Source organism: Archocentrus centrarchus, chromosome 11, assembly GCF_007364275.1.
Source record: "Archocentrus centrarchus isolate MPI-CPG fArcCen1 chromosome 11, fArcCen1, whole genome shotgun sequence".
In the NCBI taxonomy this organism is placed as follows: Eukaryota; Metazoa; Chordata; class Actinopteri; order Cichliformes; family Cichlidae; genus Archocentrus; species Archocentrus centrarchus.
The window spans coordinates 9,887,695-10,031,460 of record NC_044356.1 but is presented as its reverse complement, the minus strand read 5'-3'; the positions used below and the strand labels follow the sequence as shown (position 1 = coordinate 10,031,460).

Below are 143,766 nucleotides of genomic sequence, written 5' to 3'. Positions count from 1 at the left end.
TGATGCTGCAGCACCCTCTTCATGCTGATTTTAGGGAATAGAGGCATTCGGTCCTCGTGTTTATGTCATTTATGAGATGAACGACTGGATTAATTCAGTTACATTTTTCTTTTTCTTTTTGCCTCTTGTATTAAAAGGGTCAAGCTGTTGATACAGGATGTGAAAAATTGCATTAAAAATGAAAAAATGCATTCATGTTTAGAACCACGTGTGCATCCTGCTGCTTCAGCTGCTTTCCATGTTTAATGATTTGCAATCATTTAGGAGCCGTTTTTTTCTGCTGCTCCTGTGGGTGGCTGTGGCCCAGGAGGTAGAGCAGGTCATCTACTAATCAGCAGGTTGGTGGTTTGATTCCTGGCTGCTCAGGTCTGCATGCCAAAGTATCCTTGGGCAAGACACTGAACCCCAAGTTGCTCTCTGATGCAACTGTTGAAGTATGAATGTTAGATAGTAAGCACAAATACCAATTATCTGACCCCTGCAGCTCAAACCCAAAGTGTATCCAGTCTAGTTATTACTGAAGACTAAGAAATCCAGCAAATATTCATATTTTAGACACACACGAGATCTCTTTGCTCTAGAACTGCTGGAATTATCTTAAAACTGCTGTCAGTTTAATTTATTTCATCTTTAAATTTTAGCTAAAAATCAGTTTTGGTACTTCATCAGAAATTAAACTGTAACACATAAAGAAAATCCTCCTTTATTGACCTGCTGTGACCAGGCCGAACCCGACGACAGCCTGTCGCAGCGCTGAAAGCGGACCTCGGCTGAGATTAAACTTGGTCCGTCATCACACCTCGCTTTGCTGCCAGGCCAACGTGAGTCAGCCAAGCAGAGTTATGCCCTACTTTATGAGTCCAAAACAAGAGTGTGGTGGTGGGGCAGCTGGGGTCTATATATGCTTGTGTTGGGTTGATGTTTCCATCACAAGTTTCCATAACAAAATGATTTTCTCAGCTTTGTTTTTAATGCTACAAACTGAAACTCCTATGAGTCTGCAGAGTAGGAGTGTAGTGACAGGAAAAGCTAAATAAAGAAAAAGGTATGTGATATACGGATATGATATCAGCTGCAGTGCGACTCACTGCCGATCCTTCTGTCTTGTTGCCCTTGTCTCTGTTGTGTGCGACAGATTGTTTTCTGTGGGATTATCTTCAAAAATTACAGCACCTCCACAAATATGAGCAACGTTCCCTTCCATGTAAAAAAAGAAGACACAAACAGTTTTATAAAAATTTAAACTGTCATTATTTACATGTTTGGCAACTTTGCAAACAGCACCACAAAAACAACATTAGCAGCTCATAAATGTTGAATACATTTTGCATACTGTTACATACTTACAGATTGGTACACAGATTCATTTGTAGTTACTTCGGGTTGGCTGTAGCTCAGGAGGTAGAGCAGATCACCTACTGATCGGAAGGTCGACGGTTCGATTCCTGGCTACATGCCAATGTATCCTTGGGCAAGATACTTAACCCCAAGTTGCTCTCTGACGCAAGCATTGGAGTGTGAATGTTAGATAATAAAAGCACTTAGATTAGTTAATGCTGTATTATCACCTCCTCCTTTAAGCCAATGTTTTTTTCTGATTGGCTGCCACTCACAAACAGCAGGTTTGAACAACAGGTGGGTGGAGCTTCTTTGCTCACAGCTAGAGTGTGTGTGCCCAAGATGACCATGTTAGGATATCCGCTCTCTATTACATCATACAGAGGCAAGAGCAGTAAAAACTGGTTAAAGGCTGAGCTTTTGGCTCACAGGATTACTTGTATATACACCAACCTCATTATTTGAAACTTTATCCATGTTTAATATTGAGCAGGGAACATAGAAACCTGTAAAAGGCCCACTACCATGGAGGGAGGAGTGGTTTTTGAACTGTTGCCTAATGAACATGGGTGCTGGTGTAACACTGCCATACCCCATGTTGCTCCTGCAGTCATTACTATTGCTGAATTTATGGCATTTAATCTCATTATTTTTTTATATTTTTGTTACTCTTAAAACAACCATCATGCTCCTGTTTGTCCTTTCATTTGCTGAGTTTGTCTGTCACCACCTGAAAAATTAAATAATATAATGAACAAATGTTCAGGCTTGTACACCAATGCACACCATAGCTTCAAATGTTAGAGAAAACATCTTGTGGTTGTTTACATCATGAGCATTGCTTGTCTTTGCTGCGTCGTGGAAATGATGTAATGATGAGGTCATGGCAGAGGAAGTGAAACTCCCTGACTTCAGCCTCAGGCATATCGTCGAACTGTCTCAAAGAAAGAAAAAAAAAAAAGCTTGTCTCAACATTAAAACGACTCAAATGTTCCTCTTTCTTGTTTTCCTTTCTCACTGCATAACCTTTGACCCTATTTTTACTTTGAACCTTGTGATGGTGAATAAGGATGCAGGGAAAAGTGAGTAATGGATGATTCATGTATGATTTATTCTTGGCTCTGTGTGCATCTTTGTGACTGGGTAACCCACTTATTGTGGTTAAAAGCATCTGGAGATCCGTCTGGGTTTTTGGAGGACTAACATCCTGCTGCCTGCTCTTTAGCTCTCACATCAAAACACGTAATGGCTCTGTGGCGCTTAGTTAATATTTTATTTTATTAGGCACTTTTATTTTTTCCCTCCTTTGACTGGCAGATTATTTGTTACTGATAGGAGGAAATGCTATTACATACTTCCAGTTACTGTCAGTGACAAGCATCTTGTGTCCCAGGCAGCTGCATGTTTGGTTCTTTGGAGCGACCCAGCAAACATTTCTATACAGCATAGTATCGTACTTTGTGTGGCAATATTGTATCGTTACAGGGACACAAAATATCCATAGTTTATCCATCCTCATCTGCTTATCCTGTTCAGGTTCGCCGGGGGGGTGGGGGTTCATTCAGAGTTTGGATTTTTCAGGGTCCAGTCTTGTCAGTTCACAGAGAAATCTCCAAAACGTATCCGTCAAAGTGCATTCGTCTGGATATTGTCCGTATCTGTGATGGATACAGAGGTATCGTACCTTGGATAGTACCGTATTTTAGGGCTTTTATTCCAGTGTCTGGGAATACTGCGAACAACAGGACTCATCGTATGCAGCACCATCCTGAGAGAACGTTAGCTGGGCAGATGTACATTAAATCGTCTCAACTGAAAAGCCATCCAACCCTGGACACAGAAACATGAATTTCTGTCCACGCAGGCAGCAATGCATATGTGATTTTTGACAGTTTATCACAGTTGATTTATGTATTATCAGAAACAGACTGCATCTAATTGCCAACTTGACCCCATTCATTTGCAGTCTAATATCAGACTGATATTAGACTGATTCTGTCTTATGGCAGCATTTGGCAGTGTTGACATGCTAGACAGTCTCATTTTGCAGCAAATAAAAAAACTTTGTCTTATTGGATAAAACAGATATTGACAACTTTGAGGACAAAATTTGCAGTTGAAAAAGGTCATAAGTCACAATATATGTTATTGTAATACTCAGCATATCGTAAAATGTTAAAAATCGCAATAATGTATCGTGAGTGAAGTATTGTGATAATATCGTGGGGTTTCTGGTGAGTCCCACCTGTAGTAGATATCATGTAGATATCAGGAGATATCTCAAATATGGAAGGTGTCTGAAAATGTTTAGTAAAAGACAAAAAAATTGGTTACATTTGAGTTTTTGTAAATGTTTAATGTTTGTGAAAATAGCAAAATAATTGCTTTCAGTTCAGGTGAATAGCTGTTTTAACAGGATAAAAAGGTTAAACAATTTGAAGAATAGTGTCATCTCGACAAAATCCAAAACACAAGAGCTCCTCAAATACATGTTGAGAGCGTGGAGTCTGTAATTGAGGCCCAGCTTTAAGATGGAGGTTTCTCCTCTTTGATCAGGATGGGGGAAGTGGTATTTATCTGTGTGTGACAGTGATTCATAGCTTTGCATTTTGTCATCACTTGTTGCCGTGACTTTGAACCGATTACAAACACAGCTGTTGGTCCAGTGGCCTCTCACAGCATAACGGGATAACCTGAAGGGTTCAAAGGTCTGTGCAGCATTTGTTTGTGAGGCCTCAAGTTTTCCTGTACTTTAGAGCCAGTGGTGCTGCACACACAATCCAAAAACAATTACTGCAAAAAAAAAGGGCCAAATGTAAAAGGAAATCTGCACACCAGAAATGGCTCCTTAGCGGCTTTTATTACAGATCACCACAGATGTGGGCAGATACTCGAAAGGTCACATATGTGGTGATATGTAATGAAAGCTAAGGAGCCATTTCTGGTGTGCAGATTCACTTTTACATTTGGACTTTTACATCATGCATGTTTGATTTAAGGCTCAGTGACCTTTTACCTCACCGGGTTGTGTTGTTGGTTGTCATGAGATGAATCTCAGGAAGGGGATTTTCAGTTTAGGGCAATCATTGGGAAGAAGCTCTCCCTAACACTCAGAGTGGAGGCGTGTTTGGTCCCAGGAATGTGTTTCCTCTGTGCTCCCTGAGGGCACGGACCCTTGTTGTTCAAGAGTGTTTCCGTTTTTTTCTATCCACGAAGGAAGAAGAGGTGGAGGCATCCGTCAAGGACACATGTTCCCTGTTTTTTGGGTGAAATACTGCAAATTCCTAGAGTCACTCGGTCTCTTTGTGGAGGCAAAAGCAGTGTGACATTATCATTTTGCTTTGAGTACACATGAAACATCTAATGTCATCCCTTGTGGCCTTTGTGGATAATTTTATCCAGGTCCCTGCAACCCTTCGGCACATGCAGGGCCGCAGAGACACATGCAGAAGACACAAATCTGCTGTATAAATTCCTGCAACGGAAATGCGAATGCCAGAGATTCCTGAGATCGGCCTGACCCAGATCCAACATGTCCCACTCGTCACAAAGACACACATGCATGCCTGTGTGTTCACATATTATCTAATGCACATAACTCACAGCAGAGTCTGGCCTGCTTCACACAACACGGGGGTTTAATTTTTAAAAGAAATTTCAAATGTAGGAAAAACATATCTACTAGCATGTAATAATAGTGTTGCCAGAATATACGCATGCCTCAACTGTGGCTCAACGGTTTCATAATGAAAATGGCACCTTAATTATTACACAAAATGCTATATTTATGGGACACCACACTGTATACTCTAAAATGATTTGAGGCAGTGCAAAATATCTTAAAGTCTACACGTGTGTCGGTTTAGATTCATTGAATGAATGCTAGAAAAAAAACAAAACAAAATGGGCAGCTGAACAGGGGCACCTGAAGCCAACAGGTTCTCCATCTTGTTTTTGTAGCCTACAATACTGCTCACAGTGACCTAATGCCGAATCTGCATCTGTCCGCACCCGCACAGCGCAGTATCAGCTACCGTAACAGCACGTTACCCACACACAGTCACTGACCAGCAGCCTCGGGTAAAACAAATAACTGCTGGTCAGATTTTCAACCAAATGCGTTGTTGTTTTGATTCCCTGCTGGAGGCAGGCAGTCCTGCAGCGTGATGTAATGGCTCTCACCCTGCAGCCTTAAAAAGGAAATTTGTTTTGCATCTTTTGTCTTTAGCTTAAGGTGAACAGATAAGGGTGCAAATGGGGTCTGCAGGTGGAGACGCTGATCACAGAACATGTTACACATCTTAAAGCACTTTGTGGGCCCTTAAAATAAGCTTTATTTACCTTGATATTGTGCAGTTTCTTTTAAAAACAGAACAAGGCTAAGTATGAGACTGAAAATGCATACAGAGATTCATTTATTCTTTTTCTTTGCTGGTGAAGGCAGACTAAATACTGAGAGACTTTAAAAATGTCCTTATTTATCTGTTCAATGCTACATTAAACTTCTTGTACTGTCATTTCTCTTCATGTACAACCATCTGGGACCCAGTTAAAAGGGAGTTTTTCCTTCCTACTGTTGCCATATGCTTGATCATCGTCATCATCATTTTTTAGAGTCTTTACCTTACAATATAAAGCACCTCGAGGCGAGTGTTTGTTGTGATTTGGCGCTAGATAAAAAAAATTTGAATTAGAGCTCTGTGCTCTAACACATGAAAAGCGGCACTACACATGCGCCTTAAAACTGTTTTTTAAAAGTCTGCAAAATAAGCAAATACAACTGTAAAATAATTAGTATGGAGTAAACAGGAGAATATTTGCATCCTAAATATAGTGAAGTAGAAGTAGAAAGCAGCTTAATGTAGAAATATATAAATAAAGTAAATGTACTAGCTTACATTGCAACACTGGACCTGTTGTAAGACTACCGGCACTCTATAGCCAAATGGCACTGGTGGCCATCCCTGTGGATACATCCCTGCTGGTATAAGCAGGTGTCTGTGGGGGACATTATTGCTAAAGCTGAACACATTTGTCCTGCCAAAGATGCCCACCCACCGGAGCATCACTGCTGAATTTCAGCCAAAAATTAAATGTGGTTAAATTTGGCTCCCTGTTTGGCAGGTTGTCTGCACTCATTTTTATCTTCCTTGTTTTATTCTGTTTATTCTGTTTGGATTTTACCAGCCAGCGTGGCCCACACACACACACAGTTTCCTGCAGCGCCTGTGCAGTAAATCAGACGTACCGGTTTGTGGTCACTGTGAGAGAAGCCAGCCCCTTTTATGGGCGACACGCTCAATATGGTGGGTATTGCTATTTATAAACCCAGAGTCTGTCACAGTGGCACAGAAACCTGAGACGGCTGCAGAGGGACGAGGGGGAAGCAGAGGGTGAAGATCATGCTGAATTTGTGTTTCTGTGTTAAATGGAGCTGGTCACATGCTCAGATGGTCATGTGCAATGAGATGCCCTTGTTTACTTGGCACTAGTTCTGCCTGTATAGATGTTTAATGTTGTTGTGGTGACACCAGAGGAAAATGTCTCTTCATAAGTATATGTGCATGTTTTGATTTTAATTTTTACAAGTATTTATAATAACAGTTTGTTAAGTTTGGAGGTTTGACAGGAATCAACAGCAAGCGTGTCATTAAAGACAATGTCTGATCACTCAGAGTGCGCTGTGCACGGCTGGTGGTTCAGCCAGCGTACGTGACAGGTACAGAGGGAGAACGAGCACGGCTCCTGTGCCACGAGAGCAAGATGTCGATGCACAGCAGTTTGATGCCATCCATGGATACCAGCCAGCTATCTGTTTAAAAAAAAACATATGCTTAAGTGGCTAAATCTAGCAACAATATGATGAACTGAAACTGATGAGCCCTGCTGTGAGAGAGAAGGATGTGTTTATATGAACACATAAAAAAAATGAACCAGTATGTAATGATCTGGGTAAACGCCAGAGTTTGTCTTCGAATTTCACCGGTAATCAATGTTGAAAGTAGCAAATATGTAAAAACCACAATCACTCCGATCTATCCATCCATCCATCCTTTCAACCATCCATCCAGCCTTCCTCCATCCATCCATCCATCCATCCATCTATCCATCCATCCATCCATCCATCCATCCATCCATCCATCCATCCATCCATCATCCATCCATCAATCAATCAATCAATCAATCAATCAATCAATCATCCATCCATCCATCCATCCATCCATCCATCCATCCATCCACCCATCCAGCCTTCCTCCATCCATCCATCCTTTCATCCATCCATCCAGCCTTCCTCCATCCATCCATCCATCCATCCATCCATCCTTCCTTCCTTCCTTCCTTCCTTCCTTCCTTCCTTCCTTCCTTCCTTCCTTCCAGTTAAGGGTCACGGGGGAGCTGTAGCCTATCCCAGCAGGCATAGGGTGGGGTTAGGGGTACATCCAGGACACATAAGCTTGTAATTGATAACTGTGATCATAATTTTGCAAAGCACAAAACCTTTGCAGAGACTTTTATGATGTTCAAATCGTCCATTAATGGACGGGTCATTGCTGCTCTCTTTTTTCCACTCCTTAAAGTCTTATACTGTGCATATTTAGCTGGCTGTAAGTGGCAGTTATGAAAAGCTTAACACTAATAAACATTGTGTAGTTTTGCACTAGCACAAATGGAGAAGGGACTTAGAAGAAAAAGCATAAAACAGTTGTAAAGTTAATATCTTCCCTCAGAATTTAGCCTGTAGTCTCATCAGAAAGCATAACCCACCTCCTGTCCTCTCCTTTCAGTGCCGTTAGAGATCTATGGAAGCAGCCACACCCATGCTGCACTTACAGTAATGACTACTCTCAGTCAGATCTGCAGCATAAACCAGAGCCCTCTTCCATAGCTGCTCTTTGTACTTGTTTTTACTGTGCAGCTCCTTGCAGTGGTATTTGGTGATAAGCTGGATAATACACCCTCTGAGTTGTCCTGAACTGTGTGTAAGAGCCAAAGAAATAAAGAAAAACAGGCATTTTATCTTAAAGATTACAAATATTGACATGAAGGTGAGGTAGTCAGCTGTTTTTAGTGCTGTTCTGCTGGTTTCTGTTGGCTGGATTTACTTTAAATACTTTGCAGACTTTTTAGGTAACCAAACAATGAAAAAGATTCATGGTTTGGGTAATCCCTTGGTAACCCTGCACCACCAGCAGCTTAAAGTCTTTATTTGTTCATTACAAATACCTTCAACAATGATATCAGACTAATCTACTATGTATTCTGTGCTAATTAGGTAACGTGTCCGAGTAACACACATTTTGTCAGCCCAAGTTCGCAAGTGGCCCCTGATGATGTCTGCACATCATCTTAGTGTCTTTGTCTGGTTGTGCTGTTTCTCACGTCCTCAGTCCTCAACAAATCAGCTCTTCTTCTTCTTCAGTCAAGAGGTCTTCATCTATTTTTATGGATTTCTTGATGGGAACAGTTTTTTTGATTAGCAGTTTTCCACAATATTCCACACATTCAACACACTTCTGCAACCAAAGCAATCGCAAGGAGGTTTTCGGTGCAGCCACCGTATACCTCGTTGAGACCAATTTCTCGCTGCCAGCAACCTCCAGCAACCACTCATCAACCTGTCACAGAATACAAATGCTCCCCTAGCGGCTGGAATGCAGGTTTAAGGCACTTGACAGATATTCCAGTTGTAATATTTGCATCAACATCTACACAAATTAGTCTTAATACATACAGTTATTCCATATTTTTCTGGCAACTTTACAGTGACCGTCTGTAGAAGCTCCTAGCACCTGCAGCATAGTGTTTTTCCCATCAGTGTTTTAAATTCCAGGAATTCAGGCATCTTTTTTAGCCGTATAAGGCTGTTAAACTCTTTCAGTTCAAGAAAGTCAGCCACACTAATAATCTCCTCGTGGAAGGAGGAGCACTGCAATCCTCTTTTTGCCAAATCCTAATCCTTTTTTTCCAACATCGAGTAGTAGCGTTGCCGTCCTGTTTAAACGCGATCACGCATCCTTTTTCTTACAGTTGCTTCCTAATCTAAACACACAGGGGGCTTAATTCATATCCCATTATTCTCCCATCAGTATTCTGTGCTGTACTGTGCATTAAGGCCTTTGTTGAAGTACTGAGGGGATAGTTGGAGAGGAGCCCAGTGTTAATCTGTGATTTATGTGGTTCGGTGAGCGTTTGGACCGGCCTGATGAGAGCGTCACGCTCCATCTGCCCATTGTTGGCTGACTTGAGTGGAGAGCTGGCTTCAAGCCTCCAGCCTCTCACCTTCCTGCCTCACTATCTCTGAGCTCCTGTCTCATTATTCCTCCAGCGCTCTCTCTTCTCAAGTCCTCCTCTGCCGTGACAAAAACAGCCTACTGCACTGTTTCTCATTGTCCTCCAGCTCTCCTTTCTCTGTAAATCTTTCTTCTCACCCTCCACATGTCCTTGTAGAAGAGCACAAATTGTACCTTCTTCCTGCTCCACCATGCGTCACTGCAACTCTGTGCGCTGTGTCACAGAGTCTTCCAGCCTGACAGCCAAACAGGGGAGGAGGGACGAGCAGCTGCTGAGCAGATCACAGCGATAGCATCAGCAGGGCGGCCCAGTGAGGGAAGTCAGAGCAGGGATTGAAACAGTATGTGTTTCATCTATCACAGGGGTTAGAGGTCAGGAAGCGTATGATCTTCACGATCTGATCGTGAAGGTTGCTCCCTTCTAGACACTACATAAAACATGGCGTTGTAACTAGAGATTGTGAATGTTTCAATTTATTTTGGTTCAGTTATTGATTTTACAGAGGTGTTTAGGCAGAAAGGGAGGAACAGGGAGTACTACAGAGCCTGTGTAAACTGCTGTATAATCACTGAGGTGCAGACTTTTAACAAACACTAATACAAGGTGTGATATGGAGACTGAGAGATGTTGGTGTTTAACAGTCTGTGAGGGTCTTATGCTGCTTTCACGTGGGTCATTCCAACTCACTCAGACAGTTACATTACTTCCAATTAGATCTTTGTGTGGTGCACATTGGCAACAGTTACAGTTTAGATCTAAGTAAGTCATTTAAATGATGGTCTTAGTAAATATTAAGGACCATATCTATTAACCTACCTATTAATCATTTACAATTACTATTCAAATGTCAGAAACTTGGATTAAAAGCCAACACGATGATGATTTTATTTATTTTCTTAATAGACAATTTTGATTTGCCCGAAGTAAAAATGTCCAGATTTGCTGCTTTTCAAATATTAATTCAATTGTAATTTTCTAAACTAAATACACTGATCAGGCATAACATTATGATTACTTGCCTAATATTGTGTTGGTCCTTTTTTTGCTGCCAAAACAGCCCTGAGCCGTTGAGGCATGGACTCCACTAGACTCGCGAAGGTATGCCGTGGTATTTCCACCAAGATGTTAGCAGCAGAGTCCTGCAAGTTGTGAGGTGGAGCCTTCATCGATCGGATTTGTTTGTTCAGCACGTCCACAGATGCTCGATTGGATTGAGATCTGGGGAATCTGGAGGCCAAGTCAACACCTCAAACTTGTTGTCCTGAACCATTTTTTGCTTTGTGGCAGGGAGCATTATCCTGCTGAAATTGCCACAGCCATCAGGGAATACTGTTTTCATGAAAAGGTGTACATGGTCTGCAACAATGCTTTGGTAGGTGGTTCATATCAAAGTAACATCCACACGGATGGGAGGATCCAAGCTTTCCCAGCAGAACATTGACAAAACAGGAGAAACCACTTTAACAGGAAAAGACCTCCAGCAGAACCGGGCTCTGGGAAGGGAAGCAATTTGCTGCAACTGATGAAGGGTGAAAAGACAAAAGAAAAGCACAGAGAGATGACAAACATCAAACAGGACAAAACAGAACTATAGAGGGAGAAGATAGAAAAGTTAATGACATGCAGTGGTGGCTTATAAATGTATCAGATCACAGTCTGGTAACAAAGATAAAGAGACACAAACCAAAAAAAAAAAAACTGCTGATACTTTTAATGTTTCATAGCAGCAGAAAGACGTGTTGCCACCTGTGGCTTTCCTCTGCATTTTTCAAACATTTGTGGGTGTAATCTTTGTGAAAGCACCCACAGGTGACATTCATTAAATCATCAAAAACAGCACACAGGAGGATGTGTGTGTCTATTTTGGTTTCACAGCTGTGGACTTGTATTGACTGTTTTTTCAGGTGGAAGGGGGTTAAGGCAAGGGTGTCAAACATATGGCCTGTGGGCCAGAACTGGCTCGCTAATGGGTCCAAAAGTGACTAACACTATGTTAAACGGTAAACAACGAAAGTCACATCTTGCACAGCAGAATGTGAAGAGTTTCTCCCCCAAAGTGGATCATCATCTGGAAATACTTCAGATTTAGTAGAAGTGATGTTAACCAAGAAGAAATCATATGCAAAAAGTGCGTCTGTGTGTCTGTGCTGCAAAGCAACACAACTAACTTATTCACCCACCTGAGAACATACAGCAAACTGCAGTATAATTAACACATGAAGGCCAAGAAAAACAGTGCAGTGGTTGCTAACGTGAATCACTCAACGTCAACTCAGATGTCCATAAAAGCAAGTGTCAGCGGATCCATCTAGCTCACAAAGATGCACTAAAATCACCGACACAATCACATTGGCCAAAAATGTGTGTCCAATAGACACATTGTGGAATCAATATTTTGGGAAGATATTTTTTTCTAAGTTGCAACACCCAGGATGTATGCAAAGCATTGCAGGGTTCAAGTGTTAATTACATCCCATCATGCAGGCACAATGAATGGAGTGAAAGACTTTATATTATTTGTCTGCTAAGATTAGTTTATAAAGATTAATTAACAGGAATGTTGCAATTTGTGTTTGGTTTTGGTACTTTTTAAACTGTTTTGTATTTTTCTTCTTAAACATGCACTGAATTCAGTTGCATACGGAGGACCCACTTTATTTTAATGCAAAGATTGGTAGAGATGTGAAAGCAGTGTCTACATGACAATGTCACTAAAATCAATGAGTCCCTTTTGTGTAATTTTATACATTTATTACTTAAAGCTTTAGCCCAAAGAGCCAAGCTGATGATGAGTTTCTTTGATTTATGAAAGCAGCATTTCTAACATGGAAAACTGAGAAAACTGTTTGTATTTGTCTTCTTCGTGCTAAAGAAAGGGAAAAAATTGGCAGGGGTTTCTAATAGATTATTTGGCATTAATATTAGTGGTCCAGCCTACTTACGATCATATTGGATTGTACGTGGCCCATGAGCTAAAACCAGTTTGATGCCCCAGGGTTAAGATGTTAAGGTTTGAGGCACACCAGGGACTAAAGGTCAGGATAGTCAGGCTTCAGATGACACCTGCTTTTTAGGCCAAAATGAACAACCTTGGGCTCCAATTCAGGGTCACTGGAGCCTATCCCAGCTGTCAGAGAGCCAGAGGCAGGGTACATCCTGGACAGGTCCCCAGTTTGCCCCAGGGCTACCAACAACGATTCACCCTCACAGGGATAACTCTTTTAAATGTGTAAGTCTAAATGAAATAGAGAGACTGTGTGGGCACAGTCCAAATTTAAAAGATGCTTAGTTTCAGTGACACAAAACTCAGTGATGTGGTTCAGGGGGTAACGCGGGGTCATCTACTCATCTGAAGGCCGGCGGTCTGCAGTAAATTTAGCGTTTACCGCTTTGAAAAGCAGCAATTGCCAAAATTATTATTGCACTAATTCTTTAAACAGTAATAACATGTTTCTGTATAAGTGCCTAAAAGCGAATAGTCTGAAGCATTTTGCTGCACGCTCGTTTCCCAGAGTCCCAGATGAACTTGAGAAACTTACTGTGCCCCAAAGTGGAGTGAGATCATTTTATATGGCTCTGTGGGGATATTCAACCCAATTTAGCATTAATTATCCCCGTGATTATAACTATGCAAACATTTTCTTTATTTCAGGGAAGCAAGCTGAAACAGACTTACACAACCATCTCCAGTGTTTAGCCTCCCTGCCTCATTATTAATGTGTGTGGTGGTGTCTTTTAAAGGTTTAATCCCCACTCTGCGTCTCACCTGCTGCTCCTGTGTTTACTAGTGTTGACAGGAAAGTTTTTTCTCTGCAGTAACTGAAGCCATTGGGGACCGAATGCAGGATCGACTGTCTGTGAAAAAGATTTTTTCTAATGAAGCTGAAGTGTTGTGTTAATGAAGCCGCCGAGGGCTTCACAGGTTCACAGGAAGGTGTGTTTCCAGCAGAGGTAGATGGAAAGCTTTTAGTGGAAGTCTCACCTCGGAGATTGTACAATAATGATGACTGACACGACAGCAGGATATCACGTGTTTGAGAAAAAGCAGCAGTGACAGCATGTTCAGGTTAATTTCATGTTAATAAACATGACAAATTTACATTTATCAAACTTTCTTCCTCCCCTCTCCATGTTGCAGCTCTGCCCCTGCAGACAGACTGTCAGTCCATCCAGAATGGGGACAAATCTTTGGGGAAAGACCTCCTGACTCCAGAGGACTCGGCCGTCTCAGACCTTTCTCCTAAAACAGACTCCAGCTCCAAGACAGAGATCAGGACGGATGCCTCCTCCAAGACGGAAGCTCGGCCATCCACGCCCGGCTCAAGCAGCCCCCAGCCCAAGAAAGGTAGACTCTGAGCTGCCTGGAGCTTTGTTTGTGGCAGAGGGGATGCAGTCAGTCAGTCCGAGTTTAGTCTTTGGTGTGTAAAATGGTGACTTGGCAAATTGAGTGGATTTTTATGTCTGTAAATTAAAGATGTAGCAGGAATTGAGGACAAAGAGAGACGGGGAATGACATGCAGCAAAGTGTTGGTTTTGTGGATCGTGAGTGGGTGAAGTCGCCTTCGGGGTTTTCTGTCGGAGCAGCTTTCCCACAGAAATGTTTCTTTCATGCAGTCAGGTCCACAAGTATTTGGACAATCACACAATTTTTTTGTAATCTTGCCTTTGTGCACCACACGAGCGAGGGAACGCAGCATTCGGTGGCGTCTGTGTCATTTTAGTCTCTGGGTTTTAGCTGGTTTTGGAGTTTTTGTGATCCTGTGTTTTAGTTCATGTTTTCTTTGTTTTCCTAGTATGCTGAGTTTTAGTTTATCTTAGTATTTGAGTTCTGGTTCCTACTTTGCATAAAGATTTCAAAGCCTGTTGTGATGGTTTATGGCTCTGGTGTGTTTTAGTGCTTGTATTCTTGGTCTTTATTCAGCTTAATTTTTGCTTTTGAGTTTATTTCCTGTGTTTAGTTCCCTCAGTATTATTATTAGTAGTATTATTATTGTTTTACCTCATTTATGTCCCCTTCTTGCATTTTGGCACAGCGTGAGAGAAAATACTGCTTTTTGCCATCATTTATGGTCGCACTAGTGATGGAGGCAGCAGTTACTGAAAATGAGAAGACTGCAGAGTCTAATTCTTCTGAGAATGAGTGCCTCTGTGGAAGTGTCTTTGCTTGTTTGTTTTCTACAATTTCGCTGGGAATTCCAGCGATTTTACACATCAAAGGCGGTTCACGGGCCTTCCGAGAGCGCTGCAGCTCGTGTAAAAAAAAAAGTCATGTAAAGCGTTTTGTGTCTCCAGAGGGAGCTGCATAAAGTCTGACGAACTGCCTCTGAAGCTGATGGTGTGAAGTCAGAAAGAAGTGAGGTCTCTGTAGCCTCCTCTCACCTCCTGCTTTAGCAGATACTGGCATGAATCAAAGTTGCCAGGTCTCTATAGTTTTTTTTTTTTTTTTCACATGCCCTTAATTTTTTTAGAACTTACCTGAGAAACCTACAGGTGACAATGCAAATGTCCAAATGCAGTGAGATCATACATTATCTGGTCTTTAACCTACCAGCTCCCTCACTCAGAGTTCTTTATGTCACTTGTGCCAAAGTGAGAATAAGGCAGCTAATTACCCACACCAAGTGTGTGCGTGTCATTCTGTCTGTAAACGCAATATCTCAAAAAGTTTTGCATGAATTCTGATTAAACGTTGTGAGGGTGCAGAGTGGAGTCATGTTAGCAACCCATTAAAATGTGGTTTACATCCATCGAGGTCTTCAAGGTCAAATTAATGATTTATTGGTTGAAATTTTACAAAATGCCCTATAACTTATGAGCGATGATTCTTACAAGGGTGGTGTGTGTTATGAACATATAGAAAGCACTGTATAAAGATTTAAAATATGCCACATTTGCCCTCTGACCTCTCCTTCCAGGTCAAATAAGGTCAAACTTTCATAAAATGTCTTTTATCTTTAAAACTCTGCTTATACACATTATACAGATTATACACTGCACGAAGCCTCTGTGGATTCACCTTTATCCCTTAAAGCACACTTGCACGTGCTCTGTACACATTTTCAGGGAAAATGTTATTGATCTGTGGAACAATAGGCTGCATTTGGGCTGCTTACTCGTAGAGCTGAATTCTGATTTCAGGTATAAAAGGGTCAGAACAGCTTTAATGTAGTGTTAAAATGGCAAATAAAAAATTTGTTACATCACTAATCGTTTCAACATTGTCTCTGTTGAAAATTGGCAAAACTGAACCTTCTCTCTCGCCTGCCGTGAGGATTTTATTTAGTTGTTAAAACAGGAGTCAGCATTTTCTCTCTGCGTCAGGCTGCGGGGTTCATTTGTTTTCTGATGGAGACCGGCTCATGTGGATCATTCACTGCAGTGAGTACGACTTTAAGGCGGAGTATTTATGTCCTCCATTTTTCTCAGGCGTGGACATTCACATGCTTTCTCTTCTAATGCAAGTTTCACTCTATAATTGAGCCATTCCCGTGGGACAGATGGCCGTGGATGAAAGCCAAGTTGTCATTTGTTGTGGGGATGTACAGTATAGTGCGGGGCAGTGGTGGAGGAGGGGCGGTGGGGGTGGTGCCTTCAGTGATGTCTCGGTGGTCCGGGACCTGCAGGCTCATGCTGGAGATTCACTCCTCTCTGCTCTTCATAGCGTCTGCATGCAGCTATGTAGGAAACTCTCTGCAAGGTGGTGGTGGTGGTGGGGAGGGGGGTCAGGTTGCCATGGAGATGGGTCTGAAGTGGTGCTAGGTCCTCTGTGATTGGTTGAGAAGATGTGGCATACATTTTGCATAGCACGAAGAAGAACCACAAAAGGAGACGGGATCAGCAAGCACCCCAGGGGTCCCGTATTTTTCAGCAGCCTGTACAGCTCGTCAGTCACGGCTACACAAATCCTCGCGTTACACCAAAGTGTATCAAGACTCGAGCTAATTACTGCCTCAGACGAGGATGACTGAACAGCAGATCGCACACAGGAGTTTAAATGTTGACCTTGAAACTGAATCACTGTGTGAACAGATGTGGATTACCTCCTTTTTACATGTTTAATATTCCCAGCATTCAATATTCCAGATTCATTCTACAACACAGGATTGTGTGGTGAAATTTCAGCTGTAGTCCCTTTATGAAAACTTGAACATGGGAAAAACTGCTCTGAAATCTGGCGGCACTGCAGTGGATGGTCATGGATCACTTGCCATAGAGCAGCAGGTTGAAGAGGCTGTGTGGGGTGGTTATTGTTTTTAGGCTCTGTACAGAAATCTGCATCACTGACTCTCAGTGAATCTGTGTCGCTGATATTCTGGGCAGTTTAAACAGAGATGCTGTAAAAGGAGGAGCCGGTACTCAAAGTATCCTGAGCTTAAATCTGCTCTGAAACAACAACATGGTGGGAGAAGTATAACTTCCAGGGAAAAAATAAGCTTTTTAAAGCAGCAGACTTTTTAAGCATTTCCTGTCAGGTTTGATTCGTGCCTGAGTGATTACTGAAATTAAAGTTAATTTAGGTGCTGCTTCAAAATAACTGCCCAAATAAGTTCCCAGAGGCTTTTCGAGGTGGATGCTGAATGGTGAGACTTCCTTCTAGATGGACTTTGGTTTTGAATTAACAAAATTAGCAAAAATATATCCCAGTCTTTTGTTGTCAGGGTGGAGGAATGTGATGACTGTGATGTGCACTTGAGCTCCACACAGGGGTGTGCATCTTTGCCTTGGAGTGGAGGAGGCGTGACTGCCAATCTGAACTATCAATAGTGGTGTGCGATACTGCAGGATTTGGTATCAATTAGATACCAAGTAAATACAGGGCCAGTATCGCCAATACTGATAACGATACCGATACTTTTTAATAATTATGAAGAATTTTCATGAAGTTTAAGTGTTTTGTGTTTTTTTTTTCCTTTGGATCATTAATTAGTTAAAAACCAGGATAGAACTGGGGAAAGTTTATAAGTAAATAGAAGGTATAATGTCAATACACTGCGGGGAGGGAAGGATAAAAGTGTGACTGCTCTGTGCTGTGACAGGAGCAGCACTTAAACAGACAGTCAGCTGGCACCTTTGATGAAACTGCAGCACTGCATACAGGAGAGAAACTGAAGCTAACGTATCGATCTCATTACACTGGTACTGATCAATATCAATACCAAAGTTGGTATCAATATTATCAATATTTGGATCGATCCGCCCACCACTATCAGTACGGTATATAGTCTTGAGCAGGGGTCCTCAAATCCAGGCCTTGTGGCCCAGTGTCCTGCAGGTTTTAAATGTGTCCCTGATCCAACACACCTGAATCAAATGGCTGAATTACCTCCTCAGTATTCAGTCAAGTTCTCCAGAGTCCTGCTAATGACTTCTATATTTGACTCAGGTGTGGATCCCTGATCTAGAGTCACTAGTTCTCACCACCTCTGCGGTCTTTCAGCTTATTGTGTTGTTTTTCAAGAATCAAGAATCAAGAATCAAGAATGCCTTTATTAGTCCCACAAATGGGGAAATTGCAGTTAACAGAACATCCATCCAAAACAAAAACATAACACAGACAGGGGGGGACAGATGTCTGAGGTCATGCAACCGTTTCACAACGGCGCTACCTTTAGCAGAGAGACAGAAAGAGATACATTGGGATAGTTAGGTTCAAAAAAATCATCTCATACTGTGTTCATAAAGAACACCTTACGAGGTTCCAAAAAACACCTCAGCAAAAAGCATATTGCACATATAAAGCCGGGATAGCAGTATGGTGGGTAGGGTCAGGGTCAGGCCTCTAACTTCAAGTTTTTAAAATTGAGATGGTGGAATCCATAAACGAATAGTGCAAATTGAAGAGATTACTTAACCTGATGTGTACAAGCAAACATTAGTTAAGTAATTTATTAATTAACTTCCAAACTCAAGGTGAAAGCGTTACCTTTCTCTTTTCTCCCACACAGATTCAGTGAGCTCGGAGCAACGACAGAAACTTGCCAGGGAGCGGAGGGAGGAGAGAGCCAGATACATCGGTAAGAAATTAGACAACAGATATCAAACGTGTTGGGCTCAGCTGTCAGCTCCAGAAAGCACTGCTATTTGATGAAGCAGGGATTTCTTATAACCAACTTAATGTGTGCACATCTTTTATCTTGTATCCCTCTTTGTGTATCTGTCGCTCTGCTCTGAAGTGACTGACGGTTATTGATGTCTCTTATTGTTTCTTCCTGCATGGCGCTCAGAACAGCAAACTCAGCTGCAAGGTAAGGGGCTTCACTAAAGCTTTCGCAGCAGTCATGCCATGTGGGAATAATCAGCATCATTACGTGGATCCCGTTTCCCGTTCTTCTCCCCTCCATCATTGATTGCTTTGGTTTATCTGTCGTCATTCGGTGGAAACTTGTGAACTCCGTGAATCGGTCTGCAGCCTCCCTTTTGGTTTAAATGTATCTGCTCCTATCATGTTTGAATCTATTTTGGCTTTTTTGTTTTGCATTCCCACCCAGTGTGCATGCTCCACACCTATAATTTGGCTTTTTACTTTGTGGCTGCAGAATGAAACTTCTTCTTATGAAAACTCAGAGGCCAGCCCAAATGCATAGGCCAATCGGAGCAGAGCTCAGTGGGCGTCTCCCAGCAGAGACATCCTATGGAGCCCAAGGCACTTGGCGTAAAAAACGAGCAGTCATTACCATGAACTGGGACCAGGCCTTGCAGACAGATTAGATTTAATTACTACTTCCATTAGTATCGGTAATGTGGTCATGCTGCAGCAGTTAAAGTTAAACCCTGCTGCCTTTTTATCGAGAATATCCCAGGATCAGACACTCTGAGATAAGTTCAGTTTTCGGTTGTCTGCCTCTGTGTGTAATTATATGCCACAATGTTAAGGTGTAGATTCTCAGTTATCCAGGTCATAGTAGTCTCTGGAGCTTGAAAAAGGCGACTGGACTTCTTTTTGTTTCTTGACGACGTTTCACCTCTCATCCGAAAGGCTTCTTCAGTTCTCAACCAAATGGTGGAGAGACCCAGGTATTTAAACCTGGATGTGCCATGGGCTCCCCAGTGTCTCCCATTGTAGCCAACCTTTACATGGAGGAAGTGGAAAGTAAAGCTCTTGGTTCTTTCAAAGGGATGGCACCTAGCCACTGGTACAGATATGTAGATGACACCTGGGTCAAAATCAAAACCCAAGAAGTAGAAGCCTTCACTCGTCACATTAACTCAGTGGATAAATACATACGTTTTACCAGGGAGGACACCAGAGATAACAAGTTACCATTCCTGGACTGTGCGGTGCTTATCGAGGAAGATGGAAGCCTCAACATTGAAGTTTACCGGAAGCCCACACACACAGACCAGTATCTCCTCTTTGACTCCCACCACCCTCTGGAACACAAACTTGGGGTGATCAGGACCCTACAACACCGTGCGGAAAGTGTTCCCTCTAAGGCAGAAGGGAAGCATAAGGAACACACACACATTAAGAAAGCCCTCAAAACATGCGGTTACCCCAACTGGGCCTTCATCAAATCAGCTAAGATGCACAGGAATGAAGGCCAAACACAAACTACAGAGAATGGGAAGGACAAGAGGAACAACATTGTCATCCCATATGTGTCAGGCTTGTCAGAGAAACTCAGAAGAATTTTCTCCAAGCATGACATCTCAGTATACTTCAAACCAAGTCACACCCTAAGACAAAAACTGGTTCATCCCAAGGACAAACCCGCCAAACACAAGATCAGCGATGTAGTGTATGCTGTTCAGTGCAGTGAAGAGTGCTCGGACCTCTACATTGGTGAAACCAAACAGCCTCTTCACAAACGAATGGCACAACATAGAAGAGCCACTTCGACAGGACAAGATTCAGCAGTACATCTGCATCTGAAGGAAAAAGGGCACTCTTTTGAGGATGCCAATGTCCACATTTTGGACAGGGAAAACAGATGGTTTGAAAGAGGAGTGAAAGAAGCCATCTATGTCCACTGTGAACAACCATCATTGAACAGAGGAGGTGGATTACGTCACCAACTTTCCCCCGCTTACAGTGCTGTCCTGAGCCCCCTTCCCAGACGTCTCAACCCCCATTCACACCTTTGTTCCAGTGACCTCAATAGGCCACAGGAAACAATGGAGCGGAGTCCTAAGTTGGTTTCAACTGAAACCACTGATTAAATATGACCCACGCCCCCTTCACACCTGGGCACATGTGTTCAAGCACATGATCAATAGAGGGTCATAACCACCTCCAGGGGACTACGCCCACAGGGGTTTAAATACCTGGGTCTCTCCACCATTTGGTTGAGAACTGAAGAAGCCTTTCGGATGAGAGGTGAAACGTCTTCAAGAAACAAAAAGAAGTCCAGTCGCCTTTTTCAAGCTCCAGAGACCACAATGTTAAGGCTTTTTCCATGTGGAGCCTGCAGTTTGTTGCAGACAGTATGCAGGTGACAGCTTATATGACATGTTGTTATGCAACAGCAACTGCGCTCTAGATATTTGGTGCAAAAATGAGCATGTGAAAGCAAGTTCCCGAGCGTTAACCTGACATGTTTTTCCATTTCCTCGGAGGATAATTACATTTTTCAGGAACTGGGTTCGTGGAGGAGTGAAGACCTCTTTCTCACTGGCAATGACGCGCAGACGTGTGTGCGTCTTTAGCTCGTTAGCGAAGATGAGCTGCAGAATACCAGACTAAATATAAAACATGTATTTGTGTCAGAACACTGCTGCATCCTCGGAAAGCTTAGTGCTGTTTTTCTAATGCTCTCTAACTCATGGCAGAATCAAGTAATATGAAGACATTTCATGCCATTCATTCAACTTGGATCCAGCCTGTAACCATCCCATATCTTCACCTATACTGACTCTTTCATTAGTCTTTTCATCATGCTAAACATGTATGATATGGAAGCTGACTGCAAACATGTAAAGCTGCTGCTGCACAAGATGAAGGCACTTAAATTGAGAAATGATTGATTGCAGTCTAATCGTTAACAGAAGAAATGAGCCACAGCAGCGTATGTGCAAAGAAAAACTGGCGTCTGCTGGAGGGTGCTGTAAAACACAGCGGGGAACTTGAGCTTATTTACTGTTATCAGGATTATAGTGTAATGAACACAGTGTCTTCCATCTGTTTTACCCGCTCTGTTTGGGTGCTGCTAGTAGAGGCCCATAAAGAGCTTTAGCTGATTAAACACTGTTACAAATGAAGAGCTAACTTTCAAATAAACCCACATAAAGAGCATAAATTGTTTTCTTTCCCAAAATCACTTTTAGATTCGTATATTAATGATAGGCTGGCCTCTGATGCTTATGCTTTAACCACGCATGAGGCACAGCTCCAGGGATTTTTGTCCAGATTGAAATATTGTGACAACAGATGGATGCATTGCCATATTATCTCCCAGAGAATGAATTTTGTAATTGCAGCGATTCCCCTCGTGCACCAAAAGCAGACATATCTTTCACATTTCTCGTGAAATATCTGCACAGAGTTTGCATACAGAAATCTGTGGCTCCCAAAGGATGAGCCATTCCTCAGGATGAACTTTAGCAAACCTTTAACATTTCATCTGGCACCATCATAGGCACGGACACCTGAGGAACTAATGACATTCCCATCAGTCTCAGCTGTATTCTAATCTGCATTCTGACCCACCAAATAAAGATTGCAAACATACAGGACTCCCCCCCTCCCTCCCCCAGTAATATACTGTATCCTAAAATGTGCCAAAGTGCAGCCCAGCAGAGCTGCTGTCATCCCTGCAACCCTTGTAAACCGACAGAGCACCTTTTTAAAGTGGACCTATTATTGCTTTTCCTGATTTGCTATCATACAGATACTGTTGCAGTGTTGGATGTTTCTATTACCCATGGCCCAGGGTTCAAATAAGGAGGTCAGCGTATGTACAAGTAATCCCTGTGAGCTAAAAGCTCAGGCTTCAGACTGCTCTAAATAATCTTTTTCATCCACTTTTTCTACTCTTGGTTGTGTTTGATGTTTGATGTCAGTGAGAGCGGTTATCCCCAAGCCCCACTCACCTGCCGTTCAAACCTTCAGCTTACGAGGGGCAGCCAATCATAAAGAGAGGAGTTAGAACAGCTTGTTTTAGGCAGAGGAGTCACTGAAGATTAAAATAAGATAAATCAGGGTTATTTTTAAACTGTAATTCATGTAGAGCTACTTGAGCAGAGTCCAAGAATAAAAATATCAAGCTGTAAAAGGTCCCCTTTAAGATGCTGTGTAAAGAAAAGGAAGTAATTTGTTTATATTCGCAGAAGCAGCTAACACCTGAAACTGATGTGGGGCTCATCCTTTTTTTTTTTTTTTTTTTAAAAATGTTTTCTTTCGTTCTATGGTGACCCTGCAGCTGCGAAGAAGGCCCAGTGGCTGGAGAAGGAGGAGAAAGCCCGGCGTCTGAGGGAGAGCCAGCTGGAGGAGCGCAGGAGGAAGCTGGAGGAGCAGCGGCTGAAGGCGGAGAAACGTCGAGCACTGCTGGAGGAGAAACAGAGACAGAAACTAGAAAAGAACAAGGTGAAAAAGTCAGATTTACCATTTATCACACTGGGTCTTATAATTCACCTCAGGGCCACATTTTCACCCATTGGTGTTATTTTTAAGATTGATTTTAATGATTTTCACTCAGCTGCAGAAAGAGGCGATCAGTATTCACAAAGTGGCAGATTTTTTTCCTGTGGCCAGTCGCAGAATTATTTTCTGCATTGCAAAAATTGAGTGTTAAGTGAAGTCAGGGAGTGTTTATGTAAGTAAATTACTCCAGTAACATGAGCTGCAATTCAGGGATTTCCCCTGTGACTCCACATCGATAAATTTGACTGTTTGACGCTGTGGAAAAAAAAACACTTTATCTGAAAACAGCACCATAAAGCAGTAACTAGTCTTGTTGCCATCATAGAGAGGATGCCAAGCATCCAGCAGACAAGCTGCACGTAAATGCTTGGTGAACAAATTAATTGCTGACATAATAAAATATCCCCATTATGTAACTAATGAGCTTCAGGGCCTTTTTGTGCGCTCGATCCAGTTAGATTTGGTTTCACATTGCAATTATGCAAGTGCACTAAAGAACTTTACATGACATTTAAACCTCCTGTCTTCCTTGCCTACGTGGGCTGCATCTCATTATACCTGACACTGATTGGTGTGCCATGCGTGCTGTCGTTTTGAGTAGACTGAAATGAATAAAGACATTCATTTTGTTGCCACTTTTTCTGCTGTTTGCACACTGCTCTTGTAATCTATTCAAGTGGCATTTCTCTCCCATCCTCCCTCTCTCATCCTCCCTGAAAAGGCCTCTTACTGGGGATCCTTACATCCTAGCTACATAATTACTACTAGAGTAGCTTTGTGTGATTCTAACTTAAAAATAATCATTCATTTTTACACTGGACTTGCAGCTTGCACTGTGTGAAAGAAGCAGTTTAAGCTCCCTTCCCCCTCTCTTTAAGCCAAGGTTCTTTTTATTGGCTGCTCCTACCAAATGGAAGGTTTAAACAGTAGGTGGGTGGGGCTTCTGAGCTTGTGTGCTTAAGATGATCATAGTAGGAATATCTGCTCTCTCTGATGTCAGACCGGGCCGAGTAGAAAGAAACTGATTGTCTCACAGTGATTACTTCCACATAATTTGACCTCATTATTTTAACCTTTGGCCATGTTGATGTGTTAGAAGCAGGAAAAAATGGAAAAGCATGATTTTGACAAGGGCCAAATTGTGATGGCTAGATGACTGGATCAGAACATCTCCCAAACTGCAGCTCCTGTGGGGTGTTCCCAGTCACCAGTGGTCAGTAGCTATGTAGTGGTCCAAGGAAGGAATAGTGGTGAACTAGCAACAGGGTCATGGGCGTCCAAGGCCCATTGATGCACATGGAGAGTGATGGTGGGCCCGTTTGTTGCGTATGGGGCTGCATAGCTGCAGACCAGTCAGGGTGCCCATGTTGACCCCTGTCACCTGCTGGATGTGCCAACAATGGGCACGTGAGCATCAGAACTGGACTGTAGAGCAATGGCCTGGTCTAATGAATCATGTTTTCGTTTACATCACTTGGATGGCCAGGTGCATGTATGGGAAGAAGCCAAGCCAGCGGCAGAGGCAGTGTAATGCTTTGGGCAATGTTCTGCTGGGAAACCTTGGGTCCTGCCACCCATGTGGATGTTACTTTGACATGTACCACTTGTTGCAGACCATGTAGACCCTTTCATGAAAAGGTTATTCCCTGATGGCGGTGGATAATGCTCCCAGGCCACAAAGCGAAAAATGGTTCAAGAATGGAGCATAGCAATGAGTTTGAGGTGTTGACTTGGCCTCTAAATTCTTCAAGTTTTAGCATTTTTACGATTTTTTTCATTAAATCTTTTATAACATTGTTGGACTTTTTCTTGGGTTCTCACAGCCTGCTCCACCAGCACCCAAAAAAACATTTAATTCTGTTTGATTCATGCAGCTACCGCCTCTTTTCTTCAAAGACTGCCTCAGATTGTGGCCGGGGGGGGCTTTACGCCTCTAATTTTGGGTTAAAGCAAACTGAAAAGTCAGAAAATCTGTTAGGTGTGGAAGGAGCACTATTTTTCTTTATACCAGACTAAGCTGTTAAGCTGTTGTTTCCAGACTCATATTTACCATAAACACATGATCTAACACTCTGACTGTGTGCGCCTTCCTGTAGGAGAGATACGAGGCAGCTATCAAGAGGTCGACCAAGAAGACTTGGGCTGAGATACGTCAGCAGAGGTGGTCCTGGGCAGGCGGACTCAACCAGACCTCCCGCAGAGAGAGTGAGTCTCAGATGAACCTAAACTATAATAATTATAATAATAATAATACAAGCATATATGTTTGGCATTCTTAACGTTAACTCAAGTCTTTGTGCTGCACAGACTGTGACTCACTGCTGCAGCTGATGCAACTCAAGGAAATAGCTCATGAAGGGTTTGCTGTCACAAGGGTGGGGTACCAGAGGCAGATGACCTACTCAGTAATTTATGATCCTACCACTTGTAATTCCTCACTGTTGTTTTGGCAAAAGTCAGCCGTGAGTGCCAAAGTTGTTCATTTAAACTCAGAAAGACGAACCTGAAAGTAGACGTCACGCTCACGTTTCATTAGATTAGAAGTGTGAAGTGTGTTTTTCAGGGAGCCGTGAGCTAATTTCCTTTTTTTCAAACTCTGGTATTGCTGTGTGACGGGGGTGATGCTGAGGTCAACACAGTTATCTCCCCTCCAGAGTGTGAAAGACCCTGTTGGTGTGAAAATGTGAGTGTGATATTTTAGTTTTTGCAGCAGGAAGAACGCTTGAGGTCTTCTACACCCTCTTCCTCCCATGCTTTCCTCAAATTTCCTCCCCATTTCCCCCAAATCTGACTCCAGATTACATGATAGTGAGTCTAATCTCAAAAAAATGGTGAGTCCCTGTTGACAGCTGCATGATCCAGACCAAAACAGCCCCCCCTCCTCTTGTCAGCCCTCAGCTGGGGCCGCCGCCTGCACCACGGCCGCCTTGTGAACAGTTGTTGTCTGTTGCGTTCTCTCCGGTGCAGGCAGATGCTCGGCCTCCACGGTCAACTTGCCGAGACAGGTGGACCCTGTCATTAACAACAGGCTGTCCAAGTCCTCTGCCACGCTCTGGAACTCCCCCAACAGAAGTAAGGACGACCCGACGTCAGTGTCCACCAGGCTTCCTCTTTCCTCTCCCTTTCCCTTCCAGTTCATCCACCCCTTGTTCCACCTTCCCCCTTTCCTCTTACCCTAATCTGGTTTTGTTTTATTATAACTGTCGTCTCTGGTGGCCTGCCTGCCTGCCTGTGCTTGGTGACTGGTCATTTACCACCTACTCCCTCCTCTTAATCACGCTCTCGGTCTCGTGTGCATCGTGGTTTTTTTTTTTTTTTTTAATTTCAGTTGGTGGCTTGTCATTGATTTGAGTCTCTGCATTTTTGATCAGCCTCCTTTCACCTTGACATCACTGAGCCATATTTTGTGGTATATTTTGGTGTTTCATAGGCTTATAAGTTCACATCTTATCTCCTCCTTTTTTGGTTGTCCCCCTCCACTGTACTGTTGGTGGTTTGCTGTGGTGGTGGTGGTGGTGGTGATTATGGTTTATGGTGTAGGTGGAAGGTATAGTGTGATTGCTGTAAGTGAATCAAGTTCAGTAACTAAATGCACATGTATTTTATTGTCGCCTTAAACATAAATACAGTATAGACTGTTTCCTTTAGTCTTATTTGTTTATTTATATCATGGCTCAGTCACAGTAGAGTTAAAAAAAGGACAGCAACCTCCTCGTGATTAGGAAAAATTAGTGATGGCCCAGTGAAATTGCAAGTAGTTGCGACAACTAACGCGTTGTCCAGACATTTTGTGCAACAACTCAACTCGATTTTATTTATAAAGCACTTTAAAATCAATGCCATTGGCCGAAGTGCTGTACACAAGTAAGAGCAAACAGGTCTAAAATACATATATAAAAAAGTAAAACCACAGTTAAAACAATAAACAATAAGAACCAACATCTCAGACTGAGTTAAAAGCCAAAGAGAAGAAACTCTGGGTGACCACTTACTTCTTTGGTCACATGGTGGGAGGCAACCTGTCTCCAAACAATCACTGTCCCACTCTGACCGACTGTGATCACTCTCAGACAGATTGGTAAGGGTTTGCAAACAGATTGCTAAAACATTGTTTTGTATTCATCTTATTAAAAATAAATTGCACGTAATTGCCACATTGACTCTCAAACTGGTTGCAGACCGATTCCAGACTGACGCCGTCTTATTGGCATTTTATTGCCGTCTTGATGCACCAAAGGTGCTTTTATGATGGCAGTTGAACTGAGTTTTCGTAGACCTCGCCCCCATCTTTGAAGCAACCCTTCAAAAGCAACATTATACATGGTGGCAATAAGTTTGGTCATACTGCAGCACCACTGTTTTCCCTAGTGTGACTGTAGCACAAGACATTTTCTCAGTTTTCTCATTTAAAAATATATTTTTCAAGTACATACTACATTATTCAGTGTGCACAAGAAACAGTGCTTCTCATAACACAAATATCTTTACATTTTTACAGAAATCTCTGTGTTTTAAGCAAGAAACTCTTCATAAAACTGTGCTAGCTCAGTGACATGCAAAAGAAGTTAGAAAGTTGTTATTCCGAGATGGAGTTCATGCTTACAAGTGGAATTTATAATTTCCTGAGTTGTTATTATAATATGAGTGGGTGTTAATATGATTATTTCTGCACTGTGTGTGTGCATTGTTAGACCCAACTCAGGCTAAACGTCAACATCAGCATGCTAACATGTTCACAATGCTAACATGCTAACTCTTAGCTGGTATAATGTTCTCTTAGTCTACTGTGTTAGCATGCAGGCATGTTTTTATTAGCACTAAATGTAGCATTTCAGTTCAGAAGTTAAATGCTAAAATGCAGCGCCAGCCAATACAGCGGTCCAACTGAGTTAGTGTGGCAGTTTCTCCATAGCAGCAACAAGAGTTGTATCCAGAATCCGTCTCTCATTTACTGCTAAACAGGGAGTTTTATGTGACTGTGGGGAAAGTGGATCATACAGTGACTGACAAAATTACTCGAGTCTTTCTCTCATTGCCATTAATTACATCGCTGTTGTCATATAATACTTGATAGATCAAGGTTGGCTAAATAAGTATGTATTAGTTTTAGCATATTTTCTCAGGTTAATAAATAAAAAATATATCCTGTCAGTTTATGTTGCGATGCTCAGGTCTGGTTCCTCTCACCTGTGTCTTTTTTTTTTCTTAAACACAGTACATAATAGTATACAGCGCTTGAGCTGGACACTTCTTTTTGTCAGGCATTGTGGAATAATTTGAGTACTCTCTTCAATATAACAGCACTACAAAGTGGCAAACTCACTGTATAGTGAGTAATGAGTAATTTTCAATACAACCAATGTGATGTGAGCTAACAGGTTTGCCACTATAAGTTATATTCTACAAAGATACCTGCACATGGATACACTATATTGCCAAAAGTATTTGCTCGCCTGCCTTCACACACATATGAACTTGAGTAACATCCAATTCTTAACCCATAGGGTTTAATATGATGTCAGCCCACTCTCTGCAGCTATAACAGCTTCAGCTCTTCTGGGAAGGCTTTCCACAAGGTTTAGGAGTGTTTATGGGAATTTTTGATGATTCTTCCAGAACAGCATTTGTGAGGTCAGACACTGATGTTGGACGAGAAGTCGTGGCTCGCAGTCTCTGCTCTAAGTCGTCCCAAAGGTGTTCTGTCAGGTTGAGGTCAGGACTCTGTGCAGGCCAGTCAAGTTCTTCCACACCAAACTCACTCATCCATGTCTTTATGGAGCTGCTTTGTGCACTGGTGTGCAGTCATGTTGGAACAGGAAGGGGCCATCCCCAAACTGTTGTCGCAAAGTTGGGAGCATGAAATTGTCCCAAATGTCTTGGTATGCTGAAGCATTAAGTGTTCCTTTCACTGGGACTAAGGGGCCAAGCCCAACTCCTGAAAAACACCCCCGCACCATAGCCCCCCTCCACCAAACTTTACACTTGCAGTCAGTGCAGTCAGATAGGTACGGTTCTCCTGGCAACCACCAAACCCAGACTCATCCACTGGACTGCCAGACAGAGAAGTGTGATTCATCACTCCAGAGTCTCCACTGCTTTAGAGTCCAGTGACTACTGCGTTCGAAGCTTTGCATTGCACATGGTGATGCAAAACATGGAAACCCATTCCATGAAGCTCTCTACACTCTGTTCTTAAGCTAATCTGAAGGCCACATGACGTTTGGAGGTCTGTAGCGACTGACTCTGCAGAAAGTCAGCGACCTCTGCACATTATGCACCTCAGCATCCACTGACCCTGCTCTGCCATTTTATGTGGCCTACTACTTTGTGGCTGAGTTGTTGTTGTTCCCAATTGCTTCCACTTTGTTATAATCCCGCTATAAGTTGACTGTGGAATATTTAGCAGTGAGGAAATTTCACAACTGGACTTGTTGCACAGGTATCATCCTATCACGGTACGACGCTGGAATTCACTGAGCTCCTGAGAGCGGCCCATTCTTTCACTGTTTGTAGAAGCAGTCTGCATCCTTGATGCTTGGTTTTATACACCTGTGGCCATGGAAGTGACTGGAACACCTGAATTTAATTATTTGGATGGGCGAGTGAGTACTTTTGGCAATATAGTGCACATGATCCAAGCCCATCAAGTAATCTGCGCTCCTGACCATTAATTGTTACAGTCAGCAGAACATTGACACAAATGTATTTCAGTGGGAATTATTTTAGAGGTCTGCATCACGTATGTTGGTGAGACTTACTGTATCGACCAAACCACGATCCTTCTCTAAACCTAACACTGTGGTTTAATTGCCTAAACCCTACCTGAGTAGTTTGCCAGGATAATAAGTGGAAATGTTTGCTTTGAGATGTTTTTCCAGCTTCTAACAAGAAACTGAGCAGTCATGTTTTTGCCAGGGCATCAGCAGTACAATATTATGTCTAAATTGCTCTATCAGACTTATTTCATCAGACTCCTGAGTGTCGTCGTGCCCCCCCCACACACACACACACACACTCACACACACACTAGCAGCACTGTCTTCATCTCATTTCGTCACGCCTCATAACGTGTTATTATTGATCGTAGCCCACGGCGCAATCAGCAGAGCTCGGCTCAACGCAGATTCAGATTTTGTGCTCGATCATCACTAGTACAGATGCTTTGATACTGCAGGCACACGAAAGGACGGCTACATGTGTGCAGGCTCGACGTCAGAGCTGCTGTTCCTGGGCCTCGCTCTGCTCGGTGTAGCAGTAACAGTTTGCAGAGGGTGGCGGGGTGGTGACGTTTGTAGGTATCAGCGTACCTCGAGGTGAACGGTTGATCAGCAGGCAGCCGCTCAGCCTCCCCTTGCCGCATTGGAGAAGAAAGAGGAGGAGGGAAACCACTGTTGCCTAGCAACAGGAGGTAGTCTGGTTATCAGTTAGTCATAAAACATGTTGTGAGAATGATCTGTCCGGCGTGCAGCAGAGGTGACTGCCTTTATGTTAAAGGTTTGAAAGCAGCAGCATCTTGAATGACTTGTGGCAGCACTCTGGTTTTACCGTCCCTGTGAGTACATGTGGTATGTGTCTGGAGGCGTCTCTCTCTCACACACACACACACACACACACACACACACACACACTTGGGCGAGTGTGTGTGAGGAATGAAAAGAATGCCAACGTCATCTACACACATCGACAAGCCATCTCTAAAAAAACAAGTTTGTACAGCATATTGTCAACTAAAATGACCGGACAGGCAGCAGGAAGCCCCCAAAAACTCAACAAGCTGTCGTAAATCATCAGATCTCACGGTGAGACTCTGCGTCCATCTGTGTGGTTTTGTTTTGCTGAAGCACGATGTCAAACTCATTTTAGTTCCTGGGTGATGTAAAGCCTAATTTCATCTCGAGTCGGCGGGACCGAAAAGCATCGCATTAAAAACTTTTCCCCATTCTTTAACATTAGCCAAAAAAAGTTTAAATCATAACTTGACTAGATCTAAAAATGCCTTTAACCTCTCAGACATTTCCACCCTCGTGCAGTCAGGTTGGCTTCACCACAAAAGGTATAGAAAATCTTGTTTTTTTTTAAGAAACTAATGACTTTCCTGTGGGCCCAGTGCCTCTCTTCAGTGAGTCGTTTCTGGCCCCCAGGCTGCATGTTTGACATCAGTATGTAGATATTAAAGAGACAAAAACAATATCAAGCTAGTGGTGCTGGAAGAAGTGAAAGTATCAGTTCAGTTTCCTAATAATTTCCTGGAAAGAAAAGTGTCATTGGGTAGAAGTGGCGCAATGTTTTTAAGTCTGTTATTTTACTTCAGTTTTTTTTTGTTTTTAGTTTAATAACACGATTCAGAGGACATTCCCTGGAAAAAAAAAAACCCGCTGAGGTTGAGCCTGTGTAAATACAGAGTATATTAAGCTTTTATTTATTGAGGAAAAAACTTAAAGCTGCAGCATCCTCAGGAAAAAAAAAAAAGATAAACCTGCTACACTTCATCTAAACCCTTCATAACAAACAAGCACAGGCTTCACGCTTCATCGTGCTTCTTAGTATTTCTCACCTGATCCTGTCTGAAAAATGTTTTAACATGTAACAGTTGCTGTCAGGAGTCAAAGTTTGGCTAATTGTCATTGCTTTAAATACATTTTGGTGGATAAATCATTAAAAATGTTATAAATTCCTACTCTGGATAACTGTAACGCTCAAATAAGTGTAAAAGCGTCAGGAAGGGTTATGGGGGGGGGCGGAGGATACAGTTGCAGAAAATCAGCAAAATTGTCCTTAAATTATCTGCAGGAAATTTTTTGTCTCTTTCAGCATATTTTTGTCATTTTTGTCCAGTGCGTTTTAAAAACCGAGTCATCTGTGTACTACTTCCTGTTTGTCGCCACAGTAAAACCACGTGTGTTTCTGCTCCTGTTGGAGCGTTTTCTTCCACCATTCATTATCATGTGTTGGATTACATCCTGCTGTTGCTGGATGCCACGTGAGACTCGCTAACAGTAAAGAAGCACACAGAGCTGTGACAGGGTCAGAGCAGTGTGTCTCTGCCTGTAGGACAAACAGCACTAATGCTGAACTCACCAGGAAACCGACAGGCCTCTCAGCAGTTTGTGTCGGGGTCGCGAACGTGGCCACAGTGGCTTTTGCCTGATTTTGTTTTTGAGTGGTAAGTCATAAAAATGAACTCGGGTTGCTCCTCTGTGTGTTTTTGTTACGAGGTGTCATTGTACACAACATGTTCAGACATTCATCACGTACGACGTCTCTGCAGCTTTCAGTCTGATCGTGTCTGAGAGCCAGACCGGAGTCTGACCAAACATTTCTCAGCAGCTGTAAAACTCTCACTGGATGAGTTAAACCTCCGCGGTCAGAGCTAAAGAAGCACTTGGCTCCAGAGTCTGGGGATTTCCTATTTTTCCTATTGTCCACAAATCCCACAAAAACCTGCTTTATGAGGCTCCATTGTTGCTCAGAGTCTCAGCGACATGCTCTTTCTTTACTGCCAAAGTCCTGACACCAGCAGTTCCCTCCAGAACACCAGATGTGTATTAATCCGCTGTTGAAAATAGTCCCCACCAATGCTCTTTTTCCTCCCGTTTGAGTGACGTTTGGTAAAAACTGCAGCTGTTATGCTCATTTCCACCTCCATATATTTATTCCTGGACTCTACTAAGAGTGCATTTCTAATCTTACACTATGCCTTGGTGCAACCCCTCAGTTCATCCACTGTCCTCTACCTTTTAGAGAACCTTCTTCTAATTGGCTGCCTGTTGGAAACAAAAGGTTTGAACGGCAGGTGGGTGGGGCTTCTGTGCTCACAGACAGAGATGTGTGCTTCAGGTGATTGTGTAAAGGATATGAGCCAAGAGTAGAATGAGCTGTGAAGCTTGAGCTTTTGGCTCACGGGGTGAGGTGGCCAGATCCAGACACAGAGTGGGACAAAGTGGGATGCGTTACCTGGAAGGCAGTCAAATATAATGTATTTGAATGCAACTTCTCTAAATCTCTTGCCAAATAAATACAATGAGCATAAAAAGAAGCTGAAGTTTATGTGGTCTTTATGCACTCTGGTACTCTCTGTTATGCTATTTCAGCTGCTGTTCTTTCTGGTAACAGTCTGGATAAATGGACAAAACATTCAATAATAATTTGAGTTTTCCTTTGAGGGGGGGAAAAAAAAATCTGTTTCTTGGCTCCACCTGCTGATGTCCAAATCAACCAGTGAGCGTTGATGCTTCCAGGAAATGTTTCTGTAGCTGAGCGTGCATTCAGGTGCAGGTGGAAACGTCTGTAAAATCCCGTGGACTAATCTGCATTTTATTCCTGTGTGAGAATCCAAACCCCAAAGACACAAATGATGCTTCTTCTCTGCGTGAAGAAGCTCTGGGGGTTTGTCTGGCTAAATAAACACACAGTGAAGGTGTTTATTTACAGGTGTTTACGCCATAACCAGGTAGCATCTCCTCATCCGGCTTCATGTGTGTTTTCATGAGGTTTTCAGCAGCACATGAATGCAGCGTTAAAAAAAAAAAACTCCACTCTGCATCAGATGGAGACAGATGTAAGGAGAGAGAGTGTGTGTGTGTGTGAGAAAGTGTACACTTAGGAGGTTGTTGAGTGTGTCAGAGGAGTATCTGCTGTAACACTAACCTGACACTGACTGCGCTCTCCTGTGTCAGCCCGCAGTCTGCGCCTCAGCCCGTGGGAGAGCCGGATCGTGGAGCGGCTCATGACGCCGACGCTGTCCTTCCTGGCCCGCAGTCGCAGCGCCGCCACCCTCCTCAACAACAGCGACTCTCGTGAGTGTAAGACCCCACCGAGACTTTTCTGCTTTCAACCTCTGCTTTTTGCACACAAGTCTGGATGTCTGTAACTTTTTTAACTCTTTTCATAAAAGGAAAAGAGTTTGTTTGGTGTGACTCAAACTTTCTGTTCCTCCCTTTGTGTTTGTGTGCTTTGTACAAAGAATCGTGTGGTGTGCTTATTACATTTAAGTTTAGCCTTGTCTCACCACGTGGGTCATTTATGCCGGGTTCAGGCTGCACAAAAACACCCCAACCTGAAAGATACAGAGAGAAAAATGAGCAGTTGGTCATTTTAACATAGGCAGTGTCATTCTCCCACCCAGTGACACGACAGGAGCCAAGCTATGATTTGGTAGCGATCACCATGGCATGTTACAATTGCCTAATCTGATACAGTGTCATAAATGTTCTGTAATCTGGACCTGGCATTTGTTGCTTTGTTTTTTCAGGAGTTTTAAATCTCACAGTTTGATCCATAAGTTTTTGGACAAAGACAGTTATCATTTTTTTCCTCTGTATAAAACCAAAAGTGGATTTTAAGTCAAACAATCAAGATGTGATCTTTGTTTTTAAGCTTAGAATATATATAAAAATGGCTGTAATTCTTAAGCAGTTACTTTTGTTAAATTAAAGCTGAACCTTTGCACTTCACTCAGATCTGGATTAATTGATTGTTTGGTGTACGGAGGCAACACTACCAAACATGTGTCACTGTCCAAAAACCTCTGGACTTAACTGTCAACATCTGCACATTTCTCTGCTCAGGGAAAATGAAAGCAGAGCATCTTTTGAGATCACTCTTATAAATTTAGGGGGTTGGAAAGCTCCAGATTCCAAACAATGGAAAGCAATAAAAACATGATTATTTTGTGTGTAATCAATCAGTCACGTTCAGCTCAGCTGCCGTCACGTCGTCTGTCGGCATGTCGCGTTCACTGTGTGGGTTTTTTTTTTAATCACCCTGCATGGTGTGTGTGTGCGCCGTGGGCCCTGATCTCGGCCCTGCTGCCGCTCTCTGCATGTTTGTGTCACTCAGACTCTCACCACTGCTCCCGTTCAGCCTCTGCCAGCCCGCTGAACGCCAGCTCCCATCACCACCCGCACCAGAGCGCCGCAGAGCGCTGGAGGGTCTCCTCCGCCAGCACGCCAGACATCACCCAGCGCCAGCGCCGACGAAACTCCACCCCGGTAGGGAAACAGTGTGCTTGATGACACTCTGAGGTGCTGTGGATATATGCAGTGTCTGGTGATTAGGATTAAACCGTCTGTATTATCATTTTCACTAAGAAACCCTGGAATGATAATAGAAACCAGTATCAGGATTGATTTTATTCAGACGTGTCTGCTTTAGCTCGAGGTAAAAACTGGTAATCTGTGTCACTTCTTCCTTCAAGGTGGATAAAAAGAAGAAAGAAAAGAAGGACAAAGAGAGAGAGAACGAAAAAGAGAAGAGCGCTCTCACAAAAGAGAGAGTGCAGAAGAAAAGACAGACGGCATCACCTACAACCACAATCCAGAGATCCAGGCCAGAGACCAGGTATCACTACAGATTAACTGCTTTACAACAGTCCTGTAGATAAATATGTCCAAAAACTGTGTTTTATAAGCAAAGCTGTTAATTAATTCTGTATTAATGGAGGAAAGAGGCTGGAGGAGAGATTGCTTTGGCCTTGGAGCAGGTTAATGTGTGACAGATGGTCCAAGGTGCACTAAAAGAGATGCTGTTGGACTCCGTTCAGTCAGCATCTGAGCTCCAACAGCAGGTCTGTTCCAGTGAGAGTCGGAGTTCTCAGACAGAATAGGGTTTTCCCTGATTAATGCACGGGAGGAAAAGATGGCTCCCTGCCTCCCTCCTCTCATGTTACGAAGATTCATGACGACTGAATGTGGACTTTCATGTCGAGTCACTCATATATTCCACGTGACCTAGTTTTGGTTTTTATGTAGAGCACTGGGAACCTTGTTACCTTTTCCTGCACTGATATGAAACATTGTGTTCCCTCTCGCTCTCTCTCCTCCGGTACTCGCTCTCCTGCTCATATTTCACCCCCTCTCTGCTCCTCAGCACCCCGAGGCCCAAAAACAGACCTCCATCACCTGCCGCCCCCAAAAGTCGCCCCCTGTCCCCGCTTGTGCCAGCAGCGGGTGCCGCAAAGACCCCCACGGGCAAGAAAACGCCTCCTCCTCCTGGCACCAAGACCCGACCCAAACGGGCCCAGACGCCCGCCAGACTGCAGCCACAGGTGGTTTCTGCTGTCACCGTGGAAACAGGCCACGAACCCCAGCAGCCTGACACTTCAGAGGAGAAAAAGAGTGAGTTTGGGTACCACACTGATAGTGTTTGTGGCTTCAAGGTGACCTGGCTGTCACTCACCTGCAGTGATCACTGCAGAGTGTGCGCACAGCCAAGAAAAAGAAATTTAGCTACACGACCGCAAAGAACACGTTGCAGGAAAAAATTTGGGCAATGGCAACTTTTCAATCCTTTTTTTTTTTTTTAATTAAAAGGAAATAAGAATAAAAAAACAAGTAATAACAGAAGGGGTAAAATTAGTTAGATAAACACACATTAGCTCACAAACATACATGCAAAACCAGAGGTGGGGAGAGGAGCAGCAGCAAGGACCTCGCTGCAGAGCAGGCATCCATGGCAACAGATGATGAAATCAGAAACAACATGAAAAGGAGGAGCTCAGGCGGAGGTGGGTTGCAAAGTGGCTTGCAGATGCAGAAGCTACTGTGGGCAGACAAAAGCAACATGAATAGGGGAGCCTGTATTTACTGATGGAACGCAAACCCCTCAGCTGATGTAGCCTCAGCTGTGTTCAACTTACTGGGAAATCTTTCATTCCTCGATTTCCCATTACATCTATTTGGTGAAAACAATAAAGGAAACAGAAGCTAAAACATTAAAAAAAAGTTTTAATTCAACTTTAGTTTTATTATTCAGCTTTGTGATGACAAGTGAAATCTTGTTGTATAACTCACAGAAAAAAATGATAGACCTACCAAATGTTTAGTGAAGACAGTTCCCTGCAAGGAACTCGCTCTAAAAGAGCCTTGAGCTGTCAGCATGTGGTGATGTTGAAGCTGGTCCTTTTGTTTAAAGAGGAGGAAAACAGTGAGCTGTGATTGACGTGTCCGCTCATGATGTCGTTTCTAGCTTCCACTGTGATCTGTGCTGTGTGGCTGCCTTTGTGACAATAGAAGCTTTAATGGATGGCTGGAAGCTTTCAAAACATACTATTTTAAATGCTAAATGCTAAACAAACAATACTGTTAAAACACCGCCCCCCCCCCCCCCCCCCCCCCCCCCCTTCTCTTTTCTCACCTCTCTATCAGCCCCCAGTAATGTTCCTGCCATCGTGGTGTCCTCTGCGCCGCTCACTCCCCTTTCTCCCAGCCCGCCAGTTGTATCGGCCTCGTCTCCAGCCGTGCCGAGCGTAGATCCTGTTGCGGTCTCCGACGGTAATCCTGCTCCTTCTGCCGCCACCGCCCCAGCCGTGCCGGCCAGCAGACCATCAGCAGGCACCAACGACCCGGAGGAGGCTGCTCGCGTCCTGGCGGAGAAACGCAGACAAGCCCGAGAGCAGCGGGAGAGAGAGGAGCAGGAGCGTCTGGAGCAGGAGCACAAGAAGAGGTCAGAGCCGGGGTCTAGTTAAAAGTGCGACAACACAACGTATTACAGGCAAAGTGTTTTTGAGTTTCCAAGACCACGTGAAGCTGTATAAATGTGATTTTTACAGCAAAGACACGAGACATTAAAAGTACAAGGGTGGGACAAATATCTTAACGATATTTTGTGATCTAAAACCCAGGGTGGTGACTTTTACAGTTAGTTTTCTTTGAAAACTAACATTTAAAGACATATGAGAGCAAATTTAGCACCGAGCGGTGAAAACAGTGTAAAGGAGCAAAACTACAAATGTATCATCTCAGGCACGTGTTCAGAAAAAAGAGTTAAAGAAATATTGCTATTATTTAGGAGAGGGCACCACAGTGTCGCTGATGTGCCTGCAGCTTGTAACACATAAATCTGTCTTCAGGGTCCTGCGGGAGGAGGCGATGGCCCGGGAGGCAGAGGAGAGGAAGCGCCGAGAGGAGGAGGCTCGCTTCATGGCCGAGCAGCAGCGACTGCAAGACAAAGCCAAGCGAGCTCAGGAGGAGAAGGAGGCGCAGGAGAGAGCGCAGGCCGAGCAGGAGGAGAACGAGCGGCTGCAGAGACAGGTCGGTGACCAGCGGATGACTGCGGGAGTTATTAAGATGCTGTAATGAACTGATTCCAACTTTATTGTAAATCAAACCCAGTGTATACGGACGTTTAGGAGGAAGGGAAGCTGGAGAACGAGGGTTCAACTGAAGGTTTAGTCCAGAGCTAAGTCACTGGGATCAAGGACCTAACGTGTAGTTTATTGAGATGTTTTCATTTAATAGAAAAAAATAAATATGTACTGGTACAAATATGCTTGTGTGGATACAATTTGGCCCACATAAAGCCCTCAGCATCGCACCGAAAACGTCCGCCTGCCTGTGACCGTGTTCAAGCTTCTAAAGGAGAGAAGGAGGCTGCAGAAGGAGCTTTAATTTTACTCTGTGGAGGGAGAGACTGCCCCCCCCCCTTTCTGATTGCACGTCCTCGATTCCTCTCCTCACATCTTAGCTCCTCTCACACTCACAGAAGCAGTGAAGGGCAGGAAGTTTGATCATATTAAATAAGTGATAAAACTTCCAAATAAAAAAGAAGCTGTTTAAAGACTCCTCCTCCTGCCATGGTTTGCAGATCCCAGCTGCTTCCCATGTGCCTTTTATACTTTGAAGGATGCAAAGGATCCACCTGAGCATCCTTGATTATGGCAGCCTCCTCTGTCCTCCAGATACATTTTAGGATTTCAGACATCCTTATTGAGATTGCTTTTCAGGTCAGAGGCAGTAGGGTGCAAATTAGTGAAATGAGAAAAGCCCCAGGATATGAGGAGGGAAGGCAGGGATGTGCAGACTGAGAAAAGAGGAAGCGGGGCCTGTGGGACCGCTTCATCTTGATCTATGATCAGGCTCTCCTCTCTCTTAGCCTAACTACTCGGAGTCCTAATTGCTGAGTAAAGGCAAAGGTCGGTATGTAAAGCAGAAGAAAACACATCCTCATCAAAAGCAGCGAGAGTAACCCGCAGAGAAATAGTGGGAAATACACTGAGTTAAAATAAACCAGAATTATCCTTTAACCCCGTCTGCGTACTGGCTGTAATCTACTGAGCATCAGACACCCATCCCTCACAGATCATCTCCCTTTAACTGTAAATAATCTTTACAGTGAAACCCCACTTTAATTTTCCATTAACCAACACGAATCCCTGTGATCCCCACATGCAGTAAGCCCATTTACCATCTGGGCAGATTAATGTGCAGGAAACTGTGTTGTATGTGAGCCCGAACATCAGCCTCGCTCTGACTCACGCAGCTCTGTGACTGTCTGGCATCTGGGCAGATTAAAGAGTATGAATATGTACTGCTGTCACTCACGAGCACTGACAGTCAGAGGCTCCTTGTCTGCTGCGGGCAGATGCCAGCTGGTGACCTCCATAATGGTGATGAGGGAGCCATTGTGATCCGGGGGGGGTGGGGGGATAGTGACAGGCCTGTGCTGCCTCTGTCTCGGCCGCTCGGCTCTGGATAAGCGGCGTCAGTGCGCGCCGTGCCTGAAGCACTCAGCTCGTCTCGACTCCCCTTCTGCTCTCAATCAGACCATTGTTCCACCCTGACAGCGCGCTCGCTCCACACTGGAGTAGCCTCGTATCTTTTTAGAGGTCATTTAGCTCAAGTGTTGAACTTAAGATGCAGTCGAGAGTCAAGAGATTTTAAAGACAGCCGGCTGCAGCTTATGACTTGTGCACACATCATAATTTTGTTTTCACTGCGCAGCTGTAAACATCTAAGTGTTTAAATATCCAGCGAAGCATGAGTAATGGGGTTACTCAGATAATGTAAGTTCAGGCCTGAAGGCTGCAGACCTGATGACCACACTGGGCAGGTGCTGCCCCCTGGTGGTCTGTTCTTTTCAGTTGCATATTTTTTAAATGGAGTAAGGAGTCTTCACACAAGCATAACACCAAATACAGGATTGCTGATTTTAGCAAACATGCACAAGAGGTCCATTTTACATTTTTTGACTCAAAACTGAACTGAGCGGTGTGCAAGAAAGGGCAGCAGTGTCTGCCATGTTTATTATTTTCACATTTTTGCTTTTACTGAGACTGTTTTGTCTCTTTTTTTCTTGGTGTCATGGTTTGCATATTTACTTGTAATGAACAGAAACTGACTTAGTCAAATGATTAACTGGTCTATGGGGCTGATTGACGAGTCACAGCTAAAGTGCAGAAAAGCACGATTTAAAAACAGCTTTCTTCCAGCAGCGCTCACTCAGATGAACAAATTGTAGCTTTTATATCTCACACGAGGTCGTTCATTTATTTAATTTATTTACTCTTTATGTTTTCCTTTCCTGGATGATTGAGCATGCATCAAGACATTTTGACTCACCTTGCACAGTTAAACATTAGCATTCAATTCTGATACTCTGTTGTGGTCTAAAGGACATGAATCACTGTAGTTTGTCACCAAATGAAATTCAGATTGATTTTACTGACACATTTCTTTAGTGTTTTAGTGTGAAAGTATTTTTTTTTATTTACTTCATATTTGTATTTTCTTTTCCTCAGAGGGAGGAGGCTGAAGCCAAAGCCCGCGAGGAGGCCGAGCGTCAGCGCATAGAGCGAGAGAAACACTTCCAGAAAGAAGAGCAGGAGCGCCTGGAGAGGAAGAAGGTGAGGGCAAAGGGAGAAAAAAACATCATCTGTAGAGTTCAGAAAGTCACAGACAGTTCACAGTCGAGCTGAAAAAAAAAACACACGAGCACTGATCTCTCTGTCTGATCTGCACAGCGCCTCGAGGAGATCATGAAGAGGACTCGGAAAAGCGATGCAGGAGATAAGGTCAGCACGATTCATTCGAAACAAGCTCAAAGCGAAACGCTTGCTTGCCTTTGTGGAATAACACAAGGCTTGTTTTGTACTTTGTAATCACAGAAGGATGTCAAAGGCTCTCCTCAGGTCAACGGAAAGGACACAGAGCAGAGTAAAGGTAACGGTCACCCCTCATCAACAAAGTGTTTCCTTCAAATCACTCGCAGAGCAAGAAATGTTTGAGTATGTGTACTCTTTTGCAGTTTTTTTACCTTTTCCAAAATATGGAAAAGACATGCTGGCTCCGTTTAAAGAGCAGATGTCTCCAAGTGTTCGATCGGTTCTGTATACCTCTGAAAAAGATATTAATGTCCTTTACTTGTCAACCGATTTCTCCGTAGTCCCTGGAATCCCGCAGGGTCCCAGTGCATCGGTGCTCAACGCGTCACAAAGTGTTTCAGGCCCTGTTGTCGTAAACGGCATCCAGGCCACCGCGCACCAAAACGGCGTCTCCGCCAACGGAGCCGACTTTGAGGAGATCATTCAACTGAACAACAGCGGCAGCGGTGGCAACCCCAGCCAGCAACAGGGCGGGCTGGTGAATGAGCCCATCATGGCGTTCGAGGGAGGAGAGCCCTTCTTGATGAAAACGGGCCCCATGAAGCCTCAGCATGTCGCAGGTACAGAAACACAACGCCAGGTCGCACCTGTTTATTCTAAAATACTTTGAAATTAAGCATGCTGATGCAGCAACACTTAAGTTTACTCTTTAGTTTTGTTCTGACCCTCAATCATCGGTAATGAAAGATTTTGCTTCTGTATCTGTGAATCAACACCGTGTTGTTGCAGGAGTGTAGCTTTGCTTAGCATTTGCATTAATAAATGTTATGTACGCTATAAATCTGAGAAGCAGCTGCAGCATGTCTGTGGAATCTTATGCCTGACGGGTGTGTTCACCTGTCACAGAAAGAAGAGTTATTGCACAGTTTCAGCAGAAATGATTTCCTGAAGCGTTCTTTATGGCAGCAGGGTTGAATCAGTCTGAGGGAGAAGGAGCTCTGCTGCCTCACTAGTGTGGAGAGCAGCAGGTGAGATGGATTATCCATGATGGAGAGCAGTTTACTCAGTGACCTCCTGCCCCCTCACTGACTCAGATGCCTCCAGATTCTGGCCAATGATGGTTCAGGTCTCATGAATGAGTTTGTTGATCCTGCTGGCACTGATGCTCAGGCGCATGTTGGGCTCTTGTGGGGTCACCGTCATGCTGAAACCACCACAGGGCAGGGTGCTGCTGCAGGAATTGCACGAGCACAGGTCGGATCACCTCTGCTCGGTACCTGTGTCCAGTCAGATTTCCACAGTCACATCAGAGATGGTGCTCTCATGCGAGGCTGCAGCAACAGCTCGGTCTTTACCAACTTCAGGTGGCACTGATGACGATGTTGTGCATACACCACTGGCTTAAGAATGCAATAAACCAATTATGAGGTGCACACGGGAGTTTGTGTTGAGTAAACAAATTCTAAATTTATATTGAAATAAATATTTTATGACATATCTAGTATAACATTTTTGTTTTGGCTCTGTCACCTGAATTTAACCCGGCGCCCCCTAACTGTGACATGAGGCAGAGTCTTATTTTTACTCAGGCTTCTGGTTTTGTCCTTTCTTCCTAAGACGAATCTAAATCCACTCTTTCTCCCCGCAGAGGTCCTGTGAGTCGCCACACACCTATGGAGACGCGCCTTACATCTCTGCTTGAGCTATGAGATTCATGCCACACCACAGCGGCTTATAAAACAGTGTGCCAAACAAACAACCAGTGTTCAACTGCGCTGAATTCACATCCACAGTATCCACAGCAGAGAACAGCGAGGAGCAGCAGAACTGGCTGAAAAACTCATCTGAAACATTAAAAAAAATTTAAATATTCTCTGTCTTCACCGCGTGTTATGGTGCAGCATTAGTCAAGTTTTACTGAAATATCACATGCAGATTTTATGGTGCACCTTAAAGATGACTGACTGTGTAACAAATTTTAGAGAATACAGTATAAGACCCTGGAAATACATATTTGACAATGGTTGTTATTGTTGCTATAATATTGTTATTGTTACCTTAAGTTGAGCATTGTGTGTGTGTGTGTGTGTGTTGCTGTTTTTGTCTTGAATTATTGAGTTATTTAACACGGGGAGCATTGTTAAGGACTGGCCACAGTGTATGTAAATGTATAATGAGCCCCGGCTGCCTCGGCCTCCTGTTACAGGGGATCTGTGAAATAAAGCTTTATGAAAGGGACTGAGCTCTGCGTGTGTTTGTGTTTAAACACAGATAATCTGCCTTCAGAAAACATGCCTCAAACAGAATTTATTTTATTAACTTTTTTCTAGATGGAGGTAAAAAATGACCTTTGTAACAGAACTGTATCCCAGCTCATAAACCACAGTATAAAATAGAAACTGAAAGTTTTAGAGACACGTATGGAAGCCTGTTTCTGCCACTGAAGTCAGGGTTTAAGGTTATCTTAAAAATTTCAACTTAGTGACTCAAACGTCTAAGAAAAAAACTCAAAATTGAAAAAAAATATGTTTAAATTTGAAATAACCCCAAATTTTGAATTTATGGATGGCAAAAAAGTGGCAGAAAACAACCTTCCATAGATGTGGGTTTTATTTTAAACTAGAAAAAGCATTTCCTGAAGAAAATGCACTGTGAATGCTGCAAGCTGAATGATTGGAGCTGAAATGCCAGGAAATGCTTCAGAGCTTAATTCTGATTGGCTGAAAGAGTTAAAGCAGCTGAAAAATGCTGAAAATGAAGTTGAAATACAAAATAGCTGAAACTGTCAATAAAGTAGCTTAACTAAACTCGATTTGTTTAAAGGGAAGAAAAACAGCCTAAAGAAATTTTTACTGTAGCTGAAGAAAAACGATAAAAGTCATTGAAATGGGTGAAATGGGCCACCATGAGTGAGATGGCTATGGCATCTGATGACCTTGGGCCATTTTTCCTGAGTATGCTGTTCTGACATTGTGTTATTAAAGCTGCTGCTTCTCTGGTTAACCACTAGGGTGAGTGTAGTATCAGCAAAAAAAAAAAACAAAAAGCAAGAAAATTTTTTTCTTATTCAACTGAAGTTTGCTCAAGTGTCAATATAAAAAGTTTTAAAGAGTCAAAAATGGCTTGAAGAAATAAACACTGAAACTTTGTCCTAAACATGAAGGAGAAATAAGGTGCAGAAAACTGTGGAAAGAATGAGTATAATATCATTGAATATGAAAAGATTTAAAGTTCAAAACTCAATGGAAAATCTTTTAAGTCTGGAGTAAAGCAGGACTTGAACCTGCTCTGTCTGCATTCATGGTCCCTGTTTCTACCACTGAGCCAACAGGAGCCTCACACAAACAGTGAGGTTTGCATGCATACATATTGGAGAGCTCTGCCAAGCTGAATGCTTGTAAATGCGCCAACTGAAAACACCTGCCAGGTGCACTACCTACCTGCTGAGGTGCATGCACTCTTGGCTTTATTTTAAAGCTTAAACGGTGTCTCTAGCTGAAGGTATGCTGAAGTTATTACATTTCAAAGAACAGCTGGACTGCTGGACAGCTGAACAGCTGGACAACTGAACAGCTTAAAGGCTTGGCTTTATTTTAAAGCCTAAATGGTTTCTCTAGCTGAAATGCCAGGAAATGCTTCAAAGAGCTTAAATCTGGCTGAAAGAGTTTAAGCTGGTGAATGAATGCTCAATGGAAAATTTTTAAAGTTCGGAGTAAAGTGGGACTTGAACCTTCTCTGTTTGCTTCTTGTGCATTCATGGTCCTGTTTTCTACCACTGAGCCAACAGTAGTGTCACACAAGCACTGAGGTTTGCAAGCATACATATTGGAGAGCTCTGCCAAGCTGAATGCTTGTAAATGCGCTAATTGGAAACACCTGGCAAGTGCACTGCTTACTTGCTGGGATGCATGCACTCTGTCAAATTTGCCTCAGTGCACCTGTCAAATAACTTCTAAATCAAAAACCGTAGCTCCTATCAAAATCATTTTTAAACTGTGAGCGTGACAAGGACCTGCTCTAGACAGTGGTGTAATTTTAATTTTCCTGGGCTCAAAAGTGTGGCCGTGGGAGCAGTTTAAATAAGGTGCTCATTTCTGCTTTGGAGAAAATCACCTCTCTGAAATTACTATGGAGGTTAATGAAGGAGCTGGAAGGTACTCCCTCTGTTTGAATGCTTACAGTTTAAAAAGTGTACATTTGACAGGGTTTAGAGACAAATTGTTTGAAAGTAGAGAAGCAGCTCTACATTTTGAGCATAAAATGATGGCTGTAGCGCAAAGAGTGTGGACACAGTGGCAGTTTAAAAATAAATTTTCCACCTGAAAGTTTTGAAGTCTCCCACTCTACTAATCAGGCTCCCACTCTAGCAAACGCAATACACAACCATTATAAACTCTGAAACGGCTGAAAAAACACCTTAAACTTAAACTCTCACTGTGCTTAAACCGTAAAAGATTTTGAAACACCAAGTAATAGCTGAATAGCTGAAAGGCTTGGCTTCATTTTAAAGCTTAAGTGGTTTTTCTAGCTGAAAGTATTATCTTTTAAAGTCTGAAAGGATTGAAAAGGATTTGAAACTTCCCCATTCATTTTGAATGGCAAAAATGAAGATTATAAAAAGTTCAATATCTTAAAAAGTATAAAGGTTACAAAAAAGAAAAGTAATAGCATAAATCTCCAGAACAGGCTGAACGTTTTGATACCAGAACGGCATCTGTAGCCCAAACACTGCTTGAGTTTTTAGCGACCGAAGGTTTTTGGAGTACAAGAACAATACTGTGAATGCTTGCAGCATTCACAGTAATAACTAAAAAAAGATGGCAGCCAGGAGAGCATGACGAGGTCTGACGAGAAGTGTTGCCCCTTCTAAACTGACCTCAGGTACACATTTATCCACCACCTGACAACTTGTGCACAATTACGTTCAGGCAACACCCAAAGACTTGCACTGCAACTGCTGGGAGAATCCCAATTGCAGAAGGGCGAATGAAAATGGGAATTTCATACAGAGAAGCCAAAGGGGAAAACCAGCAGTAACAGATAAATGAAGGAAACAAGGGAGCTACTGGAGCATTCCCATTCTCTGATAGGCTGTGGGTTTCAATGGTCTTTACAGAGGAGAAAAACTGATTGGGTAACAAGACTCAGGTGGGCGCAGAGCACAGGCGCAGACAACGAGGGAAACAAAAAGACATGAAAACTAAACATTATCACATAAAGGATGAGTAAAAACTAAAATACAGCACAGGGGCCATTACACAGCCAGAGTCACTGTGACCCAGTGGCCAACTTCAATGTGAGGCAGAGGATCTGGAGGAGGAATTGTTATTAAACTTATGACATTGTGTAGATCCCATTTAATTAATTTATAACCAGGGAATTTAAAATTTCATGTAAAATTAAATAAATTGAAGGTATATATTTTTCCTGTCGGAGACCCAGCAGACTGCGGTAAATGCAGTTTGGTGGTGATTCACATTCAGCTCCAGAAGGGGGCAGCACTGACCCTGAAACACAGCTGAGGTTACTCTCTAATCATCATGAGAGGATTTTCCTGCATGCATGAACTCCCCCTCCTGTGTTTGGCCTTGCCCCCCCAAAAGGAAACTCACCAGGATTGTAATAAAAATTTATTTTTTTAAGTGAGGGGTTGAATTTTCCCAAGTAAAATATCAGTTCAATTCAAAGATCTTTATTGTCCCCTAAGGGCAATTATTTCCACAGCCAGTAGTACAGAAATCCTAAAATACAGAACATGCATAAAAACAAACATAAAATCACAACAGATCATTTAAAAACCTAATCGCTGTTGGGACAAAAGATTCCCTCAATCTATTTGTCCTACAACCTGGTACCCGATATCTGCGTCCAGAAGGAAGCAGCTTAAACTCCTGGTGCAGTGGATGGTCTAGATCTGCTAGGATAAGTCTGGCCTTTTTCACTGACCTCACCGTTTGTAGGTCAGTGAGGTTGCTTAGGGCTGTGCCAGCAATTTTTCCGCACACCTTTACAAATCCTAGCAGTTTATTTCTATTCTTAACATTTAAAAAAACCGAACCAGCAGATGAGATTAAAAGTAAGAACCGACTCAATAAAACAAGAGTAAAACATTTTCATAAAAGTTGAATCCACATTAAAACCGCGGAGCTTCCGATAAAAATACATCCTCTAATGGGCCTTTTTACAAAGTGAGTCTACGAGCTTCAAAAGACAGTTTGTTGTCAATGATCGTTCCCAGATATTTATACTGGTCCACGACCTCAACATTTTCCCCAGAAAATGACTGCACTCCACTGTGTTTTCTAAAGTCAGCAGCCATCTATTTGGTTTTAGAAACATTTATCTCTAAAAAAGAGGACTCACACCAGTCAGTGAAATCCCCGACCACTGGTCTGTGATCTGGGCCATCACTGCTGAGGAGGGACAGGATCACAGAGTCATCAGCAAATTTTACAATGTGGCGCTGTGGATACTGGCTGTGACAATCGTTAGTGTATAAAATAAATAGAAGGGGTGAAAGAACACAGTTAACCCTCACTCTCTGAGAACGTACAGTTAAAAAAATCAATCAACCCACATATGGGGCCAGAATCAATACCATGAAAACACTGTAATTTCTTGAGAAATCAGCAAAAAGCAACCTTGCAAAGGATTTTGTGCCTTCCAGATGTCTTAAAATCATATTTAAAAGGGTTCCCATTGCATCCTCCACTCCCCTGCCTGACCTGTAAGCAAACTCCAGATGTTCTTTTACTCTAGATAAAAGAATTTCCTTAACAGTCTTTTCAAATGTCTTCATTGCTAATGAAGAGAGGGCAACAGGCCTAAAATCATTCAGAGACCGAGTGTCCTTACTTTCGGGGACAGGAACAATGGTGGAGGCTTTCCAAAGCTGAGGGACCCTGTGAGTATGAAGAGACATGTTAAAAAGGGCACAGTTTTTAAGAATACGGCCTCCGACGCCATCAGGACCTGAGCTTTTTCTCTCCTTAGTCTCCCAAAAGAGATTAAAAACACTTCCACTGTCAATGTGTACTGTGACATCTGAGGGCACACTTTCAAAACAGAAATATCATATTTTTGTTTCTCAAATGGCCAGACTTTTGTTACTTTAGACAACACATCCATAACTATATGGGGACCATCCAGATACTCAAAGAAGAAGATGACGATGGAGGCCGGTTTCAGCAGTAAAGACGTATATCTTGTCTGTTATCCCCTCCCATGTTATCTTTTGGCTAATAAAAACTCTGATATGTGATATGTCACATGATCTGTCACGTCCTCAAGGTGCAACAAACCGTCCCTGCTGCGGCATAGCTGGCAAGCGCAGAGAAATATTTGACTCAGCCCTATGTGTCAGATGATGCTGAGCCCAAACCAGCTAAAATACTTTTAGGATTATCAGAAAGTTCTTGGAAGATTTTCCTCCCTGGCCACACAAAGTCTGAGAGCCCAAAGGGGCAGAGGTAAGAAATGAAACTATGATGCCTCCACCTGAAATATTTAGCAGTTCTGGGTTTTTTTTTTAAATTGATTTTCAAGCCCTGGATTATTTCAGGGACTAAACAAGTTTTTTAAGAGCAATGTTTTGCTCTTTGTGTTTCAAGTTGACAGCCAACAGACCTGAAATGATCAGATCTCTGGGAAAACTGGATTTCACGCATTGAAGGAGACTTTAACAGCCCCTGTGTTCAGCAGCAGCCTGTTTGTTTGGGTGTGGTTTCAGGTTGCACAGAAGAGATGAGTCCCTGCAGACGGCTCTGGGGCGTAGACCCGCCGAATGATCAAAGCCGCGCAGGTGAGATTTTCTGCTCACCTGCTTTAATGCACTCTAGCAACCGCATATTAGAGGCTCGCGTTTAGGTGACTTTGTCCTCAAACAGAGCTCTTATTGCTGCAGCGGTCAGTCATTTTGGGTCACGGCGCATCTGTCGGCATATCAAATGTCTAAGTAAACACACAGGACCCTGTTACACTGTGACCACACTGCCATTTGGCACAGAGATGTGAATCTGCACAGAAAACCAGGGCGAGGACAGTCTGTCTGCATCTGTCTGCTCTGGCCTCGTCATGATTTTATAACTGGAAAGATTACTCATCAGATAATGCAGCACTGCATACAAAAGAGCCCACAAGTGCAACTCAGCTCATAGTTCTATTGTGATTTAATGTCTGACTCAATGGTGCATTGAGTTCTTTACTTGTTGGTGGTGATGTCTGATGAAGCAGGTCAGTGCTAACATTTCTAAACATCTACTGGATGAATGGGAACTAAATTTGGCATTTTACTCATCATACCCAGATGATCCTGTTGAGTCTGTAACACAGAGATTATGTAGTTCTGGTTACTTGGCAGATGTTCTCAGGCCCATCACTTTTAGAGTCTCTGCCTTTATGCTGCAGCACTTCCAGCTGACCCTGGACAACAAAGGTTTGCAGTGCCTGGCGTAAATAGACCAGAGTGAAAGTTCAGTTAACACAGGTATTGGCCCGCAGCATACTACTCCCAAATAAGTGTCAGTCCCCCTACTCTCCTCTTCTCGCTCCTGTTATGTTTGTCTTTGCCCTCACCTCCTATATGGTTGTAGCAGATGGCTGCCCCTCCACAAGCCTGCTTCTGCTGGAGGTCTCTTCCTGTTTAAAGAGATTTCTTCATCCCCACTATCACCAACTGCTCGTTTATAGGGGATCGTGGGATTGTCGAGTTCTACTGTTGTTTTTAATTGGTGCTGTATGAATAAAACTGAATTAAACTGATTTGAATTCACTCAGTATGAAGGTGATGCAGGTCCACCCTGTTACACGTTGTCAAAGCAAAGACCAAATGCAGCCTCTGGAGTCGGCAAAAGGACCTTCAGCTGAAGGAGAACAAACTACTGAGAAGACGAAGCAGAAGTCCAGCCAACTGATTAACAAGGAAAAGCAGCAGGGAATATGAGGGGGAGATGCATGAGCAGGAGGCAGAAGAAACAAAGTAACAAAAACTGAAGGAAAGCTCAGAGAGGGGGTAACCGGGGAGAGATGAACTCAGTCTATTTCACCTGCACTTTTCTAGACATCACCTGAGACAGACAGGTGCATGTGAGAAGGCAAATTTCCAACACAGTCAGATTGCTTCCTCCTCTGCTCTCTAAGCCATCTTATTTTCATACGTATACCCAGTACGGACTATTTCCTACTCTTTGCTATGTTGGAGGGGAACTGTGAAAAAATACCCTGATGTAAGTCTCCAAAAACTGCCCAGAGGTCAAATGTGAAAATGGCTTCAGACATTAATGGGGGCCGGAAGAGGGCAGGAAGTAAAAAGCACAGTAAGCCATATGAGTAAATTAACCTTTAAAACAATAACAGAAAGAGAGACATAAACCCACAAATATTAACATGAAGATAAAGACCAGGAGGAAGAGGAGAAGGAACGCAAAACCGAGAATATTGAAGGGGAAAAAGGGAGAACAACAGACGGTGACTTTGGTCATCGCCTCACTTTTTAATTTTGCCTGCAGCCTTCATAGTTACTGCCTGGTAACATGAATAAGAGTTTAAAAATGGTGCAGTGTTTGACTAGAGCTGCAGATAAGGCCTGTGATCACTGCTGAAACATGAGGAAAGAGTGATGCAAATGCTGATGTGGGTATTACTCCTGGACGGCTCTGCAGAGTGAAAAGCAAGACAAAAATATGGGAATTTTTTTAATGATTTATTTTTAAATATTTTACCAGGAAGTGTTGCTGTGCAACTGCTTCTTTCATCGCAGGCATGCATTTGATTCATTGTTAGTTTTAGGACCTTCTCATTGAGAAAGACTGCTGGTCCCTCACGCCACACTGAAGTAAGACGATTCATTGTTTTGATTTACAGCAGTAGGATTTCTCTGTAGTGACATTTGACTGACTGAACGTGGAAAAACGTATTTTCTGAAGAAATTTCAGGCTCTCCATCATCTGGTTTGTAAATGGATCGTCCATTAAGTGTGACTGTTTCAGAAAGGAAATGGGAACTCCTGTTTTAAACTGATAATGGACTTTATAGCTGCTAGACATTATCAGGTTAGCATTTATCTCAAAGCGCCACTGTGTCTGAGTACAGCCCGTCACAACTGCTGCGTTTCTGTGACCTTAAAACTCATTTCAGTCAAGTTTTACTTCTTCCTGCTTGCTGCTTAAACTGTATAACACTACAGACACAGATACAGATGGCTGCACCGTTAAGCAGATAACGCATCCATCAAAGCAGGAATATTTAAATGTAACTCAGAGAATTGTGCCGTCTTGTATAAATGTGCAAATGCATTTCCTCCTACTGTTCCAGGGCAGTTTGGTTTTTGCATAATCATTTTGAGACTGTGATATGTGAAAAGCATCAGGGTCTGTCCAGGTTTGACTGCTCTCTTTCAGTTTGCTATCTCTGGTGCCCAAACACTGTGGAGAGTACCCCCCGGGGGAGACTAGCTGCTCCAACAGCAAAGTCTTAAACAGAAGTCATCTACTGTCTGCAGCTCAGTGATTCAGCCAGCCTAGCCTTCATGTGACAAACAAAGTGAGATCACTGCTGTGTTTATATCATAATGAACATTTGATCCATCAGTGTGCTCATTAAACGCAGCATATACATTTGCCTTTTTAAACCACCATCAGGCCCTGCAGGAAGATTTAATGTGTGGCAGCAGACAGTGGGAATCATCACAAGCTGCAGCTGCATTCAGAAAAAACAAAAACTTCCAGAGGATGAACTATTTATAATTCAGATGTGATTTCTCCAATTGGTTGTCAGACAGTTGGTTGTAAGAGCCTGGGCGCATTTCACTGAGGTTTCTTCTTCAAACGAGAATGCACGTCTCGCTCTTCTCTGTTTGAGCCACTTTCACTCTTCACTGCGAGGTGAGCCTTTTGTGTGTCTCCATTTTTACTTTTTAATGCTTGAATGCCTGAAATGGTATTGTGGAGCTCCTGCCGTTGTCCCTGCTGTGATGCCCAAAAGGAAACTAACCCTCTTGTGAAGAAAAACTAAGAAAATTAAAATACCCCAAAGACTGACTTTGTGCTGTAGATGCATCTGTTTTTAAGATTTCTTGCTGTTTGATTTCCTCTATTTTGGATGATGACACAAATGCTCCGGTCAGTAAACAAGTACCTTTAATCTCACTGACTTTACATGGATCTCATGATCTCACTGGCTAAAAGGTGTCCTCTGTCTCTTGGAATCCAAAGCTCACCCATAAACAGCTCATAACAGACGGTGACAGACGAGGAGCAACGTGTGGTCTCACATTGTGGCCGAAGCAGAGATTTGTCAGGTTTAAATTTAACTTTGGCATGTACAAATGTCCGGCACCTGTGCTGCAAAAGAGAATGACAGCAATTACAAAGTGTTTGCATATCGTAGCAGAAAGTCAACGAGGGGTGAGTGGATCACAGCGTGCCAGATCGAGCTGTGAAAATTCAAATCAGGTTCTTTGTGCAGACTGAAGGACGCACAGTTGGTTTTGACGATCAGCTGTAACTGGATGGATGGATGGATGGATGGATGGATGGACTCTACTAGAGTAGCTTTGCATAGTTCACAGTTCAACATAGTAAATGAATAGTGAAAAACAGTTTTCAGTACAATGGATACATAGTAACAGCAGCTAAAAATAATGGTTAAACAGTGATAGTGTCAACATGCTCTTTAAAATCAGCTGAAGGCAGCAGTGTCAGGGTGCTGCAGACTCTCATTTGGAGGAAGATTAAATAGAGGATTTTTTTTATCTATTCTGATGCACTTTGAGATTAAGTTTATATAATTCAGTTTACCATTTGCACAAATGCATTTGACTGTTTTCTAAAAAGGACAAACAAAGATACAAATATGCAAGAAAAAGATGGGAAAAAAATGGAAAAGTTCATTTATATCAATACTGAAATTAATACTGTTACAAATACACAGTAGTACTGAATTATTATTACCAAATTACATTCCCGACATAGTTGTGTTTTTAACCCATCCATCCATCCATCCATCCATCCATCCATCCACTTTCTTAACCACTTATGCAGAAGATGGTATCTCCACTTTCTTCCGTACTGCACTATCCCATCTTGAGTAGCACGGGAACTATGTAAGGATGCTCCTTGTAGACTTCAGTTCCACTTCCAGTATTGTCAATGTACTGGTTTCACCCCCCCCCCCCCCCCCCCCCAATACTGGCCTTCCCCAAGGCCCCTTTGAAATGTTCTCTACACCTATGACTGTGCCCCCTTCCATGCTATCAATACTTTTAAGTTTGTGACAGCATGGCACACTGAGAAGTACTTTGCCCTGAAATCCAACAAAACAAAATAACTCATGATAAATTTCTGAAAGCACAACAAAGATCACAACCCAATACACATCGATGGAGACTGTGTAGAAAAGGTTCCTGTCTTCAGGTTTCTCGGCATGCATGTGGCAGAAGATCATTCATGGTCCACCAACATCACAGAGGATCTAACTTTGCAGAATGTATTTGTGGAAGGAGGATAGTAGCCCCTGAGCAGCTGGTAGGAGGCTTTATGTGGCTCAGTCTGATAAAAATAGAGCACAATCTGCAACCAGCGTGGACCTCACTGATACAGAACTGAAGTGGTGCTTTTTGCTTTCACTACTGGAAGGACAAATTTGGTTACAGTTAAATGTTGGATGCATTAACATAAGGTCCAATGAGGTTATCTCATTGTGTGTCATCCGTCTACCTACAGTTCAGAAAAATTGCTACTCCTCCTCGGTATTAGTCAGAATTTAATCAAAGCTGCACATACAATTATTTTTGTAAGGGGCAATTTTCCATTTTTTTGGTGAAATGAGATTAATCTGTTGAATTTAACTGTTTGCGAGCCTCCTTGACTTCCTGTTGGATTTTAATCTGTGACAACAAAACTTAGAGCTCAGAACTACATCAGTGATCATCTGTTTTTTTATTATTTGGTGGTCTTAAATATTTTTATAACATTTTTTTAAAATTTAACTCACGCTCACTTCCATCTAATGCATGATGAGCTGATGTGGCTGTGGCTTCCATGGTAGCTCTCGCTTTGTGCAAGCCTTTATGCTTCCACCAACTAAAATATGTAACCAATGTTTTGCTGCTGGTGGACATTTACCGTAGCGACAGACACAGTTAAATGATTCGGTTTCTTTGTTTGACAGACTGGTGGGTAAAATGCAAATCTTTAATGGCACAACAGACTACCAAATTCATTCAGTACAGCTGCAAAGTTTTTATAACTAACTAAAGCAGGATATCTAACAGGGTCTTCACGAATGGCCCACTGACCACTTTGACCCTCAGCCCTTTGCCCAGGAGGCATTTCTCCTTTCCCTGTCTTGTAGGAAGCAGAAGAATATGTTTTGTTTTGTTTTGTTTTGCTGGTCTTTTGGTTTCTGTGCAAACTTCAGTATATTTTGTGTTTAATGAAATGCAAGAACTGCAGTATCATAAGGGCCCAACATCTCCAGGCTGTTTAATCTAGCTGTGTGCTACAGGTAACACTGCAGAAAGAAAAAGAGCAGATAAATGACTCCATTACATACATGGATATGTTGGGAAACAAAATGGGCTCAAACAGAGAAGCAAGACACACGGACTGAAACAGACACACAAATCACACAGATGTGTTTTGCATCTATTTGTGTTTATTTTCAGCTCTTTTTCCTTTGACCAGTCTTGTTTTAGTTAATTACTAGTGGTTTTATATATCTTTGTAGTCCTTTCTGTCATTTTGTGTTACCTTGACATGTCTATCTGTATCTATCTGAATTTTTGTGTGTATTTGTATTTGCAGTTGTCTTGCTTTTCATTTGTATTTCATTTGTGTTTATTTTGCATACACCTCACCAAAGTTGGTTTTGCTTTGAATTTGACTTTACTTTGAATTTCTCTGTCATTTAGTTGTTTGGAAGCAGTCTCATTGGGACCTGTTTTAATGGTCTTTCATGTCTCTTCCTGATCATTTTGTGTCTCTGCAGATTTCATATTTATTTTGTGTCTTCTTTATAATTGGGGGGCTGGAGATATTTGATATTTTTAAGGTGTTTTTAAAGCACCATTTAGAATATTAGTATATTGAGAAAATTTTATATATATGTGTGTGTGTCGGTATTTATTTTATGTAGAATTTATATATATGTACATAAAACATTTTAATAAATATTTAATGTATATATATATATATATATATATATATATATATATATATATATATATATATATATATATATATATATATATATATATATATATATATATATATAATTTTAATAAATATTTAATATATTACGGGTTTCTCTACGTTTATGCCGCGTCACACAAAATCTCGCGTGATCTGGACTCAGCGTTAACGCTAGTTAGCGTGAGCTCGGTCGTTAGTTACCCCGTGAATCTTAAAAAAGCGCAGTATTTAGCAGAGTGAACACAGACATAGAGGCATCCCCAGGTGAACATGTTATGTAGTATGAGCGTATAGCCTGAGCGCCTGGCCTCTCGTAAAGGCGCAGTGCGTCTGTTTTGTTCGCTAAGTTGGTTTCGGTGCTGCTGCTGCTAGCAGGCTAGGCGGCTAACACTCGGTCAGCGCACTAAACCAGGAAGGAGGGACCCGACGACCAGCCAGCCTGGCCTCAGAGCTCGGGCTACTTCTGCAGTTTTATTCTTAAAAAAAAACGCACCTCCTGCATTCGTGTAGAAACGGGAAAAGGGTAAGCAGTTTTGATTTTGTTGCTGCACTGATAGGTGGTGTTAAATGGCGAGAAATGCTCAGTAACGTTGGTACCTGCAGGAGCAGTATCGATAGCTTCAGTCTGTTAGTTTTATTGGACTTCGGTGTTGGGTTGCACATGAAAGCAAACTAACCATTAACATGTTTTTTTTTTTTAATGTTATTTTGTAAGGATATATATTTATTTTTTAACTCAGTGATACTCCTAATCCTATGTAGTCTTCTTCGGCACAGTCCTCAAAGGTAATGGTTAACAAAATTAGTGATTTAACAACATAAAACAATCAACATTAGGGTTAAACATGTTTGTTAATTGTTGCTATTCATTCTGACCTTTTATAAAAGGGATATGTGTTAAAGGACAAGATAAAATTTGGCTTTGTATGGAGTATGGATAATGTTTGATAAGGTCATTTTTAAAAAAATAGAGGCTCTGTATTTGATTAAGTAGTCTGAACCATTTAATAAACAGAAAATAAGTGCTTATGTATAAGTAAATTACTGCTACTCATAAAAAAAAGAGTCCTGGTGTTTATCCTATGGTGAAAGGACCTAAATTTGTTACATGCAGGTAAAACCCTGGTAATTTGACACAAACACCTTGTGAAGGCAGTTGAACACAGACTGCATAAAATAGACATAGGTGATGCTTAAATGTCTTATAATGCGTTCTTACCAGGTTGCTTTACTCACACAAATCCAGTCAACGTGGAAGCCCACGAATACTCATCCCCAACAGCCAATGAGGCGAGGAGGAGTCCACTTATTCAGGACTTAGGCCTGAATTATGCTTCTGCATTGGGTTTTTGTGTGGGTCTAAGTACGTAACAGGAAATGCCCTCTGCGTGATAACTTACAACGTAACCTGACGTGCACCTCTCGAAAAGTAACTGCACATCGGGTCGACGCAGCTCGCAAGGATTGTGATTATCGTGTAGGGTTCAGAGAAGATTTCTGGTTACGTATGTAGGCCTCGCAAAGACCAGACACAGAAGTTTACATCAGGCCTTACCGTGAAGTCCTGTGAAAGTTAAGCAAAGTTGAGCCACTCCAGCTGCCCTCAAATGGTGCCAGTAAGCTTGTTCTCTGCTTCTGATTGTCAGCGATCTCTGGTGAATCCTTGATGGTGGGTTTTCACGATGCAGCAAACAGATTTTTCACCAAAGCTGAAATATTTTAACCTGCGTCAAATGTGGCATTTCCAAAATGACCAATAAATTTGGGTCACTTTACCTCATTGCATAGCCTTGCATGTAACTAGTTGACTAGTCTTTCTGCATGTTTCATTTGACACAATGTTTATACCAGATGCCCTTCCATTTATCCAGGCTTGGGTACAGCTCTAGGAATACACTACTAACTTATGATCCCCCTGAGGTTGACTTTGGGGCTTCTTCAAGGTCTCGAACCGGATCTTTCATGTGTAAGGCGAGTGTGTTAACAATTACAGCCTAAAAGTAAAGAAAACACACATAAAACATTTAAAACTGAGTACAAGGTTACACATGGGGTATGCAAGTATTACATGTGCATTTAGGAGCAATATGAAACCCATAACCACATTCTTCAGTAATCGTGTTTTAAATGCTGCAGAAGTGTGGTTAAGTTAGGTTAATATCTGTGCAGATGGTGGTTATAGATCACTTTGGTTGTGTTGTTACACACACAGGCTCATTTTCTTTATCATGATACCACCTTGCTCGTTATAACTTCCTGCCAAAGAGAGAGATGGGAACAACTGTCTGTTGGGGGTTCAGCTTCACTTAGCCGTGTGTGGCATCATCATATATATGAACCATCAGGTAACTGCTTTTTGTGCATTAATAAAATAAGATTAGTCATTTTACTGACTACTGTTTCTTGTGTTGCCTTGTCACGCACACATCCCTTGTTTAAAGTCTTATTGAATAAAAGTTCTTTCTGTAAATTATTATTAGAGGCAGAAAATAGTATTATACAGGGTCTACTCATTCACTAATGACCTTTCATTCACAAATCATTTTGGTGTTCACCAAAGCCAGGCTTTCTTTGCATTAGCTAGCGCAAGAAAACCTAAAACCCCCAGCTGGAGATAACAGGCTTTCTGTTTCAGTCTCTGTGGGTGCTCACATGTGGGTCATGTGACTCTTTTTCCATATAAAGTGATCTCTATGAGTGCATCCTACTCCAATCAGAGATGTTATTAGATGATGATAAAATGGTGATTTTAAAAATCTATAAAAAAATATAACAGTAAAATGCAACACTGTTGCAAATAAGATGAGATTAATACTGCAGAAAATTGTTAATCTTGGGTTTTATTGCACATAGTGGTAAAATAAACATTTTAATTAAGGTTAATCATTTCATTGCTTTCTAAGGTGCGGCTGCACATTAGAAACTTTAAACTGGATACATTTAAACATGAAATGTTGCTGTCCCACAGCCTAATAAAGGAGATGTGAAAATTGCTTTAGTGAATCATCCGATCAAGGTGAAATTAATTTTATAGGTTGAACAGGTATTCTCGGTGTGTGTGTGCTGGGTTATAGCAGCTGCAGCAGTGTGAAAGAGACTTGGCAGCAGATTAGAATTAAGGACAATAACTTTTATACATTTTCTGCATCACCAAATTAATGCACGCACATTCCCGGGACAATCCAGCGCTTCATTCAGTGGTTTGGCTTAACAGCCCAGCCCAGCAGAGAATCTGTAGTGCACTTAAAACATGCTGTAAATAAAAGGCCCTTGAAGCTGATTCTGAATCAAAACTCGCACCATAACCTGCTCCCAACCAGGTTGTGTTCAGCATAGGTTAATCTCACTTTGTGGTTCACCTCTCAGGTTTCCAACAGGAAAATGGTGATAGGGAAAACACGCGAGGCTTCATAATAGGACTTCACTAACCAATGAGCGATGTCATGGTGACTGCGTACATATTTTATATACAGTCTGTGCATTTTTTTTATATTGTCATGTAGACGTCCCAGTCAGAATAAGCATGCAGCACCACTGGTTCATTGTTTAATGAATCTTTAATATATACAGGCATTTCCTGTATAGAGTAATTCTTCAGCAGCTGCTGTATTTGAGCTCAGCACTGAAATACTTGAGAGTAAAGACGCCATTTTGAAAACTCCTAAATTAAACTTGATCTGATATTCTGGTCTTTCCAGTTTGGGGATTTCACCCATAGATGTTTTCCCCTCGTAACTTCAGCGTGTCTCATTCTTTATCGTGTTTATCACCCCTCAAACAGCCCTTTTGCTTTTCAGAGTAACCCAAAACCGCTTTTGCATTATTTATTGCACATTATCTGATAGTTGAGTCGGGGCATGCAGAACGGTTTGAGCGACAGTGTACAGTGGAGCTGAAATTATTCATGCGAGTTTTCACTTCCTTTTTTTTTTTTTTTTTTTTTTTTTTTTTTTTTTGCCTGTGTCAGTGTGAGAGTGAGGTTTTGGTAGCATACAGTAGGTAACATGGTGAGAGTCACCTTGCTGTAATTATCATTCAGGACATACATGAAGTCTGCATGGCTTTTCTTTTGCCTCCCTGAGCAGAACAGAATCAGGGTGATGCTGCTGTGAATACAAAATCATAGATTTTATAAGCTTACCTTTGCACAAAATGCTGTTAATGAGAGGCTCGCCCCTTACCAGAGGACTATGAAGGAAGCAATGTGTGAACGGAGGTTGTTTTCTTTCCGTGGTATTAGGCTGATTTTTCACTGCAGGCAGTTTTTGGCTGGCCTGAATCTTCATCTTTGTACACACCGTGGGAACCTCCCCTGTGGGATTTCCTTCAGAGGTTTGTTCGGGGGACAAAGAAATACCTGCTACTGGTTAGATCCTTCTGAGCGGCCTGGAAAACAGAATGGATTGGATATTGACCCGATCCTGACTTGGAAAAAGCTAGATCGGACATAAATGACAATCTGCTGATCTTTTAATGTCAGTTGTGTGTTTACTGCACACCAGCAGCAGGACATTGGTTGCTAACAGCAGCAGTTTGGAGGCATTTACCGCCTCCTACACTAACAGCATTATTATGTTTGTGCAGCCTTAAATTACAGCTTTGTGCTGTGCTGTGTAGCAGAAATAAGACCAGTGCAAATAAATTAGATGAATGTCATGAATGCTTTTTTTCCTATATTGAGCCTGTTGTCATGTGGGAAGGAAAAACGCTGGGGCTGGGTACCGGACAACTGCTCACTAGTGCTAATAGCTGCACCCGCTCGCTAATTGTGGTGATGGCAAACAGTTCTGATGGTGAATTTGCAAAATGTTCAGCCCAGCGCAACAATACCACAGCCTGGCACAGTGCTGGGTGATCAACCTCTGGCTAGAACCCTGCAATATTGTAGCGGTTACTTATTGTCAGCATTGTTAGACATGCAACCCTCCCAGCTCTGGGCTAACAAGCCTGCTAAATAACAGCAGCTCGTTACAAGGTAACATTGTGCCAGACATGAGTATCCTAAAAATCTCACTTTCCCTCTCATTACATTCTCAAATCGTATAAGAGTTTTACTCATTAAGCCCTCAGAGTCCAACAATGTTACATTCACTTCAAAAACATTCACTAACAGAGGCTAACAGTGACAAAAACAGCAGCGCTTACCAAAAGAAAAGATCAGGATATCTTCAACATCTCACATCTCACTGACTCATAGACCCTTTTTGGACTCCTTTGACAAAGTTTTACAGCCTCTTCCAAAGTAAATAAAGGTGGATGCTTCTCACCTGGCATTGACAGCTGAGGTAGTGCACTGACAGCGCACACGACAGGGAAAAACTCCGGGGCCGATCAGGTCCGGAGCCACTTTGCTATCAACAGATGCGGGTGGCCAGAGTTCTTTTTATTGTTAATGAGATTTTGGGGGTAAAAACATAAAATACCACAAAATATTTAATTGACCATATTAGTTCAAATATGTTAAAATATAGCGTGTACACAAACAGTAGTAGAAACACGCTGGCTGGCTGTGTAGGACATGTTTGTCCTACAGCAGCCACCATAGCTATGATTATGTACTTGAATTGGGAAGGGTAAAAAAAACTGAACTCAGCTGGCTGCAATCTGCTGACATCTCGCGTGAAAATTTTACTTACTGTAACTCCAAGTGCAGTCACATTAAGCTCTACAGTACAAATGGAAATGAGATGAAAAATAAAAGTCAGAAATGACTCAGTGAAGTCTTTTTTTTTTTTTTGGATCGGGCTTATTATTGTCACTGATTAGGTCAGAGATCATGTCAGACAGTTAAGGACAGAGTAAGCTTTAAAGTGAATGAAGAGGGAAAGCAGTGGTGAATCTGAGAAATAAAACTGTGCTTTCTGGTCGTTTTACGGTTACTTTCTAAAGCACTAATAAACTCGCTGGATCCTCCTCACAACCCTGCAGGAAATTGCTGCTTGTAACTGAAAAGCAGGCTTTGTTCCATCTGCTGTTTGTCCCTCAGACAGAAAAAAAAGAGACCGAGACAGACGGCCTTCAAACTGGTCACTGGTTTTTTGTGAAGCCCCACACGTTTGTTTCTTTGTCTCAGTGGAAACGCTAACAGCGACCTGAAGGAACCCTTCGGAGGGTTCCGGAGAGGAACAGGTCTGGGTGGTTTTGAAGGAACGTCACCTATTGAGCATTCAGAGTTTGAGGTTTGGAAAAAAAAGCAAATGAGGGCCTTTTGCAAAAAAGTCTCAAGTAGCCTCCGGGAGAAAACCTGTATGAAAAACCATTGTTTGGCAGGTAGCAACTGTTGTCTCTTCAAACAGCAACACTGAGTTAAAGCCCCCCCAAAATCTTCATTTCACTGCTGTCTCAAAATGAGATCTCAAAGGCTTCAGACTTCAGAGGCAACAGTTTGACGTCATTATCACCCAGGATGCTGCATCTTTAACATCCTGCTTAGTTCCTGCTGCTGTAAAAAGAGTCCTCTTCGCTTTACTGCACTAAAGCAGCCCCGCCCACTCCGGGACTGCTGCTTTCTAAACGACCTGAAACATCCCTGCTCACAGGCAGCATCGTTTAAAGTGGATGGAGGGTAAAAATACGTTTCCTTTGTCAGAAACTGGTCTGTAGCTCAGTGATTCACAAAGTGTGGGCTGAGAGAGGTGGTTTACATAAAAATAAATATTTTAATTAAGTTGCTCATTAAATGTTTGCATTTAAAAAAAGAAATGCTCTAAGTTGAGCACACAATATTAAGTTCTTGCTTTTTTTCTTTCCTCTACAGTCTAGTTTTTATAATGGGGTGGCTGTAGCTCAGTAGGTAGATCTGATCGGAAGGTCAGCGGTTCGATTCCTGGCTACTCCAGGCTACATGCCAATGTATCCTTGGGCAAGATACTTAACCCCAAGTTGAATTTTAGATAATTAAAAGCACTTAGCTTAATTAATCATGGAAGTGCTTGTATGAATGGGTGTGCATGGGTAAATGTAAAACGTGTTGTATAAGCGCTTTGAGTGCTCAGACTGAGTAGAAAAGCGCTATATAAGAACTAGTCCATTACCATTTATAAAAATTCCAGTTAACTTAGTTTTAATTTTCAATTTAGTTGTATTTAGTGATAAGCGGAAGAGAATGGATGGATGGAATAATAACCCTGCTCGTTGGTGGGAAAATGGATGAAATGAAATGGTGGCTATCAGCTGGGAAAAAGAGCCATAAACAGAAAAAAAAACGAATCTAGGAAACCATCAGAAAATCAAAATGAAACCGAGTTGTGATAAAAGTTTATTTTGCATGGGCAAATTGGGCCACAGCATTCCTAAGTTTGGGAATTGCTGCTGTAGATAAAGAAAATCTCATCTTGTCCTCCAGTGTTGTGATAAAATGCCAGCTGCATCCTTTAATCCTTCACCTCCTCTGAGGTTTCTGTCAGTGTTGATTAATTGGTTATTTTGGGAGTTAAGGTTATTTAACAGGAGGCCACGTCTGTGTGCTTCACTGCTGCTCTTTAACTGTTGTGAATATCCAGCGTTGGGGGAGCTTTCTTAAAGGCAACAGCTACTTATTAAATTCAGAAGCATGAAAAACTTTGGTGGTGTCATTGTGACAGCTATGGGATCAGCTGGTCAGTTTAGGGTTTTAAGGGAGAGGTCAAAGTGTGCTGCTGTGAAGGAAAGTCGTGCTTGATTTATGATAAGGAAAAAATGAGAGCTTTGTACTGAAAATAAATGGCAAGAGTTAATTGTTTATTTCCGATCATGTGGCTTTCATGTAAATGCTCAGAAATTAGGATCTCATGACACGTGGTCTTCTTTCCGAAGCAAAGTTCCCCACAAAGCTGACTTTGTATTTCTCACTGGATTTGCTTGATATATTTTTAAGGGTGAGAATCTCTCTGAGTCGGACCCCGTTGTTTGTGTCTTGTTGCTGTCTTTGGTAGCATCAGTATGTCTGATGTCGAGCCAGCTTTTGCTCCTCTTTAGCAACAGCCTGAATATCTTTTGTGCACAGAAGCTCCGCTCCTCCTGTCTCGTATTGCTGCTGGCTCTTGTGCGCATGTTTTCACCCTGATCCAGCTGTCTGCTGCGACCTCTGAGCCGGCACATTGGCCTTGGTTTGTTATCACTGCATTGGTTCTGATTTATTTTCCTGACAGTTCAAGGTCACATGGAGCTGTAGGGTCTTGATGACGGGCATAAAGGTGTCACGTACGTTGTTGAGTGTCTGTCTGTCAGCAGGTCTTGAAGTGTGTAGCTGCACAGTCCTGATAAATGTGTTTCATTTGATGTTTGCTCACCATTGTAACCTTTGGTACCCATTTCATTTGCTTAGCAAGTGTCTAAAAAGTGCATTCTGTGCTCAAGCAAACCATTGAAAAGATCTTTTTCTTGTTTTTAAGGAAAGGAATATTCTTACTGGCCTGAAATCTAAGATGTCAAAGCCTCCAAATTCTCCGGCTCGGTCCCGCTCCAGATCCAGGTCTAGGTCCAGATCCAGGTCCTACTCCAGGTCTCACTCTAGAAGCCGCTCAAGATCCAGAAAACGTCGTTACAGGTAAATGCTTGCTTAAACTTTTGGGTCATGGGGATTAGTTATACATACTCTGACCTCTTAGGTTGTGTTGAAATAAATATTCGAGATTCGAGAGTGTGGAGTTGTTCCGATATGTGCCGGTTGTGTCAAATATTAGCACTGATATGACTCAAAATTTACACATTAGGTGATGCATATATTCTGTCATCAGTGAGAATTTAGACAAAAATAATATAAAGACCATAGCATTAGTGCAGGCAGGTCAGGAGGTCATAGACATAAATAATAGTATAGTATTATTTTAAAATAGGAAGTTTATGTAAGAGAATTAAAACATAAAATAAGACAGGCCCTTCCACACCGGCTCCCACGCTGAAGTTGATCATTTCAAAGGCGAAAGAAAATAAGCGCTAAGTGGGGTAATATTAACCCATGAGACTTTAACAATGCCTGTCCACACAAAAATTCACACTTGTGTGTAACAAATGTGTCAGATTGTTACTTGGTATGAAGCACCTAAAATCAGACCAGCATTTGTCAAAGAGGTCGGGTTTTCTTTTGAGGTTAAACATAATTAACAACAATGTGTAAGAGGAGACTTCATTAATCTGTAGGAGGCGTCGAGGGCAGTGTCTGTGCTTTTCTGAAGGAGGTCAACATCCATTTCCAGTAATCATGCCTAGTTTGACAAACTACACCTTGTTTGTTTTGGCAGTGGAGAATATGGGATATAATCCAAGTGACAGTTGCTGTCAGGGATTTTGGAGTTCACCGTGTAGGGAATGTGTCCTGCGAGTTAAAAATGAGTGCAAGTGGAGCGTGTTTGTGTACAAAGGTCTTTGTGGCTTTGGTGTTTACGGAGTACTAAGTAACAAGGAAATGGTCGGCTCGTGTTTCACTCACTATCTGATTCACCTCGTCTTTAAGTGAAGCACTCGTGCAAAGAGCTGAGTGGTTTCTGTGAAGATGATTTCTTCTTGTATTAATCATCACATACAAATGTTTTGCAGCTGTGTTTATGTGTGCAGAACGTTTGTATTTTTATCAATTTGTTCTATGTTGGTTCAGCTCATCATAGGTTTGTTTGGCTTTGATTTGCATTATTTGTTTTTCAAGTAGTTTGCATCAGCTCTCCTGAACTCTGCAGAAACCCGCAGACGTGCTTTTCTTTTCCCAGTCTGCTAATGTTCGACGCTCAGGGGTAATAAACACTTTCACAGACAGTTGTTGGTTTGTTTGTTTGTTTTTGTTCGGTTTTTGTGTCTTGCTACACTGAATGTTGATGATTTGCCAAAGCAGGAAATGGAAGATAAGGGTAAGCACTCTTGGCCTTTGTGTTATCTCCCTCCCATTCTGATGCCACCTCCCTTTGGGTCTTCTCCTTTTTCCAACACATTCATTAAGGTCCGCTTGTGGGAACAAGTGTTTTTTTTTCCCCTCTTGTGTATGATGCAGCAAAGTCTACAACAACTCTGTTTCAATGAAAAGGTGCAAGGGGTAAGCAGAAAAGCTGATATTTTTACTTTTCAATGAGATCATCTATGTTGCATGAGTAACAGTTATACTTTGATTTTTATCTTGAATATGTAGGTTAAGCTACTTAAATCATTTTGTTGTTAATGAAGCCGTTTATTGAAACTGGACTCTTGTAATCACTGTGATCTGTAATGTATGTTTTAGTTTACATGTGAGTAACCTGCTGCTCCTTCCACACTGAGCGCTGTCAGCTCAGTGTGGATGTAACTGAACTTTTGGATTGTGATTGTGATTACGACTTTGCCAAATTATGGTCTGTGGACCACTAAGGACCCTCAGAAATCCACTAGAAGGTGAAGAGGAGTTTAATCTGATATTTGAGTCTCAAAGGATACCCGAGTAAAAAGACCTGTACTTGATTTGGGCTCCATCTGCTGGTCAGGCGACTGAAGTGTTTCTCCTGCATTATAAATCAGTGTAATGTAAAACATTTAACTTTCACAGTCTTTATATTTTATTTTTTGGATTTATTGGTTGTTTTGGCTGTAAATTGTGTGATGATTGTTGCTTAATTTGTTCAAACAACAGTCCAAACAAAATATATTGAATTTATTCATTATGAAGTTTGCTTCCACCTTAACAGTAGGAGAAATAGAGCCTAAAGGTTGATTCTCAGCTTTGGAGACACCATTCCCTAACTATTACCTCATGCTGGTGAATGTTTGTGCAACGCTAATGCAGAGTGAGGGATTGTGGGAAATTGTCAAACTAGAGGCTACAGATGTGCACTTGAGTCAGTCCTGCAATAAACCAACTGAGCATACGTTGATGGCCATGATGCTGCGTGTAGGTAGAAAAGCATGAAAAGCACAAACAGTGGCTCAGATGGACAGTTTTCAATGTTTTTAATATTGTTTCACTTCACCACAAGTAAACTCTTATACATATACATGCATATACATTTAATATGCACGTTAATTGGCTGTCAGTGTATAATCAAGTTCAATTATATAATCAAATATTTTAAAAATTAGACATTAGAGCGTAAAAATTGTCTCCCAAGCAGCCCAGAATATTAAGTTAATTTTAATGAATGATTTAATCTGCACTAATTAGTGCAGCTGGGTGGGTAGATATCAACTGAGAAATTGAAGATAAACGTTTCATCAGAACATTTCGCTAGGTTTTGTTTTTAAAGTGCTTTATTTGTACCACCTCTTCCAGGCTATTTTTATATGTGAGTATAATGGTTAATGATAACAGGGAGTTAATTACATACCTGAGCTGTTTTAACAGATGTAGCTTATCTATTAAAAACATCTTAAATATACAAATCTCCTGATACTTGGACCCGACGAGGCGGGGGAGGCTGCGAGTGATATATTTGGCTCGATGCTGATTTTGATGGCACTGGTATGTTATGATTTTTGTCTCCTCTTGCTTGCTTAGCACAAGCTAAGCAAAAGTCCCAGTAATAACATGCACATTAACAAAAGAAGCCCCCCCCCCCCCCCCACACATATTTTTGACTCAGCCCCAGAGTAACAGGGGCTGAGTCCATGATTGGTCAGCTGTCCTGTCTCAGTCCTCTTGATTTTGCTTTGGTGAAAGACCAAAATCTCTTTGAGTGCCGAATGTTTTTATATGCAGGAAACTGGAAATAGCAACAACATATAGTTATAGGTTTCCAAAGTTGCTTGCAGCACCCACAGATGACCAGTGCTGCACCGTTTCCAACTAAATCTTGTATCCACAGGTGGAGTAATGTCGGGAATATTTTTAGGGGTCTCCGTGTTCCTTTTGGCCCAAAATTCAAAATCAGTTAAAACCAAAGTTTCCAAAAAAAATCACTGGGATCAGCAGGTTCCAGTGCAGACTGTTTATTAGACATATTAGTTACACAAAACACAGACAAAAACCAAAACACAGACAGTAACATAGTTAAGACTAGAATACACACACACACACACACACACACACACACACACACACACACACACACAGATGAAGAGAAGAGATAAACAAAGAGACAGAGAAAGATGCAGAAACAGGAAAAGAACAGGACAGGGAAGAGCAAAAGTAAGTGAATGTAAAAAAGTAGAGTGCCAGACAAAGATAAAGCACCTTATTTTATACCCTTAAAGATGGTAAGTGCCCACGTGCCTTTGACCCCTCCTAATTTACATGAAGTGTTGTCCCCCTAAAACCAGAAACAGATCAGTCACCTTTGGGCTCCACTAGTTTCCCTCTTCTGCGCAGGCTCAGAAACACAGTTCACCGGGGCTTCTCATAATTTACAGCAGATCTAACAGCTGTCAAAATGAAGGACTTCTCCCAGCCGAAACTACCTCCCCAAAAACACTCCCACTGATAGCTTTCTAAAACTTCCACTATGAAAAACTCCTTAGGGCGGTTTTATCTAAGTATACAGAATTTATTCCCACGCTTTATTCCCATTACACAAATGCAGGTGGGTCTTCAAACCCGAATTTCAAGGGCACACTGTGCCAAGCAGCTTGAACTGTAACAAAAAAGGAGATACAGTGTTATGTTAAAAGTGAAGCTTCTAAATATAGATGAGTGGTTTTAGCAGGAACTAAGAGTGAGGCCTTGAGCATCTGAGTGAGTGAATACAGCAGGCCTCAGTTTTATTCTACTGATCTAAAGCATACAGTGACCATTAATCCAGTGTGTGTGACTAACATAATTGGTGATAAATGATAATAAAATAGTGACAGTAACATACCAATATCAAAGTGATAAATATTCCCAGCAGTAACTCAGGTTGATGTGTGTGATCTTTGCTAAGGAGGCAACAAGTGGACACTAATGCTTCCATTTGGTGTTTCTTGTGTGAATTACCTGTACTGGCTTGTTTTGGACATTATGAGCAGCCTCTTCACAGGCTTCACGTTCTAATTTTTCTTCTCGTCTCTTTTCTCTCTTGTTCAGTTCTAGGTCTCGGTCCCGCTCTCGTTCGCATTCTCCGTCCTACAGGAACTATCCTTCTCGGGACTATCAGAACAACAGAGGTGGCTTCAGAGGCTACAACAGAGGCTACCGGCGGCCGTACCACTACCGAGGTAGAGGCCGAGGCTATTACCAACGGGGCCATTACCAAAACAGAGGTGGAGGAGGTTATGGCTATAAGGGTAATTGGCAGGGTGGTGGAGGTGGTGGAGGAGGTGGTGGCTGGCATGATCGGCATCACGACCAGGACCACCACTCTCACAGCCCGAGGAGGGGCCGCTCACGCTCTCGTACACCCAGGAAGCGCTCGGGCAGCCGGAGCCGCTCCCGCTACTCTGATCGTTCATCTTCTGGAAGGTCCCGCCGCTCCAGGCGCTCCAGCGTCACCTCTGGCTCCCGCTCCTCGTCCCCACGACGTCGCAGCAGCAAGGGCAAGTCTGGCCCCAAGGATGCCAGAGACAAGCCGGCTGAAAGTCAGGTCAAGAAATCCACTCCGGAACCAGACGGCAGCACCATCGAAAAGGCGTCTGGAGGCAAATGGATCGACTACGAAGCAAGCCCCAAACCAATCAGCCCAGAGACTAAGAAAGAGGATCCTCCTTCTGGTCTTGAAATCAAAGTGCCCGTGAGTGGTGGCTCTATGTGGAAATCCATCGGCAGTGCGTCCCCTCCGGCAAAGAGCCCCACAAAGTCCGGACAAACGGCCTCGTTCAGCGGCTTTGGGTTCTTCTCAAAGGAAGACGTCAAACCTGCAGATAAGACTGCGATCTCTGCTGCCTTCAAAAAGTATGTCCAGTACTTAATTCTAGATATTGAAATGTAATTATATTGTTTTTCTGTTTTTACTTTTCCTAACAAATCATGAACGTTATTTGTCTTTCAAACATGTTTAGCTTTTTTCAAAGATCCTTGGAAGAATACAGGTTAAAATGGAATGAAACATAAGACTCCTGATTATAAGTGCATTGAAAATGTAGCCGGCTGTTTTCTGAGAGGAAGTTGTATGAAAGCCCACTTACTTAAGACGATGGTGGTGACGTGAGTATGTAACCATGGAAATGTGAGTCCTGGTCTGTACTGTTTGCATTAGGGATGGGCTTTTTTTTTTTTTTTTTTTTTTTTTTTTTTTAAATAAGGTTGTTTTATTAAGTCAAATCATCAGGATAGGAAATTTGAATTGGCAGTAAGTCTGCAAATGCAAAAATTTGTGGTGCTTCCAGGTTTATCTGCGATCAGTTTCCTGAGAGAAATGAAAGACAGTCTAGCTTTAATTAAAAAAAAAACATTAGCAGGGGATAGAAATTAGTGGCCACTACTAGAGTGGGTTTTACATGAGTCACAGTTCAAACTGTAGATGGTAGAAAAGATGGACTTAGCTTCTGGTCAACGTGGAAGTGCCTCAAACCTGCTTTTTTTTTTAATGGCCAGCAGAGAACAACTTCTCTGGTTGCAAAAGACTTTGAGTCAGAAAGAAGTCCCAGTAATTAGCCAGTGTGCGTGTGTTTTCAGTCAGATCCACCACTTCACAAACCAGTGGGTGAAGCCATCCAAAAATAATCCCTAATTTATCTAATTATGGGCCTCGGTGCAGCTCGTCAGGTCATCTGCTGTTTAAAACAAGCCCCTGTAGGCCAGCTTTATTCAGAAAAATCAAGGTTTGATGATGGGTATTTGAATCTGAAGTCATGAAAGTCTGTAATTATAGAGCTCTGAAGGGGGTGGTACAAACGTAACTGTTAAAGTGGACCTATTGTGCTTATTTCCAGCTTTTTATTCTTGGACTCCACTCGAGCAGCTTTGCGTGGTTCACGGGACTTGGTGCAGTCCCTTAATTCATCCTCTGTTTGAAAGAAGCCGTTTTAGCTCCTCTGCCTTCAAGCCAGCTTTCTCTTGATTGGCTGCTTCTCACAAACAGAAGGTTTGATCAGCTGGTGGGTGGAGCTTCAGTTCCTAAGATGACTCCTGGGAATTACCGTTTCATATTCTGACCTCCATGATCTTAAACTTTGGCGATTTTCAATATGAGCGTTGACCATTAACATAACAATAAATGACACAAATAAGGAATAGAAAAGTAGGTCCTCTTTAAAGTTGGGCAGTAATAGAATTCATGTCTTAACACAAGCTAAATTACATATTTTACACATATTCAGGTTCGTATGTCTGTTATGTGTTATTACAGGATTTGAGTTAGTTTGTAATTATTTTTGATCCATAAATTTAACAGAAATGAAAAGGAAAACATTAAGCAAGTGGAGGAGAAAAGGTTAGACATTGGATAACAGGAAAATGCCTAAAAATTCAATAAACAGTCTTATGTAAGCAGCATTTACAGTCTGGTTCTAAGCGTGCCCATCCCCGGTGTGTATTGTACTTTTCACTTTCAGCTTGTTAGAACATGTTGCATTTGTGTGGTCTTGTTTTTCCCTCTTGCATCATTCATCTCAGTCTGAAATCATTAAATTAAGCGTATTATTGGTTCACTTGGTGGTGCAGATGCTAAAGCTCACCTTGATTCTCTGTTTCAGGTTCCTGGCAGAGAGTAAAAGCAAAAAGCAGGCAGCTGAAAAAGAAAGCAGCCGTGATAAGGAGCAGGTCAGCGTAGATAGGGAACCAGAGAAAAGTGGCAAAACCGGAGAGCTGTTCAACATCTCGTCCTTTGGTGACACCAAAGAAGACAAGGCTATGCCTTTCTTTGAAGCTGGAGAAGAAGAGTTCCTCAAGTCACACGGGCTGAAAGAGCGGGACATTGAGGAGGATGCTGAGGTAAAACCCGCCCTTACGGCTCGGGACATTTTTGGGAAATGGGGGGACGAGTCAAGCTTTTCGACATCCTATCCATCTGTCGAGAAAAGCCGCGGAGACGCTGAAGAGGCAGAACCCATCGATCCCGTGGAGGAGGAGTTGTACCGAAGCCGCAAACACAAGAAAGAAGAGAAGTCCAAGAAGAAGGAGAAGAAAGAAAAGGAGAAGCCCAGAAGGAGTTTGTCCCCTCCATCAACTTCCAGAGAGAAAGACCGGCCGCTCTTTCCCGGAGCTTTTCCTCCTCGTGAGCAGTCGCCTGCACAGCGTCTGTTTGCATCAAAGGAAGATTTTGAGCTCAGAATTGCTTCTTTAGATGAACCCAGGTATGTGCAGCATGAGGTCAAACTTTAAAACAGCTCCAACTTTTCAAATAGCTGTTTTTCCATATCCATCATTGTGAAAGCACAAATAAACATGAGACACCTTTCTGGTAGTTCCAAAATGATGCTCTGTGCGCTCAAGAGGAGCCTCCTTCAATACAGCTGCTGACAGTCAGTCAGTAAAGGAAGCACCAGTAATTTTATCTCAACTGGACAATGTTAGGATTTCCCTAGCATTTGTTATATATAGTTGTTTATTTACTCGGATCGGCTGGTTGTTGTTTGTGGCGTTCCAAACAGTGCGCTGCCAACTGCTAACAGGAAAGTTGCAGAGTGCCACCTGGTGGACAAACTATGCATTGTCAACACTCATAACGTGGTTGAAGGGTGTTTCTCCCGTCTCTTTACTGGCTGTTATAAATGCAAATACTGAAAGGTTGGCAAATGGCTAATATCAGCCCTGGAGATAAATCATTACTATTAATTAATATTGCTACACTTTGGCATCTGAATCACATTTAATCATACAGGGAGACGGGGTCTCCTCTGAAAATCAGTAAACATTTCTTTTGTCTGAACCCCTTTTATTTGGAGGAAAGAGTGAAGAAGAACTGAGCCACTCAGTTATCAGCATACTTAAGGACGAACCTTGATCTATAATTACGCTGACGCTCCGTATATAAAACAAATAAAAGCTTATTAAGGTTATTGCAAAGTTAAATAAGCATGCACAAAAATCTGAGATTCCATGATGCAGTAATCATCTGATCAGATTTGAAGTCCAGGTAAAATTATTGTGAAATTGGAGCCTGGCAAAAAACAGACAACATATAATGCAGTTCTCTCACCATTCAGGAAGATGCATAATTAAGAAATCTATAATCATATATTTGTCCCAGTGCAGTTCAATATTGCATTTGCATTAATCCTTGTTCCTCACTTCCTGTGTGCTCTCAGCTCCTCCCTCTCTAAGGATCGCCACCTGCCCCGCGAGCTGATGAATACCACTAAGAAAGATCCGGAGTTTCGCTCCATTTTCCAGCACATTCAGTCCGCGCAGCTCCGTCGCAGCCCCTCTGAGCTGTTCGCTCAGCACATAGTCTCTATTGTGCACTACATCAAAGGTACAGCGTGCTGGATGCATCTCGTCCATGCCGAAGTTCAGGCAAACCGACGAGCTCCTCCGACTCATTGCTTGCATATTAGTGAGTTAGCAGAGTTAGTGTGGCGTGTGTGTGTGTGTGTTTGGAATAATACCTTTGTGTTGTTTGTTTGCAGCTCAGCACTTCCACTCCTCAGACATGACTCTAAGTGAGCGGTTTGCCATGTACCAAAGAAAAGCTGCAGAGGCAGAAATGATCAAGCCAAGGAAGAGCCCAGAAATCCACAGGTACCCTCCAGCAACAACTTTCTGATCATTCGTGATTGAGTCATCCAGGAAGCTCTGTTCTGAAGTCTTCTTTTTACCTTTTTAACATCAAGGCTTTTTCCTCGTCTCTTAGGAGAATCGATGTTTCCCCCAGTGCCTTTAAGAGGCACTCTCACCTGTTTGAGGATATGGAAGAGGCAATCTACAAGGTGACAAGCCTTTTTGAAATTTGACGTATGTGGAATGAGAAAATCTGAGACAATCCAAAGCAGCAGTGGTTCAGCTTTGTGCTTTTCTTTCAAAGGATGCATTTTTCTAAATCAAAAGCGCCCAATTGTGTATTGTAAGTGCCAAGCAAGCCCCCCCCAGCCTATGAGATATGGTTATTGATTGGGTATGTACGAACCCAAGCAAAGGCTTAAAGGAAGTGAATTAAGATCCAGTGTCCAAGCCTCTCAAGGGACGATTATCAGTGCCTTTACCCTGTAAGTATTTTTCCTGAAAAGAAAAAAAAAAAATCAAGCCACAAAACTGTGAAATTCAGTTTATTTAAATAAGCTACATGCATGCCACTGGTTTCCACAAATACTTCCACAAATAGCTGTAAGATATAAATGTTTTATCATAGATTTTTACATTTGTGAGTTACTGTTTATTGGTCAAGAAACATATTACTGTAGAGGGATCACAGTGTTTGTATATGTTCATCGTCATGTGTACTGAGGATACGTTTTTAGCTAATAATGTTCAGTATTTTTTGATAGTATGGTAATCTGTGCATTCATTCAAAAATTTCCCATCAGCCCCGCGAACGGCTGCTTTAACTGTCTAATAAAATCGTATCTCTGCAGGACCCAAGTAAAAAGTTCAAAGGCGACGTGATGGACCTCCGCCTGGATATTGAAAGACGTAAGAAGTTTGCTGGGAAGGAACGTGACTACAAGCGTGAAGGAGGCAGGAGCCCAGGAGGCTCCCGGGGACCGAGCAGAGAGAGGTCCTCGGAGAAATCTGGGAAGCACCACAAGAAATCCAAGTACGTCCAGATTCGGTGTTTTCACTGGAGGTGGTGATGGAAAGCTTTCTCTCAGCTCACTATGGCCTTGATTCACTTCAGTAGAATTTAAGTTTATGTGTCACCTATTTGTAACAGTCACCTCAAGGCAGGTGTGAATCTATCTTCATGATGTATGATCTCATCCTCCCCTCGTTTTAGCTTCTAGAGTTACAGCTGTGCTGCGTGCTTTTTAGAAATGCATTGTGTATCACGTTTGGATGTCAGCACACATAAATCCTGTTCTCAGAGCTGCCACTAAACTAAAAGAGCTTCACATTATATATCCAGTAATTCATATATTTAGTTTTAATGACACACTTCCTTCTCCCCTCTCTCCCATCTCACAGGAAAGGTAAGAAGAAGCGGGATCGCTCTCCTTCATCCTCTTCCTCCTCATCCTCCCCCTCCCCTTACCCTCCATCGTTCAGAGGCAAAGAGTACATGGGGGAGGGGATGGAGCACTCTGAAGAGGGCTACAGCCACTCGCGTTATCCTCCTCGGGACTACAGCGGCCCCGGGGATCGAGGCCCTCGAGATTATGAGGGCCACAGCACGGAGAGGGGCCGAGGCCGCGGATTTGTAAGTTCCCATCTCTGCTGCATTCGTTGTTCTTTCACTGAAGTGCTCACATCTCATCTTGCAATTCTCTGTCCTAATGACGTCACAGTAGACTGCGCTTCTCTGCTCTGTTCCTTCCTCCTAATGCTAAGGATCATAATGTGAATGATGATAAATGATGACAGTCATACATATTCCATGCACTTCCTGGTTTTTATAAAGGTAACGTAGCGCCAGCCAGTGGAAACTCACCTCATCACTAAACTCTAATGCCTGCAGTCCATCAGTTTGGCCTTTTATCTGTGTTTTTGTCTCATTGTCACAGGACAAAGTTAATAATCTTTTCCTCCATCTTGTTAGAGAGCAAACGTTTGTCTCCTGACTGCGCGTTTGAATCCTACCTGTTGTTTTGCTTTCAGTTCCCCAGAGTGAGAGGAAGAGGTTGGAGCAGGGGAAATTATCCCGGCAATAACAGCAACGGAAACCCTGCCAACATGAATCCTCCGGTGCGCCCGCCGGAGGAGGAGTGGGACCCTGAATACACCCCCAAGAGCAGGAAGTACTACCTGGTGAGTCTCTGCGGCTACTAATTGATTTACTGGTGGATGTGTAGCGAGGATCGAAATTACATGTACAAAATGTAATGCCATTTGATCTTCACTATGAGCACTCAGATAAAATCACCTGTTGGACATTTTTACCTCGTAATTGACTCACAGGAAATCCTGGAATCTGTTCAGCTCCTTTATAACAGATGCAGACTGTAACACATCGAGTTTTTTAACTGTACCAGGAGGTATTTCATATCTCCTTTAAAGGCAAACGCCTTGGACTTCTTTAATGTTTAGGGTTGTGTTTTATGTTTGGGGATGAATAATGTTTATCTTTAACCTTTTCAGCATGATGATCGCGACGGAGAGAAAACCTGGATCGATAACCGGGGGCGAGGCCGCGGATCCTTCCCCGCTCGCCGCGGACGCTTCGTGTACCGAAAGGGAGGCAGCAGCCCGAAGTGGACCCACGACATGTACCAGGGGGGAGAGGAGGGCGAGCTGGGCGATGACGGCTTAGAGATCGACCACAAAGAAGCCAAGAACGCCGGAGACACGCAGAGCATGAAGCAGTAAAGCTCTCGCTGTCACCTAGATGTAGATGTCCTGTTAGAGTGGCGACGAAGGGGCTAATTTTCTGTTTTCTCCATTTAACGGTTAACATGTCCGGTGAGTTCTTGCTGTAGAAGTGAAGCGAAGAGCATAACTGTTACTGTGATTATTTTTGTTTTGTTTTTTTAATGTTTTGGGGTTTTGGTTTTTTTTTTTTTTTAGGTGTAATTTGTGTCCACAGCAGCAAAGATTCAAAAAGGTTAATTGAGATTAATTTTCTTCCACGAACACAAAAAAAAAAAAGAAAAGCGTTTGTGCCTTAGGAAATGACACGGCGACACGTCCGTCTGATGTGTTTGAAGGTGAAGGAGAAATCTGATGAATCAGTTTTTTGTTTTTTTGTTTTTAAATACACGAAACGTTTGATTCCCACGTCGCTCGGCGGGACCAATCAGAGGGCGGCTGCACAGCTCGACGATTCACAGACGCGGCGGGTCGCCCCGGACCGTTCGTCACTTCCTGAGCTTCTTCGTACAGCTGTGGTTCGCATCGGTTTGTTCTCATTGGTTTGTGGATGTTTTCATTTCATTAACACGGGTCTAAATTGTTAAAGCGGGAACTGGCGTTCAAGTCCCGCAGAAAACACGTAAACGTTCTCCACTGCTGTCATATCGGTTTAGGGAAGAGGCCACGTTTGTCTAGATTTTTAATTCAAATAAAATCGGTAGTCGTTACATGAGGTAATCCATGTATAGATGTATTGTAATCCTGCAGTTTTATTTCTGTCTTTAAAAAAAACAAAAGAAAAAAACATGAAAACTGAAGAGAACTCTGAACATTTGTAGGGGAAAAAAAAACAAAACAAAACGTGATTTTTAAACCAAGTCGACCTAAACTAGCAGAACTAGTTTGGCACATCTCGCCGCGCCCTTCTCGTCCCACTTTCGACTGTACATACTGCATGTATCAAACAGGACTGGTTTTGTTCGGCCTGATGCTGAAATCTTTTTTACTGTTCAAGAGCTTTGAATTACCCGTCTTTTAATTTTCAATAAATTTTTCTTTGATTCAGGGCATTTCTGTGAGTGTGGTTTTTAAAGCTGTCCACAGAGGAAAGATATACACTGCTGAAGGAAATGAAAGGAACGCCTCAGATCTCAATAGGAAAAGAAAATCATGCTGGGTATTTATGCTGTATGGGCTGGGTAATGTGTTAGGAATGAAAGAAAGCCACATCATTTGATGGAAATGAAAAATTATCAACCTACAGAGGCTGAATTCAAAGTGACAAAACAGCTCAAAATGGTATTCAGTAGTTGCTTTATACTGTAGGTAAAGACGCCTAGAATAATTACAGAGAAAACCCAACAGTCAAAATGACCCCCTGTGACCAAGCGCTTGGTGACAGTGGGAAAGAAAAACAGGAAGAAACCTCCAGCAGAACCAGGCTCAGGGAGGGACAGTCATCTGCTGAGACCGGTTGGGGCTGAGGGGAGAGAGAGACAGGACAAAATTCCTTCATCCTCCAGGAAGTTCCTGCATACTTCCACCGCATGAGGCCGGGCACTGTCGTACACCCGGAGGAACCCAGGACCCACTGCACCAGCGTCAGGTGCAGTGGGTCCTGCATTTAAAGATGCAACTGATGCAATGTACTTCAGACTTTTGAACTCAGGTTCTTGTAAAATTTCCTTGTGAATATGGACTCACAGGAGTGTAGCTCAGGCTAACAGAATGATTAATGCTTGAAATCCCTAAAACATCTGGACCTCCGCTCTCTGGCCACAGATTTGGAGGCCGGTAGAAACCACAGGTTTGTTTACAGCTTCTCAGACACGAGGCGCAAAGTATTCTTTAACACAGTCCAAATCAGCTGAATGGTTTCACAGATATTAAAGCTTAATTATGGGGGGAAAAAAATAATCAACTTCAGTGTGATGTTTCCCAGGCATGACACTGTTTTATTAGACCAACACTGCCAAGACAGTACATTTTCATCAAGACAAACGCACCAAATCTTGAATTATTTTGTCCAAGCACAATTTATTATTTTTTTTTTTGCATTCATTCCTTAAAAATAGCCATAAATTAGTCGACTCATGCTGCCTGTGTTTATTCCCCACAGCTTTGGCTTTTAGCTTTTTTTCCCCACTGTCATTTTATAACCCACATTTTTACTTGAGACACTGACCACCCCATAAATCTTCAAAATGCACCAATGAAGAAAATGCCTCCTTATAAACTGTCTTTGCACATGCCGTGTAAACTAAGTGTCTAAACAGCCTCGGACGACTCGTATAAAAATACAGCAGCTGCCTGCTTTCTAAGCACAAACACACCAGGAATAAAAGCAGGAAGTATAATGAGATTAAAACATATTTAGGATGATATTACGTGTTTATTAAGAGAGATGATACTACAGCATCTTTAAATTGTTTTATTGGACCAACTAAACTAAAAAGGTGATTTAGTTTGATACAAATCTTCACATTTTTTGCAGGCAGAAATTTCTGCATTGATTTTTAAACCACAAAAATAAAACCAGAACGAAATTTAAAAAAGCAATTATATACTGTTTACAAAATGAACCTGACCTGAACCTCCACTTGAAGTGTGTAATTTGGACTCTGCTGCCCCCCTCAGGATGGAGTTAGGTTTGGCAATCCCTTAAATTTCTAACATCAGGTCAAAACGCCAACCAGCATTATTATTATAACAAAATACCTGCAAAAGTAAAAATGGAGTCTCCCATAGAGACTAACTATGGGAGAGAGAAGACAAACTTTAATGTCCATATAAACATGGGGAGTAAAGGAGAAGAGCTCAGTGCATTATGGGAAGTCCCCCAGCAGTCTGAACATATAGCAGCATAACTAAGGGAGGGTTCAGGGTCACCTGATCCAGCCCTAACTTTAAGCTTGATCAAAAACGAAAATTTTTAGTCTAATCTTAAAAATAGAGAGGGTGTCTGTCTCATGAATCCAAGCTGGGAGCTGGTTCCTCAGAAGAGGGGCCTGAAAGCTGAAGGCTCTGCCTCCCATTCTACTCTTAAGTATCCTAGGAACCACAAGTAAGCCAGCAGTCTGAGAGCGAAGTGCTCTGGTAGGATAATAAGTTACTTTGAGGTCTTTAAGATCCAACAGAACCTGATTATTCTGGACTTTGTATGTAAGCAGGATTTTAGATTAAATTCTGGAGACGGTGAAGGGAAGTTGATGCTTTTAGCTTCAGGAAGGTTTTTGAAGCAGCCTGATTGTAATGAATTACAACAGTCCACCTTAAAAGTAACAAATGTACGAACTAAATAAAGTTTTCAGCATCACTCTCAGACAGGATGTTCCTAATATTAATATGATTACGCAGATGAAAGAAAGCAGTCCTAGCCATACCCGATACTTTCAGCTTTTAATAATCACGGCTGAGTTTTTTTTGTCCATGTTAAAGTCCTGCATTAATGTAGTTAAGATGTAGCATTAAAGGTCAGGTGTATGCAATCCTCACAAAGATGCATATCAGTGTCTCAGATTATTGCAAACAGGCCAAAGATCCCACTTTATCTTCTCAGAGTGTTCAGATTGATGCGAGTCCACTGAATAAAATGTCTTTATTTTCACTGTAAAAACCATCAAAATATAATTTACCCAAACATACATACAAAATTGTTTACTATTATTGTATTAATGAATTAATTAATATTAGTATAAAAACCTGAAACAGATTTGGAGACTCTCATAAAGTCAGAAAAAGATTATTTTTCAGGGATGTTTTCATTGACCATCAGTCAGCTTGTGAAAAGCTGTTTTCTCCCCATCCTGAGACAATCTCCGATTCAGGCAACGCCACTCAAAACACGACAGCTGACAGAGACGGGACACAAGCTCTCCGGCTGTAACATAATCGACCTTTTCATGGTGCGGGAGAGAAATCCAGCCAGCAGAAAACTCCCGGGAGTTTACTGGGATCCACTCGGAGAAGCTCTGCATTGATAGTATAGTGGAGTTAAATGATTTTATTCATAGCTCCAAACAGACGTGTCTTTACCAGAGAGACGGTGCAGTTGGAGCTCAAAGTGAGAGGCAGGGAATGATGGGGGGATGTGGGAATTTTGGAAAGGGAAACACAAGAAGTGACAGGGTCAGAGACACGAGCTGGGAAAAGATTGGAGGGTTTCTGTTAAAGGAAGTTCTCTCTGCTCAGGTTTAATCAGATAAGTTTAGTCATTAATTAATGTTTTTAAAAGTCTGCTCGTGTGGTAAAAGAGAGACTCCAAAGGTTTTGGATACATTATGTCCTGTAACGCCAGCTATCACCAGTCCCAAGCAATTTCAGCCCCCACTCACGTCTTGACCCATGTGACCTCAACATGATGGTGATCCTTAACAGCATGATTAATAGTGGGTCAATGACCCTCAGGACCATCTCCAAGGGGACAACCTCCCCAGGGGTTAAAGCTTCTTGAGTAAAACAAACCAAAAAGAAGTCCAGATACCTTCAGCTAAGACACGTGAGTCTGCTGTTACCTGGATGACTGAGAACCTACAGACATCCAATAAGGTGATCAGGATCAAGCCGTATAAAAGTTCAAATGTTGCCACTTTTATTATTGTATATTACTATATAGTTAAACTTTAAAAAAATTTTTTTACAATAATTTAGCGTTTCGGTTAAATTAATAAAAAAAGTATTTATTGTAAATGGCTTCTCAAGACTCAGCTGCAGTACCCTCATTGCCCACTAGGGGGCCACTCTGTTCTAGTTTATTTGATGCACATGGCAACTTCAGAGCCGAAACATCAAGCCAACAGGGAAGTGCCAGAAACTGCAGTACCTCTGAGTGCCATTTGAGGCTGACTCCAAAACAGAGTCAATCATGGCACATTTCCTGCCTGGTACCTCTGTGAGCAATTTCCCGTAACCATGGGTGGGATGGATTTTTTTTATAACTCATCCACCAGCCCCAACCAGTCGCAGCAGATGACTGCCCCTCCCCGAGCCTGGTTCTGCCGGAGGGTTTTTCCTTCCCACTGTCGCCAAGTGCTTGCTCATGGGGGGCGTTTTGATTATAGGGTCTTACAATATAAAGCTCCTTGAGGCAACCGTTTGTTGTGATTTGGCGCTATATAAATAAAAGTGAATTGAATCCACCTGGATAATTGAGTTCAAGTAAACTGTTGGATATGTGTCCCAGTCAGCATCTGATAGGCCTGTTTGTGCTGTTGGAGCATTTTAATGGGTTATTAATTGTATGGTCGAGTACTGACCGTCCTAAATGTTTGTGCTGCCGCTGAAACTTCAGTGTGGGGAGTCAAAATCAGTGGGTGATGTCACGGAGGCCACGCCCATTGGATGTTTTTTTTCAGCTGTGCAAAAAAATTTTCAGTTGCAGAAACAAACTTCCATATTGTGGCTGTTGTGTGTCATATTAATGCTTCATGCTTTCACCTCCATTGTGGCGATTCAAATGAATTAACACTGGCTCCAGACGGAGCATGAGCAGTATATTAATATTTTTCTTTATTGATCCTTTTTAAAAATTGTTTATTCTTCATTGTGGAAAAAATGAATATAACATCACTTCTTTATTAAAAAGTGGTTCAACTTTAATTATTCACATTGCAAAGATGAATAGAGGTGAAGCTAAATAAAATTAAAAACCTGTGCAGAAAATCTGTGATATATATGATTAAGGAAGCTCAAAGAGTCCAATATTGCATCAAAAATAAATTACAATTATGACATTAAAAAAAAATATAGAGAAATATAAAAACATACAAAACATATAACCCTGAAACTCTAAAAGAATTTGGTACATGTTTGAAATGCTTATTTTATTGTAATTTTTGTGGCTCTTTCTGTCTTTTTACTTCACATTTGTATTTTAAAAATTATTTATTTCATAATGCCACTTAATCTTGACTGATAAAACACCTGAAACAAGAAAATAAGTGGGATAAATATAACTTATGAATTTTAAAAAGGTTACACTACCATAAATATTTTGTCTATTCATATTTATTTTGTAATACTGCTATTCTTTTTAGGGACTTAAAGAAAATTCTAGTATTTCATTGTGAGTAGAATTATTTTCTTTTTTTTCCCCAAAAATCTATCAATGCAGCCATCCATTTATTTTTCCATTTAACAAATTCGGGGGTGGGGGTGGAGCCTATTTGTTTCAGACATTTTACACAATAAAATTGTGATTATGACATAAAGTCTTTAATTGGTGAACATAATATTTTTTTCATAACGTGGGGAGTTTGCGCCTTATTCATTTTTAATCTCTTTGTGCCTCCATACAGAGAAAGCACGTTTGTGTGCAGTGTCGGTCCCTTTCAGTCTTTTTAAAAGCTCAGTCCAAGTCTCCCTCAGTGGTAATGAACTCGTCCAATAGTCCCGGTCCCTGTGACCAGGATGTCCGGCTGCCCGTTCCTCCAGATCTCCCTGACGATTCGCTCCCTCTCCTCCAGACGCCTCGCCTTCTCCAGCTCCTCGGCAGAGCTGAACACGTTCACGCTCCTCAGAGTGCCGTTGGACTGGCTACTGTGGTCACTCAGAGGACCCACTGTCACTTTAGGGCTCTCCACATCCACCGCCACGTCCTCTTCTCCTATGCTCTCCTCCTCTTCCTCCACCTCCTCCTCCTCGCTGGACTCTTTGAGCTGTCTCTTTGACGGAGATGGGGGAGGTCTTCTGTGGCGGCGAGCCCTGCAAGCGATGCCGGCCACCAGGAGGCACAGCGCCATGAACAGCCCGAAGCAGACGCCCATCATGAAGTAGAGGGCAAAGCTCTCTGGATTGGCTGAACAAGAAGAAGAGGGGGAAAATGTACTCAAATGCTTGATTTTTGACACGTTTTTCCTACTCTTGGCTCTCTGTGATGTCATTAAGAAGGGATATCCCAAATATGGTTGTCTGAGGCACAGTGTTATCTACGGCACACAGCTCTAGCTGCGAGCACAGAAGCCCCACCCACTAGCTGTTTAAAAGTTTCTGTTTGCGTGAGGCAGCCAATCAGAAGACAGCTTGTTTAAAAGATAATGCTAAATAAGGATTATTTTCAGCTGTAAATCATGCAAAGCTACTCTAGTAGAGCCTAAGAATGAAAGCATGGCGTGGTGCAGCAAGCTGCCTGTGGTTTTATACAGTCGTGTAATGACCCCTTGAGGGAGTCCCCTTGTTGGGAACCACAGTTAAAGCTGAGCTAGGTTTTTACCTTTGATGTGAGCGTAGGTCGCCATGCTGTTACTGAGCAGCTCCATGTCTCTCTTAATGGGTTCCATCTTGGTTCACTGTGGGTTCAGACATGCACCATCTCCTTTTACGCATTTACCTCCCGGATGACCCGAGGCAGATCCTGTCAGGAAAGAAACAAACAAATGCTTTCAAAGCTCGAGTTCATCCAAAACAAAGTGCTTAAAGCCTGAAAGATGCATTCTTCCAAAGCGCCACCCATCATTCTTCTAAATGGGTGTCAGAGGTCAGGAGACATTGTGTTCCTCTGACGACACTCAGGCCGGGCAGTGAGGACGGCAACGAGAAGTCTGCCGAGACCGATGGGGATGTTTATGTTTATGAAGGGGGGGGGGACTCCTTTCCAGCTCAGAGTTTTTATTTTTTCCCAGAGAAAAAGTGACACATCAGGTTTCACGTGTTCACTCCAAGAAATCCCCACATGTGCCGGAAGCTCGGGAGGAAATGAAAAGGTCGAGTTCACCCAAACGCAGCCCCTTCCCCAAAACAATGGAGCTGACAGGAGTTTAGTTTGTGTTCCACAGAACGTTCCCGACTCTGATAGTATACCTCACAACAGGGATGTATAGGTTTTATACAGTGAACTTTTCATTTGTATTTAAATACAGTAAGAATTAACAGGAACTATTTCTCCATCGCTGGTTTGTGAAAATCTTTTGTGAGGTGTTATTAAATCTGCTGAAAATTTAGGTATTGTTGTAAGTTTGAAAACTGGGCCTATTATTCTTTTATTATCTGTCACATACGAGAGGACACTTTGTCAGTTATACATGTTAAGCTGCTCGGTAACATAAACATCTAATCAGCCAATCACACGGCAGCAAATTAATGCATTTAGACATGCAAACATGGTCGAGACGACCTGCTGGAGTTCAGACTGAGGAAATATCCAGTGACGAGAAGGGCCAGACTGTGCAGCTGACACATCTGCAGCAACTATTTGATGCTATCATGTCAACTTGGACCAAAATCTCTGAGGAATGTTTCCAGCACCTTGTTGAATCAGTGGCACAAAGACTTAAGGCAGCTCTGAATGGAAAAGAGGGTCCAGCCCAGTATTAGCAAGGGGTACCTAATGAAGTGTCCAGTGAGAGTACAAACATAAGAGTAAGACATCTGTAGCATGCACTGAGGAAGGAGCTCCTCACAGCTGTGGATGGGGGTTAAACAGCCTCAGGGACGTCTAAAAAATACAAAAAAAAAATAGCACCTGAATCTCCGGGAGAAAGTGTTTCCCATATTTATCAAAGAAAGTTCACACAAAATCTCTCCAGTCCATCCTCTCAGAATTAAGAATACCTGCACCACATCAACTCTGTGGATTTCCTCATTGGAGCCTCTTTTTATAGAAACAATTTTCTTTTCTCAAAACAAGCTGCATTCTTCTTCTGTTTGTTTGAGCCGACCCTGCATTAGGAGCTGCATCAGGCTGAAGTGGATGGATTCGCTCTGGTCCCAGCTCGCAGCTGGTCCCACGGTTACAGTAATTCTTGACGTAAACACGATGACTGATATTTCCCACCCCCTCACATTCCCTGTCATTACAACAACAATATGCGTGGGAGCCAAATGTTTTTCTTTCTCCTGCTCTCACTCTGGGGAGAACAAAACCGTGCCCTCTTTCCAGTCGCTGCTGGTGGGGGCTCGGGGCGCTCTCCCACCCAAGATCTTTATCCCAGCGACTTTTGGCAGCTACAGCACACTCTCAGATGCTTTCTTTAACTTGTTTCTGGGCAAATTACAGTTGTAGTCCCTTTGTGGTCGGCTCGGGGCCCATTGACTCATGGGAACTGGTGGTTCTCAACCAACGCTGCCTTCTGGTTGGAATTTAAACAAAGATGAAGCGTGACTCCGTCTGTGCCCTCAATTTGCTGCCCCCAGACCTTAACAGCATAAGTGAGCAATTTACTTTTCAGTTTGGCTCGACTCAAACGATTAAAGACCGGATTCACACCCTGGACTTTTACACGTTACAGTCAGGATTGTGGCATTTATCACACTGCGAGTATCACCTTATTCTTATTGGTGTTTTCTTTTCTTTGATTTGTATCCTTTAAGAACCAATTAAAACATTTCATGACAGAAAACCCCTGAGATTAGCATAAAAACTCAAAACTCTAGTCGACATAAACATTACACATGAGGAACCAGCTATTACGTCTTATGTAACAGCAGGGTGCGATTTGTCGGGGGTGGAGGGGGGATTTCCTTCTGTCTCTGCCAAGTTATTTTTATCTCCGGTGGGGATAGAAATGCATCCCATCCTCCAATTTCTTTACTGCTGCACCTTGAAAGAGTCCACAGCACCAAAACCAATCAAATCAGGAGATGATTTCCACTGTCAGCACTGTGAAAGTGAGATGACACTGTGGGGGGTGAAAACTACCATTAACTAAATAAAAGAGAAACCAGGTAGACTCACCAAAAAAATAAAATAAATACTAGAAACATGTCGATCTTTGACATCAGAATTCCCTTCAAAGTTGTGCAGCTTCTTACGTGTGTGCAGCTTCTGGGTCTGAAAAGCAAAGCTAACACATTAACCTGCATTATTAATAAGAGGCCACTAGGGGGCGACTCCTCTGGTTGTGTGCTTGTATAAGGGGAAAAACAGCCCTCATCTTTCTTGATTTATTGCCCAAGCAAACACTTTCCTGATGAGTTTATGGACTCAGTTTCTACTTTCAGGTCATTTTTTGTAAATTTCGGTCAGTCTGCGGAGGTTCTCGGTCATCCGGGACGTGGCAGTCCTGAGTGCTTAAAAAGAAGGCTTGTGGACATCTTTAAGTTTGTGAAGATTTGCTTCTCATCCCACAGGCTCCTTCAGTTCTAAAGCTGGGTGAGAGTCCAGGTATTTAACCCTGTGGAGTCCTCACATGTGAGCCAAGGTGTGAGAAAAGGTGTGGGTCATTACCGTCACCAGGCCCAAAGTGTGCAACCCATCGTCTGAGCTATTGAGGTCACCTGAGGCAAAGTGTGAGTGGGGCTTGAAATCCCCGGGAAGGGAAACTGCCTCTTTTACTCCTCTCTCAAACCGTCTGTCTTCTCGGTCCAAAATGTGAACACTGGCATCCTCGAAAGAGTGCCCGTTCTCCTTTAGGTGCAGGTGTACACCTGAGTCCTATGTTGTGTCATGCTTTTGTGGAGTTGTTGTTTCTGAACACTCCTCACTGCACACACTGTGTGCTTGGGTGTTTTTGTCTTGGGGATGAACCTGGGACTCTCAGCCAGGTGTTTTTAGAGCTGAAGAAGCCTCTTGGATGAGACGTGAGACGTCTTCACAAACCTAAAGATCACGCAGGGTATATCAATCACAGCTTGTTAGCCAGTGAGGTTTCAAAGTCAGATCCAAGCCGTTCGCTTTGTCACATGTCACCAAGACGGCAACTGCAAAAACTTATAAGCTCACAGCTTCATAACGTCCATCTTTTGTGCCCATGAGATGGCAGTAAAAGGCAAAGCCGCCAAAATTGACTTATTTTTATACTGAATGATCAGAAATGAGTGACTGAGACCATATTTTCCCACAGACTTCTAGCCTGCAGGACTGGAAGTCTTCACTTTTCAGACCCATCAGTGCATCTTTTAAACTGTTTTGTAGTTTGTGTATCAGATTATTTCTGGGGCAAAAACTTTTTAATCTAGCTTCACTTTAATTGCAAAATCAATTCAGTATTTTTTTTTTATTCTAGTGCAACATGAAGGCTTTCAAAAAAATACTGGAAAAGTCTCTTCTGCCAACGTTCTCCTTTGTTTTAAGAAGCTAACATTTTTAGGACTTAATTACACAGAGAAATGACCCAATCACCACTTAAAGAGGCGCGCTGTTGTTCTGTTTCCTCAATTACAGACTGAAATCGCGAATAAATATTTTCCTGCACGGCTCCACGACTGGCGGTTTGTGGTGAGCTGGGAGCACTACACAAATACCGGAGGGAGACAAATGTCCATTTTATGCAGCCGCAGTCTCGGGCAGACTGATTTAACACCTAACATTTCCAGACAAGTCCAATAACCTCTCAGCCGAACTACCCAGAAGCAACGCTGCAGCTGTTTATGTGAAACCCCGTAAAGTGCTCGGCCCTCCCACACTTCCTGCTTAGATAATCCTATTTAAGTCAGAGGAGGAAACCTGAAACGGCTGAAAATAAGACTTTTTTTTTTTTTTTTAAACAATAGTCAACACTGCTTCCACAAAAATGTGTGCACTCTCAGATGAGGAGCTGCTGCCAAAAGCACTTAAAGAAAGTGAGATTGAGAAAGACGGAAAATACATGTGACAGCATATTCAGTGTGATATAATTCTGGGCATGTTGTAGCAAATCCGCTTGTAAAAACCTTTTATTATCTGCAGTGTTGGAGACCACACTAATAAACTACTTTGGTGCCTGACAGCAATCTGACAGACAAACATGACCACATATTTGCTAAAGGATGTTAAAACTCTGCCAGCTGCCCTGCAAAGATAAAGTGAAACTCACTCACCTTGGTCATGCACAGGTTGACAGGTTCAAATCTTCCACTGCCAAACAAAGAATTCAGATCCACGTTTAGAGCCGGTCACTTAGATCAGACTCCCATCATCTCTCAGGCAGAAAAGCAGCAGCGAGGGGTCGTGGGTCATTCGGCGTACGTGACAGCTGAGCAGACGCTGCTGGACTGAAGAGCGAGCTGCCCTCCACTGTGATTCACTCCCTCTCATCCCTCAGAGGGAGGAGGGCCAGCCAGCAGTGGTCCAGACTCATGTATTGGAGGAGGTGTTTCCTTTTCCTGAGAGGAGCGAAGCCCATGTATCTGTCACTGGCATCAAACTTCAAAGTAAAAGCTCCACCCCCCCCTAAAGTCTTTTATTTGAGCTGTTCTGCTCCAGAGTGTCCTCTGAAGGTATGAACCACACACTCCTGACCAGAGGGAGGTGATGGCTCTCCTGCCTGGCCGCCCCAACACTGAGGTCTGTTCACGGTTAAGCCAGAAGGGTGGAACAGGAAATAGCGAGGTGGCTGCCGTGGGCATGGGGCCATGCTGCTGTGGGGGCTCCTGGATTAATTGAGCTCTTTGTATTTTGATCTCAGCCTCGAGGGGAGTAGAAAGAGTTTGGCAGTGCAGTCTGTAGAGGAGGAGATGAGACAGACTGATACTTTTTGGGGAAATCTGACTTGGACTTCACAAAGCCAGACGTGTCGACACGTCGACCGGGACATACAACTATTAACTGCACTACTGTGCCAAGCAACCAGCCTACTGTATGTAGACTCAACTTATTTTAAGTGACTGCTTCAAATTCTAATTCATAAAGCAGCAAAAGAGTCCTTAAACCAGTCCAGCTCTCTGACGGTAGCAGCTCATACTGAGCCGCAGAACAGAGGATGGATCACAAAGTGCACACTGGTTGAAAACTAATTCCTATAATTTTCAATGCAGTGTGAACCAAGTGTGTTAGCTTTAATTTCAAGGACACAGGAAGGTTCCTGAACCATGCAATTATCCCATATCTGATTACACTCAACAAAACAGCCAAAACATCATTTATTTTTCTGCAGCTACATAGAGACGGCGTTTCCATAAGAAATACTGTATCTGAAGCAGCTGAGAACACATCCAAACAGCATGGATATATGCCAGGTTAGGGTGTTATCAATGTGGACTTGAGTAATTGGCTGGTTATGAATAACCACAACACTACGATCACCAATGTGTGGGTCAAAAATGAGACGAGTCGACAAGCTGATGCTCTTCTGAGTGGTCGATGCTTCTATTGTAACTGACCAGAGGTGCAAAGTATTAAAGTACTCCACTATAAAAGTATTTCCATTTCAAAGGTTGCTGGTTCTATTCTGGCTGGATAAAAATCCCATAAGGAAGGGCATCCAGAGTAAAAACTCTGCCAAATCAGACATGTGAAGCTGTGGAAACCCCCGTGTGGCGGCACACGTTGAACATGAGACTTACATGCAAACGGAGAATGTAACATTGCACAGGGATGATAAGAAAATGCAAAAAAAAAAAAAAGAGATTCATAATGATTAAAAGAAAAAACACAGATGTTAATAATTATTGTATGTGTGATGATGATGATGATGCAAAGTTTCATCAAGAAACCCAACACCCACTAAGGAGGAGATAAGGTTCATACAGACATCACAATTATTCAACAATACTCACAGATTTTTTTAATAATAGTGGATTTATTAAACTTTAAAAAAAGAGAACTTGTCTTTTTAGGAGATCGGCCAGCAAACCCCTGCCAATCATCAGTTACTAGGGAAAAACTTGGAAAGGTGAGGAGTAAACTGGAAATGGTGAATTTTCACCTTCAAAGTAAAAGCTGCACCTTTTTAAATGTGTTCAGAGCAAAAGGTACAACTTTTGCTCTGAAGGTTCAGTTTGTGTCCAGTTTCACCGCTCAGTGAACAGTTGGAGGGTGGTTGCAGACAAATTGGCACCTTCCTATGGGCGACCGCAGCAATCGGTTAGCAACCAAAGCAATCACAAGCAGGTTTTCCTCTCAGCAACAGAGGAATACACATTTTTCCCAAGCAACCAGAGATCGCGCGCCAGGGTCTCTTCACATGTCTGACTGAGGCCTTCATTAAAAAGACAACTTTATTTTTTTCAACTTGAAAAAACTAAATAAATTCATGCAAACTGAACTGAACCTGACACTGCGGCCTGTTTGGAGGGAATTTAGACTTTGGTGGAAGCCAAACTGCAGTTAATTGCACAGATCTGGATATGAGCATCCATCATTTTAACAATACGTATGACAGAAAATAAGAAAAACCAACACAGGCCCCCTTTAAAGACTAAGAGACTGACTACAGCAATGAAAGCAGGGTTTCTTTCACTATTACACTGCTGAGTTTTTCCTGTAACACTAACCCAGACTCTTAAGTATTGCAAAAGGACTGTTTATGTGGTTGTAAAGTACTATTCTGAGTTTAGTGAGTGTTGATGTGGCACTCGCTGGTGTTTTTAGCACAGCAATAAGTGGTTATTATGTGGCTGCTGTCATTCAGACACTCAGGGTTGGTCAAGAGAAAAATATGTCCCTAAAAACACTGAAGCCACAGCTCCAAAACAATGATCCAACTGCTGAGGGACATTCCTGTGTGCATATTCCTCCTAATTTAACGCACTCTGTACCGGCTGGTGAACCTCCGCCCTTTTTATCCACAGTGCAGGGTTTATCTGCTCCAGCTGCCTGTGTTATGTCAGGCTTGTCCTCTTCCTGACGCTGTGTAGGAATAACATAGCTCTTTGCAAATTCTCCAAATTCCCAATCGCACTGTGCACAGGGAGAACAAGCAAAAACACTCTCTTCCTTTCACCCTCGTGTCCACCGGCTAAAACAGGGTGGATGTCACAGTTGGAGCGCAACAGCTCGCTGATGCAGAGATGTTTGTGGAGCCGTGGAAACAGGTCGGCTTGTTTTTCCCCCACCAGTGACTAATGCTTTCCTGCATACAGGCAGTTATTAACTTTGGGCTGTTTTTTCACACACAGACAGATGGGGTTTGTGATGCTCGCCACTCACCAGTAAATACACTGACCCTCTGTGTCAGTGTCAGCTGTAATACAAGCCCCTGCTGGAGCAGAGAGATTAGTTTCAGGAATAATCAAGTAAGAAAAGACGATTCCTTCTGAAAGTTTACAATTACGTTTCAATCTAATGGATAACATTCTGAAGGATGGTCTGCCCAGAGATTTTTAATATTGCAATAGCATAAAAATATGATGCCTGTATAATTAATTAAGTTGCTGGGTGGAGGGAACTATTAGAGTGCGACACATCAAAAGGGCCTGAATGACAGCGAGGAGGTTAATAAGACCGATAATGAAACGTTTTGTTGTGGGGAGCTAACCGCGACTGTGGGACAAGTTAACTAATGCTTACATGCCTTTAAAAAAACAGAAACAGGGGCCAAGTTCAGCAAGCTGCAACCTCAGCGGGCTTTTAAACGGAGCCTTCAGTGGCCACTCGAGGTTCCTAAAGCAAGTCAAATCCCAAAAGACCCCCATGTTAAAAAGGATTTTGCTCTCTATGGATAATTTTCTCATTTATAACTGTATGGAGTTGACTCCATCTGGATACCCGAAAGGTTTAAAGTTAGGCATGGCTGCTTTGATTGACAGGTGTGCCACAGGCAGCTGTACCTGCTCGGTGGCTGCTAGGCCCCTCCTCCTTGTTTGTGCCTTTTGGAGTATTTTTTAACTGAACTGTCAGACTATTACTGCAGCACAAACTGACCAAGAAGTTTGTTTCAGTTTTCAACACAAACAGTATAAAAGATGGACGTAGCCACTGTGACATCACCCGCTGGTTAGTGAAGGCAGCCTCGAGCTGAGCCTCGTTTCTGAGTGAGGGGTGGAGCTGACTCGTCAATCATAATCACATGAGCCAGTGAGGATCCTACTTTCTGAATGACCGTCATTTATAAAACGAACTTTAAAGTGTTACAGAGGTTAAAGCTGAGGGCCATGTTCCCATAAGCATTTTATTAGTGCCGATGCTTCTCTGGCTGATGAACTCAACAACTTCTTTGCGCGCTTCGAGTCGGGAAGCCGACAGCCCGCTGCGCTCCCGGCCGGAGGGGCGGAGACGTGAGGAGGGCGTTTAGACGTGTAAACACCAGGAAAGCGGCTGGACCAGACGGTATTAGTGGACGTGTCCTTAAGACCTGCGCTGACCAGCTGGCACCTGTGTTTACACTGATATTCAACCTCTCACTGAAACTGTGTGTGATTTCTACCTGCTTTAAAAAGTCCATCATAGTCCCAAAGAAACCACACCCCAGCAGCCCCAATGACTTCAGGCCCATAGCACTCACCTCAGTGGTGATGAAGTGTTTTGAGAGACTCATCAAGACATTCATCACCTCCTCACTGCCCACCACCCTCGCCCCACTACAGTTTGCATACCGGCCAGACAGATCCACAGATGACGCCATAACCTTCCTCCTCCACAAGACCCTTTCGCACATAGACACTGGTAAGGGGAACTATGTGAGAGTGCTGTTTGTAGATTACAGCTCAGCATTCAACACCATAGTTCCCTCCAGGCTGGTCTCTAAGCTGCTGGACCTGGGCCTGGGCCCATCCCTGTGCAGGTGGGTTCACAGCTTCCTGACCAGCAGACCACAGGTGGTACGAGTGGGTCACCTCACCTCATCCTCCCTCACCCTCAACACTGGATCCCCCCAAGGCTGTGTGCTCAGCCCTCTGCTGTACTCACTGTACACCCATGACTGCGAGGCCACGTCAGAGTCCAACGTCATCATCAAGTTTGCTGACGACACTGCTGTTGTGGGACTAATCTCCCACAATGAGGAGACAGCCTACAGGAGAGAGGTCTCCCGCCTGGAGAACTGGTGCCAGGAGAACCACCTCCTGCTCAACGTCAGCAAAACAAAGGAACTGATTGTGGACTTCAGCAGGAAGCAGCAGAGGGACTACCATCCACTTGTCATCAGTGGTGCTGAGGTGGAAAGAGTGGACACTTTCAAATACCTGGGAGTGACCATCTCACAGGACCTGTCCTGGACTCATCACATAAACATCACTGTGAAGAAGGCCAGACAGCGTCTCTACCTCCTCAGGCGGCTGAGAGACTTCAAGCTCCCACTCAAGGTGCTCAGGAACTTTTACACCTGCACCATCAAGAGCATCGTGCGTGGGAGCATCACCACCTGGATGGGAAACTGCACCAAGCAGGACTTCATGGCCCTAAAAAGGGTGGTTCGTTCAGCTGAACGGACCATCAGAACCACCCTCCCCAACCTGCAGAACATTTACACCAAGCAGTGCAGGCTGAGGGCCATGAAGATCCTAAAACAGCCCAGCCACCCCGGACACTCTCTCTTCTCCCTGCTCCCATCAGGCCGGCGTTACCGCTGCCTGAGGACTAAGACTGAAAGGTTGAAGAAGAGTTTTTACCCACAAGCCATCCGTCTGCTCAACTCTGAGCCCTAACTGGACCATTATTGCACAATGTAAATATTATAATCTATAATTCCACGTAAAAGTGTGCATAGTGTATAGTATATAGAGTATAGTGTATAGTGTGAATTACTTTTTTATTCTTATTCTTCTTATTTATATGTGTGTGTATATATGGTTGCAAGTACAAAATACATTTCACTGTGCATTGTACTGTGTATAACTGTGCATGTGACGAATAAACACTATCTTAATCTTAATCTTAATCTTAATTAGCACTCATTAGCAGATATTTGTGAACTGCACCTGTGCAGTTTATTTATGCAGCTTGATAATAAAGCTTACTAGCATTAGCTGATAATTTAGCACCAAAAAAAAAAAAAAAAATGCTCACAGAAGCTCAAAATCATTTGGTGACATCATAACTACATCCATCTTCTATATACAGTCTTTGCTCAGAACCAGAGGCAGCCAGGTTCTTGGTTAGATTGTGGGACAGTGTTACAGTAAAGCTGGAACACAAAGTTAGGTGTCATGTCCAGATGCTGCAAACAGGCTGTAGAAAATACTATCAAAATAACTGCAGAAATATATCAGATAAATATGAGTAGGCGTGTCTTCATATTTTTGTCCCTTTGTTGTGTTTTAGGCACAAAAAGTGACTGATTTAGGGTATTCTCTACGGGTAAGATACACGACTCGGCATTGTTTCTAAGTCAGCAAAATGTGAGAGAATTTGTGGTGCTGTTCATGTTAAACCCTTTGTATAAAAGAGTGTTTATCCCTGGATTGTATAATTATATTGAAACAGCTTTCAAATCATTCTCAGATGGATCTGATCAACTAATCAAAGGCTTCGCCACATAAATACCCCCGCAGACATGTTCATCTGTTATAAATTGGGGTAAATGAAGAAAATTACTGCCTAATTAGCACTGTGATGGTGGAAAACATGGAAACGAGTGTGTTAGAAATCAGATTCTTTTTCTGAGCGTTTCCATCACGTCTCAAGTAAAAATCCCCCAAATTCTCCGGGTCCAGCTTCATGAATGTTGGTTGTGATAAAACGAGACACACGTAAAAGAGCTTCTTTGTGATTTTGTACCTTCTGTAGACCGAATTAATCAAAAAGAATAGTTACGGTGTTGTATGTAGAAAAGAAAATATTAGTCAGTCTGTGTAGTTTTATTTTGAAATATTCAAACATGGTTACTGATAAAGACGTTCCCAGTATTTCAATTATATCTTAGTGTACCTGAAATCTCGTTTGCATTCTTGTCCCTGGAGTCACTTTGTGGCCCTTGAGGGTGTAAACTGGTTCAGACTGGTGTCCTCAGACCTCTGAAAATTAGACAAGCAGCATCTTTTCTAAATTAAAAAAAAAAATTATTTTGCTTTCTTGGCAAACTCTTTCCTGCCTCCGCCTTCACTGCCAAAGTTGCGGACGCGGTGAATCTTGGCCAGCTGGCTCTCTATGGTCTTCATGATGTCCCTGTGGTCGGGGATGTGGACATAGCGGACGTTCCTGCCGGTGATGAACAGGTCCTGCAGCTGTGTGAGCTGACCCCGCCGGTCCCGGTACAGCACGTCCTCCAGGCGTATGTTCATGAAGGCGTCTACACTGACCACGCGACCGCGCGCCGTGCTCTCGTTTTTCAGGTCCACTGTGGTCACCTCACCCTGCAGGCCCTGCAGGAGGATCACCATGCTGTTCTCCGCGATCGTCCGCTCCCGAATAGAGTTCACCACTTCAACTGTCCCCACTCCTGACGACCGAGCCTCAGACTCCTTGGACTCCATAGACTCTGAGATACCTGCAGGCAAGCCGAGATGGATAACTTTGGATTAGTGTGCCGTACAGCGTTGGTGCCTGAGATTTGTTTCTGTGGTTTACTGAAGCAAAAATGAACAGAAACCAAAAGTTGCACACTTTGTGGTTAGAATATCAGAAGTAGAGAAAACAAGCACGTGTCAAATAATATCTGACTCTGCAGCCAAGACAGAAAACGTCCTGCACAGCCTAAATGTACTGCAGTTGATTTATCTCATTTTTCTCAAATCACATCAGCGTTTAATAAAGATCAGAGGCTTCAAATAGTCCAAAAAAAACAAAAATCCTTGATATCTAATCACTGTTTTTGATGGAAAACGTCGAGGTGAAGGAAGAAGGTGAATTTGAGGCTCAGAGAATCAACACTAGACTCAACAACAAACAACAATGCAGATAATGCAAACTGAGTTAAGACCAACCTTAAACACACTTTATTTTAATAGCTCATAATCTCACTTTAGACTGTTTTTTCATATATCTAAACATTCACGAAAGGCAACAACTTAGTTTCATTGTGGTGAAGGTTCAAAATATATCAGCAGGTTCAAGCAGGAAGTGGAAAACTACCATTAAAATTTACATGACAGATATTTTATTGATCGCACAAGAGAAACTACTGTTACAGCAGCAGCATAAAGAATAAAAATGAAAAGCATAATCTACAATAAAAGCATTGTTAAAAGTACCACAGGCCCATACTGAAAGCCTTATGTGAGGTAGTACACAACAGTGATGAAATATGATAACAAAACATGGCGTTAAAGCTGAAATTGTGCAAGAGAATTCTAGCAAATAGTGTATACGGTGTTAATAAATGATGTGTAGTGGAGTAAAAATTGGACAGCAACTTCCTTGTGACTAGGGTTAAAAAAACAAACTGTGTGCTCAACCTCACTCAGAAGTTAAGTGTGCAACACCCTCAACATCTGGGCAATTGCACAAGTCACCTGGTGAGAGGCAACCAGTCTCCAAACACTCACGTTCAGACTCACACTGACTGCAGTCACTCTCAGAAAGATTGGCGAAGGTTTGCAAACAATCACCTTCTAATTGATAAATGCAGACAGACTGCCAACATGTCACAATCAATCTGAGTCAGTCTGCAACTCTTCTGCGATGTCTCTTTGAAAAGGGATTAATAAAGTTTAATCTAATCTAATAGGAGACTCAACTCAACTGGTTGCCAGTTGGTTGTATTCTGGTTATAAGCCTAGATAGAAAGAAAGTGACTGAGTGCCTGTCATCCTGCACTATTTAAGGAGAAACGTGTGAGCCAGCTCTGTCAGGTTCTGGCTGGACTCTGAATTAGGCAGTTAAAGTGAATTCATGTTTACTTTAAATTTCTGTGTATTATTTGCAATTTTCCACAATTCATCACAGTTCATTGCTGTATTATCACAAACAGATTGCATGTATTTGCCAACTCGACCCCATTCCATCACAGACTGGCTCCATCTTATGGCAATTTTATTGCCAGCTTGATGCACCAAAGTCGGCTTAAACATAGCAACTAAATGCAAGTGGTTGCAGTCATAGTCCCCGTCTTTGAAGCAACTATTTGAAACAACAAGATCACAAGTCCTATGGAGCTGTGTGACTGTAGCTTTAGAAACTTTACAAAGCAAAAATGATTATGTGACCTCAAGCAGAATTGTTCAGCCTTTCAGAAACATGATCAATGAAGCAGATCTGGAAGCGGTCGTGGTGCAAATACCAGCAGACATTAATCTGAGGTGTAAAAGACCGTCCTGAAAGCTAAACGTTTTTGCCATAATCGAGCAGCCGTGGTTGAAACACTTCCAGTAGCTTTCAAATCAGCCCCAGTATAGACACATTACAGCGGGATATAAGTAATAACAGAGGATATAATAGCTGTAACTAAATCTGCAGAAAACCTTAAACATTAAAAGCCTGACGCTCCATTTTGTGTCTGAAACCTCAGAGTTTAGTCTCTCTGTTGGCTTTAGCGGCGACACGAAGCGTAAAAGCTGAGCGTCAATCACAGCTTCACCCGCCGCTGCTGCGAGCAACATTTACCTGAAACACTGATTTCATTTGATAACGACACACCGGCCCTCCGCCATGAACCGCTCCAACGCGTCAACACGCCGGTTTTCCCGCATAAACACTGACGGAAGGGCAGCGGCGTGATGACGTTTCACTCGACGTCCCCTTTGGGTTTTTTTTTTTTTGTTGTTGTTTTTTTTAAGAACTTTATTCAAAACGAGCTTTTTTACACTACAACCCAGCACAGAGCAGAGGATGAACATGAACTGCTTTATCACGGGAAACTATTTTTTTTTTTTTAGATATATATGGTTTGTTTTTCTATACAAACAAAGTTTAAATTAAAATGATTAAATTTGCTCCTTATTTTGCCAAAAATAATGCCTAAAATATGAATTAATTAGAAATCTGGTAGTGCCTGGGCAAATTACTCAGCTTACGCAAACAGCACACGTTTAAACACACGTTTACGACGAACATTAAAACAATGTGCCTTTAAGCTCTGTTTTTGATACAGGATGGGGGTGCTGATGCTGGGACGTCCTGGACAGTGGCAGCCGGACAACAGCACGGCACACCAGCCTTCAGAGCCACAGCTCCCTCCACTGTTAGTTCAAGGAAGCCAATTCTGGAAAAGAAACGTGCCAACAATCTCATAAGAAGCTCTCACAGACCAACTATTCCCCGACTCACAAAACAAGAATATTTTACACCAATTACACAGACTTACTGCAATATAATTAAAATTCCTTATATTCCCCCCAAACAAAAGAAACATCCATCCATCCAGTTTCTTCCGCTTATCCGGGCCTGGTGGCGGGGGCAGCAGCCTAAGCAGAGAAGCCCAGACTTCCCTCTCCCCAAATGTAATTATAAATTACATTTTTTATTTTTTATCCTTAAAAAGAATCACTCAGACTGCAGTAAGGATAATATGTCTTCTTTTTTGTGTACACTTAAAGTATTTAAAATAATAATAATGATAAAATAAAAAGCTGGATTAAGGCAGCGCAAAGGCTCTGAATCAAATAAACCTACACAAGCTTGTTTTTTTTGTTGTTTTTTTTAAAGAAAACCAAGACGACAGCGCCCCCTGCAGCTTGCTGCAGAAAATAAATAAACTCAGTATAGCCTCTTTCCCATCGACAGGGTTCCGGAGCCGGAGCCGTGAATTGAACCGTTAGGCGGGTTTTCCACCGCCGAAACACTCGGTGCTCGGCCGAAAAACGGGTTCAATTCCGGCCCCGCAAACTAGCTGGTCTGGAACCAGCAACCCGTGCCGAAAGCGGCAGAGAGGCGTGACGCTGCCGTCTCAACATCAAGTTTTCTACCATATTACATGTGTATTACATGAGAAAAGCGAAGCGATTTTCACGGCTGTGAATTAGGTTGGGCTCTAAAGGCCCTCCAGGCTGGTCTCTAAGCTGCTGGACCTGGGCCTGGGCCCATCACTGTGCAGGTGGGTTCACAGCTTCCTGACCAGCAGACCACAGGTGGTACGAGTGGGTCACCTCACCTCATCCTCCCTCACCCTCAACACTGGATCCCCCCAAGGCTGTGTGCTCAGCCCTCTGCTGTACTCACTGTACACCCATGACAGCGAGGCCACGTCAGAGTCCAACGTCATCATCAAGTTTGCTGACGACACTGCTGTTGTGGGACTAATCTCCCACAATGAGGAGACAGCCTACAGGAGAGAGGTCTCCCGCCTGGAGAACTGGTGCCGGGAGAACCACCTCCTGCTCAACGCCAGCAAAACAAAGGAACTGATTGTGGACTTCAGCAGGAAGCAGCAGAGGGACTACCATCCACTTGTCATCAGTGGTGCTGAGGTGGAAAGAGTGGACACTTTCAAATACCTGGGAGTGACCATCTCACAGGACCTGTCCTGGACTCATCACATAAACATCACTGTGAAGAAGGCCAGACAGCGTCTCTACCTCCTCAGGCGGCTGAGAGACTTCAAGCTCCCACTCAAGGTGCTCAGGAACTTTTACACCCGCACCATCGAGAGCATCATGCGTGGGAGCATCACCACTTGGATGGGAAACTGCACCAAGCAGGACTTCATGGCTCTAAAAAGGGTGGTTCGTTCAGCTGAACGGACCATCAGAACCACCCTCCCCAACCTGCAGGACATTTACACCAAGCAGTGCAGGCTGAGGGCCATGAAGATCCTAAAACAGCCCAGCCACCCCGGACACTCTCTCTTCTCCCTGCTCCCATCAGGCCGGCGTTACCGCTGCCTGAGGGCTAAGACTGAAAGGTTGAAGAAGAGTTTTTACCCACAAGCCATCCGTCTGCTCAACTCTGAGCCCTAACTGGACCATTATTGCACAGTGTAAATATTATAATTTAAAAAGTGTGTATAGTGTATAGTATATAGAGTATAGTGTATAGTGTGAATTACTTTTTTAAAAATTTTTATTCTTCTTATTTATATGTGTGTGTATATATGGTTGCAGGTACAAAATACATTTCACTGTGCATTGTACTGTGTATAACTGTGCATGTGACAAATAAACACTATCTTAATCTTAATCTTACATTTAAAAAAGAAATCACCACATTTGAGGCACTGGGAACCCAATCTTTAAGGATTTTTTCTGTTGTTTAATTATCAAAATTGCTCCCAATAATTATTTTTTGTTGATCAACAAATCCATTAATCAGGATTCTTTGTTGGTGATATTTCTTTCTGTGTCACTTCTGTTAATAAAGTTACCCTTTAATAATTAAATTAATAATTTTCCATGAATTTTTTTCCCTGCCAACGTTTACGACTCATTTGGTTTTTAAGCAGGTGAAAACACAGGTCAGCATAACCATGTAAATATAAATAAACACTTTTATTTAACATTAAATTGTTAAATAGAAAATAAAACCTCAAGCACAGCAGGCATTGCAGTTTAATGTCCAGTCAGTCCAAGTGCAAATTGAACATAGAAAACAGCTTCTGTCTAACGTAAATGTGTTACAATGTTGAGTTCTTGCATATTTATCTGTTTCACTGAATACTGCATATTTCAGATTAAACCGAAGCTCACAGTGAAGATTATAAGATGAGGCATAAAATTCAAGGAATAAATCTAACTGAACCATCAGGTCATCACATAACCAGAGACTGAAATCACTCGATGAAGACCAGACAGAAACAGGGTCAGAGGTCGTCCATCATCGCCAGGAGCTCTTCTCCCTTATCGCCGCTGAGCTTTTCGGGCTTCTCTTCTTGTTCTGCAAACTGTCCGGCGATTCGAGCCAGCTCCAAAGCAGCCTGCTCATCCTGAAGAAAACAAACACAGCAGCTCATCAGAGTCGCGGGTCGGGGCCGTACGGACCTACTGATGGATTTAGTTCATCAGAGACAATTTAAGAGTGACAAGACACTCAGGCAGGCTTTGATTTGTGCTTTTATTGTAGTTCACTATAATAACCATTCACAGTTTTACCTGCATTGCTTGAATATTTATCACTCCATACAAGGACTCCTCAGCTCCACCCGAAGCTCCTCTGTTAAACAAGATAAAAGGCCTCAGTGAGTGAATTTATATTAATTTAACAACAGGGAATAAAAATAGAAAAGAAGAGCACCCACGCCTCCTCCTCCTCTTCGTCTGTGGTAAACAGGTTGATCCGAAAACCGGATTCACCTCTGGGCTTGTTCTCTGCCTTCATGCTGCCCATCAGACGAGCCAGCAGGTTCAGTTCCTCCTTCGCCAGTGGGTTGGGAGTGTCGTCTGTCTGCAGCACGGTGGAGGTGCAGAGGCAGGTTAAATATTTTCACACACACAGTGCTGTGAAAAAGTATTTGGCCCTCTTCCTGATTTCTCTCTTTTTTTTTTTTTTTTTGCATATTTGTCACAGGTACATGTTTCAGATAATTAAATATTAGACAAAGATAACCAGAGTAAACACAATGTTGGAGCTTTTTATGGGTTATTTTTGCTTTTTGGATTAAAGTATTGAGTTTATTTTTGCTAAGGTTAAGTTTATGGTTTATTTTTCTTCAGGTAAATTTGGGTTCACTTTTTGGGTTTATGGCTAAGCAGGCGTACACTTAATTTACTTAAATAGGTCAAGTGGGAGGGGTCAGCAGGCACCGGGTCATACGGTTTTTTACCAGGTGACAGAGAGGCTGCAGACCAAAGTGCTTATGTCTGTAAGTTTTGCTGTGTAATGGAGAATAAACTGACCCAAATGCACTTTTGTATGGACATTGTGTTATTTTTAAGACCTTTTGACCTGCGTCAGATCCAGTCCTGAGGTGCCTCAGTGACCATTTGGATTTGTTGAGTTTTGATGTGGACAAATGGCCGCTACACACAAAATGCAGGTTTTAAATGACAATTTCAGTTATTAAGGGGGAAAAAAGCTATCCAAACCTACCTGACCCTGTATGAAAAAGTAATTGCTCCCTAAATCTAATAACTGGTTGTGCCATCCTCTGCAGCAAGAACTGCAAGCAAGCATTTGCAATAACTGTGGAGGATTTTTTGGCCCACTCCTCTTTGCAAAACTGCAGAGTTTTTTCATGAATGGCCTGTTCAAGGTCATGCCAAAGCAGCGGTGTGTTTCGGATCATTGTCTCGCTGCATAACCTGGGCACACCTGTCTTATTTACCTAATTAACTCTTATAGTAGGCGTGGGGTTGTGGATAGACAAACACTGATGAGAAACACACCAGTGAGACTTTCTGAACACACAGTGCTCCACAGCCGAGCACGTTAAGAGAAGCATGAAGTGTGTAAATAAAAAGGGTGTGAATTCAAAACTGTGTGTGCACACCACGGGCCCAGGGAAGGGCAAAGGCCACCGCCACAATAGCGGGAACTCTGGGGCTGATAAATGAAATTAACACAGAAGCACAAAAATCGAGGTTTGCAGAAGAGCATCTCTGAAGAGCAAATGGGCTACAGCAGCAGAAGACCACACCGGTGCCTCTCCTGTCAGCTGAGAACAGAAAACTGAGGCTACGCTCCACAGAGACTCACGAAAATCAAACAATGGAAGATTGGAAAAATGTTGCCTGGTCTGATGAGTCTCCATTTCTGATGCAACACTCAGAGGGTAGAGTCAGAATTGGTGTAAACAACATGAAAGTGGGGATCCACTCTGCTTTGTATCAGCGGTTTAGGCTCTCTGTGGTGGTGAAATGCTTCTTGCAGAACAACATATCGCATATCACATGAGATTAGTTTAACATATATACCATCAACCACAACTGTAAAGTGGAAGTCAGTGACCCCTGACCTTATGTCAGCCATGACTAATCATGTTTTTACCTTAACAGAGGAGGCCCTGGATGTGTGTGTCTCCTCTGGATGGTCCACAGTGTACCTTAAATTCATGAAACACAGCAGTGTACACTCAGCGTACTGCATGATTTTTCCAGCGTGTGTTCAGCATGCGTACACACATACATGTTCATGCCCAGTCTGATGACTCGATTTCCGCGCAGTTCAAAAGATCCCTCTCTGATGGCGCTGGTGTAACTTCCTCCAGAGGGGAACTCCCTTCGTCTTACTTCTCTGCCGTGACAGTCAAATATCCTTCAAAATGGGAAGCAGATGGTGACACTCTGGATTCACATTTTTTGTAAGAAAATTTAAAATTGGGACATGCCAGCCTTTTCATGGAGACTCTGGAGTTGCCTCACTAATGGAGCGGCAGGTGTTAAACTGAGCCGACACAGATTATTATTTTTTTTGCATGTACTTTTCATTGTAAACAAAATAAGTCAAAGAAGTTGTTGAACGACTGATGAAATAACTGCTTTTGCCCCTTTTGATCTTCTAGTTAAAATGACAAACATAGTAACTTCTCACACATCTGGTCACACTGGAGATGCACGATAGATACAATCGAGTCAAAGCGCAGATCTGATAACATTTCAAATGCTGTATCTATATATTGTAAACAGGCAGTACTTGAAATCTTGCAACTGAAGAAATTTTGCATGTACACAAGAGTTATTTCTGCTAAAAGTCTGAGCTCTTACTGTCAGGAAAAGGATAAATGCACTGCCATTGATGCACAGCTGACCATCGTTACTTCGCGTAAAACACTCTATTACATTATCAGATAAAGTGATAGATATGATAGATGTGATAGAGCACTCTCAGGGTCTGAGAGTGCTCTGCATGCTGTTGTTTGTAACCTACATACCTAATAAGTCCAGGAACATCCGTCCCCTGAGGCACTGGTCCTGATGTTGTCAGGGCAAACCGTCCGTTGGGATTTTGGATCTGATTTTTCAGGAAAAGTGACACCTAAGAAACAAAGAGAGAACATATTAATTGCTAATTGAATGATATCATATTGATATGTTTGGAGGGAGGGGATTTAAAGCAGAGGACTCACTCGAACGTGCATGTCTTGAAAAAATATGAGCAGCGTCTGTCTGAGGAGCTGGAATTGACCCTCTGATAAAGATGAGTATGCCTGCATTAGAAAAGAGAAAAGCTGGTTGCAAAGGATGCCTACATTTTGTGTTATAAGGTTTATTTATTTTTATTTATCCGAGTCATACCTCAATGATTTTCCTGTGTGTCTCGTCTACTTGGTTCACAACCACAGGCGTGTCTTTCACAAATTCTCTGATGGCGTCCATGTGATTGTATGAGATGAGCAGCAGGTCTTTTGGGCGTGGACAAAGGAAGACCTGATATTTGAAAGCCATGACCATCAGCTCATAAAGCTACAGGTAAAAAATGTTAATATTAATAGAGCTGCAAAATGTTTGAATTTCTTGTCACTTTATGCAGTAATAAGTTACCCGAATATTCTGAAAATTAATTATCAATTAATCACTCAGTGAAACTTTATTTGTAGGACACTTTTCATGCAGGTTAGTGCATTTGAAAGTGCTTCAGATGATAAGCTGACAATAAGACAGTAAAACAGTGACATCAAAAGCAATAATTATAAGACAAATCATGACAAAAAATACATTAAAAAAATTCTATATGTCCATCAATAACTGGAAATGTTGTGATACTTGGTCATATTTAATTCCAGTGGCATAAACAAGCTTCCATAGTGAACAAGAGGATGATTGTGAGTTTAAAAAGCTCTCCTGTCCATTGTTTTTAGTACTGCAGTAATAGTCTGAGTAAGTGCTCCTGTTTCTGGTATCTGGTTTGTACCCTGTCCATGCTGGCCGGGTTCAGTCTCATGATGGAGGCATGCGCTAACCGAGTTAGCACCGTTTTCATGGTCCTGTGAGAATACAGCTGTTGAGGTTTGAGAAGTTCATCCATGAAAGCTTTACTGAACATGGTCCCGACGATGTCGTTCATAACTGTGAAAAAGAACGGGACCAAAACAGGAAGGTGGAGAATTTAGTTTTTGACTTAAAGCCACTTCTCTCTTACTGAGGAACACAGAGGTGGTGAAAAAGAAAGAAATAGCCATTAACCATTATTATTTTATTTTTTTACATTGATAACACTCTGAATATATATGGGGCACTAAAAACACTCACCAGCCACTTTGTTAGGTACACCTGTTTAAAAGAAGTCTGTTCAATTGCTTATTGAACTGCCTGTTAACTCAAATATCTAATCAACCAATCACATGGTAGCAGCTCATTTAGGCATGTAGACATGGTCAATACAGCCTCCTGAAATTCAAACTGAAGAAGAAAGGTGATTTCATTTAATGGCACAGTTGTTGGTGCCAGACTGAATGTGATATAAACTATGTAAACGCATGGATCCACCCTGCCTCGCATCATCGGTTCAGGCTGCTGGTGGTGGCGTAATGATGTGGAGGATATATTCTTGGCACAGTTTGGGTCCCTTAGTACCAAATGAGCATCATTCAAACCCCGCAGCCCACCTGGGTATTGCTGCTGACCGTATTCCTCCATTATGACCACAGTGTACCCATCTTCCGACGGCTGCTTCCAGCAGGATAATGTGCCATGTCACAAAGCTGAAATTGACTCAAATGGCCTCCACAGTCACCAGAACTAAAACCAGTAGAGCACCTTTGGGATGTCAGTATGTGATGCTATCATGCCAATGTGGAGCAGATCTCTGAGGAATGTTTCCAGCACCTTGTTCAATCTGTGCCATGAAGGATTAAAGCAGTTCTGAAGGCCAAAGTGGGTCCAACTCAGTACTAGCACGATGTATCTAATAAAATGGCTGGCTCACTGTGTAGTCTACTTTATGGTAACTGTGTAACTACTTGTCTGGCCCTCTGTGACCATTTCACATGCTTTCAACAAAATTATATATTTCCTGACATGTTAATGGAGCTCAAAGATGAAGTAAAAATACCTCTCTTCCTGTCATTTTCTGACCACAATCCTGCAGCCATGTTAGGTTTCCCAAGAAAGAAGAAAGAGAAAGAAAGCAGATTTGTTATCTATCTGATAAATGTGAAGTACATTTTTTCTAGTTTATGAATGGCATCTGACAGCACAAAGAGGGAAAGCACATCTACAAAGCCTGTCGACTACCTCTACCTTTGTCTGAATGGTCCTCTGAGGTGTTGTGAGCCCGCAGGCGTTGGTCCAGTATGTAAAGCATCTCTCCACCCAGATTAATGAAAACCAGGGGGAGAGTTCTCATAGACATCTTGCAAAGACAAAAAAAAGGAGGATAATCTCCTTAGAAGAAAGCTGTCACAGAGGTAGGTGTCAGAAGGAGTTGAGATCTTTGCAGGTGAAAAGCACGCTTGTCATTTCCACAGCATTATCTGATTGCTCCTGTTGTGGACTGCAGTGTTAAGTGAATTGTCCATGTTAGGTCTTATCTGCTCATGCTTCCGCAGATAATGTTGCTCACTAAGATGCAACAGGTGGCCAACAAGAGGATCAGCGGTGGACAGACAGAAGCTTATTGGGCAGGATAAGGATGACGCGACAGCACATTACAACCAAACACAGAAGGTAAATGGGTATGCTACACGCAAGATACTGCAAAAAACAAAAAATAAGCCTTTATAACAAGGTTCAGTTTAAAGGGCTGTTCACAGCAGCTTGATAAACATGCTGAAAACAAGTCCAAAAATGCCACAAGAAGATGTGTGACTGTGTAATTGTTAAATATCTTCCTGCGCTCTTCTGTGAAGGATTTCCACCTGATTTTTTTTTTTTAACTTGGCCAAGAGTATTAGTGAGGTTGGCAACTGACTGCATGTTTTTATCTCAGCATACTTGTAGCTTTGCTGGGGCAAACCTGAAAAAGGACATCAAATCAGCCAAGGAATCATACAAACAGAAAGCTGAGGCCCATCTCACCAGCAACAATCCAACAATCCACATGGCAGGGAATAACCACATCACCAACTGCAGGGGCAGCAACATCTCAACTGTTAAAGCCGATGCTTCGTTGGCTGAGGACCTGAACAATTTTTTCACAAGATTTGAGACCAATGGTCCCCCAGTCTGCAGCAGCACCTCACTGACTCCTCATCAGCATCAGTGAGGTTTTAACTCAGGTCAGTTCACCCGTGGAAAGCTGCTGGTCCGGATGAAATACCTGGAAAGGTACTGGTGGCATATGAACTTTCAGATTTCTTGCCCTCTTAATGCGTTTGAGACCATCAGTTATGTTGTGAGTAGGTATACAGTGAATAGCCCTATTTGAATAACATTCTAATTCATATTATGGCAAGAACTACTCAACTAAGTAATGAGAAATGACAGGCCATCATTATTAAGAAATGAAGGTGAGTCAATCTGAAAAATACCAAGAACTTTGAAAGTATCCTCAAGTGTAGTCGCAAAGACCATCAAACATTACGATGAAAATGGCTCTCATCAGGACCGCCCAAGGAAAGGAAGACCAAGAGTTCCCTCTGTTGCACAGGATAAGTTCATCAGAGTTACCAGCCTCAGAAACCACAAGTTAACAGCAGCCCAGATAAGAGCCCACCTAAATGCTTCCCAGAGTTCAAGCATCTCAACATTAACTGTTCAGAGAAGACTTTGTGAATCTGGACTTTATGGTCGAATTGCTGCAAAGAAGCCACTTCTAAGGAAGAACAACAAGAGGCAGAGAAACGCCATGTCTCAGTAAGACGCAGGAAAGGCGAGCGGAGGGTTAGATAAGCAGTCTCTGTTTCCACCATATCTCTCTGGGTTTTATTTACATTCAGAAGCTGTCATGGTCCTGGGTCTGCGAGCCCTTGTTTCTCAGTTTATGGTCTTCTGTAGTTATGTTACCTTTTTTGTTACTGTTTTGCTTTGTCATATTGTTTCATCTGTTCCCCTTATGTGTTTCCAGTTAGTTCCCATTGCTTTAGACCTTAGTTCTCCCTGTGTTGTGTTTAGTCTGCATCCTCTTCATGTGGTGTCAAGTTGCAGTTGTGTATCAGTCTTCTCACTTCCTGTTTTATTTTGACATCCCCTGCCCCCTGTCTCTTGTGCTTTGTGTTTTAATTTACTTCCCTGAGTCTCGTTAGTGTCATTCTGGTCATCTGTTTGCCCCAGCTGTTTCCACTCCCCCCTCGTTCCCTCTGTGTATTCTTGTTTTCCCCTTGTCAGATGTCAATCTGGTGGCTGTGTTGTCTCTGTGATTGCTGGCTCGCCAGTATAGGTTTCCTTTAGTTTCTTTGTTGCCTTGGTTTATTTTTGCGCTCCATGTTTTACTGCCAAAAATAAAGGCTCACCTTTTGGTTCACTAACAACTGTCTACTCCTGCATCCTGCTTTTGGGTCCTCACCTCCTGCACACGCCACACGGCCTGCTTCTACGCATCGCGACAGAAGCAGGTGGTTCCACTAATGCTCTCTACACCACTTTTACAACATCTTGCTCTTTCTCTCTCCTGCTCTAAATAAAAGATTAGAGAGCAGAAACATGCAAATGAAACCTCATCTTGATGTTTGCTGTTACAGCAGCTTGCTGCACCGGACACCATTGTCTATTGTCACAGCCATGTCCGCAGCTGACAGCATTTCAGGGTTATATGAATTATTTTACAAACTGACCACTGAGAGAGATTTTTAACACGTTTGGGAAAGGAATCTAAATCCTGAGCTCAACGGACCAGCCTCCAAACTGATTATGGAGATCTGTCATTTCTTCTGGTTTTTCTCTGTGTAAGTAAAACACAAAATTAAGAATTACATTGTGTTTTTAATAGTTTACAGTAGTTTTACTTTTCAGGATGACTTGAAGTAATGTGAAAACATAATAAGCAAATATTTCCACCCAGCTTTCATTTGTTTGTTAGAAGACAAATTTGAATGTTATTTCTGGCTATGACGAAGAGTAAAGTAAACATGTCTTCCTCTCACCAGAATAACCTGCTCAGGTGCATCGCTAGGTTTCAATGACATCCCAAATCTAGATCGAAGCTCTTATAACCTGGACTGGATGGCGTCTATACCTGACGAGACCCCACTATCTGCTATCTCCATCCCGGGAACACATGAAAGCTTATCATTACATGGGACGCTATTTACTAAATGTCAAGTTTGGGATTTGAATAACCAACTTAAAGTGGGAGTACGATATTTTGACTTGCATGCTGGAATTTGGTCCTTTGGCAAAAAGAATATTGAAATCAGGGATAGCCACTGGATGGTTTGGCAAAAGATTCACTTGGATGAAGTCCTCGCACATATTGTTGAATATTTAAAACACCATACTAGTGAGACTGTGCTTTTGAAATTGACTTTACACGGATTTTATGAGAAAAAACTTAAGCAGTTGGTAGAAAAATTAATTAAAAAGTTCAACAATATTGTATGGATGAAGACGTCTGCACCAAACATGAAGGAAGCAAGGGGCAAGATTTTTTTTCTCCACAGTGATGTGGTTCCTGGTGGAATAGAAAACCGTAACTCACATTTCTTTGAAAAGAACAGGCTAAAATATGTGGAAGACAAAATAAAGTCAAACATCTGTAATCATTACATTATGGTGACTGAGACTTCAACATCATTTTTTGGACGTCCAAAAGAATTGGCTAAAAATGTTAATGAGCAGCTTTTCAAATTTGTGGAGCAACATAAACAAAGTTCCAGAAACCAAGGTTGCTTAGGTGTCATAAGTATGAACTTCCCCAGTGCTCAGCTTATTAAAAACATTATTCAACTCAAACCATGTAAATGTGGAACAGGAAAAGGAACAGGACAAAGCGAAAAGGAGCAACAAACACCATCTGGGCCACAGACTAATCCAGAATCACCATCATCTGAGCAGGATTACACAAGGTCACCTGAATCACCACCAGCTGCACCTGAACCAACACCTGAACCAAATACTGCACCTGAACCAACACCTGAACCAAATACTGCACCTGAACCAAATACTGGACCCGAACCAGCACCTGAACCAAATACTGCACCTGAACCAGCACCTGAACCAAATACTGCACCCGAACCAGCACCTGAGCCAACACCTGAACCAAATACTGCACCCGAACCAGCACCTGAACCAAATACTGCACCCAAACCAGCACCTGAACCAACAACTGAATCAAATACTGCACCTGAACCAGCACCTGAACCAAATACTGGACCCGAACCAACAACTGAACCAAATACTGCACCTGAACCAGCACCTGAACCAACATCTGAACCAAATACTGCACCTGAACCAGCACCAGAACCAAATATTGGACCCGAACCAGCACCTGAACCAACACCTGAACCAAATACTGCACCTGAACCAGCACCTGAACCAAATACTGGACCCGAACCAGCACCTGAACCAAATACTGCACCTGAACCAAATACTGCACCCGAACCAGCACCTGAACCAACACCTGAACCAGCACCTGAACCAAATACTGGACCCAAACCAGCACCTGAACCAACAACTGAATCAAATACTGCACCTGAACCAGCACCTGAACCAAATACTGGACCCGAACCAACAACTGAACCAAATACTGCACCTGAACCAGCACCTGAACCAACATCTGAACCAAATACTGCACCTGAACCAGCACCAGAACCAAATATTGGACCCGAACCAGCACCTGAACCAACACCTGAACCAAATACTGCACCCGAACCAGCACCTGAACCAAATACTGGACCCGAACCAGCACCTGAACCAAATACTGCACCTGAACCAAATACTGCACCCGAACCAGCACCTGAACCAACACCTGAACCAAATATTGCACCTGAACCAGCACCTGAACCAAATACTGCACCCGAACCAGCGCCCGAACCAACACCTGAACCAAATACTGCACCTGAACCAGCACCTGAACCAAATACTGCACCCGAACCAGCACCTGAACCAACACCTGAACCAAATACTGCACCTGAACCAGCACCTGAACCAACTACTGCACCCGAACCAGCCCCTGAACCAACTACTGCACCCGAACCAGCCCCTGAACCAGCACCTGAACCAAATACTGCACCCGAACCAACACCTGAACCAAATACTGCACCCGAACCAGCACCTGAACCATCACCTGAACCAAATACTGCACCTGAACCAGCACCTGAACCAAATACTGGACCCGAACCAGCACCTGAACCAAATACTGCACCTGAACCAAATACTGCACCCGAACCAGCACCTGAACCAACACCTGAACCAAATACTGCACCTGAACCAGCACCTGAACCAAATACTGGACCCGAACCAGCACCTGAACCAACACCTGAACCAAATACTGCACCCGAACCAGCACCTGAACCAACACCTGAACCAAGTACTGCACCTGAACCAACACCTGAACCAAATACTGGACCCGAACCAGCACCTGAACAAACACCAGAACCAAATACTGCACCTGAACCAGCACCTGAACCAGCACCTGAACCAAATACTGCACCCGAACCAGCACCTGAACCAACACCTGAACCAAATACTGCACCTGAACCAAATACTGCACCCGAACCAATGACTGGACATGAACCAACAACTGCTCCTGAACCTGCACCTGAAACATCAGCGACACCTGAACCAACGGCTGTACCGGAAACAACTTCACATGAACCAACAACATCTAAACAAGATTCCCAGCCCTCCTCTCAATCAATACTGGCAGCTACTTCAGCAACACATTATTCTGTGCTTCCAGGGCCTACTCATGAACCACTACCTGCACCACCTGACTCAACAACATCTGTGCAGGATTCAAAGCCTGCACCTGAACCAGCACCTGCTCCAGTTCCAAAACCAGAACCGACTGCACCTGAATCGCTAGGACATTATTTTGTGCTTCCTCAACCTGATCATGAAGCTGCACCAGTACCCGATTCACAGCCTGCTGTTCTCCCTAATATGATTCCTAAAATAGAACATAAGTTAGATACGCACTGGAGAAGGCGCAAGTGCTATAGAGGATAAATTAAATAATAAATGTAATACTGAAGTAAAGTAATAATTATTTGTAATAAATTACAGAAAAGGGATTGCTTCTTTAACCAAAGGTACTGGAAATGAGAAATTGAAAATGCTGATAATACACTGATGAATTGAAACTATCTTCGTTTCCTTTTCTTTTTTAAATGATTTTAGCCATAATTGATAGATACTTTAGAGACTTATGGTTATATAATTATCACTTTAATTTAGATTTAAAGGTAGTGAACCTGCTTTCAGAGTTAAGTACTAATTAATGATGCATTATTTTTTCACAGTTACTTGTGTCATCATTAGGACTTGGGATGTTCGATAGTGATAAGGATTATAATCAGTCATACCTGACCTTTTCCAGCAAGCCTGACAAGTGAGGGAGTAACTTTTAAAACATGTTCGGATTTTACAATATCTCCTGCAGACATACAGTACCAGCCAAAAGTTTGGACACACTCACCCATTCATATCAGTGGGTAAGTGTGTCCAAACTTTTGACTCGTACTTTAATCAAACAGCAGAAACTCATACCTGTCTGGATAAATACAGTGGTATGTAAAGGTTTGGGCACCCCCAATAATTTCCATGATTATTATTCATAAATCATTGGTTGTTTGGATCAGCAGTTTCAGTTAAATATATCATATAGCAGATGAACACAGTGATATTTGAGAAGTGAAATATGGTTTATAGGATTTACAGAAAGTGTGCAATAATTATTTAAACAAAATTAGGCAATGAGAGTCTGGATTCTGGTTGAAGGTATTTTGGACCATTCTTCTTTCCAAAACATCTCCAGTTCAGTCAGGTTTGATGGTTTCTGAGCAGGGCAGCCTGCTTTAAATCACACCACAGATTTTTAATAATATTCAGGTCTGGGGACTGAGATCCCAGAATGTTGTACTTGTTCCTCTGCATGAACGCCTTAGTAGATTCTGAGCAGTGTTTAGGGTCGTTGTCTTGTTGAAGTATCCAGCCCCGGTGCAACTACAACTTTGTCACTGATTCTTGAACATTGTTCTCAAGAATCTGCTGATATTGACTGGAATCCATGCGACCCTCAACTTTAACAAGATTCCCAGTACCTGCACTGGCCACACAGCCCCACAGCATGATGGAACCACCACCAAATTTCACTGTGGGTACCAAGTGTTTGTCTTGGAATGCTGTGTTCTTTTTCCACCATGCATACCGCCCCTTGTTATGTCCAAATAACTCAATGTTAGTTTCATCAGTCCACAGCACCTTATTCCAAAATGAAGCTGGCTTGTCCAAATGTGCTTTAGCAGACCTCAGTGACTCTGTTTGTGGCGTGTGCGCAGAAAAGGCTTCTTCTGCATTACTCTCCCATACAGCCTCTCCTTGTGCAAAGTGCGCTGAATAGTTGAACGGTGCACAGTGACACCATCTGCAGCAAGATGATGTTGTAGGTCTTTGGAGCTGCTCTGTGGGTTGACTATGACTGTTCTCACCATCCTTTTCCTCTGCCCATCTGAGGTTTTTCTTGGCCTGCCACTTCGGGCCTTAACTAGAACTGTGCCCGTGGTCTTCCATTTCCTCACTATGTTCCTCACAGTGGAAACTGACAGTCACTAGAGAGGTAATTGGGCTCAGCTTTGTGTTTGGTCTCCTTGTGTTTTCCTTGTGTTACCTATTTTGTTGTCTCCAGAACACACCCGTTAGCTGAAGAGCGCCAAATATGTTTCTCCTCTGTAAACTGGTGCCTGCTTTCTTGGACTGAACACTAAACTTACCTCACGACTCCTGCCTGCCTACTTCCTTAACTCACCTACAAGAAACAGTCACTGCTTTCTCCCTCCACTCAGGATCGCATCCACCAGAAAACCAAGTAAGCCTTCTTTCTTTCTAGCATGCCAGATTATCTCCCTCTGGACTTGGATCTAGGAATTAATTCTCGTCTCTTTTCCCCAGTGGTCCTGCCTCCCCCCCAACCTGGAAAAGCTGCCAGTTTGCCCCAGAATGGTTCAGTGACTCAGTGTTTAAATCCTATTTAAATTCTGTTACACAATAAAATCTGTAAATAGTTGTTTATTTGTGTCTGCACTTGGGTTTGTTTGCAACTAGTTGCCAAATCGGCCACTATATACAGTACCGGTCAAAATTTTGGACACAGATATGATGCTGGACCACAAAAACATGTGTGAGAAATTTAATGAGGAGTTATTGAGCTACCTTTTGAGACAGAAACAGCAATAACCATTTTTGCCTTCTATTCTCTTTTGTGATATTAAATTTGGTAGATTTCCCAGCAGGAATACCAAACATTCCTAGACTTTTAAAATTTGAGCATTTGCTTCATCCTGTTTGCTTATTTTAAACATTAGCATTCAACGGTGTTTATCAAAAACCTATCTCAAAACTTAAATATGGTTTATTGTTACATGAAGTGAAGAAAACCAGTAAATATTCACATTAGAGGTGAAGGGGCCCAAAAGTTTTTGCTTAAAAGCATGAGTTAAACTGATTATTAATTATTGATTTTATAATTAATAATTAAATAGTGATTTTGTGGTCTGGATGCTATATAATGTCTACTGGTCAGAGCTCCTGAATATGACAGCTTTTCTCAATTTATATGATTTTAAATTTGAGAAATATCAGCTTTTCTATGTTTATAAATTATACTTATGAAAAAACAACATTAAAAAAGTCAAACTAAATAATATAAATCTTAAAAGAAAACTGTCTCACATGTTAAATGGTTACTACAAGAGTTTCTTTTTTCACAAAGTAAAGAGAAACACAGCAAATATCCATACTAGGGGAGAAGAAGCCTAAAAGTATTTGTGTAAAAAACATTTACTGAAAATGTACCAACGGGCTGCACTCACTGGTAAGTGATGAATACTGATGCTTGTCTCTGTTTTTATGCTCTTCTCTTGTGGAACAAACATCCTGAGCACCTGTAGTCAGCTAAAACTATCACCTTCATTCAAATCAGAGAATAAAAACTTTACTAATTCAAGTGCCCCACCAATAAAATTACACACACACACACACACACACACACACACACACACACACACACACACACACACACACACAAATATATATATATAAACAGAGGAATTTGGCAAGTGTTAATAGAAAAAAAATTGAAATCCACATTGAAATCCATCCAACTTTAATTTCAGTGATTAAGGGGACAGAAAAACATCATGTACAGAATTTCCTGTGAAATATGATTATACACAATAAGGTTTATAGATGAGGTCAGGCAGGAGTCTCTGTGGGCTGTATTATATTTGCAGATGACACTGTGATCTGTAGTGAAAGTAGGGAGCAGGTGGAGGTATGATCTCAAGAGAAGAGGAATGAAAGTCAGCGGAAGCAAGACAGAATACATGTGTGTGAGAGGGAGACAGGTGTAACAGTGACGCTGCAAGGAGTACAGGTAATGAAGGTAGATGAGTTTAAATACCTGGGGTCAACCGTCCAAAGCAACGGACAATCCACAACGGAGGCGAGAATATTAGAGGGACGGCTGAGGTCGAGTGCTTTAAAGACAAAGTTAAAACTACAAAGTTGAGATGGTTTGGGCACATGCAGAGGAGGGACAGTGGATGGATATCTCTGCATGTTTGTATGTTCCCTACCTCCACCTGGACAAGTGGACCAATCTTGATGAAACTTTAACTTTTTGATGAAAGTCATGTTTAGCATATGTACGCATGCATGTATAGATGCGTGTTTGTATGTTCCCTGTCTCCCGTGCATTGACGAAGGATGTTGAAGATGAAGCTTCCAGGGAGGAGGAGAAGAGGAAGGCCACAGAGAAGGCGTGGCATCACACTTCTTATATGATTGTATTCTTTATTTGATCTCCCTTTTAGCAGAATGCAGTGGATCTTCTAGGGTTTAACACAAAAAACAAAATTACAAAATAAAAATGAACAAAACCTCCAAACAGTGAAAAAAAAAAAAAAATTACCCAATCCTTAAAGATTTCAGTATATAACTCAGAGGCTGAATCCAAACTATAAAGGTGCTCTAGCTAAAAAAAAAAAAAACGAGAGCATGTCAGCCTCTAGTTCTAGTATGGACACTCTTGGGGATGCCTACACAACAGGTGCTGTCTACTCTTATGTGTAGCGTATGTCAAATATGTAAAGCATAGCCAGTTGAGCTGACTCAGCTACTCCCTGATGATCTTTAAAACCATATTTTACTAAGTAAACTGCTAAAACATGACCTGCACACCACTTTTACAATGTGTCTTTCTCACGCTGTCTGTCTGTCTCTCTCTCCTACTCTAAAAAAAAAGATTAGTGAGCAGAAACATGCAAATCAAAGTTTATCTTAATGCTCACTGTTGCAGCGGCTCACTTCACTGGAGACCATTGTCTATTGTTACAGCCATGTCCACAGCTAAATGTAAAAGTGTTTTGGGGTTTTGTGAATTATTTTACAAATTAACCACGGAGACAAAAATGTAATCACATTGGAAAGATATCTGGACAAATCCTGACTTCCTGGGCTCAACGGACCAACTACAAACTGATTATGGAGATCTTTCATTTCCTCTGTTTTTTCTCTGTGTAAGTAAAACATGAAATTAAAAATTGCAGTTTTTAATAGTTTATATTAGTTTTACTTCTAAGACTGATGTGATTTGAAAACATATTAAGCAAATATTTCTGTCCTGCTGTCCTGCGTTGTAGAATTTTTTTTCCTGACTTTAAAAGAACTATGACAAAGAATTATCAAAGTAAAAATGTCTTCCTCTCACCAGAATAACCTCCTGCTCAGGTTCATGGCTAGGTTTCAATGACAAACCAGATATAGATCCAACATCTTATAACCTGAACTGGATGAAGTCTATACCTGACGAGACCCCACTATCTGCTATCTCCATTCCTGGGACACATGAAAGTTTATCATTATACGGAGGACCACTTGCTATCTGTCAAGTTTGGAATCTGAATAAGCAACTTAAAGTGGGAGTACGTTATTTTGATGTGCATGCTGGGATTTGGTTGCCTACGCAAAAAAACATTTACATCAGGGATAGTCAATGGATGTTTTGGCAGCATACTGAATTAGATGAAGTCTTCAGAGATATTCTTGAATATTTAAAGCACCATACTAGTGAGACTGTGCTTTTGAAAGTGACATTACATGGACTTTACAAGAAAAAAGTTGAGCAGTTAATAGAAAAATTAATTGAAAAGTTTGACAATACTGTATGGATGAAGACGTCTGCACCAAACATGAAGGATGCAAGGGGCAAAATTGTTTTTCTCCACAGTGATGCAATCCGGGATGGAACAGAAAACCATAACTCACATTTCTTTGAAAAGAACAGGCTAAAATATGTGGAAGAAAAGATAAAGAAAATAAAGTCACACATCTGTAATCATTACATTATGGTGACTGAGACTTCAACATCAGTTTTTAACAGTCCAAAAACTTTGGCTCGAAATGTTAACAAGCAGCTTTACGACTTTGTGGAGCAACATAAACAAAGTTCCAAAAACCAAGGTTGCTTAGGTGTCATAAGTATGAACTTTCCCAGTGCTCGGCTTATTAAAAACATTATTCAACTCAAACCATGTGAATGTGGAACAGGAAAAGGAACAGGACAAAATGGAAAGGAGCAACAAACACCATTTGGGACACAGACAAATCCAGAATCGCCATCATCTGAGCACAAGTCCCCAGGGTCACCATCTGCTGTACCTCAACCACCAGTTTCAACTGAAGGAACAATTACACCTGAACCTGTATCTGAACCATCCATTGTATCTGAATCAATGTCTGCACCTGAACCAACACCTGGACCTGTGCCAACAGCTGCAGACGAACCATCAGCTGCCACTGAACCAACAACTGTACAGGAACCGACTGCTGAACTTGAACCAGTGCCTGAATCTGAATCTGCACCTCAATCAGTAACTGAAAGAACAGCTGCACCTGAACCAGTACCTGAACCATCCACTGTACCTGAGTCAACATCTGCAAATGAACCACAATCTGGAGTTGAGTCAACACCTGCATCTGAACCAGAACCTGAAACAACACCTGGACCTGCACCACCAGCTTCACCTGAACCAACTGCTGCACCTGAACCAACAGGTGAAGAACCAACGAGTGCATATGAACCAGTACCTGAACCACCCACTACACCAGAGTCAAAGTATGCAAATGAACCAACAGCTGGAGTCAAACCAACGCCAGCATCCCAACCAGAACCTAAAGAAACACCTGAAACAACAGCTGGAGAACCAAATACTACATCTGAACCTGCACCTGAACCAGTACATGAACCAACCACTTCAACTGAATCAACATCTGCAAATGAACCAACAGATGGAATTGAACCAATGTCTGCATCCCAACCAGAACCTGAAACAGCAGCTAGATCTGAACCAACAAATAGAGAACAAACAACTGCATCTGAACCAGCACCTAAACCCATACCTGAACCAACAGCTGTATCTGAAGAAACGGCTGCACCTGAAGGAACAGCTGCAAGTGAAAAATTACCTGAACAATCCACTGTATCTGAGTCAACAGCGTCACCTGACTCATCAGATGCAACTGAATCGGTACCCGAACCAACCAGTCCACCTGAATCGGCATCTGTAAATGAAGCAACAGCTGGAGTTGAACCAACATTTGCACCCCAACCAGAACCCGAAACAACAGTTGGACCTCAACCAACTGATGGAGAACCAACAACTGCATCTGAACCCGCACATGAACCAGTACCTGAACCAACAGTTGCACCTGAAGGAACAGCTGCATCTGAAACAGTACCTGAACAATCCGCTGTACCTGACTCATCAGCTGCACCTGAATCATCAGGTGCAACTGAAGGTATAGGTGCACCTGAACCAGTAACTGAACCAACTGCGCCACCTGAATCAACATCTGCAAATGAACCAACTTCTGGGGTTGAACCAACATCTGCACCCCAACCAGAACCTGAAACAGCTGGACCTGAACCAACAGATGGAGAACCAACCACTTCATCTGAACCTGCATCTGAACCAGTACCTGAACCAACAGTTACACCTGAAGGAACGGCTGCATCTGAACAAGCACCTGAACCAACAGCTTCATCTGAAGGAACAGCTGCACCAGAAGGAACAGCTGCATCTGAAACAGTAACTGAACCAACGACTGCACCTGAATCAATGTCTGCAAATGAACCAGCTGCTGGAGTTGAACCAACATCTGCACCCCAACCAGAACCTGAACCAACAGCTGAACCTGTACCAACAGATGGAGAATCAACAACTTCATCTGAACCCGCATCTGAACCAGTACCTGAACCAACAGTTACAGCTGAAGGAACGGCTGCATCTGAACCAGCACCTGAATCAACAGCTGCACCTGATGAAACAGCTGCATATGAACCAGCACCTGAACCAACAGTTGCACCTGAAGGAACAGCTGCATCTGAAACAGTACCTGAACAATCCACTGCACCTGAGTCAACAGCTGCACTTGAATCATCAGATGCAACTGAAGGTACAGGTGCAACAGAACCAGTAACTGGAACAACCACTCCACTTGAATCAACTTCTGCAAATGAACCAACAGCTGGAATTGAACCAACATCTGCACCCCAACCAGAACCTGAAACAACAGCTGGACCTGAACCAACTGCTGGGGAACCAACAACTTCATCTGAACCTGCATCTGAACCAGTACCTGAACCAACAGTTACAGCTGAAGGAACGGCTGCATCTGAACCAGCACCTGAATCAACAGCTGCACCTGACGAAACAGCTGCATATGAACCAGCACCTGAACCAACAGTTGCACCTGAAGGAACAGCTGCATCTGAAACAGTACCTGAACAATCCACTGCACCTGAGTCAACAGCTGCACTTGAATTATCAGATGCAACTGAAGGTACAGGTGCAACAGAACCAGTAACTGGAACAACCACTCCACTTGAATCAACTTCTGCAAATGAACCAACAGCTGGAATTGAACCAACATCTGCACGCCAACCAGAACCTGAAACAACAGCTGGACCTGAACCAACTGCTGGGGAACCAAAAAGTGCATCTGAACCTGCACCGGAACCAGTACCTGAACCGACAGTTGCACCTGAAGGAACGGCTGCATCTGAATCAGCACCTGAACCAACAGCTGCATCTGAAGGAACAGCTGCATTTAAACCAACAGCTTCATCTGAAGGAACAGCTGCACCAGAAGGAACAGTTGCATCTGAACCTGAATCAGTAACTGATCCAACCAATCCACCTGAATCAACGTCTGCAAATGAACCAGCTGCTGGAGTTGAACCAACATCTGCACCACAGCCAGAACCTGAAACAATAGCTGGACCTGAACCAACAGATGGAGAACCAACAACTGCATCAAAACTTGCATCTGAACCAGTGCCTGAACCAACAGCTGCACCTGAAGGAACAGCTGCACCAGAAGGAACAGCTGCATCTGAAACAGAAATGGAACCAACCACTCCACCTGAATCAACATCTGCAATTGAACCATCTGCTGGAGTTGAACCAACATCTGGACACCAACCAGAACCTGAAACAACAGCTGGACCTGAACCAACAGATGGAGAACCAACAGTTGCACCTGAAGGAACAGCTGCACCTGAACCAGCACCTGAACCAACAGCTGCACCTGAAGGAACACCTGCACCTGAAGGAACAGCTGCATCTGAAACAGTACATGAGTCAACAACTGCACTTGAATCATCAGATGCAACTGAAGGTACAGGTGAACCTGAACCAGTAACTGGACCAACCACTCCACTTGAATCAACTTCTGCAATTGAACCAACAGCTGGAATTGAACCAACATCTGCACACCAACCAGGACCTGAGACAACAGCTGGACCTGAACCCATACCTGAACCAACAGTTACACCTGAAGGAACAGCTTCATCTGAACCTGCATTTGAACCAACACCTGCACCTGAAGAAACAGTTGCACCTGAACCAGCACCTGAACCAACAGCTGCACCTGAAGGAACAGCGGCACCAGAAGGAACAGCTGCATCTGAACCAGTAACTAGACCAACCACTCCACTTGAATCAACTTCTGCAAATGAACCAACAGCTGGATTTGAACCAACATCTGCACCCCAACCAGAACCTGAAACAACAGCTGGACCTGAACCAACTGCTGGGGAACCAAAAAGTGCATCTGAACCTGCACCGGAACCAGTACCTGAACCAACAGTTGCACCTGAAGGAACGGCTGCATCTGAATCAGCACCTGAACCAACAGCTGCATCTGAAGGAACAGCTGCATTTAAACCAACAGCTTCATCTGAAGGAACAGCTGCACCAGAAGGAACAGTTGCATCTGAACCTGAATCAGTAACTGATCCAACCAATCCACCTGAATCAACGTCTGCAAATGAACCAGCTGCTGGAGTTGAACCAACATCTGCACCACAGCCAGAACCTGAAACAATAGCTGGACCTGAACCAACAGATGGAGAACCAACAACTGCATCAAAACTTGCATCTGAACCAGTGCCTGAACCAACAGCTGCACCTGAAGGAACAGCTGCACCAGAAGGAACAGCTGCATCTGAAACAGAAATGGAACCAACCACTCCACATGAATCAACATCTGCAATTGAACCATCAGCTGGAGTTGAACCAACATCTGGACACCAACCAGAACCTGAAACAACAGCTGGACCTGAACCAACAGATGGAGAACCAACAGCTGCACCTGAAGGAACAGCTGCACCTGAACCAGCACCTGAACCAACAGCTGCACCTGAAGGAACACCTGCACCTGAAGGAACAGCTGCATCTGAAACAGTACATGAGTCAACAACTGCACTTGAATCATCAGATGCAACTGAAGGTACAGGTGAACCTGAACCAGTAACTGGACCAACCACTCCACTTGAATCAACTTCTGCAAATGAACCAACAGCTGGAGTTGAACCAACATCTGCACCCCAACCAGGACCTGAGACAACAGCTGGACCTGAACCCATACCTGAACCAACAGTTACACCTGAAGGAACAGCTTCATCTGAACCTGCATTTGAACCAACACCTGCACCTGAAGAAACAGTTGCACCTGAACCAGCACCTGAACCAACAGCTGCACCTGAAGGAACAGCGGCACCAGAAGGAACAGCTGCATCTGAACCAGTAACTAGACCAACCACTCCACTTGAATCAACTTCTGCAAATGAACCAACAGCTGGAATTGAACCAACATCTGCACCCCAACCAGGACCTGAAACAACAGCTGGACCTGAACCAACTGATAGAGAACCAACAACTGCATCTGAACTAGTACTTGAGTCAACAGCTGCACCTGAACCAACAGCTGCACCTGAACCAGCATCTGAACCAACAGCTGCACCTGAACCAACAGCTGCACCAGAAGGAACAGCTGAAACAGACACAGTACCCGAGCAATCAGCTGTACCTGAGTCAATAGCTCCAACTGAATCATCAGAAGCAACTGAAGGTACAGGTGCAACTGAATCAGTACCCAAACCAAGCACTCCACCTGAATCAACATCTGCAAATGAACCAACAGGTGGAGTTGACTCAACACCTGCACCCCAACCACAACTTGAAACAACAGCAGGACCTGAACCAACAGATGGAGAACAAAAAACTGCATCAGAACCTGCATCTGAACCAGTTCCTGAACCAACGGTTACACCTAAAGGAACAGCTTCATCTGAAACAGTACCTGAACCAACAGGTGCACCTGAAGGAACAGCTGCACCTGAACCAGCACCTGAACCAACAGCTGTACCTGAAGGAACAGCTGCATCTGAAACAGTACCCGAGTCAACAACTGCACTTGAATCATCAGATGCAACTGGAGGTACAGGTGCACCTGAACCAGTAACTGGACCAACTACTGCACCTGAATCAACATCTGCAAATCAACCAACAGGTGGAGTTGACTCAACACCTGCACCCCAACCACAACTTGAAACAACAGCGGGACCTGAACCAAAAGATGGAGAACAAAAAACTGCACCAGAACCTGAATCTGAACCAGTTCCTGAACCAACAGGTGCACCTGAAGGAACAGCTGCACCTGAACCAGCACCTGAACCAACAGCTGTACCTGAAGGAACAGTTGCACCTGCAGGAACAGCTGTATCTGAAACAGTACCTGAGTCAACAACTGCACTTGAATCATCAGATGCAACTGGAGGTACAGGTGCACCTGAACCAACTACTGCACTTGAATCAACTTCTGCAAATGAACAAACGGCTGGAACTGAACCAACATCTGCACCCCAACCAGGACCTGAAACAACAGCTGGACCTGAACCAGTACCTGAACCAACAGTTACACCTGAAGGAACAGCTTCATCTGAACCTGCACGTGAACCAACAGCTGCACCTGAAGGAACAGCTGGACCTGAACCAACAGCTGCACTAGAAGGAACAGCTGAAACAGACACAGTACCTGAGCAATCAGCTGTACCTGAGTCAATAGCTCCAACTGAATCATCAGAAGCAATTGAAGGTACAGGTGCAAATGAATCAGTAGCCGAACCAAGCACGCCACCTGAATCAACATCTGCAAATGAATCAACAGCTGGAGTTGAATCAACACCTGTACCCCAACCAGCACCTGAAACAACAGCGGGACCTGAACCAACAGATAGAGAACCAACAACTGCATCTGAACCAGCACTTGAGTCAACAGCTGCACCTGAAGAAACAGCTGCACCTGAACCAGCACCTGAACCAACACCTGCACCTGAACCAACACCTGCAACTGAACCAACAGCTGCACCAGAAGGAACAGCTGAAACAGACACAGTACCCGAGCAATCAGCTGTACCTGAGTCAATAGCTGCAACTGAATCATCAGAAGCAACTGAAGGTACAGGTGCAACTGAATCAGTACCCAAACCAAGCACGCCACCTGAACCAACATCTGTACCCCAACCAGCATCTGAAACAATAGCTGGACCTGAACCAACAGATGGAGAACCAACAACTGCATCTGAACCAGTACTTGAGTCAACAGCTGCACCTGAAGAAACAGCTGTACCTGAACCAGCACCTGAACCAACACCTGCACCTGAACCAACATCTGCAAATGAACCAACAGCTGGAACTGAATCAACACCTACACCCCAACCAGCACCTGAAACAACAGCTGGACCTGAACCCATACCTGAACCAACAGTGACACCTGAAGGAACAGCTTCATCTGAGCCAGCACCTGAACCAACACCTGCACCTGAACCAACAGCTGCACCAAAAGGAACAGCTGAAACAGACACAGTACCCGAGCAATCAGCTGTACCTGAGTCAATAGCTCCAACTGAATCATCAGAAGCAACTGAAGGTACAGACGCAACTGAATCAATACCCAAACCAAACACTCCACCTGAATCAACATCTGCAAATGAACCAACAGCTGGAACTGAATCATCAACTGCACCCCAACCAGCACCTGAAACAACAGCTGGACCTGAACCAACAGATGGAGAACCAACAACTGCATCAGAACCTGCATCTGAACCAGTACCTGAACCAACAGTTGCACCTGAAGAAACAGTTGCAGCTGAAACAGTACCTGAGTCAACAGCTGCACTTGAATCATCAGATGCAACTGAAGGTACAGGTGCACCTGAACCAGTAACTGGAACAACCCCTCCACTTGAATCAACTTCTGCAAATGAACCAACAGCTGGAATTGAACCAACATCTGCACCCCAACCAGGACCTGAAACAACAGCTGGACCTGAACCCATACCTGAACCAACAGTTACACCTGAAGGAACAGCTTCATCTGAGCCAGCACCTGAACCAACAGCTGCACCTGAACCAACAGCTGCACCAAAAGGAACAGCTGAAACAGACACAGTACCCGAGCAATCAGCTGTACCTGAGTCAATAGCTCCAACTGAATCATCAGAAGCAACTGAAGGTACAGGTGCAACTGAATCAGTAGCCGAACCAAGCACACCACCTGAATCATCTTCTGCAAATGAATCAACAGCTGGAGTTGAATCAACACCTGTACCCCAACCAGCACCTGAAACAACAGCGGGACCTGAACCAACAGATGGAGAACCAACAACTGCACCTGAATCAGCATCTGCAAATGAACCAACAGCTGGAGAACCAACTACTGCATCTGAACCAGCAACTGATCCAGTGCGTGAACCAACAGCTGCACGTGAACTATCAGCTTCTACTGAGCCAACAACTGTATATGAACCAGTGCCTGAATCTGAAACTGCACCCCAACCTGTAACTGAACCAGCATCTCCACCTCAAGCAACAGCTGCACCTGAAACTGTTTCTGAACCATTTGCTGCACCCACATCAATGGCTGTACCTGAAACAATATCTACACCTGAACCATCAGTTGAAACTGAAGGAACAGGTACTCCTGAACAACTTCTTGAACCATCCACTGTATCTGAATCAATGACTGAAATTGAACCAAAGGTGCACCTGAAATAACAGTTGGACCTGAACTAATACCTGAACCAATGTCTGTACTTGAACCATCACATGCTCGAGAGTCACCAACATCAAATGACACACCTGCACAAGAACCACCAACATCTGGGCAGGATTCAGAACAAGTTACCAAACCAGCATCTTCTCCACAATTACCAATATCCGAGGATGGTTCAGAACCAACATCTTCACTTACATCACCAACATCCAAACCAGAAACCAAGCCATCCTCTGAACCAGTACCTGGACCAGAATCACCAAAATCTGAACAGGATTCAGGACCTGTACCTGAAATACCCTCTGCTCCAATACGAATACCAATAACTGTTCCTGAATCACCAACATCTAAACAAGATTCCCTAACCCCCTATGAGTTAGTACCAGGAGCTAAGTCACCAAAACATTACTCTGTGCTACCTCAACCTAATTATGACCTAGCACCAGTACTTGATTTACATCCCGCTGTTCTCCCTAACATGCTTCCTAAAAAACATCACAAGTTAGACACACATTGGAGGAGGCGTAAGTGTTATAGAGGCTAAATGGAATAATAAATATGATCCATCCATCCATCCATCCATCCATCCATCCATCGTTTTCTTCTTATCCTGCTCTGGGTTGGGGGGTTCAACCTGATAATAAGGTAAATTAATGATTGTCTAAAATTCTAAAAAATACAACTGTCTGATTGTGTTTGATGCTAAAAAATAAATTACAACATAAAGTTATTTAATTAAATGAACTTTATGTAGCAGAATGTTTTAGAAATGGGAAAATGTAATACACTGGTGAATTTTAAAAAATGTCTTTCTTTTTTAATTAAATTGGTACAGTAGACCCCTTAAAATAAAGTATTATATACATTATCTACATGAGTTGTGTAATTTTGCCTGTTCTGATTGCTTAAGTTGAATGTTTATTTTTTAAGGAATCTGGGAAAAACCTGCAATATTTCACATGAAAAATATGAGAAAAAAATCAAATTAGTGGAAAATTATGGGCCTTATTGTTACATACTTAACACTTAATTTAGATTAAAAGTAACTGCTCTACTTTCAGAGGTCAGTTAAGGATGTTACTGTTTCATACTTATGTCATCATCAGTCTCTTACTGTACAGTTAACATATAAGAAATACAAAGAAGTGGAGTACTTATGAGGCTGAACAGTAATGTTTAACAAGGTAAAAATGTAAGGAATATTATCACAGTCGTACTCGACCATTTCCAGAAAGCTTTATTTGGTCAATATGTAGTCAATGTGGTCAAAATTCAGCAGTGAGCATTTTTACTCATATGTATTTGACATATCTTAGAAATTAATATGTTTTTGCATTAATTTTTTAGGGTTTCATTTATTCGAGCATAGTCGACTTTACTGCAGCATGTTAATGTGATGTCACCCACCAAAAAAACCCATTCTGACCCTGTAAAAAGAACCCGTGTAAAATATAATAAACACTTCTGTATTTGCACAAGATCTGATTAGATGATAACCCACGCAACATACATTCAGTAGCCACTTTACACCTGTTCAACTGATTGTTACTGCAAATATCTAATTATCCAATCACATGGCAGCAGCTCAATGCATTTAGGCATGTAGATATGGTCAAGGCTACATGCTAATGGTCAAAACGAACATCAGAATGGGGAAAAAAAAGGTGATTTAAGTTACTTTGAATGCAGCGTGGCTGATGGTGCCAGGCTCACCTCAAGATGGCTTTGTTGTGATTTGGCGATATATAAATAAAATTTAAACTAAACTAAACTGTCTTGTCTGAGTGTTTCTTAAACTGCTGATGTACTGGGATTTTCCCACATTACCCTATCTAGGGTTTAACTCAAATGACCAGTTGTTATAACCAAGGTATGCAGAAGAGCATCTCTGAACGTACAACTCGCTGAGCCTTGTAGCAGATGGGCTACAGCTGCAGAAGACCACACCGAGATTGGAGATCTGGTCTGTTGAGCCTCAATTTATCCTACAATATCTGGATGGTAGAGTCAGAATTTGTCCTTGTATCAGTAACACAGCCTAGCTGTGTGTTGTGGTTGCCCATGTTCATCCCTCTGTGACAACAGTACACACATATTCTGATGCATTCTCATCTCATGGGATGAGGTGAAACGGGAGATTCACATCATCGATGTGCAGCTGACAAATCTGCAACAACTGTGAGATGATATCATGTCAATACAGACCAAAATGTTTCCAGTTTCCTTGTTGAATCCGTGCCACAAAAAAATTGAGAGTTCCGAAGGTAAAGAATTTCATTTGGTGTACCTAATGAAATGGCCAGTGAGGTTATACTGTCCATACTTTATTATATATTTTCATAATAGGCCCTGTTAGCTTCTCATATGGGACACTTTTAAAAAGTTAGAATGACGGAGTTCACAAATACTTCTGCAAACTGCTTTTGACACATGGAAAACAGTTGGAGCTCACAGACAATTTTAGCCCTGAGGCCCTCTGCTGGATTATTCCGGCACTGCATGAGAACATAAAGATAGGCAACATGTAAGAAAACTGAACTTATTTTATTTTAACTATTTGTTGACTCATCTCCGACTAAACTACTAATATCCGAGTGAATAATATTTATAACACTGTATTTCTTGCACACTCCCCTGACGGGTTAATGCGCCGATTACCTGCATTTCCTGGTTTTGCTCGTGCATAATAAATATCAGACGAACGCGGACGGGGACACATTTCGTCAGGACGTAACTTGCTGGATTCTCGGCATGTGACTCCGGCACGCCGATCGTCTGCTGGCTGTTTGCTGTGTCAAGAAAAGGAAAAACCCAACTTCCTTGTATCGACTCAGTGCGCAAACAGAGGGGGCTTCAGAACAGCAGCTGAAAACCGGAGCGGAGCAGAAGCACGTTTAACGCGCAGGTTTGTTTCGGTGAACTTTGCAATGGAAACAAAATTTGAATTTATTTTGCCTCTGTGTTCGCTGATGTGTGTTAGAAGATAGAGATTTCCAGCAGGAATGCCAAACATAGAGTCGAATATGCTGCTTTTATCTGTTTTAGAACAAAGTGTAAAGTGACTTTTATTTTTATGCATTTTGCAATGCAGTGAGATTACAAAACGACTTTAGTGCCATAAGATTACCAGATCAAAGAAAGAAAGAAAGAAAGAAACGTATTCACCAGCCGTGAAACTTGGAAAAGTGTAACAAAATATTTAATAAAAACCTAAAAAAGTGGTGTAAATAAAAAATAAAGTCAGTCTGAGATTAAAAAAACTGTCAAATTAAAGTGTTAATAGTTTAAACAAAAAGATCAAAACACAATTTATTTAAGAAAAGAAGACAAACAGATTATTAACTATTAATTGTCTTTAGTAAAGTAACAAAGGTTAAACTATCTTAAACTATGATATTTTACTTTTCACTCCACAGCTGCAGCAGTTTTTAAACACTGCTTTCAGGTTTAAGTTTCAATAATAATCCAGACTATATTTGTATGACTGCAGGACTAAATTCTGGTTTGTATTTCATACATTTTGCTGATTATGTGCTTCTAAAGGGCTTCAGTTTCTGTTAATTGATCAGCTGGCTAATGTGTTTTCCAAATAGCTGGGACATATGTGGGCTGCACCCACTGAGAAGAGATGAATGCTGATGTTTTACTCTGCCCAGCTGTTCAGCCGTGGAGTAAAAACCTCATCTCAGCGCCTCAACACCTCACACGCTCCTACACCTCTGCATGGATCTCTCCCTCACTGCTCCCACCTCTCGACTCTTCCCGTGCCCCCCGTGAGAACATGTACCCAGGTGAATCTGAGCAGACCCCGGACCCGCAGCTCCTGGAGGCCCAGCTGGAGTTCTTCCACAAGCTTGGCTACTCCACGGCTCAGGTGCAGGCCGTTCAGCAGAAGTTCGGACCCAGCATGGATACGGATAAAGTGCTGGGGGAACTGGTTAGGAACGGGCCCGGTCAGGAGGCCAAGCAGGGGCCAGTCACCACGATGTCAGTGCTGGTTCCCAGGGGGGAAACCCAGGCTGCAGGCCCTACCCTGCTGCTGCCTGTAACCAGCACTTCTCCTCAGAGCAAAGAGGAGAGCAGCGAGGAAGGAAGCACTCTGAGACCCGTTGTTATAGATGGCAGCAACGTGGCCATGAGGTGAGCAATCTGATCAGCAACTAGACTGGTGGTTGAGTGATTGATTATGCCCCAAATCCAGTGGTTAAAGGTTCTAAATAGGACAAATAGCAGCTTTACTCTGTTTTATGTCATTTTAATCAATATTCAGTACTCAAGTTATAGTCACAATGGACACAAAAATGTCCAAAATTCACCGGTTAAAAATCTGAGAATTTCTCTACTTCTGTAAAATGGATTTTCTGTATATTAGAACTGCAGTGATAGTTTGATGAGGAAATAATAGTTTCAGTCAGTGTTCACTCAAAAAGCAGGTATATGATTTGTTTTTGTCTGTTTAAAATAATGTAGAGCCACAATGAATAGTCAGTTAATCAATATTTGACATTCAAGTAATAGTTTTAGTAATTTTGTGCTAAAGGTGCTATCTCATCTTCATACATGAGAATATTTGGTGCTCCTCTTTCGGATGCTAAGCTAGATATTTGGTTTTTGTCTTTATTCTAAGAGTTGGACTGAGAATGCATGTTACATGTAACGGGCATTTTTTCCCCCTAGTTTCTGATATTTTACAGAGAAAACAATTAATTATCTTAGAAAATAATCTATAAATTTATTTCAAATCAATATAATAATACATTTTTGCCCTAATAAAACCTTTTTCTCTACTGTAACCATGATAGATGAACTTTTTCTTTTGGGGGGGGGTGGTATCTCAGTTAAGGAAAGCCTTATGGTTAATTTCATCACGAGTCCCAGAGCAGCTACACGAGCACATTTCAACCCTGCGTGGTTTTGGGGTTCCCAGGCATAAGATCCTCTGACATTTAACTGCCCCACAACTCACCCACTGATTCGATTCTGTGTTTTTAGGAGATCATCTTCCTCCTAATTATGTGATGATGAGATGAAATCAGATCAGTGCCGCGGTCAGCTTCCCCCTGATAGTCACGGTTTCTGTTAGGAGTAGGAGTTGATTGAGTGGGAGGTTTTCTGATGATTGTCTGTACTCTGTCTGTAAACTGTCTGTAAGCTCTGAGAGGGACCCGGCAGAGTTAGCACTTTTGACTCCCACTCTGACACACTTTAATTTAATAGAAATGAAACAGCTTTTTAAACCCAAACAGGTCAAATAGATCCGGTGGTGCCAGATTTTTTTTTTTTGGTGTGCTTCTAGTCAAAATATGGAAACATCATGGATGGTTAAAGATGGGTAATAATTTAATATTTATTTACCTACTTTCAGGGTAATAAATAACTTTTCTAGCTAACAGGTCCCTCTATGAGGACTGCAAATAATTGTGACATTCTGATACCAGATCATAAGATCAAAGGTTAACAAACTGGTGTGAAAAACGTTCCTTTACAGCATTACTCAAATGTTTCTTACTACGATCCAAACTTTTCCTTTCTTACATGTTGTTTCTGCGTATATGACATCAGTAACTTGAGTAACAAACTTCAGATTTTCCGAGTCATTGTTCCAACTCAGTGGAGGGATTTGTGTGAATTTTCCAAGACAGGAACTAGTTTTTCTAATTATTCTGACACCAGGTGATTTTCCTGTGAAGTCTTACATGTTCTCAGTAACAGAATGTGCAAAAACTGCAGTTCCTGCTGATACCAGTATAACCTAGGCAAGCAACTCTGTGAGAGCCGATTTGAGCGAAGTGCTAACATTAGCATGCTAACATTCTCATACTTGGGGTTTTGCAGGTACAGGTATATTTCAAAAACTCAAAATTTAATAAATAATAAAAACAGAAGAAGAAACAATATTTTCAATATTTTGTCTGAAAAGGTAACAAATTGCTCTTTTGTAAAATAGAAGATGAAAAATATGTTTAAAAATTTTTTAAAGCACCCTGTTATTTTTTTATATTACAAACATTTCTGAGTGCTTTACCAAGAACATAAAAGTTACACTGTATCGTGTTAAAAGGTGTTAGGCACAGCCAAAATGAGCACACTAAAATAGTCACGGTGAGCATGCTGATTTGTTATTTCCAATAAATATAAAATATAGAAATACCCACCATAACATCTCCCATTGGTTGGTGAGGTCCTGTTATGAAGCCTCGAGCTGAACAGTTTTGAATCTGAGAAAGAGTGGATCTGACTGTGAAACCGGAGACAACGGGGTGCTCTGGTTTATCCTCCTTTTGACTGTAATGTGGGCCATCATTTACATTTGGTTAGATTTAAAACTCAACAAGTATTTACTGAGGTCATAGAGTGAGGGAGCAGTATGATCATTTTCTTTATCTATACATCTGACTGCAGGCCATTAGAGGTTCAAAACACTTTGTAATGGCTTCACTTTTTATGGGAATATTGTTAGACATTCAGTCACAAACCAATTTCTTATTATTTTAACCTGATGGTGGTACTAAAAATCTGGAAATTTATTCCATAAATCTTATTGCAACTATTGTAACAGTTATTATTTTAGTCTGAACCAAAGTTTATAATCATATGAAGTATTTAATTTAATAAATTATGAGTATGGTCTTTCAGGTTCAAAGTTTAAATACAATTTCAGTGATGGAGCTCATCGGAGATTATAGTACACAGTCTCTTTTGTATTTGTATTGTGAATTACCCGTGGGGTTGTTTTGTACTCAGCACCGTAAACCAGTTCTGCAAACTTGCAGCTGTGAAAACCACCGTCCTTTTTAATTCTTCTGAAATTTATACTATGAGCAGTTTTCCCAAGTAAATTATTTAAAAACAAGCGGGCACCTCGGTCACTGATCTCTGATTACTGCCAGCAATTCAGGGAAACTAAACCTTAAATTATTTGTGTTCTGCATTTTCTGTTATTCACCTCTCTTACCCACAGAAACAGAGGTTATGGTAGGTGAGACAATTAGAGTATATGCTCTCTGCTTGAACATGGTATACATGCCCCTCCCGTCATTTGCCTTTCCTAGCCGGGCACACAGGTTCAGGCATGCAGCTTCTTGAGTATGCAAATCAGAGTGTACCTATAATATCTCTTTCTTTTTTGAGACGGAAACCTCTGGAGCAGGCCTGACAGCATTTTAAACACAGCAGTCTTTTCTCCTGGCTCTGTGAGTCGTCTCATATTGACACTCATTCAGAAATTCCCCAAGGATTCAAATTACTTACATCATCACTGTCCTGTTTTTTTCAAGACGTACACGACATTCTCAGAAACAATTATTCCTTCGGCTAATTGCTGATAGAAGTGTTCTTGATGTTGATTTATAATGGGAAATAAAACTGTTGCTAAGGTACAAACCAATTTTAAAACCACAGGATTGCCAGGTGACAAGTTATTGACAACTCAAACACCCGTCAAGCCATCGGCAACCTGTGTCTTTGGTTAGGTTGGGATTTTGTTTTGTCTTTTAAGCTTTTCTTTGAGCGTCTTAAAGTTTTAAATAAGCAAAAATTTATAAAAGTTCTAGATATTAACGTACCTCTAACCTTAGATGATGACAAAATGGGTGATAAGAGATTAAAAGTTCACAATCCCAACAGTCTGGAAATCAGCTGGAAACAAACTAAGTCATGTGAAAATAGGAGTCTGTGCAGTCCTGTGAAAAACTAAGTACATCTTGACTGCTGACCACCTCCTTAAAAGCAGAAGTTTTGGCAGTTTGCTGGTGTGGAGCATTCGGGTGTTTTAACACAATCCCACAAACTTCCCAGGAGCGGATGGCCTATTCCATCATTCCAAGGTCAGACCGTGCAATGGTCAGCGAAACTGCAAAAAACAGAAGAGCTACATCTCAGACTCTAAAGGCCTCAGTTAGCATGTAAAATATTTAAGTTCATGGCATTACAACTAGAAAAATTCCTCCACAATGATGAGAGCGGCAGATAAAGTCACACAGAAAATGAGTTATTGCTGCTGAAGTCTTTTTCACATGACTATATATTCAAGCGTTTTCACTAGTTTAACACTTGCAATGTTGTCTTTTTTAAATACAGTGTTTGGAATCAATGTTATAGAGTATTCAGTGGTTAGCACTGTTGCCTTATAGTAAGAAGGTCTTAGCAGTGAATGTTAACAAACCTGGTGAAAGTTGAGGAATTCATGACCGATACAATTCTGATATTTTTTGGGGAAATCCCTCCAACAATCACTAACGCCAGTCGTTTAGCTCATTGCCACCAACGCAGAGTAAATTCTGCCTCTGCTTTTTGAGAGCCAGCTCATATTTCAGCAGATTTGAGGAAAATAATTATGATGTAGCAGATGTTGGGGTAATTTGGAGGGAAAATCATGGTGGGCTGCATCCGCCCATCACTCGTGCCCTAACTCTTTGTGGCACAAATTCAACGAGGTGCTGTGACATGGCACAAAAGTAGAAGCAGCCACGAGAAGATAGGTACACTGTGAGTGTGCTTAAGATGATGGACATAGTCAGCAGCAATACTCAGGTAGGCTGTGGTGTTTAAATGATGCTCAAATTGGTACCAACAGGCTCAAGAAAATATCCCCCACGCTATTACACCACCACCAACAGCACAAACCGCTGATACAAGACAGGACTGATCCATGCTTCCTGTTTACGGCAAAATTCTGACCCTACCAAGGGAATGTTGCAGCAGAAATCGAGACTCGTCAAACCTGGCAGCATTTTTCCTGTCTTTTGTTGACCAATTTTGGTGAACCTTTGTGAGCTGTAGCCTCAGTGTCCTGTTCTTGGCTGACAGGAGTGGCACCCAGTGTGGTCTTCTGCTGCTGTAGCCCATCTGCTTCAAGGTTCAGTGTGTTTTGTGTGTTCAGAGATGCTCTTCTGCACACCTTGATTGTGACAAATGGTTATTTGAGTTACTGTTGCCTTTCTATAAAGTCCTAACCATCCTTTGACCTTTTGATATCCTCAAGGCGTTTTCACCCAGAGAACTACTGGATAATTTCTCTTTCCTTCTCTGTAATTCCCAGAGATGGTTGGTCTCAGTAGATCAACAATTGATATCGAAATACCAGCACCAACAACCAGGCCACATGCCAAGGCACTTAAATCACCTTCTTCCCCATTCTAAGTGCTATAACTATTTATAACTTCAGTAGATCATCTCGGCCATGTCTACATGTCTAAAAGTATTGAATTGCTTCCATGTGATTGAGTAATAAGTGACAGATGAGTGTCTTTATATATAACGTCTGTGATTGGAAAATAAAAAACAGAACACAAGAGAGGAAGCCTGCAGGTCAGCTCAGATTGTTATGTGAGACAGTAGTTGTTGTTTAACTAAATCATGCTCAACTTGTTGGAGACAAAGACGTTTGTTTTATTGTAATCTTTAACTTCACACAGCAAATGTAAATAAGGTGCTGATAAGAGCCGTGATGCAGAGTTAACATCAAAGAGCGCTATTATAAACCACAGCCCTCGTTCTGAACTGGGTTAGGGAAGTTTCACTCCAGTTGTTAATGTGTGTACGTGTTTCTCATTCATTTTTCCTGGTTTCCATTCATACATTCAGCCATGGCAACAAGGAAGTTTTCTCTTGTCTGGGAATCCAGTTGGCTGTGAACTTCTTCCTGGACCGAGGCCACACTGAAATCACTGTGTTTGTTCCCTCATGGAGGAAGGAGCAGCCCAGGCCGGACGTTCCCATCACAGGTACGGCACTGGAAATTCAATTTAATTTTTTTTTTTAACTTCCTCATTCGCCTGGTTGGGAAACTTTCACCAAAACCAAGGTGTGGCATGACTGCTGTGAGGATTTTTTTTTTTTTAAAGTAGAGCAGAAATATTTATTAACTTGAGAGAAAATTTAAGCTTTGGATATTTTACAAGCAAAAATCTCCCAGAGTGTTTGAGTTTTTTAGACGGACTGTGCGCTTTATTAAACTCACATTTAATTTGTGAGTTTGCCTCCTATAAAGCTTTTAATGGCAGTTTTTACATTTATTCAGATAAATAAAGCAAGAAATCCCCCAATATAATGGGCCAATAGACTTGAAACTAAATGGCTAATGAAAAAACTAAAAGGCAGAATAATAAATAGTTTGACTAATTATTCATAAGTAGTTTTTATTTTGACTTAAAACGCAGACACATGAACTAGCAGGACCTCATTTGATACCATACAGCTGCAGATTCTCAGTTTACTGGATAACTCATAAGGGGGCATGTCACAAAAGATAAACGTGTTTCTTCAGATAATCTTTTTCAATCAAAAGATAATCATTTTAACTAGCCTGTGGTGCCCTATATTTGTAAGTTACTGCTGATAGTGTGCAGTTAAATAGATCGGGTCATGCAGATAAACTGTTTTGTGTTGGGGTGTAGTTAAAAGCATGTTTAGCATGTTTAAACCTGTCCACTGGGAAAAACCCTAAGTTAATATACAGCCAGGTTTTTTTTTTTTTTTTTTTTTTTTTACTATAGCACTGTGTTAAATGATTATGTGAATGGGCACTTTTAATTTGCAGTTCCTCTCAGGTCTGAAGAGCTTTATAGTGAATTTGAATTAACATGCAATCACCAAACAACAAACAAATGCAATTAGTCGGTGTGTTGGTGAACGCAGTGGAGCATTTGGCAGCTAAACACAAAAATATTTCCTTCAAACGTTGGTGGAGACCAAAAACGGAGCAAAATGGAAGTTGATATCAGACTTGCAAGCTTGAGAGGAAAACTCCAAATAAATCATCACGCTAATCAGTCAAATTGTGTGCTAACAAGTTTAGCATCACCTTTAAGATTTAGATGTCAGTGACAGAAACATCTGTCTAACATCATGTAGATCCCTCCTTGTGTCGCCAAAGCAGCTCTGGGACATGAACATCTGGAGATGTCCAGATGTACATGACACTTGAACAATGGTATCAGATCCTTTGGGTCCTCTGAGTTGCAGGGTGGGGCCCGTGTTTCGGATTCTCTGGTTCTGTCTTAATGCCAGGTGGTAATTTTTGTAGTCAATTTACAGTTACAGTTTTAATGTCTGAAATTTAGATAGCATGGTGGCTATTTTGTTTGGTGCTATTACCTCACAGCAAGAAAGTGCTGTGGTCAAACTTTTGTGGTGATTTTATATTTTTTCCATCCAGATCTTATTTTTTTTTCCATCACTCTTTCTTTAGGTGAGGGTAGGCATGTAGGTCGACAGTAAATCGAGTGCTTCGCTTTTATGCTCAAATTGGTCTTCACCACAGTGGACTGGTACATCACTGCAGAAGCAGCAGCAATCATCTGTGAATCTCCCACTCCCACTCCCCTCCCCTCCCCTCTCCCTCACTCATGAACAAGAGCCCAAGATACTTAAACTCCTCCACTTCAGCAAGACAAATAGCTCAAAAATAGCTTTGATATTGTACGTTGTGATCACTAACACAACTCCAAATCATGCTTAACCTTGTATAGATCCCCCTCGTGGTGCAAAAATACCAGCTTTTTTCTGTCATGACTTGACAGTTGCCAATGCCAATGCGACTTTGGGTCTTGTAGGTTACAGGGTAGGGCCACCGTGGATCTGAGGGATGCAGGACTGGTCTGGGATCTGGGCAGTTTGAAAGCTGGACCAACCCTTTGGGCTTTTTGTTGTGTTCCTCTTGCCATTCCAGTTCTGGTGTAGAGGGCAGCATTGTCCTTGGTCTGGAATAATGTTTCTAAATAGCATGCCCATGATTGTCTAGACTCTTGGTTCAACAATGCTCTGCATTGTGTTCACTGTCATTGTTTTTATTGTTGTGGTTCATCAGTTTTCTCTGATTTTATGTTTGGTGTACAGATCAGCAAATTCTGCGTGACCTGGAGAGGAAAAGGATTCTGGTGTTCACACCGTCACGGCGCTACGCAGGCAAACGAGTGGTCTGTAATGATGACTGCTACATCGTCAAGCATGCCTTCGAGTCTGACGGCATCATCGTGTCCAACGACATGTACCGGGACCTTCAGGGAGAGAAGCCGGAGTGGAAGCGCTTCATCGAAGAGAGGCTGCTCATGTACTCCTTTGTTAATAACAAGTGAGTTCTGCCTTCCTGGTACGCAGCATCCCTATCAGCTAGTATTCCTGGATGAACCGATGAATGATAATGTTTGCATTTTACCCTAATACAGGTTTATGCCTCCCGATGATCCCCTCGGTCGACATGGACCAACTCTGGAGAACTTCCTGCGGAGGGTTCCAAAGACTCATAAAAAACAGCCGTGCCCTTACGGTGAGAGACCTTCATTATTCCACTGAACCGTTGCCCAGCACAGACATTTTAACATTCAGTGTCTCTGCTGTACTGCATGTGAAAATATTGCTTTGCCTGACTTTTAAAGCATTCTGTTTATCCTTCTTCCAGGGAAGAAATGTACTTATGGAATCAAATGTAAATTCCACCATCCTGAGCGGGCCAAGCAGTCCAATCGCGCTCTTGCAGATGAGCTTCGGGAGAGCGCTAAGCAGCCTTCAACTCATCAGAAACAAGCTTCAACTCGCTCCAGTTCTGTGCCTGGACTCAGCCTCATGTTGGTGGAGGATATGGCGAAGAAACTGACTCTGGCAAATGAGAGCAGCTCCTTAAAAAAAGAGCATAAAAATGAACACGTAGCTCAGGTAAAGGCGAGTCACCGCTCCAGCAAGAAAGCCTCATCCAGGAAGGAGAAGACCAGCAAACATGGGTCCTCTGACCACGACTCAATGCAGCACAGTCGCTCTCAGGAGCAGCTGGACTCTGGTTTAGGCTCCATAGACAACCAGTCGGTGGAAGCTCCTTGGAGTCTGTGTGACCACCAGTATGGGCCGGCGTACGACATCAGTCAGCGTTCCCACAGTGTTCAACAGCAGTACTGCCCTCCTAGAAGTGCTCCGTGCAGCTGCTGCTCACATGGCCCTCCCTCTTGTGGGAGCATGCCGACTTTCCCGACGCATAGCATCGGGCCAGTGAGCAGCCGCAGCGCAGATATCATACCCTACGGCCTACCTCCCCACCCCAACTATTGCGCGTACCCAGTCAGCATGCATCCATACAGCCAGCCGACAGATTTCCAGCCCAACCGATCTCGCACCTTCCAGCAGCAGCCACAGTGGTCAAATCCGTTCCGCGCTCAACCCCCAGCAGTCCACAGCCTGCCGGGAGAGCGCTCACACTGGAAGCTTCCTCCGGGGACCCAGCCGAGCCCCAGCAGGGAGGAGAGAGAGGTCGTACGGAAGAAGCTCCTCGCCATCTTCAGCGCACCGCTGGTGGACACAGCAATGGACATGTTCCCTGAGATGATGGATCCACAGATGCTTGTGGTTGAAATCCTCAATTTGCAGAGCCAGACTCAGTCACTGAGATAAGAAGAATCCAGTTTGAGCCCTCGTCTTTCAGTCGAAAGACTTAAGATTAACATGAGTTTGTGTGTTTTGTATTGTGGTATCCACCTTGATTTAAAAACTGTATTTGAATGCTTTGGAGTTGCCTCGGTGCAGTGTTAGGGAAGAGGCAGGATGCAGTTGATACAAATTGTATCTTTTATTTATAAATTTGAAAGCACATATGGCTTTTAATGCCACACAATGGGATTAACTGACACGCTCGAGGTCCGCCTTTGTTAGGCACACCTACACAGTCAGATTATGCCACTTGATTTTTTTCTAGAAGCTGTCATTGAGGTGTTTTTAATCATTTAGCCCTTTGTAGAAACACCTTGCTAGAACAACGATAAACTAAACATTTTAAGTTTCATAAAGACAAATAGAACTGCTGTACTAGACTGCTTTAGCTCATACAGGTGTATCTAATATAATGGCCACTAGTGTGTATTATGGATGGGGAACATGTTCTCAATATTGACGTTTTGTCAGAAGAAGCTGACAAGGTCATGGTAATGACCCCGAAGGTTACCTCGTGTGCATCTCAGCAGTACTGAAATACCTTTTGTGTCATATTGTCACCATGCACCTATGCTTTCTAAGACATTACTGTGCAGGTTTATACTCTGAAGCAGCCCTTCATGATGAAATATTAATGGTTGCGTTCTCACCAACACTCCCTGAAGAAGGTAATTGATCTCAGTTTTCAGGGATATTGTTTTATGATGCTAAAAAGTTCAATTCAGTTCAACTAGATGTTGTTTTATCATTGAAAGAAGCTGAGCTGCATGCTATGGAAGCTTGTTTCCGCCACTAAAAATAAATAAATAAATAAATCGCTGTCCGCAAAGAAAATTTACGTATCTCAAATTTTCGCGTTAATAACTAAAAATTTCGACTTAGCGCTGCCAATCAGGAAGCTCTGTGACGGTACATCATTTCCTTGTTAACCAGAAGCAGGAAGCTGAAGGCATCAGCTGTGCAACAGATCGACATGAAAACTCTGATACCTTCCTTACCTTTTTATGCAGCTGTTTTTTGCTAGAAGCCATTTTGACCATCAATGGTCAAAATGGCTTCTAGCAAAAAACAGCTAACGTGACAATTTGTTCATGTTTGCTAAAAACTGCTAGCTCACTGATACTCTCGCTGTCCCGTTTTGAGTGCACATGCCTTGGCATCATCTGTTTCCGGGTAATTAGGAAATGACCTCTTTCTTGAAGCTTCCTGATTGGCAGTGCTGGCAAAGATTTGAGATACATAACCCGAGATACATTTTCTCGAAATTTTTATTTTTAAAATTTTTTTTTTATTTCAATAAAACAACTGAAAATTTCGAGTTACCGATAGTGATTTAAAAAAAAAAATAATTTAGTGGCGGAAACAAGCTTCCATAGCTTCCAGATGAACTGAATCAACTTGGGAATTCCTTACCTGGTTTATTGTGCATACATAAAGATGCTTGTTTTGGGATTTATAATGTTATCAGTTTATTTAATGTGTTTCCTGTGATAACCAGCTAACTGTAGGTGTAAACACACCTCCAATAAAACTATTAAAACTGTTATATTTATTCTACTTTATTCTTCTTACATATTTGTTTTTTATTTTAATGTAGTAAGTATGAAAGAAAAATAAACAATTACCTGTTCAGCTCTTTATATTTTTCTTTATTTACATGCATTTTAAAGACTTGGTTTAAGTAGAGACATAAGAAAGAAAGAGGCATGTCACTCAATGAATCCTGAATTCTGTAGGAGCAAAGAAGGTGGCAGAGTTGTGTAACTTGCATGGGAAAACGGCTTCTTAAAGCCTTATTTTGGGGCAAAGATAGCAAAACTTTTAAGCATTTAAAAAAAATCACATTTGAGGGGCAGTTCTGTACAATCAGTTTCTTTTAATTTTAATTTTTCTTTAACAAACGACAGCTAAAGAACAACACATGCATCAAACATACTTTAAACAAGTTTTCATAGAGAAAAGAAGACCCTGCCAGTTAAACAGTCATAACTCAGCTAAATACTGTGTGGTTTACTTTAAAGGTGCAGTAAGTAATTTTTTGAGGTTATTTATAGAACAAAAGGATATTGTGCTCATACATTGATTGGTGCATTCTCATAAACTTATAATCAATCCATTAGAAATACATAGGAGCAGGCCCTGCTCCCCCACCTTATTTGAATATGGTGGTCAGGAAGAACAACTCCTTTCTGACTAATTGCATTTTATGTATGTGGCAAGAGACTGGCCACATATGTAGTACACCAAAGGTGGAATTCATGCCTGCAACTTCAGGCTCAAGCTATGAAGCATTATACCTATGATTTATCATCAGAGAAGGGGCAGATCCAGATCTTCTTGTCAGGCCTTTTATGCTATAGTCGTCCTATGGAACATAATTTTTTTAAGACAGCATTGCAACCAAAACCATTGCAACCATACCCAATAAACTTGAGATCTCATTGCTTTTGAAATGGTTGCTTTGAAGATTGGGACCACATCTGCAACTGCTAGCAGTCTGCTGTCATCTTCAAAGCAACTTTGATGCATCACACGTAACTGCCAACTCGACTCCATTCAGTCTCAAACTTGTAGCCGACCGGTTCCATCTACAGCCAATTTATCGGTCTGCTACAAGCTTGAGACTGAGGTGCCGTTTACACGAAGTTGTTTTCATTTTGAAACGGCGTCTTTTTGATGCGTTTCGGCCTTGCGTTTACACGACAACCGTGTCGTTTTGATGCGTTTCGGCCTTCTGTTTACACGACAACAGAGTGAATACGATGTGTTTCGGAAACGGGGTCCAGAGTGGAGCGTTTCAGAAACGCACCGGCTTGCGTTCTCGTGTAAACACTTGAAACCGGGGTGATTTGAAAACGCCCAACTTGTGGCCTGGCGTGGGACGTTTCCTTCGTTTCACGTCATCGTGTAAACGTGGATCATTTCTGAAACGCCATCGTGTAAACGAAAGGCTGAAACGCATCAAAACGACACCGTTTCCAGTGAAAACGGCTTCGTGTAAACGGCACCTGAATGGGGTCGAGTTGGCAGTTACATGCATTCTGTTTGTGATGATATGGTGAATAACTGTGATTAAAAAAAAAATTCACAAATGTGTCTCCATGTGCTTACTCAGAAATTCACATTACATACTTTAATTAAAAGCTCAATTCAGTTCAATTCGATTTTATTTATACAGCGCCAAATCACAACAACAGTCACCTCAAGATGCTTAGGAGAAAAAGTGCTGGCATGAATATGTGTGCAACTGCGCTAGGCTAGTAATAAAAAGTGCTTTGACTGCTCAGTTAGGGTAGAAAAGTGCTATATAAGTACCAATCCATTTACCACTGCTGTTTGTCACCACATGAAAAAATTCAGTGCAATTAGTGGAATAAAACAGCTGATTTTTCCCAGTTGCAAGGATGTTACCATCCTACTTTTTACTCTCATGTGACCCATCTGAGGTCTGAGTGTAGACTCTGCTGTTCCTACTGAAACAGCCTGTTAATGTTCATTTAGATAATGCTTTAAAAACTGTAAAATAACTGCTGGTGTTGAGTGCCGAGACTTGCTTCAGAAAGGCTTTGGTTTACGGTTGGATGAGGTCACCAGAAACTGAATGTGAGCCAGTGTGATGTCTTCTGAAGTGATGGAAACACAACTGCGGGTGAGAGGCTTGTCAACACAGGTAAATACCTTTAAACACACCCTGTCAGGTGTTTGTAATATAGAAACAAAAAAAAAATCTCTTCAGAAAGTCCGCTTCATTTTTCCCATCACTGTGCACTCTGTAACCTATGAAAGAGTGAAAAAATATTATTTTTAGATTCTTTTTTGGTAAAAAAAAAATACCGAAAATCAAAATCACTCATTTACAAAAGTTAAGATCTTTCTGTCATTTATGCCCTTTGGCATCAGTTACAGCTTGGAGGATTCTCAGGTAAGTTTCTCCAGGCTTTGCACGCCTGGATTTGGCCAGTTTATCTCATCCTTCCTCCAAGATCCTTTCAGTCTTCTTCAGGATGCGTGGAAGTGCCATGAGCTGTCTTCAAGGTGTCTTCAGAGATGTTCTGTCATGTTTCAGCCTGGTGTTCAAGATTGTGAGATAGTTGTCCAGAAGCCACTAATGCAGTGATGGGAACTCACCCAGCATTGACTGTACAGTGGGAAAATAACTATTGCTGAATTTGTAACTAACAAAGAAATGAACAGCCTCTAATTTTATTGTGGTTTCATTTTAACAGCGAGGCAGAATATCAGCCACCACCACCACCACCACCACCCCCACCCCCGAGATTATTTGTCAGATAATTCAATTAAAACGATCCAAAAACCAACAACACAGACATGGGGGAGAGATCCAGTTGGGTGAGGTCTAGCAGCTACAGCTGCCTGAACTTTAAGCCTTAAATATCCAAATGTATGAGTTATTTAAAAAACATGCTTTTTAATGCTGTAAAATTGGCCTTTTTTAAACATGGCAGTCTATGGGAATAGACTCACTTTTGGAGCCAGGCTCAAGTAGGCATTAGAGAAACTGCAATTTTTGGCTTCATTTTTCAGCCCTGCAGGTTTCTGCTGATTCTGCATACGTGCTTCACTGTATGCAAAGCAGGCTCGTGTTTGCACAGCACTGGCTGCTGTGTACTCAATGTATATTTTGCCAGCGTTTGTGTCTGAATACCAAAGAATCAGCAGTGCAGGTTAAGACTTGTTCTCCAACACGTAACCACGTTGCCGCTTCTGCAGCAGAAAGTAAGGACAGAAAAGCCACAAGTGAGCTGTGGTTGAGCAAACGGAGCACAAAGAATAGACTGTTTTCTGATGAAGTCCAATCAGTTTGCAGGAGGATGAGATAAGAATCGGTTTCACAGATAGCAAACACGGGTGGCACTGAGACTCTTGCTGAAATCAAATTCAGGTTTTAGCATCATTAAACATGAAAACACACTTGAGCTGTCACCATTTACATGAGGCAGGTGTTGAGTTTAACCAGCAGTATGGGCATTTTTCTTTTAGTTTCAAATATACTACGGTTACACGGGACACTTCTTTGACCACAGGATGTTACGAAACTCGTGCGGTCTCCCTGCTGGAAGGAGGAAGAAACAAATCTCTGACAATGAGGCCAAAGATTTATGACTCATTTACACGAAACAGTTTTCCAGTGATGTGCTCGTTTTGTACTTTTCCTGCTTTCTGTGAAAGCTGATGTGGATTAAACTGGTATTACGTCACTTCAAGTCACGCAGTAAGAAGAAATACAACTTTACAGGCAGTTTTGTGTAAAATATGCCTTTAAAGCAATAAACAGCTGCACAGAGAAGAAAACAGACCAAAAATACTTTTGTTTTTTTAACAACTTACTACCAGTTTTTGTTTGGTTTTAAATTTAGGACCTTTAAACTGCAGACATAATTTAATACTATAATATTTCATTTAGTAGGCCACCAGTAATCAATCATCATTAGTTTTTATGTTACATTTATTGGGATTTACTGTAGCTTTGTATGTTTGTATGTTTGTACAGTGCCTCCACAGGAAGAAGGTAACCCAGGTTATTTTTGTAACTATAATCCAGAGATGTGTAAATTTGCAGTTTTCTGATTTCCATTTTTTTTCTCAGTGTAACCTGCCAAAACTGATTTTAGGTGATTTGCAGATTTTCTTTTTTAAGAACTGTATCTGACAGCCAATACAAGCACAGGTCAGCTTTGCTTTGTCGCAAAAGCCCTGCTGCTGGGAAGAGGTACAAATAGCTGAATGAAAACGAACGCCCACCTCACCAAACACAGGCAGGTGCAACAGATATAACAACAAATGTGTACCAGCTGTGAGGGTGATTTAAGCATCAAATTAGGTTTGTTGTTACAAATGTTTTCACGCTGGTGTTTGTGTGTGTGTGCGTAAGATGAGGTTGTGCAGAACAGCCTGCTCAAAGGCTCGTCAGAAAGTATATTCATGTATAAAGTAAAGTAAGTGACAGCAGGTACTCTGTAGAACTGTGTGTGTTTTATACATGAAGTTTATTTCACTCAATATTGACAAAGATATCTGACAGGAAATACAGATTTTAGGGTTAATTAGAATTAGGTTTGGGTTTTACACTTATTAGTGGTGGTCAGACTTAGGGGTGAGAGGTCACACAGCATAAACAAATATAGAAAGGAACAGGAGAGGGAGAAGCGCATGGAAGGATGATTCTCCCATCAGGACTGTAAACTTTCAGAGATTT

The 143,766-nt window shown here is 42.4% G+C and overlaps 6 protein-coding genes across 19 annotated transcripts in view; 3 read left to right on the top strand and 3 right to left on the bottom strand.

Annotated features, from left to right (window-relative positions):
* The window catches only part of LOC115788135 (MAP7 domain-containing protein 1-like), a 50,140-nt gene extending 6,875 nt beyond the window's left edge, over positions 1-43,265 (top strand). Inside the window, exons 2-18 of one of the 10 annotated variants that reach the window (XM_030741063.1) lie at positions 13,769-13,975; positions 18,576-18,644; positions 18,855-18,875; positions 22,989-23,152; positions 25,306-25,414; positions 26,177-26,281; positions 33,886-34,005; positions 35,072-35,199; positions 35,406-35,548; positions 36,077-36,324; positions 37,354-37,651; positions 38,058-38,238; positions 40,725-40,829; positions 40,947-40,997; positions 41,091-41,145; positions 41,369-41,647; positions 42,676-43,265. In XM_030741063.1, coding sequence (XP_030596923.1) covers positions 13,769-13,975; positions 18,576-18,644; positions 18,855-18,875; positions 22,989-23,152; positions 25,306-25,414; positions 26,177-26,281; positions 33,886-34,005; positions 35,072-35,199; positions 35,406-35,548; positions 36,077-36,324; positions 37,354-37,651; positions 38,058-38,238; positions 40,725-40,829; positions 40,947-40,997; positions 41,091-41,145; positions 41,369-41,647; positions 42,676-42,686 — 2,294 coding nt within the window. In that variant the 3' untranslated portion in view covers positions 42,687-43,265. Of the gene's footprint in view, positions 1-13,768; positions 13,976-18,575; positions 18,645-18,854; positions 18,876-22,988; positions 23,153-25,305; positions 25,415-26,176; positions 26,282-33,885; positions 34,012-35,047; positions 35,200-35,405; positions 35,549-36,076; positions 36,325-37,353; positions 37,652-38,057; positions 38,239-40,724; positions 40,830-40,946; positions 40,998-41,090; positions 41,146-41,368; positions 41,648-42,675 lie in introns of all 10 variants that reach the window. The other 9 variants (XM_030741060.1, XM_030741062.1, XM_030741058.1 and 6 more) reach the window with 9 other exon arrangements.
* A 12,113-nt stretch (positions 43,266-55,378) lies between these two features.
* thrap3b (thyroid hormone receptor associated protein 3b) lies at positions 55,379-76,450 on the top strand. Of its 4 annotated transcripts, none has more exons than XM_030740907.1 (11): positions 55,379-55,739; positions 63,589-63,743; positions 68,151-68,954; positions 70,697-71,296; positions 72,251-72,417; positions 72,572-72,683; positions 72,796-72,871; positions 73,514-73,695; positions 74,064-74,295; positions 74,694-74,843; positions 75,174-76,450. In XM_030740907.1, the coding sequence occupies exons 2-11, from the start codon at positions 63,622-63,624 to the stop codon at positions 75,399-75,401; spliced, it is 2,673 nt and encodes an 890-aa protein (XP_030596767.1). In that variant the 5' UTR covers positions 55,379-55,739; positions 63,589-63,621; the 3' UTR covers positions 75,402-76,450. The 4 variants fall into 4 exon arrangements, with proteins under 4 accessions (XP_030596767.1, XP_030596770.1, XP_030596768.1 ...); XM_030740908.1 differs by lacking the exon at positions 55,379-55,739 and adding an exon at positions 63,411-63,500; XM_030740909.1 differs by lacking the exon at positions 55,379-55,739 and adding an exon at positions 63,416-63,435.
* Positions 76,451-81,476: 5,026 nt separating this feature from the next.
* On the bottom strand, positions 81,477-87,546 carry eva1bb (eva-1 homolog Bb (C. elegans)). The gene is made up of 3 exons (XM_030741505.1): positions 87,117-87,546; positions 82,594-82,734; positions 81,477-82,179 (listed from the first exon to the last, which is right to left on the bottom strand). The coding sequence occupies exons 2-3, from the start codon at positions 82,658-82,660 to the stop codon at positions 81,746-81,748; spliced, it is 501 nt and encodes a 166-aa protein (XP_030597365.1). The 5' UTR covers positions 82,661-82,734; positions 87,117-87,546; the 3' UTR covers positions 81,477-81,745.
* A 6,190-nt stretch (positions 87,547-93,736) lies between these two features.
* lsm10 (LSM10, U7 small nuclear RNA associated) lies at positions 93,737-96,530 on the bottom strand. The gene is made up of 2 exons (XM_030741506.1): positions 96,436-96,530; positions 93,737-94,381 (listed from the first exon to the last, which is right to left on the bottom strand). The coding sequence occupies exon 2, from the start codon at positions 94,365-94,367 to the stop codon at positions 93,954-93,956; it is 414 nt and encodes a 137-aa protein (XP_030597366.1). The 5' UTR covers positions 94,368-94,381; positions 96,436-96,530; the 3' UTR covers positions 93,737-93,953.
* Positions 96,531-99,235: 2,705 nt separating this feature from the next.
* On the bottom strand, positions 99,236-126,916 carry oscp1a (organic solute carrier partner 1a). 2 transcript variants are annotated; one of them, XM_030741400.1, is made up of 11 exons: positions 104,880-105,179; positions 104,692-104,721; positions 103,552-103,706; positions 102,936-103,103; positions 102,767-102,847; positions 102,572-102,675; positions 101,827-101,955; positions 101,689-101,743; positions 100,001-100,146; positions 99,855-99,915; positions 99,236-99,688 (listed from the first exon to the last, which is right to left on the bottom strand). In XM_030741400.1, exons 1-11 carry the CDS (start codon positions 104,989-104,991, stop codon positions 99,566-99,568), a joined length of 1,164 nt encoding a protein of 387 aa, XP_030597260.1. In that variant the 5' UTR covers positions 104,992-105,179; the 3' UTR covers positions 99,236-99,565. The 2 variants fall into 2 exon arrangements, with proteins under 2 accessions (XP_030597260.1, XP_030597261.1); XM_030741401.1 differs by lacking the exons at positions 104,692-104,721; positions 104,880-105,179 and adding an exon at positions 126,792-126,916.
* On the top strand, positions 126,870-138,570 carry zc3h12ab (zinc finger CCCH-type containing 12Ab). The gene is made up of 6 exons (XM_030741399.1): positions 126,870-127,038; positions 127,727-128,273; positions 133,719-133,858; positions 135,972-136,206; positions 136,301-136,401; positions 136,534-138,570. Exons 2-6 carry the CDS (start codon positions 127,762-127,764, stop codon positions 137,511-137,513), a joined length of 1,968 nt encoding a protein of 655 aa, XP_030597259.1. The 5' UTR covers positions 126,870-127,038; positions 127,727-127,761; the 3' UTR covers positions 137,514-138,570.
* Positions 138,571-143,766: the final 5,196 nt, after the last annotated feature.

What these genes read in the sequence shown, in the direction of transcription:
- oscp1a (XM_030741400.1), bottom strand. Translation starts at nt 104,991, where the DNA reads ATGTCTATGAGAACTCTCCCCCTGGTTTTCATTAATCTGGGTGGAGAG. An exon ending in GACGAAGAGGAGGAGGAGGC is followed by an intron (nt 99,916 to 100,000) that starts GTGGGTGCTCTT and finishes CTTGTTTAACAG; the next exon opens with AGGAGCTTCGGGTGGAGCTG. An exon ending in TAAATATTCAAGCAATGCAG is followed by an intron (nt 99,689 to 99,854) that starts GTAAAACTGTGA and finishes TGTTTTCTTCAG; the next exon opens with GATGAGCAGGCTGCTTTGGA.
- thrap3b (XM_030740907.1), top strand. Translation starts at nt 63,622, where the DNA reads ATGTCAAAGCCTCCAAATTCTCCGGCTCGGTCCCGCTCCAGATCCAGG. An exon ending in GCTTCTTTAGATGAACCCAG is followed by an intron (nt 71,297 to 72,250) that starts GTATGTGCAGCA and finishes GTGTGCTCTCAG; the next exon opens with CTCCTCCCTCTCTAAGGATC. An exon ending in AAGAGCCCAGAAATCCACAG is followed by an intron (nt 72,684 to 72,795) that starts GTACCCTCCAGC and finishes CTCGTCTCTTAG; the next exon opens with GAGAATCGATGTTTCCCCCA.
- zc3h12ab (XM_030741399.1), top strand. Translation starts at nt 127,762, where the DNA reads ATGAATGCTGATGTTTTACTCTGCCCAGCTGTTCAGCCGTGGAGTAAA. An exon ending in TACTCCTTTGTTAATAACAA is followed by an intron (nt 136,207 to 136,300) that starts GTGAGTTCTGCC and finishes ACCCTAATACAG; the next exon opens with GTTTATGCCTCCCGATGATC. An exon ending in AAAACAGCCGTGCCCTTACG is followed by an intron (nt 136,402 to 136,533) that starts GTGAGAGACCTT and finishes TCCTTCTTCCAG; the next exon opens with GGAAGAAATGTACTTATGGA.
- eva1bb (XM_030741505.1), bottom strand. Translation starts at nt 82,660, where the DNA reads ATGGAACCCATTAAGAGAGACATGGAGCTGCTCAGTAACAGCATGGCG. An exon ending in GACCTACGCTCACATCAAAG is followed by an intron (nt 82,180 to 82,593) that starts GTAAAAACCTAG and finishes CTTCTTGTTCAG; the next exon opens with CCAATCCAGAGAGCTTTGCC.
- lsm10 (XM_030741506.1), bottom strand. Translation starts at nt 94,367, where the DNA reads ATGGAGTCCAAGGAGTCTGAGGCTCGGTCGTCAGGAGTGGGGACAGTT.